Source organism: Hevea brasiliensis, chromosome 1 (assembly GCF_030052815.1).
Source record: "Hevea brasiliensis isolate MT/VB/25A 57/8 chromosome 1, ASM3005281v1, whole genome shotgun sequence".
Taxonomy (NCBI): domain Eukaryota; kingdom Viridiplantae; phylum Streptophyta; class Magnoliopsida; order Malpighiales; family Euphorbiaceae; genus Hevea; species Hevea brasiliensis.
This window is the reverse complement of record NC_079493.1, coordinates 117,059,710-117,198,654: the sequence shown is the minus strand read 5'-3', so window position 1 is coordinate 117,198,654 and position 138,945 is coordinate 117,059,710. Positions and strand designations below refer to the sequence as shown.

At 31.6% G+C, this 138,945-nt stretch overlaps 6 protein-coding genes, 2 long non-coding RNA genes, 2 other non-coding genes and 1 pseudogene across 14 annotated transcripts in view; 5 read left to right on the top strand and 6 right to left on the bottom strand.

Moving 5' to 3' along the window:
• Positions 1-8,184: 8,184 nt before the first annotated feature.
• On the bottom strand, positions 8,185-9,807 carry LOC110666005 (putative UPF0481 protein At3g02645). The gene has a single exon (XM_058154243.1). The coding sequence runs from the start codon at positions 9,805-9,807 to the stop codon at positions 8,185-8,187; it is 1,623 nt and encodes a 540-aa protein (XP_058010226.1).
• An 8,935-nt stretch (positions 9,808-18,742) lies between these two features.
• LOC131183652 (uncharacterized) lies at positions 18,743-19,186 on the bottom strand. Its single transcript, XM_058154242.1, has one exon. The coding sequence runs from the start codon at positions 19,184-19,186 to the stop codon at positions 18,743-18,745; it is 444 nt and encodes a 147-aa protein (XP_058010225.1).
• A 21,539-nt stretch (positions 19,187-40,725) lies between these two features.
• LOC110646551 (3-isopropylmalate dehydrogenase, chloroplastic-like) lies at positions 40,726-47,494 on the top strand (annotated as a pseudogene).
• Positions 46,842-47,648, bottom strand: LOC110666832 (uncharacterized). Its single transcript, XR_002497212.2, has 2 exons — positions 47,480-47,648; positions 46,842-47,357 (listed from the first exon to the last, which is right to left on the bottom strand). It is a non-coding gene; the product is annotated as an uncharacterized LOC110666832 (long non-coding RNA).
• A 1,104-nt stretch (positions 47,649-48,752) lies between these two features.
• Positions 48,753-60,369, top strand: LOC110646558 (BRAP2 RING ZnF UBP domain-containing protein 2). Its single transcript, XM_021800034.2, has 12 exons — positions 48,753-48,999; positions 49,140-49,255; positions 50,258-50,366; positions 50,514-50,634; positions 51,689-51,786; positions 53,108-53,214; positions 53,335-53,581; positions 53,675-53,728; positions 58,707-58,850; positions 59,028-59,092; positions 59,772-59,826; positions 59,924-60,369. Exons 1-12 carry the CDS (start codon positions 48,784-48,786, stop codon positions 60,083-60,085), a joined length of 1,494 nt encoding a protein of 497 aa, XP_021655726.2. The 5' UTR covers positions 48,753-48,783; the 3' UTR covers positions 60,086-60,369.
• A 1,097-nt stretch (positions 60,370-61,466) lies between these two features.
• Positions 61,467-64,148, top strand: LOC110646560 (F-box/LRR-repeat protein 14). Of its 2 annotated transcripts, XM_021800037.2 has the most exons (3): positions 61,467-61,769; positions 62,216-62,254; positions 62,496-64,148. In XM_021800037.2, the coding sequence occupies exon 3, from the start codon at positions 62,533-62,535 to the stop codon at positions 63,934-63,936; it is 1,404 nt and encodes a 467-aa protein (XP_021655729.2). In that variant the 5' UTR covers positions 61,467-61,769; positions 62,216-62,254; positions 62,496-62,532; the 3' UTR covers positions 63,937-64,148. The 2 variants fall into 2 exon arrangements, with proteins under 2 accessions (XP_021655729.2, XP_021655728.2); XM_021800036.2 differs by lacking the exon at positions 62,216-62,254 and having other exon boundaries at positions 61,468-61,769.
• Positions 64,149-66,331: 2,183 nt separating this feature from the next.
• Positions 66,332-74,132, top strand: LOC110646556 (uncharacterized). The gene is made up of 5 exons (XM_021800031.2): positions 66,332-67,470; positions 68,491-68,573; positions 69,416-69,527; positions 73,288-73,340; positions 73,862-74,132. Exons 1-5 carry the CDS (start codon positions 66,432-66,434, stop codon positions 74,003-74,005), a joined length of 1,431 nt encoding a protein of 476 aa, XP_021655723.2. The 5' UTR covers positions 66,332-66,431; the 3' UTR covers positions 74,006-74,132.
• An 18,650-nt stretch (positions 74,133-92,782) lies between these two features.
• LOC131169727 (small nucleolar RNA R71) lies at positions 92,783-92,889 on the bottom strand. Its single transcript, XR_009140626.1, has one exon. It is a non-coding gene; the product is annotated as a small nucleolar RNA R71 (small nucleolar RNA).
• A 12,163-nt stretch (positions 92,890-105,052) lies between these two features.
• LOC110646555 (uncharacterized) lies at positions 105,053-108,286 on the bottom strand. Its single transcript, XR_009149429.1, has 2 exons — positions 107,232-108,286; positions 105,053-105,371 (listed from the first exon to the last, which is right to left on the bottom strand). It is a non-coding gene; the product is annotated as an uncharacterized LOC110646555 (long non-coding RNA).
• A 9,067-nt stretch (positions 108,287-117,353) lies between these two features.
• Positions 117,354-123,772, top strand: LOC110651734 (lupeol synthase). Of its 4 annotated transcripts, none has more exons than XM_058148404.1 (19): positions 117,354-117,512; positions 117,680-117,893; positions 119,607-119,792; positions 119,881-119,970; positions 120,090-120,287; positions 120,497-120,581; positions 120,715-120,881; positions 121,007-121,195; positions 121,295-121,408; positions 121,616-121,735; positions 121,832-121,957; positions 122,036-122,134; positions 122,269-122,325; positions 122,443-122,489; positions 122,573-122,716; positions 122,802-122,979; positions 123,060-123,140; positions 123,258-123,341; positions 123,521-123,772. In XM_058148404.1, exons 2-19 carry the CDS (start codon positions 117,693-117,695, stop codon positions 123,641-123,643), a joined length of 2,289 nt encoding a protein of 762 aa, XP_058004387.1. In that variant the 5' UTR covers positions 117,354-117,512; positions 117,680-117,692; the 3' UTR covers positions 123,644-123,772. The 4 variants fall into 4 exon arrangements, with proteins under 4 accessions (XP_058004387.1, XP_058004381.1, XP_058004389.1 ...); XM_058148398.1 differs by having other exon boundaries at positions 117,356-117,512; positions 117,672-117,893; XM_058148406.1 differs by having other exon boundaries at positions 117,357-117,512; positions 117,672-117,893; positions 121,835-121,957.
• A 15,140-nt stretch (positions 123,773-138,912) lies between these two features.
• The window catches only part of LOC131169651 (small nucleolar RNA R71), a 107-nt gene continuing 74 nt past the window's right edge, over positions 138,913-138,945 (bottom strand). Inside the window, exon 1 of the small nucleolar RNA XR_009140540.1 lies at positions 138,913-138,945. This exon is cut by the window's right edge and continues 74 nt beyond it. This is a non-coding gene — a small nucleolar RNA (small nucleolar RNA R71).

Genomic DNA, 138,945 nt, shown 5'->3' with positions numbered 1-138,945 from the left:
ACCTATTTAATCAGCATATATACTCACGAGCTGATTTGTGAGCCTAACAAAATGGCTTATGCGTCTTCACTAATTAAATATTATCGAGATCAAGTTCAACTCATTTCCTATACATGCAAATGTATAAAATTTTTATTAAACTGAGTCTTGAGCAGTAACCCTTATTTAAAGAAAAGGATAGAGGGCATAGTAAAATGAAAAATAGTGAGCGAGAGAAGAGCAACCCTCCCGTGATGAATGACATAGATAATTATAAATTTTTCTTAAATTAAAGGTAACAGTTAGCTAAAAGTAAATTGTTGGATATATATGCATTCGGTAATATTAACCTTTTCTTCTCTCCATGATATTGACATTTTTGTCTGATTTTATATCAATAATTTTCAAAATTTTCTTGGGAATTCATGTTCATACTAGACTGCGATGCCTGTAGAGGTTTTGGCTTGAATTGTGAACTGTATTTCTCTCTTTTATGTAAACAGTATACAAGTACAAAGTATATATAAGCTAGTTATAGATAAGAAAGATAAGAAAGTATATAATTAAATTTTAAATCTGATATGATATCTAAACCACTTGAGAGAAGTATATGGTAATATCCAAACTAATACTCGAATACCCTCCCTCAAGCTGATGGCGGCAAAACTTGGAGCCGAAGCTTGTCACGGTGCTTGTCAAACAAAGGTTGGCCTAAAGGCTTGGTTAAGATATCTGCTACCTGATCTTCAGAAGCAAGAAATCGAACTTGGATTGTACCATTGGCTACTTGCTCTAGCACAAAGTGGTAGTTTAATTCGATATGTTTGGTGCAAGCATGGAATACCGAGTTGGCACTGAGATAAATAGCTCCAATATTGTCACACCATAGGACAACAAGCTGTGGAAGAGGATAACCAAGTTCAAGTAAAAGAGATTGAACCCACATAACTTCAGCAGTGGCATTGGCTAAAGCTTTATATTCACTTTCTGTAGAGGAGCGAGCTATTGTATGCTGCTTCTTGGACATCCAACAAATCAAGTTGCGACCGAGGGAGAGAGCATACCCATTGGTGGACTGACGATCATCTATATCACTGCCCCAGTCACTATCCGAAAAACATTGCAAGTCCAAAGGTGAGTCTTTAGCAAAGAATAGGCCACATGATTTAGTGTGCTGAAGATAACGCAACAATCTCTTAACGGCTTTCCAATGATCATCTGTTGGATTATGCATAAATTGATACAATTTATTGACTGCAAAAGAGATATCTGGTCAGGTTAAGGTCACATATTGTAATCCACCAACTATTTGCCGATAGAGAACACCATCATCAAAAGAGACTCCATTGAATTTGCTAAGTTAGGGGGTGGTGGCCATAGGAGTTTGACAGGGCTTGCAATTCAGCATTGATGCTTGAGAAAGAAGATCCACAATATATTTATGTTGATTGAGCAATAAGCCAGCAGAAGTGTGATGTACCTCTAAGCCGAGGAAATAATGTAATGCTCCAATATCTCTAATCGGAAAAGTCTCCTTGATCTTAGACATGAACCACTGTAAGTAAGTATTGTCAGTACAAGTAACCAAGATGTCATCAATGTATATAAGGATGAATAAAGAGACACCACCATTGCTATAGATAATGCCCACTTTTGAAAATAAAGGGAAAAATTACAACACACTTTGATGAGAAAATATTGACGGATTCATAATTCAAGTGTTTAGATTTTAATCAATTCTTTTAAATTTTGTTTACATAAATGAAAGGATATTAATTTAACATTAGTTTAATTTTAATTTTTTTTTATTTTAGTTCTAAAAATTTATTTTAATGCACATTTTTCTAAATAAATCTTACACTATATAATACATGTTTTGTTCTTAAAATGGATTTTTTTTATTGCAAAATTTTTTTAAATAAAAAAATCATATAATTTGTAAATTTTAAAATATAACATGTCATATAGTCATAACCCTCCATAAATCATCAAACCCTAATAATTTATTTTATTTTATTTAACTAATGTAATGTTTGAATCTCTAATAATTATTAAAGTGTTAATCGCTAATTAATTCAAATAAGGATCTATAAAATATTTCCATTTATTAGAAATTTAATATACCTTTATTCATCCCTTAACTCGCATCTATCCTATTTCAATAAAATTTTAGCACTATCTATTTTAAATTATTTAAAAAAAATTCTCCAATTTAATTCTAATATTCTTTTATCTCTCAATTTTCAACTGTGCCAACTAAATATATTTATACTCATTCTAACTTTCCATAATATTCATAAATTTTTTTATTGCTATTGATATTATTAAAATTTAATAGAAGATTCATCTCATTTTAAAATAAAACATATAATCAAAAAATAATTCAAGAACTCCATAAAAAAGAAAATTCTGATTTCCACAGATATGTGTGCTCCAATATAAACATTTTAACTCAAACATCTATTTAGACATTTGTACACCTCAAACATCCAAGAATATATTTTGAATTTATTAAACATTAATAAAACAAAAAAATATTTACATAAAAAATTATGCTAATTAATTTTAAAAATTTATAAAAATTAATATGTACCTTATTTGAGAATGCTCCACAATCAAAAGATGCTATAATCTAAGAAAAATACTAAAAATTTGGACTTGAAGTCCACTTCTACCTCTAAACAATACTATTTACTTCTCTCACTAAAATTTACCATTGTTCACCATAAACTCTCATTTTCAGCCTAAAAGTTGTTGATCCTACGTGAAAAAGAAAATTAAGACTTCACTTTTCTTCTTTCTCTTCCTCATTTTCTCTCTCTTTTTCTTTCTTCTTCCTCTCTCTCTCTCTCTCTCTCTCTCTCTCTGCTGAAAACGTTAAAAAAGTCCACCCATGTGCTGAAAATGAGTGATAGGGACGATGCCAACTGTCACAAATTTACAATTTAGTCCTTCAATTTTGAAATTTATGTTTTCTCCCCAAAACTTTAAAGAGTTTCTTTTAAGTCCAATAGTAAATTATACTTTCCTCCGATATACTTTTTTAATATCATTTTCAAATCAAAACATTTTAATAATAATAATAATAATAATAATAATAATAATAATAATAATAATAATAATAATAATAATAATATGTGTCCTTTTTATTCTTAAACGCCAAATAAAGCTAATTATGTATAATTTGTATGAAATAACAATTAAATAATTTTATTAACTTAAAAAACAATATCACCTGAAAGTAATAAAATAAATCATAAAATGACTAAAAGTCACATTTATACGTACAAATAATTATTTAATTTAATTAATTTCTTTAAGATTTATTTAAATTCTCAAAAACAAAATATATTTATATTTATGAATTCAAAATACCATGAGAATATTTATTCATTTTTCATGTCAAAATTCTTTAAATTATCGTTTAAATCACGTACCTAAAATTATAACTTTCATCAAGCATTTCAAAAATTACAAAAAAAAAGTTTGAAAAACAAGTCAAAGGTTTTGTCTTCAAAATTTTTATAATATATAAATATAAATAGGAAAAAAAATATTAATTTTTTTATAGGTTCACTAATTTATAATTTCCTTCAAAAAAAATTATCATTCAATGTATTATTTATTATTAATTTTTTACATAATATTTATTATTTCCTTGCTTAGAATTTTTATCCTCCTTTTTTGTCCATTTTTTTTATTCATAGTTTAGTTTGAATTATTTAATAGTCTCATTAAATTAATGGATCAATTTTGAGGAATTGTATATATTTTCTAGTTAAAATTTTGGTGGATTATATTTATATTCTAAATTAAAAAGAGAAAGCTAATTATATATGTAATTCAACAAATTCTAAGAGAAATTAGTCATGTGATTACTGCACTTTTTTTTTTTTAATATTTTGTTTACTGCACAAATTGTATGCCAAAGTACATATCATGCAAATTACTGCATTCAAAACTTGTGATTGACTAACAAACTGAACGTAATATACTTTATACATACAAAATCATGCACAATGAACCAAATTATTCCCAACATGGGTACCTAAGCCTCAATTGGAGGTTAGGGGAGGGTTTTATGGCAGTTGACGTGAGGACAGAAAGGGCTAACCAAAGTTGGAAATGCCATGGGTATCGAGGAGACTGCCGCTAACCATTTTTTCCTCTCATTTGATTACAGGTTTAAAGCGCAACAGCCTAGCTTCTTTGAAGCAAGGAACTTATGTAAGGTGAAAAAAGCCGGTGAGGGTGATTTCTTGGCCAGAAAATATGCTAGAATCAGCTTGGTTTAGTGGCGCAGCTGTAATTCGTCTCTGATAAACTCATTTTATATAGGCATTTTAGGGTAATTTTGCATCTATTTTACCTTTTTAGTTTAGTAATTTCATGTTTTTAGTGTTTATTTTAGTTAATTTATTAATTTTAGATTCATTATATTTGATTTTTGAAATTTTAATGTTTTTGATAGGTTTTAATAAGGTTTAAAGGCAAAAAAGTCCATGTAGAAGAAATTCAAAGTGATTTGGAAGCTTAAAGTAGTGTGAAAAATAAAGAAAATTTGCCTAAGAAAGAAAACCAGTCGAGATTTTCAAGGGTTTCAACATGCCCCGTGTTAAAGGTTGTGCGAAGATAAGAGTCGGCTACCAGGAATCCACGTGAGGCATATAGATTCAACACTGGGTCGTGCAGACAGAGATTTTGAAACAAAACTTACCAAAAGTTTCAAGGACTTCAACATGCCCCGTGTAGCTAGTTGTGCAGAATCTAAAGGCTCTTCCTTCGAATCAACACGAGGTATGTTAAAAATAACTTAAATCAACATGAGACATGTGGGATGAAACTGTTAGATTTGCTGACATGGAAAAATTTTCTCTTTTCACACCTTTTACACCTTTTGTCTTTATCCCTTTAGAGACCATTTTTTAGGACAAAACTTGAGGGGATATATAATAATCATATTCTCATTTTTACCATAAGAAGAAAAAGAGAGAAAAATCAAAAGAAGAAGGAAAGAAGAAATCACGCCATTTCTGGAGGAAAAACACCTGCAGAGTGACGTTTCCAGCTTCCATTTTCAGAGATCTAGATTCTCTTCTTCTGGGTTATTTTATTTTTAATCTTATTTTCATGTTTTCTTACTCTATTTCATATTTTCTACCTAAATACAAGCATGAGTAAGTAGATACTTAAGATTTCAGAGTTTGGTGTAATGATTTAAGTTTTATTTGTAGATTTGGATTGGTTTTAACCAGATTTTAATATATATAAGTTTTGATTCTTATGTTGTGTGCTTATTTATATACCCATTGTTGATACCCTTTGGGTTTTGTTCTTAACCTTAGATTGAAGGACCGAGAGGTAAAAATCTATGATAGATAATCAAGATAATGAACTTAATCATCTAGTGTTAGAAATAAGCTAGTAGGATTAAGAGGAACTTCAAGTTGATTAAAGAGCTTAAAGAGTTTTGGGTAATTAAACATCGCATAAGAATGGGGTTTAGTTTCTTTTAAAATACTCTTTAGTTTGCTCGAAAGAGAAATTAAAGGAAATCAGAATCAACTTCCTTCAAACTTTTATTTCCCTTAATCTTAGTTTTGCCTATCCAAATCCCAATGAAATTTACTTCATGAACCTCAACTCTGAAATCAATTTTTGCCATTAATTAATTAAATCTTTAATTACTTGTTGAAATTTAGTAAATTAGTATAGTACTCGGAAATTTAATTGCTTATTTCATTACAATTTCCTTATTTTCCCAATTTAATTTGCTGCATCTCTTATTTTACTTTTTGGCACACATTATCTATAGCCTAAATAATCGTGACTTTTATAATTTGATACTCAAACAACAAATCTCTATGGGACGATATCTTTTCTTTACTACTTGAACGATCCGTATACTTGCGGAGTACGCATCAGTCTCCCCTTAGTTTCAATCCCCCAATGCTGCTGCTCTCTGCTCTCTGTTCTCTTAGTTTCAGAAAATATGGATACGGGTTTATACTTGTGCTCCTCTCGGCTTTGGTTGATGCTTGTGCACCATGAGCAAGGTTTGAATTTAAGTGGAGCCGAGATTGATGCTTGTCATGCGATTGTTCCATACTTTGAGCAAGGCACACATGTTTGTAGCAGGCTGATGGGAGAATGTTTAATGATCCTAAAAACTCTTCGAGCTCTTTAACAATCGTTGTACATTATAATCATTATATGTATAATAAATAAATTATAATCATTAATTATATATTATAAGACTTACATGAAATACGCTATAATCATAATACAATCATACAACGGTTGTATATTAAAAGTTGGACATTAGATGTATACAAGTATATATATTAGAAATATATGTGTTATAACATGTTTGCCATTTTTTAGGGTTATTACGAAATTTAAACTGTTATATGTTAGCCTAAATTTTACTATTGATCATGGCCTCCTGATGACATTATAAGTAAATGATTTCAAGTCAAATTTAGGTTTATTTGCGGGTTGTGGCTATCAAACTGTTAATTTTCTATTAAAAAATTATTCATTTAATTTTTCAGTCAAAATTTAAATTGATTGGATTAATTCAAATAAATCAGTTTTAAATTAAATTATTATTTTGTATTGGACGAATTTAAATCAAATTAATGGACAGGATAAAAAAACCATCTATAATATTTTTTTTTTTTTAAAAAAACCTCTATAATTAATTGTCTTCTCTTGAATAACTGAATTAAAGTGCATATAACAATCAGTTCATTATCTCCTATTATATGGAGTAAGCATTTAATCAATTAGTTAAATTGTTTCTTTAATTAAAGTACTATTTTTTTATTTTGTAGTCTACATCATTGTATGATCAATTCGCATTCGGTTCGAATTCAACCGAACCGAATCGAACTGAATTAAATTATAAAAATCGAATTTTAAATTTTAGAAACCGAACCGAACCGAAATGGATGAAAAATCAAATCGAATCGAACCACTCAATTTTGGTTCGGTTTGGTTTAAACCGATTGATTTTGATTTTTGATTGATTTTTTAATTTAGACTTAATTTTCAAGTTATTTTGTCTAATTTTGACTTTGGTTTGAACCTAATAACCATTAATCAATGAAATTAAACAATTAATATATATATATAATTAAATATAATTCATAAATTTTCCATAAAAATAAATCAATTCAAAAATTGAATCTATTTGATTTAGTTCGATTTGAATATATAAATTACTATTTGGTTCTGTTCGGTTCGGTTTAACTGATTTTTTTCTCTTCAAAACCGAACAGAACCGAACTGAAATAATTGAAAATTTTATAATATAAAACCGAACCGAACTGAACTGATTGAATTTTAAAACCGAACCGATTGAACTGAATTGACTCGATTTGATTCGATTTTTTGGTTTAAATCAAATTCTGCTCAGCCCTAATCAATTCAGCCTCTCCTTAAAATAAAACGAAAATGATGTAAATAATAACATAAAATAATATCAGTCATATATATATATATATATATATATATATATAAAAGAAATCTCTTATTTTCCTCTATTTTTTTCCATTTTTCCTTTTTCTTATTATTTTTCTCCTTTGCTTCCTTTGATCTCTTTTCTACCAGAAAATATTTTCATTTGCAGTAATCCTTCCTCCTATTTTTTTCTCTTATAACTCTTAAATTTATATCCGTTTGAAATAAATTTTAAACATATCTCCTTATATCTATCATTGTCGATAGATTTTAAATGAAAAAATCTTTAAATTTATCATTGTTAGTAGACCTTAAAATTTTATGGTGTTTTTTTTCCTCTAATGGAATTTTTTTATTTTTTTTTTTGTTATTAAGATATTTTATTTTTATCGGCAAAGAGTAGTCTATAAGGTGTAATAAAATATCTAAATTTTTTGAGATTATTTGATGAGCTCAGAAAAAGATTATAGAATCAGAGCATACAATGTCCGTTTAATGGCCGATCTACATACTTTATCGATATGTCCTTTAAATTCTTTATATTATTTTCTGTATGTATTATTACTTCCATTTATGAAAAATATAATGTGTTAACTTTTTTTGACACAATCAATTAAAACTTTTAGCTTATGAAAAAAAAAAAAAACTTTTAGATCAACATTAATAATCTCAAAATCCGTAGGAAAAGACACAAAGAAGATAAACGATTTTATCCTTAAAGAATCCATCGTATACTAAGCATCAAAGACTCTTAATATGAAATATGCGAGAACAATTATAAACGGAGCAGAAAGCTTGCAGTGTCAACAAGAGCAAGAGGAAAATGGCAGCTAAAAATGTGATAATTTCCCAGGAACCAAACACATACTTCTTCATGAATTTTCCAGCCTTCACCTTCCATCTGCTGTTGTGATACTTGTTAACATCATCAATTACCTTATCTATGAATGGAACTTTTGTCAACCTAATAGATGTGTTCATTCCATTCCACATATTGGCAACTTCTTCATCGTTCTTCAAATGGTTCAAGATAATGCCTCTTTCTCTGAGCAATTGCACGTCCTCCTTGGTATTAATTATTCCGTTCATAAATTCAGTGTACCGTGTAAAAACCACTCCATCTGAGACTATTGATGCTTCATATGCTACCAAGTTTCTCAAGATAACCTCTGTATTTATGTCCAAGATAATTGTGGGGATGTAAAGAGTTGATGTTTCTGTGTTGAAAGTAATGGTAGAGAGGTTGCCTTTGGTGGGTCGGAATCGGACACCAGATTTAGAGAGCTGAGTGACAGAAGGAATCATGATCTCTTCTACTAATGGTGGCCTGTTAATGCTACAGAGGACATTTTCTTGTGTAACTTCAATTGGCTTTCTTAGGAATGCAAACCCAGTGAGGTTAGACAGGATTCTCCAAGGCAGTTTAAGTAAGACGATAAGAGGTTTTGACAGGAGAATTTTTTGGATAAAACGCACTGGCCCTCCGTGTAGTTTTAAAAGCAGTTTCCAAATCTCATTCAGGAGCTGTTTTATGATACTTGGGTCAACTGAATACTCTTCTGTGTCTTCCTTGGCCAGAGAATGATCTTCTACTTCTTCAATTATCTCAAGAGATTCTTCCATTTTGGGCACGATAATGTGGTACAAGAAATCTAGCAAATGGGCATACTCAGAAACCTTCGGCGCCAATGGAAACTCTTCATCTGTCTTGAAAGGATAGACCTCTTTATACAATCCCATCAACATAGAAACCAGCATAGAATCAGCCAATTCTGTCGATGAGAATTGAAATTCGAGAACCTTCCTTAATATAAACAATGGGATTTGATTCTCGAGCATAATTATATCTCTGAGAATTGAATTATGACCAGATTTCCTCTTTCCATAATCAAGCAAACGAGACATTCTTGAAGGAACTCTGGATAACATTCCACCTTCTTCTTTGTGGACATAGATTTGGAGGAATTCAATCAAGAAACAAGCGTCTAGGGCCATCATCCAAGCTAGTGTTTCGCCATTCAAATTCAAGTACCTGTGGTAACATGTTCGAATCTTTTGTTCCAGGTTTATCAACTGCTCAACAAGATTATGAAACTCTAGCTTCTGAAGATGTTCCCGAACCCTTTTTGCTGCAGATATTTTATACCTTTCCATCTCAAAGAGTTCAGGACGCCAGTAATGGTAAGGACCAAGGGCAAGTTGCTGTGGGGTGTAAGAACTGGGGTTGTTATGCATTAAGAGTTTGGGGACATTGAAAATACACACAGGGTGTTCATCACCATCTTCAATCTCTTCTTCCAGAGTTTGACGGATGGTGAGTACCCATTGAATCTCTTGAAAACGTGAATTCGAAATAGATGACATTGTAGGTTGAAAAGAAAACAAACTAATTTGGTAGTTTTTAGGATAAGTATATTAGCCTAAAAAGGTGTATAATTGTCTGAAATGTGTGGTGGAGGTCCTGGAGGAGAACTATTAGACTGGGAATTCTGATTTATATGGTAAAAAGGTACAACTCTACTCTATCATCAACATTTCTTTATTTATTTGGCAGCAAAACAACGATAAAAGCATTTTCCATAATCTAATTATAAGTTTTTTTTTTATATTAATTTTGAAGCATCTTGAGGTTTCCACTTGAATATGTAGATTCTTTAATCTTAATGTTAAGTCATTTTGGTAAGGTCATCTTAAACTTATTTTAAGTCATTTCGATTGTCTTGGCTAAATAAAAAGTTAATTTGATTGTATACTCTAAGCTATTATACTATATTATATAACACATTAGGAAATTCTTACTTAAATTCGATTCATTATAAATTTAAAATATATATATAAATTTTATATATTTAATAGATGAATCTCATCATACATTTTATATTTTGATACGTGCTAAAACAAGTTTAGATAAGAAAATTTTTTTATATTTTTATTTATTTTTTTATAAAGAAGGCACTCTTTGAAAAACTGCTACAAAATTTATCATTTATCATTTCACGTATGCAAATCTATATATGTGTCCCGTTTAATTCAACTTTTGGCTATTGAAATCCCAATATCTTAATCATAAGTTTTGATAAAAAAAAAATGATTGAAATCTAAAAAGCTGGTTTTTGATTTTTAAAATCAGAAGCTGCAAAAACAATATAAGCTAGGAATTCTATCTTTTGAATCTAGAAATTGACCTTTATAAAAATTATGCCATTAAATTTTAAAATAATTATAAAAATATTTGCCAATAATTTAACATAAATAATACCATAACCTAATTTTTGCTCTGAAAAATCATATATAACTATGAATATTTCCTTATAATATTTGACGAAAATAAATAATACCGAAATGATGCTTAAAAATTAAATTTAAGTGAATATTTTTTATAGGGATACAAGGCTGGATGAGCACATTAGACTTACACATTATACTGTTATTTTAGCATAATATAAACGAATCAAACAAAAAGAATTCTAGTTTCATAATGACTTCATTTGGAAAAAAAAAATATTTAAAAAAAAAAGAATTTAATATAATTACCACATAGCCGTATTATTTTTAATTTAATTTTTATTTTTTTAAAATAGAATTGTTTTAAATTAAAAAAAAATAAATTCTTTCACTATTTTTATTTAAAAACTTGTGAATTGATAAAAAAAAATAAATTGAATTAAAGTTTTATAAAATTCTTTTTTGGGGAATGAGTGAATGAAATCTAGTGACTTAAATAATACATTTATTTTAAATAATTAAGTTTAACAAACTTTATTATCCCAAAACAAAGTTTAATGAATGAATTTAAAGATTTAAATTTCGAATAATTATAATTTACAGAAATTTGTACTAAAAAATAACAAATATTTCATAAATAAATAAAAAAAAATGGCCTCACTTAGGGGATGCCACGGTCCGGTTTCGAACCGGAACCGGTTGGGTCAAAACCGGACCGAAACCGGTCAAAACCGGAACCGGTTTCAAACCGGACCGAAACCGTCCTTCTACGGTTTGGTTCAGGTTCATAATTTTTAGAAACCGTGAACCGGCGGTTCCGAACCGGATTGAACCGACAGTTTCAAACCGGACCAAACCGGCGATTTAAATACAAAAAAATTTAATAAAGACTTCACTCTACTCCTAATTCATATATATATATATATATATATATATATATATATATATATATATATATATATATATATATCATTAATTCTCTACACAATTATTCTCTACACTCTCTTTAATTCTTAATACTCTTTCGATTTCTCTCAAATTTTCTAAATAATTATTTTCTACACTGCTTTTAATTCTCAGTACTTTCACAATTCCCCTACTTTATTATTTTTATGCTCACTGAAATTTTTAATATTATCTCAATTACTCTGTTATTATTTTATATCTTCAATAAAATTTTCAATACCCTCTATTTTGATTTTTTTTCTTTTATGTTTTTTTAATTATCAATTAGCATATAATTTTTTTAAAAATGGCAAGTAATACGCAATTTAACTCAATTCAACTAAGCTTTTATCCCAAAAATTTATTGGGATCTGCTATATAGATTATCTTTCTCCACTCTAAACGATTTTGGGTTAAATCCTCGGAAATGTGTAATGCTTCTAAGTCATGTTGTACTATTCTCCTCCAAGTCAATTTAGGTCTACCTATTATTTTCTTTCTATCCTTAACCCAATATGCTCTACTTGTCTAATTGGAGCTTTCCTATGTCTATACTTCACATGACTAAACTACCTCAATCTCCTTTTTCTCAAATTATAATTGAAAATTTTGATTACTCTAAATCCTAAAGGGATACATAGGCAAAATTAAGTTCATGCATATTTTTCTAATTTTTTTTTAAATTAATTTTATCTCTAATTTTTTAATAAGTTCAAGTCTTTGCTTATTAAATTTTTCTTAAAAATAAGTTATTTTATTTTGATTGAAAGATTTTTAAGAAAAATTAAAATATTTTTTTACAAATATAACTTAAATTCTAAATCAATAAAATTTTCCTCTAATTTTTTCCTTTAAGTTGTTCTTAAACCGCTTTCAAACTGTCTTGAATTGTCATTTTTCGAACCGTCCTTTAAACCGGGGCTCGAACCGGAACCGGCGGTTCAAGAACCGTCTTTCAAACCGTCCCATGACGGTTTGGTTCAGGTTCATGATTTCATTGAACCTGAACCGGCGGTTCAGGAACCGTAACCGGCGGTTCCTGAACCGTGGCCACCCCTAGCCTCACTTATCAAAATTCCTGGGTCCGCAATGGAACCTCTTAGTTTCAATTGTTTTAAATCATTTGCCACTATATCTAGAACGAAGTTTTATCAAATGGATTTATAAGATTTCTTGCAACTTCCTTCATCTAGAATATTTAGGAATTAAAATTTTATAAGAATTTAATTTAATGAATTTCTATTAATTTTTATATTTGTAATAAAAAATTTTAATTTTTTTAATTTAAAAAATTATTTTTTAAAAAATAAATATTAAATAAAATTCAATTCAATTCTTTTTTTTATAAATAATTTATTTTATAAAAAAACTTAATAGTAATAATAAATTGGTTTTTTTTTTTTAATTATTGAAGAGAGGTTATATTTGATGAAATTTAATTAAATCTCGATGCATTTTAAATTAACAGATCAAAATTAATTGTACATGGACTCATCATATTATTAAGAATTTTTTTTATTAATTAAACTAAGCTCCTTCGACTGAAACTACATAGAGGAATTATAGTAAATAAAATGAGAAAGAGATCACATTTTTCTTGTTTTTTTATAGACAAGAAAAAAAAATATATTAATTTGAACATTAAATTTTGGAAACGTAACTGTACTCAGACTAGTTCAACAGTAACATCAATTGCCTAAGAAGATAATATAAATTAATAAATGAAGCACAAATAATAACACTTAACTCTTAACCCACGTAAAGTTATTTTATTGGGTGAGCATTAATTTGATTAAATGTGGTAAACATGCCACGATTAACCAAGGAATTAGGGTCAAACTCAATTTCTTACTTGTATATATATTTTTTTAAATATGCATTTGTTAATATTTATTTTTATTTAATAGATATATGCATTTTCTAATTCATTATATTAGATTTAATTTTGTTCACGTTGAAAAGGTCTATTTTGAAATAAAATACTCTTAATAAATTTTTTTCTAGGTACAAGAATTAAACATTTAACTTTATACGTGCTTCACTTTTTCTCCATAAAAAATTTAGTCTCTGATACCACTTAAACCTTTGAGCATAATTCAAAAGTCGCCTTGTGAGCTAAAAATATTTAGTTAGTATATAAGCCAGACTAGCATCAAGTATTCAAGCAATATAAAATATTTATCCTGATAATTTGTTAATATTGATTTAATATGTTTTTTTGTGTTTATTAAAATTTATTTAATATATTTTATTATTATAAAAAATTATAATTTTAATAATAAATTTAAAATTAATAGAGTACATTTATTATTAAAATTATAATTTTTTATACTAATGAAATATATTAAATAAATTTAATAAATGTATATTTCCACACATTAGAAAATTCGTTTCAACATTTGACTACTCGCAAGGAAAAGATCATCAATTAGGTTTGTGCTAATCACTCATCAGCTGACACACGTCCTATGTGTAAATCCATCATAATCAAATATAAAATCCACTTCATTCTTATCTTCTCCCTAAGGTGGAAATTTCTTTGCACCCACAACAACTCCATCAACTCAATTTCATTTTCCTGTTACTTTTTAAGCAAAGAGACAAAAACAAAGACCTACTTAGTTATACGAGCAGTAGAAAACCCCTCATATTTAAATAGGGTCAAATGTTTATTTTTGTAAATGAAAAAAATTTTAATTAAGAGTGTTTTATTTTATAATTGGTTTTCCTAATGTGTAAGATTAAGTCTAACTCAATGAGTTAAGAGATATTTATAATTTATTAAAAAAAGAGAATATTAGATTTTTTTTCCTCTATTACAATAAATAAATATATTATATATAAATTAATTTTTATTGTCATATTAATTTTATTTTTTAATAAATTAGAGATACACCATCTACATCAACATGCATAAAATGACTTGATTTAATAATAAAAAAAAAAGTCTTTCATTACCTTTTACTTACCTATTTATATAGACGGATGTTAAATTCAGAAAAAACTAATGAACAAATTACACGTTAATTTATTTTATTACGAACTTGTATAAATGATTGAGTCACTTTATATATTAAAATAATTAATTAAATTAATATTACAATCAAATCACTTATCACCCTTTTATTTGTATTCATTTCCAATGTGATATTTGTAACAGATGTATTTTATGAGATTAAAATAAATATATTAATATAATAGTTGAAGTTAAAAATGACCTTTAAGTTAACATAGTGCTATCCATTTTTCGTGAGTGTGTGCCTCTGCAACAATTTTATTTGCCTAAATCAAGCTGGATTTTTTTTCGTTTTGTTCTGAAAAGTCAAGTCTAAACCAAAGATTAGGTGAATAATTATAAATTTACGTTGAAACGTATCAGTTAACTAATAGTAAATTGACAGAAATATTTCATTTTTACTGTGTCATTTTTTGAAAACGTATCAGTCAATTCTTTTAAATTTTGTCTACGTAAATGAGGATTTGAATTAAAATTGCATTATGATTCTAATTAATCAAGATAATTTAGTGACGTAACATTTTCGTCTGTGTTTGTCTTTCACTTTTTTTTTTCATTTATAATAATTGATATATATAATTTATCCCCAATTACTGACATCAGCTATTTTGTTTATAATTCATGACGAAATATTTTTGTTGTCATAGAAATTAAAAGTGAAAATAGTCTGTGGATAACATATTAATTGCTATATATCATTGTCACTAATTCTATCGCTGTATTTGTTTACATCATTTGTCCCCACATTTAGCGACGGATAATTTTCATCGGTAATATACCAAGATAAGCCGGGAGCCCTTACCACACATATAATGAACTCATGCTATGCCTCTTCCCTCTCCATAGGTACTCTCTGGCTGTGCCCTTTTGTTCATTATACATGTGATAACGGGACCGTCGCACCTTAATGTCAAAACAAAGATATTTCTGATACACAGGATCCTCTTAAAGAGGCAAGTGTAGAGCATACGTATCTCTGATTATAAGAGTATGATACACATTCAAAGGTTTTCGGAGAGAAGGAGAAGAATTTAGAAAGCCATAGAAGAAAACTTCAGAGGATATTATTAAAAGGAAACTAAGTCTGATTACAACTGAAGAGAGCAACTCCTTATATAGGCGAGGAGGCTCTTGACATTACAGGCAACCGGCTAGAAACTGGCTACCGACACTCTCAAAGCAACATAAATAAAGACAAACACACATTATTACATTATTGACAAACTTTTGCTTTTATCATGGAGTGGTGGACAGATTGAGGGTGTCAAAGTCAGAGTCATCAGAGTCGATTCCAAAAAAGTCCTTTGGCCACTGTTGGTGAACAGGAGATGGTGGGTCCGCACTCTGAATGGCATCTCGTGACTCTGTGTCCATTGGATCACAGAATCTTGCCACATGGGATGGGTCCATCAATAGGCTCATCATTGAGGGAACGGATGGGACCGAGTGATGTACAACTCACATGGGGAGGCACTAGACAAAAATAACTATTGATTTCACAAAGGTACTCAGCTAGTTGTCTTCTCAAGGGTCCCATGGCATCTTTATCAATAATTGATCCTTCGTAGGTCCTCCATTCGTATTCAGATGTTCAGGTCCAGAGGAGTCCATCGGGCCTTCTAGAGAAAGGCACGTGAAAAATGAACAAGGTCCCGATGTTGAAATGAGTAGCGATGGGCTGTCTTCTATTCCATGGGTGTCTATGATGCGCTTGGTCAGTAGCGCCATCTTTGAAATGGGCTTGAACCATTCTAGAAATGCAGACAGAGAGTCCTGTTAGTATTGTTCATAACATACGTCTGAGGCCATGAGAAATTCAGTCTGTGGAATAGAGTGTAACCATGCACCGGAGGAGCCATAGTTCTTCTAGGATGAGTTCTCTGCGGGTTGGATCTTGAACAGTGAGAAAGGGTTATCGGGGATAAAGATACGATCGAGGAGGAGTAATCCCCTTAGGGTGTATCTTGCACTCAGGTAGAGGAACAGATGATCCCTTGCGAACTTAGCCATTATTGAGATAAATTTGGTTTGGTGAACATCCGAGGAAAAGCATGCAGAGTAGGAACCAGAAGCGTGCATTGGAGCTGGAGTATGTGGAGAGGATGAGGATGATGCCATGAGGATCAAGGGGAGTGAAGAGGAAGCTTGGATTAGGTGAAGGATTTTTGGCCTGGATAGGAGGTCAGGAACCAAGTTGTGCTTCCCTTTGATATGCTGGACTGTGAATTTATACTTGGCGAACCAGTCCTTAAGCCTCAGTAATTGTGGTTCAGGAAGAGACTTGTTTTTGAAGTCTAGAACCTTTGGGAAGGATGAGCTGTCCATGACCACAGTGAAGTGGTGGCCAATCAGATGAAATTCGAATCTCTTGATCCCATTTTTGACAGCCAATATCTCTTTATAGACTGAATGATAATGTTTTTGAGGTTCTGGGAACTCTCCACTAGCATGTCCGCAGATATGCTTTTCTCCTTGAATTTCTTCGATGAGGACTGCACTTGATGGGTGTCACTAGCATCAGTCTGAAGGATGCGGCATCCAATGCTGGGAATCTTTAGTGGTGGCGGGTTTAAGGCCACTTCTTTTAATTTTTTGACTGCACATGTCTGTTCTTCCCTCCATGGTGGGGGATCCCTTTTAAGCATCTTTGACAGCTGGCAAGTGTGGGCGGCCACATGCGGGATAAACTTCCTGATGTAATTGATGATACCAAGGAACTGTTGTATTTGTTTCTTATCACAAGTCCTTATCAGAAACTTGAGAATTCTTACGCAATGTGAGGTCGGTTGGTAATTTCCATCCTTGAATTTCAATCAAAGGAAGTCAATGTCAGTTTGGGCCACTGAGCTATTATATTATGATAGCATAATTCCATAGGAATCCACCAGTTGTTGGAATGTGGAGAGGAGTGTCCTATGGGCCATAACATCTTTGGAGAAGAGAAGGATATCGTCTATGTAGATAAGAGCACTGTGTAGTATGGGCTCAAATATCCTTGTCATGGCCTTTTGGAAAACTGATGGGGCCGTCTTAAGGCCAAATGGAAGGACTGTCCATTGGTATTGGGCCGTAGGAATGCGTAAGCGATCTTGGGCCTATCGAGAGGTTAATACCCAATTGCCAAAAACCAGCTTTGAGATCAAACTTTGAGAAGATATGGGCTTCGTGCGATTGAGTGAACAAGGCCTCGTGCTTTGTAACGGGAATTTGTCATCTTGAAGGAAGTGGTTGAGGGGCTTGTAGTCAATGACAAGCCGCTTCTTTCCTCTTAATCGCTCAGATCTTTTTTCAACATAAAAGGCCTGGCAGGCCCACTGAGAAGATGTGGGTTCTATGAGACCTTGCTGGAGGAGCTGTTTGCACTCTTCTTGGGCTAGAGCCAAGTCTGTAGGGTTCATCCCCGGGTGTGATGCCTTTGTCGGATTGATATCTTCATTAAGCTTGAACGGGAGATTGACAAAGAAATCTGGATTCTGCCACAGGGGGTGGCGATGATGAAAATGTGCATGGGAATCACGAGGACAAGAGCGACTCCTTGTGTTCTTGGAACTCAGCCGAGGCATCAGCCAGAGAATATAACCTTGGGACAGAAGTAAATGGCTGAAAGCTCCTCTTATACTTCAATCCTGTAGGGAGGATCTTTAAATGCTTCGCCTGTTGGTACAAGTCAAAGCCTATCAATAGATCCTTGTCGGGAAGATCAGGCAGATGACCCTAGTCCGGAGGATACAAGTGGGAAGAAGCTGGATTCCAATCGGGTGCTTAGTGATAAGGCTAGTTTTGAAAACATTTCCATCTGCGACCTTAAAGTATTCTTCATGAGGACCCGATTACGAGGTAAGATGGTTGGGTTCATCATGCTTTTGTGAGCCCCGGTATCCAGGAAGCCAATGACACTAATGGGCCGTTCATACTTACTGGGAAGAATATGGATCGGGACTAAAGGAATTGGAATAGTATCTGGGCCATAGGTGGATTGGGAGGATTGGATATGTTGGGCGGGTAAGGCGGGTAATGGGCTTGATTATGCAGGCTGGATTCTTACAAGTGAATGAGTAATCTTCTTACGATCCGATGTCTACTCCAAGGGCAAAGAGCGTGTCTTCATCGAGCTCATCCTGTTGAGAACGAGGATTCGACATCATCATGTTCCAGGGAGATGTGAGAGGCCTGCTGTATGTGTTGTAATAGCTTAACTGCCTTATTAGGGTTTCTTGGGCAGTTCTTGGCATAATGACCTCGATTGCCACAGATATAACACCTTTCAGACTTCTTTGTACCCGTTCTTTTCTTTCGAAAGTATCTGACTGACCTTCTTCCTTTCTTTTGCTTGAAAGGGGTTTGAACCAGAGGATGCTTCTTGTAATGTGCTTTCTTCTTTGTCTTGCATTCACAATTCTTTTCCTTGCATTTAATGGCAAGGTGAGACTTCTGGCATACATTCTTCAAAGCTTTACTGTTGTCAATGATATCTTTGAACAGCTTCTGTTGTTCGCACATTTTATCCAGACAAGCCAGAGTCATTTGATGGATTTCTCCTATGGTGATAGCATTCATCGCTCTTACCGTAGCGAGAATACTTCTATGGAGTTAGTTGCAATGCTTCGGCGGGAGGCAATATAGGTATGCTGAGGTTGACATCATTGTAACCATTAAGCAGATAATAACGTTGAGTCATGCGCTGATAGTGTTTCTCAATATCTGATCTTTTCAAAGAACAGCAGCGCATATCAAAGAACTCTTGTCTTAACTGTTTGCTGTATAAGGATGCATCTCCCAGAAACTCAGCAAAGAGAGCGTTGATTGCTTGTAAGGGAATCAGGTGGCAAAATTGAGCTTTTTGATATTCTCCAATGGAGGAAAACCAGTCTTGTAGTGTGCCAACTGTTCTAGAGATGAATTCTCTGAGTATAGCATGGGAGTCAGCACCTTCCCGGAGCATTTGGACATCAAGCCAAGCTTTAAATTCTGCAAGACGGTCTCTCCATCTTGATGGGGGAACATCATCCAAGGTGAACCATGGGCTGACTGGGCCTGGCACTGTTGTGGAGCGCTGGTAGCTCAAAGTCTAGAATTGGTTCATCATCGGGAATTTCAACATGGGGTCTTGAGGAGGCCTGTAGGGCTGTAGTGCCACCGTAGAATCGTGGTTGGTGAAGGACTGTTTGGGAGGTGTTGGTGAGGATCGACCATGAGCGATGTTGTGATATCCATTCGTCCGTCCTCACTATCATCGACGAGTCTTGAGAAGAATCTTCTTACAGTTACAGCTCGAGAGGGTATAGACACCATATCTTTGTGGAGGAGGATCAGGATACATTTTGTCCTTCCCTTTATCAATCTTCCTTTTTGAAGGATGGGATTCTTCTGAGGAAGATGGACTCTTTTGCTCATACCTGGCAGGTGTTGGAGTAGGTTTGAACAAAGGAGATGGGTGATAAGTTGGAGGTGGTTCATATGAATAGTTAAAAGGTCCAAAAGGGGAATAAGCAGGTTCAGGTGTAGGAAGGAAAGGGTTAGGAGTTGTTTGGGCAGTGAAAGGAAATTTGAATGGGCTGAAAGAGACTGGAGCTTCTGTGGGCTTGTGCAAGTCTGCTTCAACTTGGGCTAATTGTTTCTTCAGCCTTCTTATTTCCTGTTCCTTTTGATTGAATTCTACACCAAATCTCCGTTGTTGGATCAAAGCCTTCAAATCTCTATCAAGCTGGGTAATTCTGCTTTGGAGATCCTTATACATGTTTTGGGCAAAAGCAGTGAAGGAGTCAATCTTTTGATCAACATGCTGAGTCCTGGTGAGGACCTGGTCAATCTTGGAATCAATACGTTGTAGCGTCTTATTCTGGACAGCAGCATTCTTGGTTTGCCAGTTTAAAACTTCTTCAGCTTGAGTGATCGGGGTTGTCTGACCTTCACTATCAACCTTAGTTGAGTGAATGAAAGGTCTGGTGGAGATCTTGGTCTGCTGGTCGGTCTGTTGTGCCAATGGAGGAAAATCTGCTTCATAGGAGGCAGGTGAGAACATCATACAAGGTTGTACTAGGGGAAGTGCAGGAGGAGGAGAAGAAACTGGTTTAAGAGGCGGTAGTTTCTTTCCTTCCTTTCTGATGATCTCAAGGGCAAGCTCATAGATAGGAAGAGGCTTCTTCTGTTTGGTTTCCTCATGGATACCAATCCATGGGCTACTATCTGGATAGTCTCTGCTGAGAACTTGTTGTGGCTTGCAAGAGGCTCTTCTTGTTTGTTTGGTGAGCTTCCTCCAATTTCTATCAGACAGGGGATGGTCATATTCATTTTCCCAGTAATTGTCTTGACAATCACAATCTTCATCGCATGCTCCAGAACCTGGGAGATCCCAGGGGCAGTGACCATCTATTTTCTGAGGATAGATATAATGATTGTCTGGTGTTACTGCTCCAATGGGATAGTAGTCTTGCTCCTTTTCTAATGGCTGGACCATCATGGTCTGGAATACAGGCAAAGAGCCTGTAGAATGCCGAGGAGGTTGAAACGTGGTCTGCACCGTTCCATCAGGGTTTCTTCTGAAAGAAGACTCAGTAATCTGGATTGGCTGAGAGGTTGAATGAAGCCTTTCGTAATTGGTTAACCAATCCTTTGGAATGAGCTGTTCAAGCTCATTTCTAGGCAGTTGCCTAGGTATCTGAACAATTGTTGGGGTGGTTTCAGTATCAGCCAATACAAGCAGAGCATCATTGGAGACAGATGGCTGTGAAAGATCTCTGACATGATCTTGCAATCTGTAGATAATTTGATGGTGTAAGGTGGCCATCATCGAAGAGGTCACCTGAGCAGCGCCAGTGAGTTGAACCTGAACTTTAAGGGCAGTGCTAAGATGTGGATCTCTTAGCGAGAGATTATAGTTTGGGAAGAATGTCAACACCACGCTCCCAGCATGCAAAGTGGTGAGGCAGGTTCCTATAACCGCATGTTCATACTGCAAGAATCGTGTATCAAGGAGAGACACTCTAGCTGTAACTGGAAGACCTCGTCTCCCATGTAGACTGAGGATAAGTCGTACAGCTCCAAAGTGAAGATGAGAAAACCCTTCTTGTCTCCATCTGGGGATGAGCTGCGGAGGGATTTCTAGAGTCACATATTGTTCAGCAGATGAACTCTGGAGAGAGCATTGGTCCATTCTGGAGGCCTGAACATATTCTTTTGACAAAGATCTTCGGGATGAAATGAGAGATCTGATAGATCTGGTTAAAGATCCAGATCGTCTATAGATGTTGTATGGACTGAGAAGAGGAAGGAGGGATTCTCCAACCTGAGCATCTTCAGGTAAAGTGGATATTTCTACGAGATTATCAATTCTGGAGGATAGTGTTCGCCGAAGTGGTGAAGAAAAAGAAAGAGAAGAAGTAAGGTTAACAATCTCCGAGGGAGAAGGGGTCTGAAGATGAGTTTCAGAAACAGGGTTAGGTGTCTGACAAGCCATATTTGGTACGTGGCGTTGTGGCCAGAGATCGCTCTACCTTCTAAGAAGGAGTTAAGCAGTTACTGGTTTCCAGCTGATATACCAAGGTAAGAGAAGATGGCAGAAAAGCATATCTGAGAAATTAAGAGAAATACAAGAGTTTGAAGATTTCTCCCCTACTTACCAATGAAGTATGTATAATACAATCATAACCAGGCTCTGATACCAAGATAAGCCGGGAGCCCTTACCACACATATAATGAACTCATGCTATGCCTCTTCCCTCTCCATAGGTACTCTCTGGCTGTGCCCTTTTGTTCATTATACATGTGATAACGGGACCGTCGCACCTTAATGTCAAAACAAAGATATTTCTGATACACAGGATCCTCTTAAAGAGGCAAGTGTAGAGCATACGTATCTCTGATTATAAGAGTATGATACACATTCAAAGGTTTTCGGAGAGAAGGAGAAGAATTTAGAAAGCCTGGCAAAACCGTCATTTTGTTTTATTATTATTTTTCACCCCAATCCGTTGCCAGTCTCTAAAAAATATCTATGAATTAATTATATTAAAGCATAATATGGAATCATGCATAAATATGTACTCAATAATAATAACTTATAAATTTTTAAAAATTAATTTATACTATTTTAGTATATTGTAATCTAATATATATATTTAAAATATATTTTATTAGAAATTTTAATTTAATTATAAAATTTTATAATAAATCATGTACACATATTTTTCAAGACTATATTATTTAATAATTAAAATGCTATTTATGTGTTAAAATCTAACGACCTAGAAGCATTACATATTTTCGAGGATTTAATCTAAAATCGTTTAGAGTGGAGAAAATGGGTCTCAAACTTTGAATTCTCGTATCCGGTGATTCCGAAGTTTGATTGGAGTGATTCCAGTGGCTATGGACTCCTAAGAGAGAGCTCTTTCAAATGATACCAGTCTCGCTGGATTTGGTGGCCGTTTCTGGAGCTTGTGAGGAGAGAGAAAATTAGCTTTTTTTTTTTACTTTTCGATGAGATTTCCGACAATCCGACTGTTGGATTGATGATCCAAGACCACCTATTGACTCAGGAGGAAGAGAAGAACATTTTGGTGTAACAAGTTCTGACAGATGTCATCGGTGGCCGGTGGCTGGCCACCGTGCGCATTGGTTCTGGCAATGGCTCTGGCAAGCCTTGGGGATGATTTAACTTCTAGAGGTTTCCTCATAAATTTTTGCAATTTTTGAGACACATATAAACTTTGGATAAGATTATTTTCATTTTTTCTCAGTTTGTGGTGCTTAAATATAGTGTTTCTTAAACAGAAAAAATTAGAGAAAAATTCTAAAAAAAATATATGATGAAAGTAAAATTATTTGGAGATATGTTATGGTATTTGTTAAATTTTTAAGTGATTTGGAATATTTTTCAAAAATATATATGGGTTTTAGTTAGATTTTTAGCATCTGAGCCTATAAGATCATTTGGATTTATGATATTTAAATTTTATATGATTGGTTGAAGCTTGAGGATGGAGAGTTAAATGTGTGAATGTTGATTTGGGTTGAATTAGGAATATGTTAGCTGTTGGAAACTTATGGAATTGAGTAATATTCTTGAATAAAAATTTATAAAATATTCATGGGTGATTAGCAAAATTACAATTCCTTTTGCGATAGCTTTACAACCTTATTAAGGACCGCGAGGTAAAATTTTAAAATTTTTTTAGAGCTTGTTTGAGTAGATTTTTACAAAATATCAATTATAGGGACAAAAATGTAATTTTTCAAGTTTATGACTATTGTTTGATTTGGAGGGCCCAGGATGAGCAATATAATGTTGATGAGATGTGATTGTGAAAATTGAGAATTTAGAAGTGTTATTTGAATCTTTTTGCAAGTTGGATAGGTCTTAGATATAGGGGAAACTCTGCCGAGTTTTCGGCATAAATTAGGATTGCCTCTTTAAATTTATTTTTATTTAAATTAGCACTAATAAATTCACAATAAAATTATGTAGGTGGTCAGGGTCAACCATCTTCCTTTACCCAACTTCTACAGTCATCTCTGATGTACTGTGAGTAAAATATTAATTTTAATTATAATTTCATTATTATTATATGTTCAAGCATGCCTGTGCATTACTTATAAATATGTATCTATGTAGCTAGACCCTAGGCACGTTTTATATTGCATTCATAATCGATGAAGTGCCATGGATGTTGTTTATAATAATTTGGAGCAGTGTGCGTGCGTTGGCGTGCATGTGGTGTGTGGTATTGGATATGGATAGGACGGGGTAGACACGGCTTGAGAGACACTCGCTGGGACCCAGTCCTCTTATGGATAAGTCAGGGCAGGCACGGCTAAAAAGACACTAGCTGGTCTCCGCATTTGGTTCATTAAGCGAAAGTCTGGCTTGAGAGACACTTGCTGGCAGAGGTTGGATTAAGAGAGCTGTATAGGGGATCAGCTCCCGTATATGAATAGTTTGAATATTATTGGGTGTATGTGTGCTCCAAATTACCTTTTTGTTGTTATAATGTGACTTGTATGGATATGTATGATGGTGTTGCATTTCACTGTTAGGACGCATTAATTTTAGATAGTTATAGAAATTGTACTTAAAATTGGTATTTTACTCTTTGAGTCGAACGCTCACTCCTATTCACCCTATTTTTTTTCAGGCTATAAGAGGAGACCTTTTTCAGAATAACCTGCTCTTTTCTCGCAGGTTATCGATAATTACTTAGTTGTATTATTATTCTCTAAATTTGTAATTCAGAACTCCGCATATACTAGCAGTAGTATTGATATTGTCAAGGACTGTATGAATTTAAGTTTTTGTATTAATAAATGAAAAATTTTTATGATTTTTAAATAGTTTGTGAATGATGTAACAGAGTTGAGTTGGGCTCACCTAATTTTAATTTCTGATAATTATTGGATTAACTTGGCTCGAAATAAAATTATAATAGTTAATTTAAATTATTTTATATGCATGTTGGGCCTAAATTGTGGGCTTGGTCATAGGTTTAGGAACAGTAAGGCTTATCACGGGTCTCGGGAGCTTTATGCCGGCCCAGATCCTAATGTCGGTCCAGCCCATAGGTTGGGTCATGACAAGAGTGGTATTGATGTGGCCCAACCGCAAGTGCACGGGTCGTACAAGTAATACAGTAAAGATATCGTTCCCACGAGTAGTTGTGTTAATGATTGAATTTTTGATATAAAAAGTTGAGTAAATTGAAATATTTTTGAAATTAAAGTAATGAATTGATGGGTATTGAGAATGTGAAATCTATATGTGCAAAATTAATATTCTATTCAACAATGTATTAATTAAACTAAAATTGCATCAAATTGAAATGAGCAAGTTGAAATATGGCAAGATTAAAATGGCAAGCAATTAAATTCAATTAAAAATTGACAATGATAAAAAGGCGATTCCGGAGTTCGGGATTTCATATTCGAGCTATTTTGGGATTTTTAAATTGGTTATCCAATCTTGTGGGACTTACGGGTTTTAAGGAGATTAATTCTTAAATCCTTTGAATGCCCTTTCGAGTGAGACAAAGAGTGCCTTAATTAATCTAATCCTACTTTCGTGGAGTTAGAGTTAATTAAGACCCATTAGGTTCTTTAATTAATCTGTGAATCCTCTTAATCCTTAGCCTATTTCTAGGTCTAAGTTAATTAAGTCCAATTTCTTGATTATCTATCACAAGGCCTTCTCCTTTCGGTGCCTCAACCATGGATTAAGAACATTACTTAATGGGATCCTACACTAAGCATGTCATTAAGCACACAAGAAATGAATAAAACTCATTAAGACTACAAAATATGGATTATCCAATCAAAATCCACAAAATATCTCAAATATTACAACCCTTACTCCAGAATCAAAAGTAAACTACTCACTATCCATAATGCTTACAAGAAATTCTGAGTTTATATGAAAATCAAGCTTTAACCTAAGCTAAGAAACAAGAAATTAAACAATAGAAATGTAGGAAAAATGTAAGGAAGGAAAGAAATCTGCAAATCTTGGTTGAAAATGGTGTGGAAGGTGAAAATGACTCTTCAGCTGCTGCCTCTCCTCTTCCTTTCCTTTTCTACTCCTTGTCTTCCCTTCTAAAATGGGAAATGAGGTTATTTATAGCATTTTCTGCCATGGAGCCCTAAAATGGTGTGTTCTAGGAGGGGTTTTCTGAGGGAATCTTCTGCCAGCTCATTAATGAATTCTTTATGGGACTGCATAAGTCATGCAGTCCCTTATGCGATTCGGTGGTTTAGTTCACTTATGCGAAACTGCATGACTTGGTGCATAGGTTATGCACAATTCCGTGAGAGTGCATAAGGGAGGCGTGAATGTGCATAAGCTATGCAATCTCCTTATGCACATTTCAAGTGTATTGGAACAGTGATTTTTCTCCTTATGCGGTCTGCATAGCTTATGCGGCAAGTTATGCACAATTTGGTCAATGCATATTTCAAATTGAAAACTTGTTTTGACATCTTTGGTAGAAGTCACTCCTCAATGGCAAAACTTCTCTTGATCCTTCAAAACACCATTTTTCCTACAAAACAAAGTAAAAATTACAAATTAATCCAAAATTGACAATTATGAAAAACTAACTAAATAACTAATGAAATTAGCTAAAAATAACTAATAATAAAATAAAATGGCTATGAAATTAGACCTAAATGACTATGCAAAATGTATGCATCAGGTATCAGAGCTTAGGCTTTAGATTCATGGGACATAATGTAATTGGGAGTGTAAAAAGAAGTCTTGTTAGGAGGTCACATGCGGAGTATAGGATTCTGTTTCGTCTTCTTCTGTAATTCTTTGCTTCTAGATTCTGCGTTATTCCTCGATTAATATAAAAGTGCTTCAGTTTAGTACCTCAGTTTTGTGAAATACATAGTGATGTGAAATAGATTTAACAAACGTGTTGAGGTCTGCCATGGAAATACATACTCCAAGAAACACTATGTTTCTGTCAGTATGGATTTAAGTGTCGTGTCTATATGGTGCAAGGCACAAGGACATAAAGGTGATTTTTAGCAATATAATTGCTTCAGATGGGAGCAAGGGTACCACTGCTAGTAGTCATCAGTGGATAGCCCCGTCAAAGTAAGTGTATAGTATTAGTAAGTTCAAGAGAGATAAGAGATTCGGGAAATCTGGTATGTGGGACGTACCGTAGTAAATATGCAATGTTTTCGATGTTTGTGCTGTAAGCTGCAGATTACAGTACCGACATGAGATTATTGTGTAGAGCTGCGTGCTTCCCCGTGATGCTCATAGCGAGGATGTTTACAGACAGTCTCTGTTTTGATACAGTTATTCCAGAATAAAGTTCTATTTTTGCAAAATAGTTGAAACTCCTAGTTTGTGGTTTAAAACCTTTGAGCTAGAACATCAAAAGTTACAGTGAGCAGTAACTAAAGTCAATGACTTGATTACCCTAGCCTGGATGAGAGTTACATCAAGAATTGCTACAAGACTAGAGGTTCCAGTATAGTCATAAATTAAAGGTGACACTTATAGAGTGAGACCATCTGGTCTTTGGTATGAGACTTTGGATAGTTTTTGCGATACGATGGATGTTTTGCCTAGAGTGTAGTGAGAATAGTATCTCCTTTGCGTGGCAACAAGGTGTAGAATACAACTTTACTCCTAAAAGGAGACAAGATGCTATGAATGATGTTTGTAGCCTGTGAAACGATGCTTTAAGGGGTTTACAGTGTGATAAGAGAGCAGATAGCCTGACATGGTTGCAGCAAGGTGGTAGATGTAATACCTTTTTCGTAGTCAGTTATGATGTAAAGCCCTTGAATTGAATGACGAGTTTGGATGCCCAGTATCTTAAGTTTTAGCTAATTGAGTAAACATGGAAAAAAAATAATGATAATAATAAAATAAAATAAAATAAAATAAAATTACTACAGAATTAGTTCTCGAGGTAGTAAGGGTATTATGGAGGCTAAAGGATAAAAATAGAGATCACGCAATAAATATATGATTGCAATTTCTTGAGTTCCTTTCTAACTTCATATTATTCAAAATAATACAACTCAACTCAACTCAACTAAGCCTTTATCTCAAAAATTTGGGGTCGGCTATATGGATTCGCTTTTTCCACTCTGAACGATTTTGGGTTAAATCCTCAGAAATGTGTAATGCTTCTAAGTCATGCTGTACTACTCTCCTCCAAGTCAATTTAGGTCTACCCCTTTTTTTCTTTCTATCCTCTAGCCTAATGTGTTCTACTTGTCTAACTGGAGCCTCCGTATGTCTACGCTTCACATGAACAAACCACCTCAATCTCCCTTCTCTCAACTTATCTTCAATTGGCACCACTCCTACCTTTTCTCTAATACTTTCATTACGGACTTTATCTAGTCTAGTATGACCACTCATCCACCTTAACATTCTCATCTCTGCAACTCTTATCTTAGATGCATACGACTTTTTCAGTGCCCAACACTCACTACCATATAGTATAGCCGGTCGTATGGCTGTACGGTAAAATTTTCCTTTTAATTTATTGGGAATCTTACGATCACATAAAACTCCCGTGGCACGTCTCACTTCAACCATCAGCTTTAATCCTATGACTAACATCCTCCTCACATCCCCATCTACTTGAAGGATCGAGCCTAGATATTTAAAGTGATTACTTTGGGACAGTGCCACTCCATTCAAACTAACTCCTTCCCTATCACCGCTTGGCCTTCACTGAACTTGCAATGCATGTATTCTGTCTTCGTTCTACTTAACTTAAAACCCTTTGACTCTAGAGTACTTCTCCAAAGTTCTAGCTTCCTATTGACTCCTTCTCGTGTCTCATCTATCAGAACAATATCATCCCCAAACATCATGCACCAAGGAATACTCTCTTGTATATGTTTAGTCGTTCATCTAAAACTAATGTAAAAGGTAAGGGCTTTTGGGTGATCCTTGGTGTAATCCATTTGAGATCGGAAAATCTCTTGTGTCTCCTCCTACTGTGCGCACAATAGTAGTTGCTCCTTCATACATATCTTTCAATACTTGTATGTACCTAATAGATACCCTCTTTTGTTCTAACACATTCCATAAGACCTCTCTTGGAACACTATCATAAGCCTTCTCCAAATCAATAAAAACCATGTGTAGATCTTTCTTCCCATCTCTATATTTCTCCATCAAGCTTCTAATGAGAAAGATCGCTTCCATAGTTGAACGACCGGGCATGAAACCAAATTGATTGAGAGAGATAGAAGTATCATGACGTAGTCGATGCTCCACAACTCTCTCCCACAACTTCATAGTATGGCTCATGAGTTTAATTCCCTATAGTTTGAGCAACTCTGTATGTCTCCTTATTTTTAAAAATAGGTACTAAAATACTATTCCTCCATTCATCCGGCATTTTCTTTGAGTTTAGAATCTTATTAAATAATTTAGTTAACCATGCCACTCCCATATCTCCCAAATACTTCCACACTTCAATTGGTATTTCATCGGGTCCACAGGCTTTACCCACTTTCATTCTCTTAAGTGCTTCCTTTACTTCTAAAGATCTAATCCTTCTAGTATAATTTACATTCTTTTCTATTGTTCTATAATCTATATTCACGCTATTTCCATTTTGACTATTATTAAAGAGATCATTAAAATAATTTCTCCATCTTTCTTTAATGTCCTCATCTTTCACCAACACTTTTCCTTCTTTATCCTTAATGCACCTAACTTGATTGAGATCTTGACATTTCCTTTCTCTACTCCTTGCTAATCTATAAATATCTTTCTCCCCTTCTTTATTTCCAAGTTTCTCATATAACTTTTCAAAGGACTGTGCTATTGCTTGGCTAATCGCCTTTTTGCCTCTTTCTTTGCTATCTTGTCTGTTCATATGCCTCATTATTAACACATTTAGGTAATTTCTTATACCATTCCCTTTTTCTCTTCACTGCCTTTTGTACTTCCTCATTCCACCACCATCTCTCTTTTGAGGGTGGTCCATGTCCTTTAGACTCCCCAAGTACTTTTCTAGCTACTTCTCTAATCTTTGATGCCATCTGTATCCACATATCATTGGCCTCCATATCTAGCTTCCATACTTCAGACTCAAGAAGCTCATTTTTGAACTTCACTTGCTTTACTCCTTTGAACTCCCACCACTTTGTTCGAGCTACACTATTTCTTCTGACCTTACTTGAATTGTTCCTAAACTTGACATCCAAGACCACCAACCTATGTTGACTTGTTAAAGCCTCTCCTGGAATGACCTTGCAATCCTTGCATAGAGCTCTATTTGTCTTCCTGGTTAAGAGGAAGTCGATTTGGCTTCTAATTCAAAATAATAGTATAATCTAATTATAATAGCATTAAGAGTAATAAATTAGCGAAGACAAATCATAGAAGGCCAGTGAATAGAGAAAGTGCAAAATGAAAATTTGTATAATTGATTGCAGATGCAACATAATCTAAATGCCAGTGGAAGTACTAGCTAGAGTGGTCAAATGACCAAATCTGAGTAGCACAGATATGTGATAACCTGGTAGAGACTTTGAAAGATACAGTTAGCAAGTACAGTTGTCATGTTAGGAAGAAGAATGGAACCAGGGATAGAATAGTCAAGTTCTATTTTGGGTAAGATAAAAGAAATAAATGAAAGTACAACCTAAAGGGCGCAAAATAAAAGGAACAAAGTTAAGTTATAGGGTATGCTAAGTGTTATTCTTGGCAAGGTGAATGACAATGATGGAGAACCCAAAATGGGACTACATTAGTGAGAATAATGATGGAGGTATGGAATCTAATAATGTGATACTCATAGCATGATGTAGTTGAGGTAGTGCCAGGGGCTAGAATATAGAGCTTGGAGTTGCATGATTGGATCATACTCTATCTATTCCCTATTCCTAAAGTGAAGTGGATAGCAATGGGACAAGATTCCTTTAACTTGTTAACAGTATCAAGAAGATTAGATGAGGAATACAATAATAATGAGCAAAAGCTAGAAGGTGTGCGATGGTATTGCGAACTATTTAATTAGACAGAGAAAAGAAGTTAGTGAGTAGTAAATTGAATAAAAGTCAATCTAATGGATCAAATAGGTATGATGAGAGGAAAGAATAATAGATAATGACACATAGGCTATAGGTTAGACTTTCAAGATAGTGAGAAGGTAGTTAGAGGTTCATTATGAATGTCAGGCAAACATTTTTAGTGTGATCAACAGAATCACTTTGCAGTGAAGCAATAATGACAAAACAGCAATAGGGGTAGAATGAAAAGTAACAAGTATGGGTGGTTATAAATCAATAGAAAGTTCAAGGATCAAATTAATGACCATAGATAAGGGTGGAATTAGTGCTGGAAGAATCTATTAGTGAGAGAAATCTTTCAGGATTCAACAAAAGTCAAGGGCACAATATAAATGATGATAGATATGAATCATAGATTGAGTATAAGTAAAGTTAATAAATTATAAAATATTATTTTCAGAAAGGACAATGATATGGTAAAGGGTTCATGCAGATGATGCTTTAAAGGTATAGCACAATTGTGCTAGGAGATGATGAAATTTTGAAGAGAAAGACCATGAAACATAGGTAAACGTTATTATATGAACAATCGGGCGTAGTTGACTGAAGAGGATATTTTTCTTTCTCTTTAAGTTTAGTTCGTGCTTTTGGTTCTAGAGAGTTATATAAGCAACAAAAACTGAGTCAAGGAGACCTAGTTATTTGAGAGTTAGGTAGGCACCAATTCATACCCAATATCCTGATATGAGGATGACGGTAAGTGCATACCTAATGTTAAGTATGAAAGGACAATCAGAGAAGTGACAGGAGTAAATTGAGTTAGATACCAGGGCTTGCAATCTTTCTGAACTCTAAGTTGGAGGAAGTGCTATTGGCTAATGAGTTACAGTGAATGAAATTGTTACTAATGGGAAAAGTTGAGGCTGAAGTTTGGAAAGCTATGGACAGTATATGTGATTATATTAAGAAGAATGAACACGTGAAGTATCTTGTTCGGAATTAAGGCATGGCACATATTTTCCACAGCCGTGTTAGTTCAGATGGAACTTATAATTTATGGGGCTCCTATCCATCCAGGATGAGCAATTTCCCACTAAGGCTGGTAGGGAATGATAATGTTCTAATAGTTAAGTTGAGAAAGGGGATACAAAAAGAATTTTCTATGGTTAATTACAAGTGTTACATAATGTGAAGAATGTGCTGGTAGGAGTCAATCGTAAGGTTAGAATTCTCAAAGCAATAGAACTAGTAATCAAGATAAGACTAAGAAATAAAAAGAAAGTTAAAGTTGATGATGGGATGGACAGCCTTGAAGGAAAATGTGTAAGGGTGAGACAGGACTAAGATTAAGAAATAAGAACAGCAGGTTGAAAAGATATTAACAATAGTAGAAATAGGAAAAGAAAGTGGATAAGATCCAAAGGATAGAAAGAAAGCTCGGTAGAGCTAGTTATAATGATGAGGATAAGAAGGAATAGGTATGCTAGGAACACACTAAGAGATATTTGAAACAAGTTATTATGAGATGATAGATTAAAGGAGTAGTGGAGCCTCGATCTAAGTGTCAATGTGTCAGAAGTAGGCCACATACTAAGAAGCTTTAGGAAGAAGTCTAGATATTTCCATTCCAGAGAAGGAGTGGGAAATGATAAAGTTGCATTAACTGGGTTATCAGGGAATACAAATACATTTGTCCTATAAGAGTCACTTTCCAATATTGATAAATGGTGTAGGGTACACTTGACACTTGGATGGAGTTCTACATAACTAGTTACATAAGATGGATAGAAGTTGATCTGAGGACCTTAGTAATGACACAAAGTAAATTGGAAGCTTGTCGTATCATGAAGTTAAGACGGTGCGAACATTTTGAATATTGAAGGGATCTAGCTAAAGTTTTAAGGACCAACAAAATCAGTAATGATCTCGAGTAAGGTACGTGAAAAAGTAGTTATTTCAGATGAGCACTTCATGAGACTTGGTAAAGTAGGCAGAGTCACATATTTGCCCCAAGAATTGGTAATAGAAAGGAACCAAGACTAGTATTGCTACATACCACATCTGAGTGCAGTGGGAGCATTGTGGGTACTAGAGATATCAGGAAAAGATCAACGAGTACTCAAATATAGTGGCTTAGTTTCAGATGGAGGAGTAATGCTCGCACTTGTACTAATAAATCTTCTTTTCTTTATCCTCGGTTTATTTGAAAATGCGAGGACGAATTTTTCTTAAGGAGGAAATATTGTAATAACCTGAATTTTAAATTACAAATTTTATATTTTTTATATGGTATTAAAATATTAATTTAATAGTATCTACCTAATTTTGTAATTATTAAATTGTCTAATTTTAATTGAAATGGTTAGTTTTATACATTAATATTAAATCAATTATCATAATATAATTTGATTAAATTGTTATTAATTTTATAAATATTATAATAATTATCATTACTATATTTATTATTATTATTATTTTCTTTGTTGTCTAATTATACACAAAATTGTATTTAGAACCCAATTGAAAAGAATTTTGAACCTATTAAATTATACCCCAAAAGTATTATTTTTATATATTATTATTATCTATTATAAATATAATTTAAAAAAAAAAGAAGAAAAGAAGAAAAAAAAAAGAAATAAAAAAGGGGGATGGGACTTGGTGTGTGACAGTGGATTCCACTATCACTGCCAGTCACTTTATTAAAAAAAAATTGAATTTTTTCAAAAGAAAATCGAGAGGAGTCTCTCTCTCTCTCTCTCTCTCTCTCTCTCTCTCTCTCTCCCCCCCCCCCCGGGCATTTCCTCTCTCATCTCCTCCCCTCTTCTTCTTTTTCTTTTCTCCGGTGATCGGCCGACGATCTCCCTGGCAGCTCCACACTCACCGGCAAAATCACCAGCGGCAGCAGCAGTCCGAAATCCGGTTAGCAGTATAGAGAGAGAGAGAGAGAGAGAAAATGGGCCCCAAATTTTGAATTCTCGTATCCGGCGATCCCGACGTCATATTGGAGTGATTTCCAGCGGTTATGTACTCCTAAAAGAGAGCTCTTTTAGATGAGACCATCTTCGCCGGATTTGGTGGCCGTTTCTTACGCCGGCGATGAGAGAGAAAATAGACTTTTTTTTTACTTTCTGACGAGATTTCCAACAATTCAACCGTTGGATCGACGATCCAAGACTACCTATGAACTCAGGAGGAGGAGAGGAATATTTTGGTGTAACTAGTTTCGGCAAATGTCGTCGGCGACCGGCGGTCGACCAACGTGCGCGGTGGTTCCGGCGAACCTTGGGGATGATTTAACTTCCAGAGGCTTCCTCATAAATTTTTAGAATTTTTGAGACATAGATAAGCTTTGGGTAAGATTATTTTCATTATTTCTCAGTCTGTGATACTTAAATGCAGTGTTTCTTAAACAGAAAAAATTAGAGAAAAATTCTAAGAAAAATATATGATGAAAGTAAAATTATTTGGAGATATGTTATGGTATTTGTTAAATTTTTAAGTGATTGTAGAATATTTTTGAAAAATATATGTGGGTTTTAATTGGATTTTTAGCATCTGAGCCTATAAGATTATATGGATTTATGGTATTTAAATTTTATATGATTGGTTGAAGCTTGAGGATGGAGAGTTAAATGTGTGAATGTTGATTTGGGTTGAATTAGGAACATGTTAGCTGTTGGAAACTTATGGAATTTAGTAATATTTTTGAATAAAAATTCATAAAATATTCATGGGTGATTAGAAAATTACAATTCCTTTTGCGATAGCTTTACAATCTTATTAAGGATCGCAAGGTAAAATTTTAGAATTTTTTTAGAGCTTGTTTGAGTGGATTTTTACAAAATATCAATTATAGGGACAAAAACGTAATTTTTCAAGTTTGTAACTATTGTCTGATTTGGAGGGCCTAGGAGGGGCCATATAATGTTGATAAGATGTGATTGTGAAAATTGAGAATTTAGAAGTATTATTGAATCTTTTTACAGGTTGGGTAAGTTCTAGGTATAGGGGAAACTCTACCGAATTTTCGGCATAAATTAGGATTGCCTATTTAAATTTATTTTTATTTAAATTAGCACTAATAAATTCACAATAAAATTATATAGGTGATAAGGGTCAACCATCTTCCTTTACCCAACTTCTACAGTAGTCTCTGATGTACTGTGAGTAAAATATTAATTTTAATTATAATTTCAATATTATTATATGTTCAAGCATGCCCATGCATTACTTATAAATATGTATCTATGTAGTTAGACCCTAAACACATTTTACATTGCATTCTTAATTGATGAAGTGCCATAGATATTATTTATGGTAATTTGGAGCAGTGTACGTGCGTTGGCGTGCGTGTAGTGTGTGGTATTAGATATGGATAGGATGGGCAGACACGGCTTGAGAGACACTCACTGGGACTCGGTCCTCTTATGGATAAGTCGGGGTAAGCACAGCTCAGAGACACTCACTGGCCCCCGCATTTGGTTCATTAAGCGAAAGTTCGGCTTAAGAGACACTCGTTGGTAGAGGTTGAATTAAAATAGCTGTATAGGGGATCGGCTCTCGTATATGTACAGTTTGAATATTATTGGGTGTGTGTGCGCTCCAAATTACCTTTTTGCTGTTATGATGTGACTTGTATGGATATGTATGATGATGTTGCATTTCATTGTTAGGACACATTAGTTTTAGATAGCTATAGAAATTGCACTTAAAATTAGTAATTTACTCTCTGAGTCAAACGCTCATTCCTGTTCATCCTATTTTTTTCCAGGCTACAGGATGAGACCTTTTTCAGAATAACCTGCTCTTTTCTCGCAGGTTATCGATAATTACTTAATTGTATTATTATTCTCTAAATTTGTGATTTAGAACTCCGCATGTACTAGCATTAGTATTGATCTTATCATGAACTATATGAATTTAAATTTTTGTATTAATAAATGAAAATTTTTTATAATTTTTAAATAGTTTGTGAATGATGTAATAGGGTTGAGTTGGGCTCCCCTAATTTTAATTTTTTATAATTATTGGGTTAGGTTGGCCCGAAATAAAATTATAATAGTTAATTTAAATTATTTTATATACATATTGGGCCTAAATTGTGGGTTTGGTCCGCATGTACTAGCATTAGTATTGATCTTATCATGAACTATATGAATTTAAATTTTTGTATTAATAAATGAAAATTTTTTATAATTTTTAAATAGTTTGTGAATGATGTAATAGGGTTGAGTTGGACTCCCTTAATTTTAATTTTTTATAATTATTGGGTTAAGTTGGCCCGAAATAAAATTATAATAGTTAATTTAAATTATTTTATATACATGTTGGGCCTAAATTGTGGGTTTGGTCATGGGTTTAGGAACAGTAAGGCTTACTACAGGCCTCAGAGGCTTTATACCAGCTCAGGTAGTGCCGGTTCGGCCCATAGATTGGTTCGTTACACCAAATTTTTGAGATAAAGACTTAATTGAGTTGAGTTATGTTAAAATCTAACACTCATAATAGTTAATTACTTCATTCTTAAAAAAAAGAAATTATTAAACTCATTTCAGCCGAGAAAAGCTGATAGCATATGGTAAATTACAAAGCCAAGCAGCATTGAGACTTGATAGCATGATGAATAAATAATTATATAATTCATATTTTAATTTCTTTAAAATTTAAATTTAATTAACAATTTTATTTATTATTATTTATTTTTTCCTTCTAATTTTAGTGCATATATTTATTATTTAATATTTAAAATTATCATAGTTGAGCAAAATTTTTTCTTTAATTTTTTTATATTTACAGGACATATTATTATGATGAATATAATATATGTTAAAAATCAAAAAATTAGATATTTAAAGATAATGCTAGTAATTTTTCAATAATTTTGTGTACTCTTGTAATTGGTCTACATAAACAAATGGAAATAAATTTTAATAAATTTAAACTAATAATTTCACATGTAATAGGATATAGATCAATTATTAAGAGAATGTTATAGCACTTAAAAAAAAATATATTTATTGCATTCCCAAGAAAGTGTTAATGAAGTATTTGCAGCATTCTCTTTCTTATTTTTTATATATATACTTGAAAAATATAATAATTAAAATTAAGCTTTTATATATAATGATTAAAAGCATATATTAATTTTTTTACTAATTGAACTTTAAAAAATGTTAATTAGTATGATAATTACATTTGTATATTTATTTATAAATTATATAGAAGAACCACCTCACCTTGTATTAAAAAAAAAATACTATTCTAACAAAATTATTTAATAGTGCTAAAAAAATCATTATAGGTACTCTAAAAATACAAGAATGTCGATTAACTAAAAATTAAAATACTTATATGCTTAAAAAAAAATATTATTTGAAGTCAATCTAGGCTATAAAATCAAGTTTCTAAATTAAAAAGATTATTAAGATTTTTTAATTATCTATTTCTTGTTTTATTATTATTATTATTATTATTATTTGAAGGTTTTTCGATCTACTCGTAACTATTTATATTTCGAAATGCTAATTTCCTTTAGAAATAATTGCTAAAAATTTTTTGTTACTTTTCAAATGTTCATAATTTTATTCATTTATAAGAATTGTCGATTAAATTTTAAATTTTTTAATTTTTATCAATTTTATCACACCATTAATAAAACCATTATCTCATTAAAGAAGTTGTTACGTCAGATACCATAGAGACACTATGTTATGTGTCATGTCATTTTGCGATAGGGTATAATCGGTAACGGTTAGAAAGTATAAGCTTTAATTGATAATTTTTTTTTGTATGGGCATAATTGTAAAAATTTTATAAATAAAGGGTTTTTTTTTTGTTAATTTTTCCAATCCAATTTAATTTTTACAAAATTTTATATTACTTTTAAAATTGAGAGTTAGTTAACAATTTTAATTGTGTTGAAAATGCTTCAACACCACAATACAATAAAAGAAATGAGGATGAAAAATGAGATAACTAAAATGACATTAAAGGAAGTAATATAAAAAAATTTATAACATTTAAATATTGATATAAGAGTGGTTTTGAACATAATTAATAGCAAAAAAAAATTCATATAACCAATTTTAATTTGTTTTTGATATTTAATTATTATTATTATACATGATTTAATTAATTATACATAATTTTTATAGTAAATATTATGAAAAATTTGTTTTTTAGTCTTTAAATTATATTAGGGATGACAACATATAAAATAATCGTGAAAATTATCTATATAAAATTTATTTATAATTAATAATTTTTATTTTTAAATTTATTAATTTTTAGAAAAAATTGTTAAGGAAAACTTATATTTTTATTTTTTTTACAATTATACCATATATTAATTAAATTATTAATTAATCTATATATTTTCAATTATTACTAATTATACCCTATTATAAGTGTGATGTAATAGTTGACGTGATGTCTATATTAATAAAATAATGATTTTATTAACATCATGGTAAAATTGATAAAGATTAAAAAATTTAGGATTTAATTATAATTTTTATAATAGAGATAAAATAGTAAAAATTTGATGAAACAGTTTTTTTCTTTCACAATTATCCCTTTATTTTATTTAATGTTCCAAATAAATGATTTATAAGCATATATTGTTAGGGGTTATGTCAATTTCTATAGTTTGTGTGAACGCGATCTTGAGAAAATTAAGTAAATAGTAAATTTTGCGTCATTAAAGTTGCATTTATAAAATAAATATATATTATTAATTTAATATTATAATTAAATAAAAAAATAATTTATAAAAATATTTTTATATAAAAATTATTTTTACAAAATAAATAGAGATTAAGACCCTATTAAATATTAATTATTTTAATAACTATTAACTATGATTTAAAGTTTAATAAAAATAATTATTAAATTAGTTATTAAATATAAAATAGTGATATTATTTCATCGACTTTAGTTAAAATGCTCTCTCAATCTCTAAATATAAGAATATTTATATTAACTTTTAAGTCCGTAAACTTTAAAAATATGTTGACCTGTTTATTCATGATAATTTTTAGGTTTATAAATTAAGTTTATAAATTAAAAAAAAAATTAAGTTGGATCCAATTTTTTATTTTAGTATATATAAATCATATACTTATAAATTAATTTAAAAAAATATTTTACAATATTATTTTTATTTAATTTTTAAAATCTTATTATAAATCTCATTTAATATTATTTTTAATAATTTTAATAATAAATTTATTTATAAATTATTTTTTATTAAACACATTAATTTTTTATTTATCATTTATAAATATTTTAATTAAATACATAATTAATTAAATTTTTAAATATAAATATTTAAAAATTCAAATTAATTTATAAATTAATTTTTATAAATCATCAACTAATATAAATAAAAATAATAATAATATTTTAATTAAATTAAAATACAAACGCTATATTTCAAATTGTTGCTGAATACAGCCCAAAATTACGAGGAGACAAAATGGCTGACGCCCTTAAAACTAGCTTTCAGCCTCAGGGATAAAGTTAAATTTATATTTATAATTAAATTTTATTTTTAATTAAATCTTTTTATCATTTTAAATTTATTTCATAATCTAACATAGTGGAATTTTTAAAATAAAAAAACACATTAATAAAAATAAAAAAAATCATAAAAATTAACAAAGTAATTTTCTCCAAATGTTAATACTTTATTTAGTTTGAGAGAAATGAAGAGAATAGGAAAGAAAAGATATTTTATTTTTTTTATTTTTTTATTTAAATATTAATGTTATTTTTTTTAAAATTAATAGAATTTCTCCTTTTTTTTACAATTAATTAATGTTATTTTTTTCTAAATTAATATAAAATAGAGAAAAAAAATTTATAATAATATATTAAAATATTCTCCTATAGTATAATAAATATAAAAAATAATATAATAATTATTTTTTTTTCTATTTTTAAGAAAAAAATTACACCTTTTTTTCAATTTCAATAATCTATTAAAACAATAATAAAAAGTAAATTAATTTTTTTTTTACTTCATTTCTCTAGTTTAATTTATTTTCAATTCACTTACGCAATTAAGATCCAAACAAAGGGAAAAAATGTCCATTCAATAATAGTTTTCTTCTTTGGTATTTTTTTTTCCAACGTATTGAAGTGGGAATTGTGTGTAATTTTTTTTTTCCAACGTATTGAAGTGGGAACTGTGAAGTCTGCTGCATCTTCTGCAGCTCTCACTCACTCCATCATACGTAGCACGGAAATGGAAATGCGGGCACGAGAAAACGTGGAAATAAAAATATGGATACGGGAAAACGTAGAAATGAATATTAAGAAATGACATTTTAAAAAATATAAAAAATAGAAATATAAAAAATTATATAAATATAAAAAATATAAAAATATATTTATAAATAAATAATATATATATGTGTATTTATAGATTTAAAAATTTTAATTATAATAAATTTAAATATTAAAAAAAAGAAAAATAATGAAATTAATTAATTAAATTATTTATATATTTATAATTATAAATAATTAAAATAATAAATATTTAGAATAATAAAATTAATATTAAAATGTTGAAAATAAAGGTTGAAAGTTTTAATATAGTGAAAATTGAAAAAAAAAAAAATAATGATTAAAAAAAATTTTCAAATAGGAGATTCGGGCAAGGAGCAGAGCCTTGAAAAGGAGCAGCGCCATCGGGGAAGGGAGGCTGCTTGGCAGAGCATCGGATGGGGAAGGAAGCAGAGACCAGACCTCCCATCGCCGGCACGCTGCCCCACCAGGTACTCCTCCTCCTCTTCTTCTTCTTCTTCTTCTTTTTTCTTTGCCTTCTCCTTTCTTCCTGGAGGTGCAACTTTTTTTTTTTTTTTTTTTAAAGAAACGCGTGTCCGGCGAAGGAAACGCGTTTCCGATTTCAAGGAATTAAGGAAACGGCCTGGAGACGTTTCCTCGCCGTGTCCTAACGTTTCCGGCGAGGAAACGTTTCCAGAACGGGGAAACGCTCCCGCCTCCCGTTTCCGTGCATCCTAGTCTCCATCTCTCTTCTCCTCTGCTCTCTCACCTGCCCACATGGCGTCTGTTGTGCCACTTCATGTTAAGCCAATTAGACTTGCTTTTCTTTCTAAACTCCCTTCCAAACACTCCCACAAACCACCCAGAATTAGATGCACCGCCTCCGCCGCCATACTCTCCAAACGCTACTCCATCACTCTCCTTCCTGGCGATGGCATTAGCCCCGAAGTTATCTCCGTCGCCAAGAACGTCCTCAACCTTGCTGGCTCTCTCGAAGGTTTGCTTAACACTAATATTCTATCTGTTACTGAGATGACTAAGCACAGCAAGTGTAAAGTAAAAAGAGGGATTTGAAATTCTTACTATGTGTGTTTGCATTTTGTTTCTGCGCATTTCAGGCATTGAGTTTAGTTTCCAAGAGATGCCTATGGGTGGATCTGCTTTGGATTTGGTAGGAGTTCCATTGCCAGAGGAAACCCTTTCTGCCGCCAAGCAATCTGATGCAGTTCTTCTTGGAGCCATCGGAGGGTACTCATCAATTTTTTTTTTTATTTATTCAACCTTCATTTTGCTCAGAGTTTCGTTTAAAAAAAAAACGAAAATTATTTTATTTATTTATTTATTTTTTGAAAACAATTTATTTATTTATGTTTTTGTTCTCAGTTTTGTTGATTGTTAATTTAAGGTATAAATGGGATAATAATGAAAAACATTTGAAGCCGGAGACTGGGTTGCTTCAGCTCAGAGAAGGGCTCAAGGTCTTTGCAAATTTGAGGCCAGCTACTGTTTTAACCCAGGTAACATATTTGATTTTAGAGCAATGCTCATTTATTTATGGTATATTTGGCAATATAAAAAGAATAAGGGAAAAGACGGGAAATTGTAGAGCGAAAACAAGCAGAAAATTGAAGTTAGGGAACTTGTATTTGGAATTTAATCTAATTTCTTTTCATTTCCTTTATTTGTCTCTTCACTCCTTCACTATAAAGATAATGTTTCTGTTCTTTTGCTTCTCATTTAAACTCTCTTCCTATGTAATAAAAAATAAAACTTCTGTGGTGCATAGATTTTGCTGTACGAGAAAAGAAGCATACTCATGCAAAAAAGAATCCTGGAAATGGGGTAATTAAATCTTCCGCTGAAAAGATATTTACACTAAGAAAAAAAAAGCAATCAGAAATTCCTGGAAGAAATTTACAGGAGTATTTTTCTGAAAGGAACATGGTTATGTATTTTTATCTGTTGAATTCAAACTTCTTGTTGTCTTTTTATGGCTAGAGAGTTTCATATTAACGTAAACAATTCTGTGATGATCCAAAATTGGAGGTTGAATTCTTCATTATGGGATTGGTAATTTAGTAGTCAAATTATGTTGTAATTGGCATTTGTCTATGAAAGGGATAAGTCTTGAAATCAAGCTTTTTTACTCCTCACTCCAGAAATAAGTACAAAAAAATATATTGAAGATGTTTGTGCAATTGTCTTACCTACAATTATTTGGATTAATGTGTAAGCCAATAGGTCTTGAGATCTTGAATGCAAATAATGTGTTTTATCAAACTGATTTCTTGGCTTGATAAAGAAGCCTCTATAGAAAAAAATCAACTGGACATTTCATTATTTTAAAATATTAAAACTTTTTAATCAAGAAAAAAGGGATAAATGCTTCTATACTGATACCATCTGCATACTGCATGCCCTCTTTTATCTTATACCCATACCCTGCTTTTTAGTAGTATCATTTTCCTGTCTCTGTTAACGTCATTATGTCATGTTCACTCTTTCAGTTAGTGGATGCTTCAACTTTGAAAAAGGAGGTTGCTGAAGGCATTGATGTCATGGTTGTAAGGGAGCTTACTGGACGTTAGTTTGCTTTTAATTTAAATAGAATCTCTTTTTCTTTTAGTGTATGTGTGTGTGTGTGTGTTATATTTTAGGATTTTGTTTCAGTTCTTATGTTTGCAATAACAAAAATAGAGCATCATTTTTTCCCTTTTTTTTTTCCCTGGAAATAGGTATTTATTTTGGAAAACCAAGGTGATTTGGCACCAATGAATCTGGTGAGGAGTTTGGCTTCAATACTGAGGTGTATGCTGCATATGAGGTAGACTTCTGAAGTTCTTTGGGTTGGAAATTTCAATCCTAAATGCCTGGTTGGTCAAGCACAACTAGCTCATTTGAAAATAATACTCTCTTATGTTTTTAACTTCGCCTAAGTAGTTTGCGCTTAGTCGGTCCCAAGCCCGGATAAAGAAGGAGGATTGCGGTTGGTGACAATCAGCGTAAAAATTTCGTCCCAAAGTAATCACTTTAAATATCTAGTGTCAGTCCTTCAAGTAGATGGGGGATGTGAGGAGGATGTCAGTCATATGATTAAAGTCGGATGGTTGAAGTGGAGACGTGTCACGGGAGTTTTATGTGATCGTAAGATTCTCAATAAGTTGAAACGAAAATTTTACCGTACAGCCATACGACCGGCTATGTTATATGGTAGTGGGTGTTGGGCACTGAAAGAGTCGTATGCGTCTAAGATAAGAGTTGCAGAGATGAGAATGTTAAGGTGGATGAGTGGCCATATTAGACTAGATAAATTCCGTAATGAGAGTATTAGAGAAAAGGTAGGAGTGGTGCCAATTGAAGATAAGTTGAGAGAAGGGAGATTGAGGTGGTTTGGTCATGTGAAGCGTAGACATATGGAGGCTCCAGTTAGACAAGCAGAGCACATTAGGTTAGAGGATAGAAAGAAAAAAAGGGGTAGATCTAAATTGACTTGGAGGAGAGTAGTACAACATGACCTAGAAGCATTACATATTTATGAGGATTTAACCCAAAATCGTTTAGAGTGGAGAAAGCTAATCCATATAGCTGACCCCAAATTTTTGGGATAAAGGCTTAGTTGAGTTGAGTACTCTCTTATGTTTTTGCATTTTCCTTTCTACTGTTGCTAAAGAGGTAACAATGAAGAAGCTATAGCATGGAATTAAAATTTTGAGTAGAAAGGAAAATGCATCTTCATTGTTACCTCTTTAGCAACATTTTAATTAAGATAAACTGAACTTGATATTTTTTTAAAAATTGTAATTAAAAAAGTGGACGCTGTTATATAAGCATGTGCATTGTTCAAAATTTAATAATTTATTTGTTGATAAATTTATTTTTCAGTAAGCATATTTGAGTACACACTTGTTAATGTTTGGATTCTTCAACTCTTCATTTGACACTTGTCAGTGGAATTAAAAGATGTGTTGAATCGGTGTAGACATCTCAAATATCTAGTTAAGAAGATTAGTTGTGTCAAGAAATAGTAAGACAATGGCACTTTCATCTTACTTGGGTGTTCTTGCATATTATAATGATATCCTGTTCTTTTCATGCTTTGATTGACAAAAATTTATGGGGTTCTACTTTCCTCTTAAGGAAATGAATATTTGAAGTACACTTTTCAGTTTTCAGTGGGGATGTGTTTGTGTATTAATTAATTGTTTGAGCCCTTACACGAATATGCACATGTATGTATGTATGTTTTCATAAATGGTTGCAAAATCTGTTGGCAAGATGCATTTCTTGGATACGTCCAGCTATGTTTTATTAGTAAGGCAGTAAAACTCTAGTCACTCTGTTAAGGAGTAGTGAATTTTGAATATCATATTTGTCCTTTTTTATACATTGGAAATTCATAAATAGCTGATATATTATGAATTTTTGCGTGAAATGTGTTTTTATTGTTTATTCTAACTTGTTTTATTAATTATTCCATAAATGATTGGTTAATGTGGAAAGAAACTTGGACCAGGTTGATCGCATTGCTCGTGTTGCATTTGAGACTGCTAGGAAGCGACATGGAAAACTCTGCTCTGTTGGCAAAGCGAATGTCTTGGAGGCATGTTGAATAAAAGGAACCTCTTTTTGTTTTTCTATTTTTTTAATTCATTTGCTTATAATTTGTTATTATCGCTGATAATGGGATTTGACATGAGGCACAATGCTAACCTTAGTATTTTGCATAATAACTAAATATTTATTTTACTGGGTCTTAATCAGTGAATTTTATAGTGAAATCAGCTTTTTTATTTGGGTATATGGACCTGGAGTTACCTTACAAAATCCATTAGTGTGGTTTTATCGTGTAAATTTCTAGGCATCAATGTTTTGGAGGAAAAGAGTAATGGCCATTGCAGCAGAATATCCTGATGTCGAGCTCTCACACTTGTATGTTGACAATGCTGCAATGCAGCTTGTTTGCAGTCCCAAACAGGTCAGAAAAATTTACTTATGCTTCATTTGTTTGATGCTTTAGGAAATTTAGAGGAATGAGAAAGGGAAATTGTATAGGTGATAATATTAGGAATCTTGACAATGTTATTGCAGTTTGATACAATTGTGACAAATAACATATTTGGTGATATTCTATCTGATGAGGCATCGATGATTACCGGAAGTATAGGGATGCTGCCATCGGCTAGTCTTGGCGCATCGGTATGGTTTTTGCTGAGTGATGTTTTAGAAAGATTTCTTGTAGTGTCTTCAATTTTTTTTTCCCTTATATTGTCTGACAATATTAAAGCTTCATTTCATTGACAATGTGTTTTCATTGACACAGGGACCTGGACTTTTTGAACCAATTCATGGTTCTGCTCCTGACATTGCTGGACAGGTTGAATTGACTTTTTCTTTAAGTATACTCTATTCTTTTATATAGTTCCAAAGAGAGAGAGAGAGAGAGAGAGAGAGAGAGAGAGATGAGAGACAACAGCCAAACATGGTTTATAATGTGAAATCTTACTTTAATGTATAGGATAAGGCAAACCCATTGGCAACGGTGCTTAGTGCTGCAATGCTTTTGAAATATGGTCTAGGGGAAGAAAAAGCTGCAAAGAGAATTGAGAATGCAGTTTTGGATACCCTGAATAATGGGTTTCGTACGGGTGACATATACTCTGCTGGAATTGTATGTGCCTTCTCAACTCCACAATCTATTTTCTTTATACGTTTGGAGATTTTTTTTTTTTTTTTTTACTTCAAATTTCTTGCTAATATGTTGGAATTGTTTTGGAGAGCAAGAACTGAAAAGTTTGAGATATTGTTTAGATGTTATTTTTTAGTTAATTTTCTTCATCTCTTTCCTGGCCCCTTGTTAATGAATTGGAGCAGATGAAAGCAGCTTGTGTCAACTTCTTTTTGAAAGATAAGTGAGGAAATTATCTTGAAACTTCAAGTTTCACATCAGCTAATTTTCCTTGCAATTTCATCACTTTTTCCCATTTTATTGAAACAATGTTTATTTGACATGTCAACATGAATTATTTTTCACCGCTCTTATCTTTTCTCATTCCTATTCCTTTGGGCATCATTTTATGTCCCTGGTCTCCAAGACTCCAACCTGCCAGTATTCATCAAATCAATGAACATAGATGTTTGTGCGTGCTCATTTGTTTCTAAAGTGTTGTGATCTCTGAACTGGGTGAGAATCATCAAGTTGAAGCTCTAACAAGTTAACCTGAATGCCTGGTATGGTGAGAATTTTTTGCGTGGGCAATGAGAAATGCATGTTTATATGGGCAAAAGGACATCTTTTATATTTTGGGCTGTTGCAATTTTGCTATGATTTATGGGGATTGGAGAGGGGCACAATTATCAAGTTTGAGAACAAATATGTGGTATTAGGGTGGTTGAGCAAAAGATCTCAACATGGTTTCACAGCTACATGCAATTTCATAATTAAAAATTCACCGAGTTGTTGGTTCAGCTGTAGAGTCGCTAATAGCCATATATAAAAGCTAATGAGAAAAATAGCAACTATAGTATGACAAAAATAGCCATGTATAGATGTTTATCAATTGAAGTTTCCTGCAAAATATTAACTGGGGGACAAGAAAATATTCGTGCAAATATTATTTAGGGATTCCCTCCCTGTGAATGTTGTGTTATTTGTCCTTCTGGCTGAGTTTTAATGGACTTCCTTTTGCAGAAATTGGTGGGATGCAAAGAAATGGGTGAGGAAGTGCTGAAATCAGTAGACTCCCATGTTCTAACTGCTGTTTAACACGGGACCATATTACCACAAAATTCAGGAGCTGAATACGTTTTCACTGTTGATCGTCTGTCTTAAGCATCTGGTGATGTGCAATGGAAAAAGATGTTCTGTTTTCTGCCCACAATTTTTAGTTGCCAGCTTTTGAATAGGTATTGTATATTTTTGGGCGTCATTACTGTGGCCAGAAAGATGCTGCAAGAGGAGAACAAAGTTAAAAGTCATTGCATTGCACTGATAGAGATTTTTATCAACACTCTGGTTTAAGGATACCTGTTGTATCAAGAACGACTGCTAACTTGTGGAAAATAAATTACCTGTTTTCAGATCGATATGATGCCCCCAGTTAGACAAATCCATCCATTATCTGTAGCAAATTTAGCATCTGAGTACTGACCTTATGTCCTAATCTTATGTTATCCTTTGGGACAAATCACCATGTGTGGCTCTCTGCTCTCTATTAAAGATGAATGGTTTTCATTTAATCCAACTGTTTTGCATTAAAATAATGTGTGAAAATCTTACAAAAAAAAAATAAATAAATAATGTGCGAAAATTGATGGATGATCACAGTTATTATTAGATTTTCAAGAAATAATCACCTGAAGCGGTTCGGTTTTATTTATTTTTCCTCCTTGTGAATGTAATTAATATCTTTGAAAGGTAACGTGGTTTCTATATATTTTTTTACTGTCTTGTTCTATTATATTAGTTTTTTAATGTGTTGAAAATTTTAAATGGAAAAGAGTGTTATGAGTAAACTTAGTACATTATAAATTTAAGGATTAATTACTAAAATAATCTTAAAATTTGATAATTTTTAATTAAATTTTGAAATTTACATAGCTGTTAAATAAATTTTAATGTTTCATTGATATCTTGAATTAATACGGTTAAAAAATTATTAGCATACTTAATGAGAGTTTCACGTCAACTATCATACTTAGTAGTTCACTGATAATTGAGTTAATTTTTGAAACATTAATTAAATGGAATGTTAAATTGATAATTATATAAATTTTAGAGTTTAATTATAAAAATTAATAAATTTTATTTTTTTTAATAAATTTTAATTTGAAATTTTTTATGTAACTTTTACAATAATAATATGATAATTAATGTGAAATTTTCATTAATTATACTAATAATTTTTTAAAGGTCTCGTTAACTATATTAATAAATTTTTGAAGACTTATTCAATTTAAAATATTAATTAAACGTAAAAATTTAATTAATAGTTATGTAAGTTTTAGTTTTAATTATAAAAATTATTATATTTTAAAATTATTTTAATAATTAATTTTAAATTTAAAATATAAATATATAAAATTTATATATTTAATAAATAATTTTTATGTAATTAATATTTTTAAAATTTTTTATAATAATAATAATAATTAGTATTGGTATTTCAACGATAGTAGTTGACCGTCGTTTAACTTGTAATGAAAAGAATTGATTCTTGCGCACGAAATCTTTATTTTTTTTAAAATAAAAGTTATGCTGGCGTGGCACATCACTATTGGTTGGCGTATGTCTTCCGGCTATTTTTTCACTATATAATCCTTCTCTGCTCTCAAACCGCTTGAGTAATCATTCATTTTAACGGAATCTCCCTGACATGTCTACGAGCTCAAGCGCCGCAATCGCCGTAACCTCAGCGGACGATCATTTCCGGCCGTCGGAAGCTATGACCACTGTAGACTACAGCGATTCCTCCACGTCTTCGTCGTCTCCAATGACTCAGTCCTTTCCTTTCTCATCTGGAAACCCTAGGATCGAAGAGACACGCGGCGTCATGCACCTTTTCTCCAATGACGGCGTTTGCGGTCTTCCCGTATGCTCAATTAATCTCCCTCTCTCTTTCCCGGGCCAGTTATGGCTTTCTCCTTTTATTAGTAACTTCTTAAAGCATTTTTGAAGCTAAGATCACAAGACTGAGGTAAACATTCATTGTTTCTCTTTAATTTTGATTAGGTTGGAAGGAAACCTTCTGTTTCTGTTCTTGGGGTGCCAAATCACATGACTTATGCAGATTTCTGCCAGTTTTGCGCTTCTTTTCTTCACCACATATTGGAGATGCGAATAGTCAGGTAAAAATATTGTGATCAGTACTACAATTTTAGTCCGAGCCTAGTCTAGCGGCATCAGATTTAGGTATTGCTATTATAGTTTTGGTTGAGAAATGAAGAGAAGGGCCACTTTCAAGTTGGGGAATTATGCAGTAGCCTGACATTAAAGGGATATTAAGTAAAGTAAGACTAAAGCATGAAATTGGGAATGTAAATGCAAGTCAGTTGAAGGTGAATAGATCCTAGATAGATAATGGTCTCGTTTGGGAATTTTTGTAAGGAAGGTCAAATTGATAGATGTTATAATTAGATAAGACTGCACAAAGTGGATAGGTGATTTTGGAGTATTATCTAAGTACAAAGTAATGCTGGAAGCTTGGGAGGAAGAAGAATTGATGGGAATGAGAAAGCAAAGGATGAGGGAGCGAAGGTAAAAAGTGGCTTTCATCCTAGGATGGGAATTTTTATATGCTTATGTAACGGTGGGATCAGTAACAAAGATGTGTACTAGATACCACATATTCCTGTTATAGCCTGATTTCAAGGCTTTCATTTTCAGCATCAAACATTGAGATTCTATGTTCAGTAACTGTAGTAATTAATAATAGAACCCAAGTGTGTGACTTGCTCAGATTTATGATTACCCTAAGGTGCGGCTCATATTATAGATCCTGCATTCGTTGGTCTTTTAGGATATGTAATCTAGTTGGTCTGCCAATATGTGCAATTAAACTAAACTTTGAATGGTGTTTTCTAATGAGTGATGTGTATCTAGATTCTTGTTGTTGTTGTAGATAGATTTTTAAGGTTGAAGTTAAAAGAATGTGTAATAATGATATTTTGTCATCTAAACAAAGAATAACTAATCTTGCTTTTGTCCAGTTGTTTATTTCACAAGCAACCACTTATGTGTTTCTTCTCTCTGGCTACTCCTCTCCTTTGCCCCTCATTTTCACTTTTATTGTGTGTGCTTGTGCATGCGTGTGAGATAGTACTGATTTTGTTACTTTATTTATATGATAGGAATGATGGGATGGAGGATCAATATAGCATCCTGATACAATTTGACAGTCAGGACTCCACAGATAGATTCTATCAACACTTTAATGGTAGACAATTTAATTCTTTGGAGGTATGGACCATTCTTATTTAGTTTAATATTCTTAATGATAAGTAGGAAATATAGAATTGATTTCCAAAAGTTCTAGGAAATATCATAACTCGATAATGATTTCTGAATTACCATTATACATACCTATTGATTTTCATATTTATACAGGAAGCTGTTTGTCATGTGCTTTTTATAGTCGATGTACAGTTCACTGGTTATAGTGGTTCACTTGACGCTCAGCCTTCCGTGACAAGCACAAATGAGCAGCCTTCATGTCCAGTTTGTCTTGGTATGTTCATTTCTCCCTTCAGAAGTTGTTGATTATCTCCCTCTTCCCAGCCCCTTTTATCTTTTTTACGAGTAAGATTCCTGTAACTTTTTGTTGTGAAAATCATTTCTTCAAATTAAAATTGAATAGATCATTGGAAGAAGTCAGACGCTTAGAAATCCTAGAGTTACTATCTTTCATTATTTAAGAACATGTTGAATAAGAGTGTGTGAATGCTAGAAAAGCGACGCTAATAGGAGGGGAATCCTTTTTTGAAACACAAGAGTCTTAACATCTGTTCTTTTGGTGAAAATATTAATATCTAACTTGCTAGAAGTGAGACGCTCAATACATGGCTCTTGAGTTCAAAATTTTGGCAGTTATAAAGTTAAGAAGGTAAGAAACAAGAAAATTTGAGGACAAAACACTAATAGATCTATGTTAGAGAGTTTGTCTTCTTATTGACTTGGAACTATATTGTAGATGCCATGTTTCCTGAAATAATGCAGTAAGGCATAGTTTCACCCAATTTGTGTTGGGAGAGTTGAGCAGTTGCTACATTTTCCATAGTTAATAAATTTGGAATTTCCTGGGGGTAATTCATATGTCCCGGATGCTTTTATGTTATAGAAGTTGCTTTTATTTGGTTCAATCCTGCTGGTGCAACCTTGATCTATAAGTTGCCCCCTGGGGCTCTGTACCTCCCCTGCTAGAAGTTGTAATTGTAGTAGATTTTATATCAGCTTGCTTTCCTTTCTGTTTCTTATTTTTATTCCTTATGCAACTTCATTTCTACTTTATTTGATATATTTATTCCGTTTTCTTTGCTTTTCTTCACCATTGGGAAACTTCATTCCATTAATGGTACAGTATGCCCACTGTTATGATTGCATGAGTAGTAGTTGGGTCCACTGGTTGCTAGTACTGTAGCTAAAATCACGGTGTTGGTTGTACAATAAAAAGCTTTTACCGAAGTTATTATCAACCATGCTGTTTGAGAGGAGCACATATACTAATTATTCCAATGGCATCCTGTATTTTGTATGATTTTCTTATATTTTGCTTCATGTTACAGAGAAATTAGACCAAGACATGGGTGGAATTCTCACAACTATCTGTAATCATTCTTTTCACTGCTCGTGCATTTCAAAATGGGAAGATTCTTCTTGTCCAGTAAGTGATTATGATTTTTTTGTACTTTCTTGATGTTTGTTGTTATTGTGTCATTGCTCATGGCATAGGCCTTATTTAAAAGTATAATAATATAACAATGATTTAATTGCTTGTAAAGTGTAATTAGACCCTTTCATTCCTCTGACAGTCTGATTTAAGATGCCACTTGTTCTCTGGCAAAACATTGTGAGCGTTGCAGAATAACAGAAACTTAGTTATTTTTACTGCCTAAAACTTTAAGATATTAGAATATCCAGTATGCATTGATCAGCTAATATCTGAAAGCACTCCTGGCTAGATTTGTGATGAAATAAGACTACCATATTACTGCACATCTTTATTGCTGGAGTAAATGTTGATTTAGTGGTGGTTCATTGATTGTTTAGGTTGTAGATGGTCATAATATCAGATTTGAAGAGGATAGAATTTACAAATCAGCCATATTTAATGCTGTTGATGATTTGTTTAGGTCAATACTTCTTTTTTAAGTATCAGTGGATCAGTTTGTGGTGTTTTTGTTGAAGATGTCAACTGGGGATTATTTTAGATTTGAAGCGTTTAGTTATAAGGTTCAATCTGATGATTGTTCTATTATGACTTTTGGAGCTAATTATTTGTTCCTTTGACCAGTAAAGCATGAAGTGTAAAACTTCAGTTGCAAAAGCTCAAGAAAGAGAGTTAATCAATTATGTGGCAACTTCTGAGCTATTAAAACATAATTTGGCAAATCGTGGCTTTGCACTTTGACAAATTTTAAATGTTGTGATACATAGCTCAGTCATTGCTAGAACAAAACTTAAACTAGTAGTTCAGGAGTTGTGCTTCCCAAATATTTTGTTGACAAAATGCAATATCTGTTGAAACTCATACAAATGTTAAATACACATTTAATGTCCCAATTGCCTGGGATCACTGCCTGGTTTGCAGCTATTTTAAACTATCCTTTCTTTCAAGTCTTAACTCTGCACTTTTTATCTTCAAAGCCCCTTGTTTTTTTACCTTCTGTATGTGTTACTGCTGTGTGTTTTTTAATGTTAATTTTATTTCTAAGCAAGCATTATCATCATGGCTAAGCATATACACTCTCCTATTTAAGGGGGAAAAGAAAAAAGAGAACTACAAATTAGAAGTTCTGTGTACTAAGAAATGAACTCTATATTTGGTGGAATGCCCAAGCACTAAGTGAGACTGTTATGGCTGTTATTGCTAGGAATTATTTCTTTTTGCTATTGGTTATAAATTTTAAGGTCTGCTCCAAACAAAATTGCAAGGACAAGATACTTGGTAGTAAGCTCATTAGTTTTTGAACATTTCTTTTCAGGTTTGCCGATATTGCCAGCAACAACCTGAAAAATCAATATGTTTTGTATGTCAAACTTCTGAGAATCTATGGCTTTGTGTTATCTGTGGTTTTGTTGGCTGTGGGAGGTAATGATTTCAATTTATTTTGTGATTTGCTCATTCTCTTTTTCACTATTCAAATTCTTTTGTAAGAAAATCCTTTTAATATTGTGTGCCTCATAACTTTGCTATTCCTTATTGCTGCAGGTACAAAGCAGGACATGCCACCAGACATTGGAAAGAAACACAACATTGCTATTCTCTTGAACTGGAAACACAGCGTGTTTGGGATTATGCTGGTGACAACTATGTTCACCGATTGATTCAATCAAAAACTGATGGAAAATTAGTTGAGTTGAATTCCCATTGCGTGCATGCTAATGATGGTTGTGGAAGTTGTGACTGTGTAAAATCTGGAATTAGTGATGCTCTTTTAAACAGCAAAGTTGAAGCGGTAATGTCTTCTATCTTTCATAGTAAAAGTTATTGTAATTTTTTTTTTTTTCTATCCTTTGCATTGCAATCACTCTTTTCAAATTATTTGCAGATTGTTAATGAATACAATGAGCTCCTAGCCACCCAACTTGAGAACCAAAAACTAGTAAGTGTTGTCTTCCATTTTCCTGTGGCGGATCCAGAATTTTTTTTTTGGGGGGTCAATATATAAAAGAATATAATAAAATATTATAAAATTGTTCTTATAATTATATAATTATAATTAGAGCACATTAGGTTAGAGGATAGAAAGAAAAAAAGGGGTACACCTAAATTGACTTGGAGGAGAGTAGTACAACATGACCTAGAAGCATTACACATTTCTGAGGATTTAACCCAAAATCGTTTAGAGTGGAGAAAGCGAATCCATATAGCCGACTCCAAATTTTTTGGATAAAGGCTTAGTTGAGTTGAGTTGTTCTTATAATTATACTCGACGAGGTCTAATACCTTGAAAACTATCAAGAATTATATTATTATTAATATTATCAAATACATCTCTCTATATAAGTAACTAAACAATCATTCATCAATTGATCACACATACGATTGCACAATTTTGTCTTGATAAAGTTCATTGCTGAAAAAGCTCATTCCATAGTTGCAGTAGTGACAGGTAGAATAAGTGCAAGTTTCAAAAGTAAATACATCTGTGGACACACAATATGCTTTTTTGTTTCAACTAATTTTTGTAGAAAGATCACTAAGCCCTTTCAATTCATGAAACCTATTATCTTGACACATATCAAAAATAAAGTTTCCAAGTTGGTTTTCAAGTGTCAAGAGCTCAACATTTGAAAACTTAATAGATAAAATTGAGCTAATCTAACCAACCTTTTTATGTTAAAAGAAGAGAAAGAACTATCCAGATTCAAGCAAGCCACACAAACAAGCAATTCTGTGTTAACCTCATTGAAACGGTCATTAAACTTCTAAAGTTGCATATCAATAATTTTGTAAAATGACTCAACGCGGTAGTGGTGTAAATTTGCAATCTTTGCAACTTTACGTCTTGACCTTCTTTGAGGAACATTTAAGTCTAAAATATTAGGGATTGAGATGTCATGCTTCTCACAAAAAGAAGAAACCACTCTAAATGAGATTACCACTTTTCTTTTCTCATCAACTGCAAGTGTTGCTTCTCCAATTTAACAAGTGTCATAGCATTGGCAATATCTTGTTCTTTTCTTTGCAAAGCTACATTCATCTCATTTGTGATCCCTAATATCCTTTGCATCAAACTTAAGGTAAAAGAGAATTGAAAAGATTATAATGAATCAAGAAGAACTTGTGCATGAATTCTTTGATCAGAATGAAGGCTATTAGTTGCAATAGTTTCAAGCACATCAATTATGGAAGAAAACATAATAGTCAAATTCAAAAGTGACCTGTAGAAGAAAACATAATTTAAGCACATCAATTGTTATAATTTTAATAGTCAAATTCAAAAGTGACTAGTAGAAGAAAACATAATTTAAGCACATCATTTGTTATAATTTCAAGCATGTCAATGATAGGATAATACATAATAGCCAAATTCAAAAAATGATCTATAATGAGATCCCCAATGAGTATTGCCTGGTCTTTTGGGTCCAATTTCTTGATTTAAGCCACGTCCAGTTTGAAGTTCACCATCATTCAATGCTTTTTTTAACCTTTTTAGCGTGCTTCTCCTCGAGAATATCTCTTCGCTTGCAAGAAGCTCCAACCACATTTAACACATTATCAACTAAGTTAAAAAACCAAGTAACGTCATCATTATTTTTTGCAAATGCAACAGTGTTAGCTAAAGTTGATGAGCAAAACAATGAATGAAATATGCTGATTCAGTTTCCCTCATAATTAAGGTTTTTAGGCCATTGATCTCCCCTTGCATGTTGCTAGCTCCATCATAACCTTGCCGACGTATCCTAGATGAGCTCAATGAATGTTTAGCAAGCAAAGAATCAATTGCTTCCTTTAGTGACAAAGCAGATGTATCAACCACATGAACAAGACCAATAAATCACTCAATCACAACTCCCCTTCTATCAACATAACGCAAAACGAGAGCCATTTGCTCTTTATGTGATATATCACGAGACTCATCAACTAATATCTCTAAAAATTCATCACCAAGATCATTAATAATGGCCCTAGTTGTTTCTTTGGCACAAGCATGAACAATGTCCTTCTGAATGGAAGGTGCAGTCATTTGTTGATTTCCTGGAGCATTTTCTAACACAACCTTTTCTACACATTTATTTCGATTAGCATACCATTGTAAAAGTTCAAGAAAATTCCCTCTATTGTTTGAGCATTCATGCTCGTCATGGCCACAAAATGCCAATCCTTGCCGTAGTAAAAAACTCAAACAATCAATTGATGCAATAACTCTACTTTGGTACTCAATTTTAGCTTGCTCTTGTTGTTTATGAAGCGCGGCCACTCTAAACTGTTTTTGCTTCATCAAATTTTCGCATTTTATGACAGCTTGGTGGTGAGCACTTTTACAATCACCAACATGGAAATTTAAATTTTTTTTTTTGTTCCATGCCTTAAATCCTCCATTGACAAAAGAATCACCTCTGGCATGTTTTCGAACAAATAAATAACAACATAAGCAAAAAATAATATCTTCTTTTATGCTATATTCTTAACCAATTACCAAATTTATCAAATCAAGAAGGATTAAATTTACGAAGAACTCCACCAATGTTTATTTGGGGAAAATTATGATTACGAGGTTGGCAAGGACCCTTTTGTAAATATGCTTTCTAATGTAGAACAGCTAAGAACAAAGAACAAAGCAAGGACCAATCCTTGAAAAAAAGAACTAATTCTTAATAATTTTATTTAATTTCAATAATAATTATAATCTAAAGCTATAGAATAATAGAAAATTAGCTCTATTTATAGAGGTTACAACCCAAATCAAATTCGAAATAAAAATCCTAATTTAACTCTAATTAGAAATACTAAATAAGATAAATTAGAAAATAATAGGCTTAATAATAATAAAATTTCTAAACAATAAGAACTCTTCAAATTTTCTAATCCTATAATAATTAAAATTCATAAATAAAATTCTAAGCTTCCTATTCTGCATTACTCTCCTTACTTCATATTGATCATTCGGATGAAAACTTAAAATTGGTTTTCTTATTGCTGGATTGGCTTAAAGAGAATTAGGTTCAATTCCTTGTTCTTGAATATCATTCTTTTTTTGTGATGTAGAACTAGGAGTTTGCCTTTTAAAATATCTCTTCATTGTTTACTATTAAAAAAAATTTTGAAAAATTAAATTTAATAATCTAGACAAATAAATAATACTACCATTAACATTAAAAAAAAGAAACATGCAACAATCGTAATTTTACTTTACTATAACTATAATGGCAATAATTTAAAATTTAAATAGCAATGGAATAATGATTTAAAATTTTCAATTGCAAGTACCTATTTTTCCAAATCAAACAAAGAGTTTCAATATACCAAAAAAAAAAAAAGGAAAAAAAAAATATACACATAAAAATTAAATTAAAATTTTTTTTTTTATAACAACAAAATAGTAGAAATTAATTACTATGCTTGATTGAATTAGTCATGGTTAATCTAATGATAACAACAATAAAGTACAAATAAAATGACTAAACCAAAGTCACCAACTAAGAAGGAACAATTTGGATATGTTTAAAGTAGCCCAACAAATGCAAATGAAATAGAGTAGCCTATAAAAATTTAATAGTAGGATCTCTCTATATACGTAGCCCTCAATTGAGAAGAAAAGAAAGAAAAGATCCATGTATGCAATTGAGTTCAGTTCTATGGCCAATCAAGAAGTTCCCTGAAGCTTGATATGATAAAAGAGTAGGCATTTCATTTCATTTTCCTTTTGCAAATGGATGGTGGTAAGCAATTCCCTAGTTCCATTAGTCGTATATATTCTAATTTCAGGTGAATTATTCACCTATCAGGTGAACAAAATCTAACCAAATATATCATTGTAATATTCTTGAATGCTAACTTTAAAGGAAAATTGAAAAAAAAAAAAACCGTAATTACTGTAGCTAAAACTCAAGACAAAAGCTATCTAATCATATACCATGTCAATAAAATCTATTGTTTAATTGAAAATTTAACAAATTAAAACCAACATATAAGAAAATATATGAAATAACATATTAAAAGAAACTAAATTACAAAAGCTCCAAAAAAAACTAACACAGCCAAGCAATTAAATAATTGCAAATAAAAAAGAAAATTACATATTATTTTTTTTAAAGAAAAAGGAATATAATAAATTAAACAGCCATTAATGGGAAGGAAAGAAAATGTATTAAAGTTGTTACCTTTAGAGTAGAATTCATGAATTGATGAGTATTGCCAATTTGAGGAAAGCCGGAACGGGTTAAAGTTCTTTAGCAAGGGAAATTGCTAATTAAAATTGTTAATTCTAATTTAAGGATAGGGTTAAAGAATAGTCTTTAGCAGCTGGTTAAACTAGTTTAAGTGAAGATTCAAAATGACTTTTCATTAACTCATTATTTTTTTATTTGTTACTTAATTGGCTATATTATGAAGTGGTTAGTTGGAATCGATTCACTTCTCTCATTAAATTGATGAGAAATTATATATATATATATATATATATATATATATATATATATATATATATATATAATTTTAATTGTATTAAAAAATATTTAAATTATTAAGAGTTCATTTAAATAAATATAGATATTAAGGGTCAATTAATTTCTCATTATAAAATTATATTATTCTTTAAAAAGAGGGGTCAATGTTTAAATTTAAGAGGGGTCAATTTATAAATACATATATATTTAGGAGAAATTAAAAAAAAAAAAAGAACAGGGGTCATTTGACCCCCCTTTCATCTGAAGGCATCTGCCACTGCCATTTTCCATGTTTGGTTGAGTTGTGGAGCCTGGTCTTGAGCTTTAGCTTGATTTTCATTATGAATTGTCATAATATGTCCTATGGTTGTGCTAAATGTCAATAATAAAGAAATAAGAGATGGACACTGTCCCAATATGCATAGTATTTTCAGTATCCCTAAATGAATGCATATGCTCTTTTGATAGTATTTTGAGACTTTGCTTCAAGAAGTCAAAGATGAAACAGAAAGGGAAATTGCGGAAGCAGTTAAGAAGGCCATTGCACAAAAGTTGCAGAAGTTGCCGGCTAAGCTGGATAGGTGTCTCAAAGAGAAGAAATTTCTTGATGAAGTAAGTATCATTCCCTGGTGTGCAGCAGTGGCTTAATGAAAATTTTGTGTGCAAGGTTTTATATTAAGATAAATTGAAATGCATGTTTCCTTATGATTATTGTGATATTTTCTTTTTAAGATATTAGGATTGACCATTTGTTTGTTAATTATCATATTTTCTTGTTTTTGCTTGTAGGTCAATGAGAATCTTTTGAAAAATCAGGAGATATGGAAAGCAAAGATATTGGAGATTGAGGAGAGGTATGTATGGGTTGTGACAAAAAGGCTTTAACCTGTGTTTGGATGTTGCATTGAGTTCATGCCATTGTGCTTTAAAAAGAATGCACGAAAAAGTTCTATAATAGTTTATAGGAGTCATTGCTATGGCACTGATGATTTCTGGGGGATGTTTTTGAATTCTCACCATAATTTGTACAATTGCATTTCCCACATTTCTGTAGTGGTTTCTATTTTTGGTACATATGGAACTTTTAATGGAGAGGGTCCACCAGGATTGAATTTCTATGCACTTGACTGTTAGACTATTAACCTACTGGCATAGTGGTTCCATTTGATATGATCTATTTTTGGTTTGAATGCCACAGTGTGTGGGTAATGGACATTAATTATGGCCTTGTTATAAACCAACTTCAGTCCTCCCGTATTTTCCTCTTTGTAACTGTTGTGTGTTAGCATGCCATCCCAATTTACAAGTCCAATTAGTCACATGTAAAGTCAAAATTTTGGAAACATTTGTTGTAGAAAACTGGGAAGCTGGACCATCTGTGAACACATTCTTGATGTCTTATTAACATTTATTCTCCAGAAATTTAGAGTACTGCTAAATATATGTAAACTGACGTGCTTAATAACATTTTTACACTGCTTTATTTCTTTTGTACTTTGCACTGGGTATTACCTTGGGTTCAAATGTTTCCAGGGAGAAAAAAGCTCTGAAAATGAAAGATGATAAAATTCATGACCTGGAAGAACAGGTTTGTCCAGTATTATGTTGGGCCAGCTTGTATCTTATTGTTAAGCAGATGGATCTGTAATTTGTAGTAAAATGGTTTCTTTTCGATGTGGTTGCAGCTTAGAGACTTAATGGTGTACCTAGAAGCTGGAAGAACAATGGAGCAGGTGTCAACATCAAATGAAATCAAGGATGGAACCGTCTTGCCAATATCTGTGGAGTCTTCTTCAGGGACCAATTCCAAGAGTGCAAGAAAAGCTAATAACCGTAGAAAAAGCTGAATTTAAAAGTCACTTGGTTTAAGAATGTGCTTATTAATTCATTCATTTCAAGTCTTCTTTATTTTTTGGTTCCATAGAAGACTAGGCCCTTTTTTGTGCAGTTGTGAAGTCAGTAGTCTGCTAAATTTAGTGTAGCAAAATCACATTGATCAGGAGTTTTGGTTGTCTGTACATTGAAAGTCCCCAGAACTTAGGGATTTCTAGAGAATAGTAGCTGTACATAATATGATGGTTTCTAAATGGATTTTTAAAAAAGAAAAAGATAGATATATCATACCAAATAACGTGTTGATTGCTGATGAACTTGTGGTTGTTAAGGCTAGTAGATGGTAAAAAAAGTGTAATTTTGGAGTACTAATCAAACCTGTAGGTCTGCTGGTGTATGTGTTTAACGTTTGTCCTTTTGAATTTGATAATGAGGACATACTGTTATAGGTGTATAGCATTCTTGTGATTCCACATAATGTTGAAAAGCCATAAATTAGAGTCTTGGTTGGTTTGCTTTGCTTAGGGATTGAAAAATTATTCTTTGAAGCCATGATATGAGAACACACTCTAGAAATGTAGAGCGAAGAGTCCAAGATTTCAAGCATTCCTAAGGAAAATTCTATTTTTTACGGAATCTAGATTGTGGGTCGTGTCCTCCTAAGCCTGAGTTTTGGAAGTTTTAGAGTTAGATTTTCATCGAGCTTAACTGAATACCGAGTCTGAGTTCGAGTTTCATTTAGTTTAATTAGTTAAATTGTTAAAAATATTATAATTTTTATTAATTATTAGTTAAAATTTATTTAATGATAGATTTATTAAATTATATAATTAAATAAATAATCATAATAATAATACTATTATTTAAATTATATTGATAAATTATATAATTTAATTATATTTTTAATTTCATAATATATTATATTTATTATTTTTAATCATAATTAATTACATATAATAAAAAAATATATTAATATATATTTTCTCGGTTTATTTTTAAGTGATATTTAAAACAAATTCTCATTTTATTTATCTTTTTAAAAAATTAAAAAAATATTAATTATTTTTTTTAAATATATTTTTCTATATTATCCTATGAATTTATTTTTTTATTATTTTTATTTTAATTAAATAATAAAATAATTTAATCAATTATTAATTTTTTTTTATAAAAATAAACTTGTATAGTCATTTATTTAATCCTTATATAAAAAACCTAAAACGCATTTAAAACACCATGGAGGAACTGAATAAATTAACTAAAAACAAACTCATGTATATACAAATTAAAAATTATAATTAATATAATAACTTTTATTTAATTTTTTAAATATACTATTAACCCATTAATAAATTAATATTCATAAAAAAAATAACTTATTATTTGAAATAAATGATAAGGGAAAGTGGGGACGGATAGTATTATTTTTATATTTTAATTGTAACAAAATTTAAGAAATCCTTTCTGCGAGAACACGCAATTCAAGGCAGATGGATATTTTTGTAACAGTGCAATATTGCTTCTCTTCATCCCATGGGAACCGGCAAGAGCATCCGTACGATGAGATATTAGGACCCAGCGAAACACACCCAGCACAGCATTTTAAGATTACATCTTCGTCAAATATCCAAAAGCCTCAGTAAATCCAAAACTACAGACAATTTGCATCATCCAATTCTCCTGGTTCTCTCTTTTCAGGTAAAGTTTCATTCTTGTAATTAGCATTTAGCATTACACAGATATATGCTTGATTCTGATAACGGTGAATGGATTTCAAGATGATTTGCGTAGATATTTCTGCAATCCTTCTGTCTTCTGTAATTTTTGTCCCATGAGATCGATTTTTATATGGGTCTTTGCGTGTTTGTTTGTCGTAGGTATTCAAAATTGAAATGATTAGATAAATTATCTCAAGAGTTGACATGATCTGGATATGTTTGAATTGTCTTTCTTCCATCAATACGTGTTGTTTTTGAGATTAATTGCTAAATGGGTTCTCTTAATTTCATTTTCCTTCATTTTGTTTCTATAATTGTTAAAATAATTTTCTGTGACTGCTTAATCTAGCCTTAGGTTATCTTTATTTTTGTTTCAATTTTTTATTGGTAAATACAAGTTTCTGTATGTGTTTGACTGTTTTATAGGGTGTTACACATTGTGGAAACGTTCATGAGAAGATACTGGTGATATCCCTTTTCGAATTATTTGATCTTGTTTTCATTTAAGAGAGGACCAAGTTTAAGCTTTTATTTGTTCTCTTTTAATTGTTGCATCTATCTATTTATTTTGGTGAAATAATTGTGTCAGTATGGATATATATGAGTAATTATTTGTATATTTGAACAATTATTTCCTTCTTGGTTATTAGATTGAGAGTTTTATCTTGGTTCTTGCATTGATTTTTTTTTTTCCAATATTTTGTAGATTTCTTTTATCAAGCTGAGGAAGAAATCTGCTTTCGATGGATAACTTACCAGACCAATTGGTTTGGGAGATCTTGAGCAGAGTCAAGAAAACTGTTGATAGAAACTCTGCTTCATTGGCATGTAAGCGTCTTTATGAATTGGATAGTGAACAGAGACATTCTCTTAGGTTCGGTTGTGGATTGGATCCTGCTAATCAAGCTCTGACTTCGCTCTGCAATAGATTTCCTAACTTGGTAAAAGTAGAAATAACTTATGCTGGTTGGATGTCCAAGCTAGGAAAGCAATTAGATGACCAAGGGCTTGTGATTCTTGCTAACAACTGCCCATCCTTGATTGATCTCACTTTAAGCTATTGCACATTCATTACTGATGTGGGACTTCGCTATTTGGCTTCTTGCTCCAAGCTTTCAGCCTTGAAGTTGAATTTCACACCAAGAATAACTGGTTGTGGCATCTTATCTCTTGTTGTGGGTTGCAAAAAACTCACCATTCTCCACCTTAACCGGTGTCTCAATGTTACCAGTGTTGAATGGCTGGAATATCTTGCCAAGCTTGAAACACTTGAAGACCTTTCAATTAAGAATTGTAGAGTGATTGGGGAGGGTGATTTGATTAAGCTGGGATCTAGCTGGCAAAAACTAAAAAAATTGCAGTTTGAAGTGGATGCCAATTACAGATATATGAAGGTTTATGATCGGTTAGCTGTAGATCGATGGCAAAAGCAATTGGTCCCATGTGAGTCTATGTTGGAACTTAGCCTTGTTAATTGCATCATCAGCCCAGGGAGAGGGCTTGCTTGTGTGTTGGGAAAGTGCAAAAATTTGGAAAAGATCCATTTGGACATGTGTGTTGGGGTGAGGGACTGTGACATGATAGGCTTAGCCCAAAAATCAAGAAATCTTCGTTCAATTTCTCTTCGAGTTCCTTCTGATTTCTCCTTGCCACTTCTGCTGAATAACCCTTTGAGGTTAACAGATGAAAGTCTTAAAGCTTTGGCTCAAAACTGTCCGGTGCTTGAATCTGTCCGGATTTCTTTTTCAGATGGGGAGTTTCCTTCCATTTCGTCGTTTACTTTAAGTGGAATCCTTGCTTTGATTCAGATGTGCCCTATTCGGGAACTTGCTCTTGACCATGTGTATTCCTTCAATGACGCTGGGATGGAAGCTCTTTGCTCAGCTCCGTATCTGGAAACCTTGGAGCTAGCCAGATGCCAAGAAATCAGTGATGAGGGGCTGCAGATTGTGGGCCAGTTTCCTTGCTTGTGCATATTACGGTTAAGAAAGTGTTTGGGAGTTACAGATGATGGGTTAAAGCCTCTTGTTAACTCACACAAGTTGGAATTCTTGACTGTGGAAGATTGTCCTCAAATTTCTGAAAGGGGTGTTCAAGGTGCTGCAAGATCTGTATCATTCCGGCAAGACTTGTCATGGATGTATTGAACTTGGTATTGGAATTGAAAGAGCTTATTTGTTTGTGTCTTCTTCCATGCATTTTTCTGTGATTAGTTCTAGATGGTATACACTGCATCTGTTGCTCCTCTAATCATTCTTGCTTCAGTGGATGGATTATTTCTTTATAATTGTTAAGTACGCTTCTGTAATTGACCACCCATTTGTTTTATTGAAATAAGTTGTGGATTTATTTATCTTTACATAGCATGTGGAAGCGTGATTTATATTCATGTTTTGATTTATTATAATTGGAGATTAAAAGCCGTTATTAACTGTATTATTCATGGTGGGGTTTTTTGACTTTGACAGAGCATATTTGCAGAGCAGTTAATTTCAAGTACTCAACAGTGCCAAATTCTTCCACGATCTTTCTCTTCCCTGAAAATATGTTTTTGTCATTTCTCTTGTTTCATCTTTACATCCGCAAAGCTATGTTGAATTTCAAAACTCAAAATCGAAAACAAATGCACTAATTACATATTTACATTTCAAATTTTAGCCAAGCACTCAAAACAAAGTTGAGAAAAAGAGAATCTATATCTGATAGCTTCATTCTCCCACTGCAACCCATTCCACCTGTCTGCATTTCCACGGACAGAAATTTTCTCTTGCCTGGAACTACTGGAATCAAGTGGGATAGTTTTTAACCATGGCCTCCAAACTTGTTGCCAAACTCAATGTCAAACAGGTACATATATGCTAAATGCTGCAGGGGAATGTGTCGCTCTCCTGGCTTGTGCTCTACCTGTGGCGACCTTCACGGCTCCTAGAATATAACTTATGATGATAAAATCATGGATAAACGTGTAATTCAATTTTAATTATCATTTTATATTTATATAATTAAAGATAAATATGACTGATTAATGGTGATTTAATTGGTTTATTTTACTCGATAATCTCTTTTAAAAATGTAGATTACTTCCCAAAAAAGTGTTTAAATTAATAATTTTCTTTTGTACTTTGACCATAAAATAATAAAATATTATTAGATATTACATGTGCAAAAAGCTCAAAATTTTTATCTTTAAATAAAAATTAAATCATACAATTCGGTCTGATTATATGTAAAAATTAAAATCAAATAAAGCTATAAATTTTAATTTTAATTATATTGGATTAATTTGGTTCAGTGGATACAATAAATTTTTGTTTAGCTCTATTGTTTTTAAAATGTGACATTCATACCCAGATTAGACTGATCGGTCCAATTGGATTAATTGGAAATTAAAACTTGGTTCGGTTTAATTCACCCATAAATTCTGTTTCTTTATATATTCACCCTAAACCGGTTGAGTAACCGATGATTTGACAAACCCAATTAGATTTAAACCGATAAGTTGAATTACTCGAAAAAAAAAAAAAGATACATAAGTCTATAATTGAAAAAAAAAAATTTAAATATAACTGTTATGAAAAAAATTTAAAATCTTTCTATTTTACTAATTCCTAATCTGAGTAATTAATAATTTATATAATTAAAATATTAACATAAATTATTTTTTATTTTAATTTTCTTATTGTTCTATAAGATCTTAATATATTAAAATTAATTTTTTATTAACACGAATAACTTTATTATTATAAAATTTTTTTAAAATATTTTTATTATAAATTTTTATCATTTAAAATTTGATTAAAAAAATTTAAATTATTTTCAAAAAATTGTTTACACATTAAAATTTAATTATTATTTATAAAATATATCATTATCATCATCGTCAAACTATCAAATCCATTTTGTTCGGTTTATATGGTTGAGCTGACTCTCGCTCAATTTGATCTTTTGAGTGAGTGTAGACACTTTTTATTGACACGTTAGACTTTTCATATTAAGCGCTGACTATTTAACTCGATTTTAAGCGAATATTATATCACTCAAAATTTCTATAATCAAATCAAATTCTATTTAGTACTTATACCTAATTAAATAAGACATAATAAAGAATAATTGAGAGTTTGATTCATCTAAAAATAAAGAAAAATTAAATAAAATAAAAGAATTATCAATGATGCTTCATCAACAACTAAGAAAGATTATTCTCCATTTGGCAGAGAGAATTATATTTTATCATGTAATTTATGTAGGCATATTCTAATAAAAAATTTTAGATTATATTAAATTAAAATTTAAACTTTTTGCGAAGTCAAGAAATTACAATGAAATAATTTCAAAATTGGTTTAATTTATAAAAAAAAAAAAAGAAAAAACTTCAAAATCGAGGTACATCGATGAAATTAAGCCGATATTTTTTTTTTTAAGCCGATAACCTACTTGTTCCCCAGACCCAAAACTTCATTTTCAAATTCCGGTTCAATTTTCAAAAAAAAAAAAAAAAAACCAGGTCCGTACCCACAGGCCACAAAGTCCTCGCTTAAGCCTAAACCCCATCGACCAACTGTGCCTGTGCCAGTGCCACCCTTCTTCTTCACTCTCATACCCTAGTCCAGTAAACATCATTTTTTCACCTTCTTAACCTTTAATGGCTCTCTCTATCGCCAGACCCAAACGCAGATCCCTTACTAACCCTTCTCTCATCCACTTCTTTTCTACTTCTTCGTCGTCGTCGTCGTCGTCGTCCACAACCCCACCCAGCGACCAATTTACCGATCAAGATGCCAACGATTCTCATTCGCAACCACCACCACCACAGCAACAACAAGCCTCGTTTTCTTCTTTCTTCCCTGATGTCAAAGCCAGCCTCAAGCAACAGATGCAAAACCCACAATCCCAAAACCGACTAAATAGACCCAACTTGCCTCCTCTTAGAGAACCGTCGAACGTCAATCCTTCTATCTCGGGACCGGCAAGAAAAATTGCTTCTATTGAAGAAATAAGAAAGAATCTCGCGGAGTTCCGTCGTAGATCCTCTGTTCCGCCCCCAACTGAATCCAAAACTTCAGGATCTCCTTACTCTGAACAACAGCAGCAGCAGCAGCAGCAAATCTCGTTCCAAGAACTATACAATCGAAGTATGATTAGAAAGTCAGAGGATGGTTTGGGCAGTATTGAAGCCAATAATAACTATAACCCCGTTTCTGGGAAGCTGTCATTTCAAGCAATTAGAGAGAGTTTACGACAGATGAGGTCCAAAGCATCCACAAACGCTGGTAAAAGGAGTGAAGACGCAATGTCGTTTTCGGCTTTAAAGGACAGATTGAAACTAAAACCCATGAATGAAAATGAATCGATGAACTCCACTGTGATTGGTGGGACCGAGGGACTGCCACTGCCGGCTTTTGGAAAGGAGGATGCCAGTGTTAAACAGGGAGCGAGTACAGAATTTGTGAAAATGTATAACTATGGAGAGTTGGGGCAGAAGTTGAGGACTCTGCGGCCAGAGGTGAAGGAGGGTGAAAAGAATTGGTTTTCGTTGGAGGAGTTGAATGAGAGGTTGAGGAAGTTGAGGGAAATGGAGGAGAGGGAGACTGAATCCAGGATTGGTGGTATATCTTTTAAGGATTTGAGACAGTGCTTGGTGCGACTTAAGCAGTCGGACGAGGAGAAGGCCAAGAATTCAAGTGAGTATTCCAAAAAAGAGAACTTTGTAAATTTGAAACACAAAGATTGTATTAATTATTTTTGGTGGGAACTTTGTAATTGTTTGTTTCTTTGTTTACTTATTGATATTTCCCTGTTGATTGTCCAGTTGTGAAAGATTTTATGTTGTTTGGGTATTTTGTGATATAAGAATAGAAGGAATGATAATTAGGAGCTTCTGACTTAATAAAAGTAAGCACTTACTTAAAATTTGTCCATAATGTTGAATTAGTTTAGAGCTTTTATTTATTATTTATTTTGAACGGTTTGGCGATGAGAAGAACTGAGAAATTTAGGGATAATGGGGCATGGATTATCTTATAGATTGGGAGTGGTGGAAAAGAAAGAGAGCCGAGGTCCTTCAAAGTCCTAACATCATTAGGCTAGAAGTAAAAGATGGTCTTGAGTGATTTATGTTTAAACTCCTATTGTTGAATGCTTTATGATGTGGGAAAACGAATCTTAGAATTCAACTCTTTTGCCAACTGGAAAAATGGCATCTTTGATCTTTCTAATTTTGTGACAGAATGGTAAAGACTGGAGGATTGTATATACATGCACCCATGTTAAATTCTTGTAACTTGTTATTTGTTAAAGTGGTCCTCAATTTGATAAAAATATTTAAATGTGTCCAAATGATAAAGCATAACCTTCTTTGATTGGTTGATAACTCTAGGGTTTGACTGCCTGAAATTTAATTATTTTCATAAAAGAATTTTTTTTTAGAAAAAGTGAATTAGGTATTAAGTAAGAGATGTTTGATGAATTAATGAGATGAATGCTATATAGTTTGGATATTGGTGAAATTTAAATTTCTTCATATTGTATTTGTATGTTAATCTATACCAACTTATTGAATTACCCAGAAGTTACTCATGAAGTATTCATTTTCTAGTGGGGAATACTACTTCATGCTGATCTTTGTGGGACATGGTTTTGAATACTTTAAGAGATGGTAGATATGATTTCCCAAAAATTAATGATTGGATTTATTGTTTCAGTCGAAAGACTAAATCTCTTGGGTCAGTGGGGTACCACTCCAGATTTGATGAAGCATCCTCCGAAGGAGCACTTAGTTGAAAAGGCAAGTATAAGTTTCTTTCTTTGTTATCATCTTTGCTTTTGTCAGGCAGCAGGGAAGTTCATGAGATCACCTATTCCTGCAAGATTGAGTTATTTATTTATTTATTTTTTATTTAGCCTCCCCAAAATTTAAACATCCACTGAGTCAGCATTAATAGTTATTCCATGCTTCAGGATACTGGGTCAATGGCATTAAAATAAGTAGTTACCTTAGTGGATCCAGTTTGTCATAAAATGCAATTGAATAAGGCTTTTAATAGAATGTTGACATAGGTCATCATATAGGTGTTATTTCTGAACCATGCTTCTTAGCATCTCTTTCTTTCATTTAATTTTTTTATATTTCATAATTAATTTAGGAGGGAGGGAGAGAAGTATCTATTTATTTATTTTAGGATAAAAAGACTTTATATGACAGGATGGGTCCTTGTTAGGTTCATGTTATCTTATGAAAATCTTTCCAAGTGTATATTTTTCATCTAAAACCCAGAATACGATCTTCAAATCATCTTCCTTTTTTTTGTGTTTCTTATCTTATCTGAATTAACTCCCCCTTATCATCGGAAAAGCATTTTAAAGAGAGAAGCTATTATTTAACTTTTTTTATATGATTGCCACTGGATATACTTCTGCCTGTTGCTTTTATATTTTATGTTTTTCTTAGGTTTGTTTTGCATCTGATATTTTAATATTGTGTATCTTCTGATGCCAAGAATTGGAGGGAATTTATTAATCATTAGTAATTGCATGGTTATACTCCCACTTGAAGAGTTGAAGTCCCTTTTTGTCAATTAAAAAATATTTATTTACTTGTTCTAATATCTTAATTTATGGCTTATGCAGTATTTCCATCCAGATAATATGTCTTCTGCAGAGAAATTGAAAACTGAGCTTGCCAAGGTTAGAGAAGAATTTAAAATGTCGGAGTCAGATTGCGGATCCGCACGTGTTCAAGGTAAATGACTTCCATTTTGGTTTCATTATGATTTGTGCTGTGTGAAGAGGAGTGATATTCTTGGTTATTTGTTTTAAAATATATCTGAATGATCTATATTTTTCATATGCACATTGTTGGCTATTTAGAGAAAATGTCATGAGGACATTGTTTCTGGTATTATCTTGAATACTGTTTTTGATTTTGTGTATGACTAAAGTTAGTCAACTCAAATAGATTTTTTTTCTAGGAAAACATGATGGCTGTGGCCCACTTTAGGGTTGGCTAGTTGTTCGGGGAAATTCTTCCTTTAATGTTTGTGATTTAAGTTTCATGCCTTTTCATGTCTTAGAAAGAAGCAGCTTGAACCTAGTAAAGTTTCACTCATTTTTTGGTGTCAACTGCAACTAACTTTGCTTAATCTTTGCCACACTCGACAATGTGCTTCTCCTCACATTGCATTGACGTTTGTTTCTTTCATTTTTCTCTAACCAATTTAAGGAGAAAAGGTTGGACAGAAGGAAGACCAAAAAGAAGTAGAGTAGCATGTCAAGAGAACAAAGGATATATCCACTAATGTTGAATGGTTTTAATTTTATAAAGAAGGAACAGAGATACGAGTCCTGAGAGTTGTGGAGTGCAAAGTATATAGAGAGCGGAACAGCGACAACTGTGATAGGAAAATTTGGGGAGGGTATATTGCTCTTTGGTAGTAGGAGATACCTTTATCGAGAGATTAAATTCCAATTCAAAATTTCAAAATTAGCTAAAATTTCAGCAGTAAATGGTATTTTTCCAATCTTTCTGGTGCAAGATTGAATTACTAGTTTGTGGGGAGAAGCACCTTCTCCTTGAACTCTTAATTGATTTAAACATTTGGGGAAGATAACATAAAGTTGATGTTATGGAATGGCCCCAAGTTTTTGATCTTGTAACGTATCAATACATTCAGACCTAGGCAATAAATGAGAGAAACTTCCCCACTAGATAACTGAAATAAAATAACTAATGTCCGCTAGGATAATACAAATACAAAGGAAAACACAACCAACGAAAAACATAAACTGAGGGAACTTAAACTGCTACTTCACATTGTGAATAACTGATTGCTGCTGCTTCTTTTGATTAGAACCTTTGGTAAACTTTATGTGTAAATGGATCCACTTGAGCCGGTGACAGTTAAATTTCATATAAGATAATATTGAATTATGTTTAAAATAATTTCCTAAAGTTTTGTGAACAAACAGAAAGGGACTATTGTTGTGGTCCAGATGGATTGAGACACTGCGGGTCTATTTACTTATGAAAAATTGGAGTAGACTTTTGGGAAAAGTTTTTTAAGAAAACTAAAAAATAGACTTTCATGTTCAAATGTGGCAGTTTTTTAAATGGAGAACTAGAAAACTATTTTTCCAGTTTACCAAAATTTAACTAAGGTTTAGAAAACAGTTTTGAGTTTTTTTTCTCTATTTTCCTTTATAACAAAAGTCCTATTTTCCAAATGTAAATAATGACTTTTCTATGATAAAAATTATACTATAATTTTTCATAATTAAAATTAAATAATTATTTAAAAATATTTAATTATAATGATAAAAAATTAATTATATTATTATCAAATAAATGAATAATCCATGCTAAAGTAATTTTAATAATAAAATGAATTTTAAATATATTTTATAATGATTTATTTCTTTTAATTATGAAAGATATGAACAATTTTTTGAATTGGAAAACCGTTTGCTATAATTGAGAGATGAACACGTTTTTCATGTTTTTCCTTATTTTTCATGGAAAATAAAAACTAGAGTTTTCTTAGAAAATGAAAAATGAAAAACAGAAAACTGTTTTGTTTAAGTAAACAGGCCCTGTATGTGTATGAAGGCTTCATTCAAAGTCGTTTTCTTAAATTGAATTTACATGGATTTTAGGAAGTGATAGGAGAAAGCAATGGAGCCTTTTCTATGGTGTCATAGATAATAAAGGCGCAAGGGACACAAGGCGCCAAGGGTCCTGGAGACTCCCTGCAAGGTGCAAGGTGTGTGTGCCTAAGCAAAGCAAGATGCAAAAATAAAAAAAAATGTGAATAATCTATTAAAATTCAAAAACATAAGATAAAATAAATATAATTATTTAAATTTATCTACTTTCATAGTTATAGAATTTTACTGTTTGAGATAAAATTTTATTACAAATTATGTGCATTTAACAATGACTTATTTTTAATATCTTTAAACAATATGGGAGTGAGAAAGTTTTAAACAGACAAACCATACATTTATTTCATGTTAATTTCTTCTTTTATAAATTCTCGAAATCATAATTAGCAGAACAATGTTTTGCAATTTCATTTACTACTTAATTTAAAGGCAGCAACAAGAATTTTTTTGTTAAAAAAAAAATCTTTAGAAGTCTTAATTACATAAAGTAAGAACAGGTTATGTTTAATTTTTAACATTTAAAAAAAACCAATAAAAATAAACAGTAAGCTAGAGGACTGGCCGCACAGAACTTCTAGTGTCGGCAACCAAAAAAGAAGGGCAGCATGAGGAGTGGCATAGAATTTCAGTGTTGGCAACAAACAAAGAAAAGGGCAGCATGCCTGCATGAATTTAGAACAAAAAGGAAAACCTGGATGGAGGAGAGAGAAGAGAAGGAAGATTGAGGAAGGAAATTAAAAAAAAAAAATGAAGATTGATATGTCGAGGAGCAGAGGCCCAGGTCAGATATTCCTTCTTCTTCTTCTTCTTCTTCTTCTTTCTCTCTCTCTCTCTCTCCCTCTCTCTCTCTCGTGTGTGGAGTATTTGCTTTGTCTGGGTCTGCAATGGGGACACACTCTTCTCCTCCTCTTTGCTTCGTCCTTTTTTTTTTTTTGGGTCTCTGCTTTGTATGGCTCTAAACAGATAATTGGGTCTTTTTTTTTTGTTGACTGTGATGGGGACACTTCTTTTTGTCTTTGCTTTGTCTGGCATCACTGAGGTGTGCCTGGGTGTGCCTCGGCTTGCCTGGTGCAGATTTTAAATATTACCCAGCTGGAGTGTTTCTGGGTGCAGACCTTGGGGCCTCCTTTGCCCGGTGCCTCAGGTGCGCCTTTAATAACTATAATGGTGTTAAAACAGAACAGTGCCCTTGGTGCTGAAGTATAGATCTTGAACTAATTTTGCACTTGCATGTGGGTATGAAAGTTCTTATTGGTGATGACTGACTCCCTGTTTGGCCATTAGCTTGGAAAGAGATTATCATTTGATCCTTCAGAGTATTAGCAATTTGTGGTTTTAAAAGGAGTATATAGTTATAATATTGGACTGTTTGTCAAATTGCATTAGCAACTGGGAAATTTTGCTATATATTTGCTAGTTCAGGTTGACTGGTGAACTAGTATGCAAAATAGGTTCTGACTAGTCACGTCTCCCTTGCTCCTTTGGTGTTGTTCTCTCTCGTATAATTTTTGTGTGGTATCTTATAGTGGTTGCACACTGGTATTGCTCCTAAAACTCACATAATTGAACTTTGAGATTTTTCTTTTGAGAAGTAAAATCCTAATATTCAGTTGTGCAATTTATCTCTATTTTGACCTTTTTTTTAAAATAAATCATATTTCATCTTTAGCTTTGTTTCTGTTCATTTCATTGTTGGTAAGCTATATTAATTCTTACTCATGATTGGTAAGATACGAAACTTTCATCCATGGAAACATGGTTTCAACTTGTGGCATTTTTTTTGTCCTTTCATTAATTGCTACGCATGGATCACTGATGTCTGTTTACTAATTGCTTCGCAGTGGCACTGCTGACAACTAAGATCAAGCACCTATCTTCAGTTCTTCACAAAAAGGTGAAAATGGAGCTAAATGAGCTCTCATTTCTTACATAATTATTTCAGTTTTACATTTAGTGTAAATGTCAATCTTTTCCTTGAGTACCTATTTTCTTCTCATTCAGTAGGGTAAGGGTTGAGGTTAAAGTTTGTGGTTATCATTCCACTGAAAAGGGAAAAATTGTTGATATTAGCTGTTATATTGACATTCCAAATATTGGATATGATGATGTTTATATTAAAAATGGAGAGGATGTTACTATGATGGGCTTCATGCACTTGGTGAAGTAGTGGCACTAACTGCTATGCTTGGACTCAAAAGTTCCTGGTGATTTAAATGTTGTGAGAAAAATGGTTCTCTTACTTGCAGTATGGTCCTGAAATTTGCTAAAAACTATTGGACTAGTTGTTTCTCAATGGCCTTTTGATAGTGGTTACTAATTGGAATTTGGGTTGTCATGGTAATGCTGTTGGGTCGTGTCATTGTGGTTGAAATATAAGGTGTTGCTATTTTAACTTTCTGAGTCGCTTTGCTGCAGGATAAACACTCTCGAAAGGGTCTTCTAGCAATGGTACAAAGGAGAAAGAAGTTGTTGAAGTATCTACGAAGAACCGACTGGGATTCTTACTACATTGTTCTCTCTAAACTTGGCCTCCGAGACAATCCAGATTACAAGAATTAGAATAGACTGGGCAGTATGATACAACCTCATTGTTGTTTTTGTTTTCGAATCAAGGTAGTTAAATGTACTCAATTTTTTTTTTTAATAATTCTTGCATAATTGGATAATGCTCTGATTATTTTCCTTCCTTTTCCGAGCTGGTTCGTTGAATTGTTCAATATTTTGAGGCTAATACCCAAGAAAGAGGAAATTGTCACAAGTGTTCTCATATCTTCAATAAAATAAAATAAAATAAAGATCTTGTCTCAAGTATATTTCTGTGTTTATTGTATCGTATCAACTTATTGAAAATGTTTTGTTCAAAAAAAAAAACTTGTAAAATTGCGATCAAAGAATGCCCAGAGTTAAGCCCTCAACACCGAACATCAGCCAATTTTCCTCCTGCAATCTCTACACAAGTGATCATGAAGCAATCCTCTGCCACAGGCATGGCCAATTCGCTTGTTAACCCGCCGCTCCCATGGCAAACTACATGAAACTCAAGTTTCTAGTCTTGATGACCCTAAAACATGCTGAACCTCCACCAAGACAGAGACATGAGAGATCTCCATAGCAAAACAAGCATCTCCCCTGAAAAATACATATATTACAACGCAACCAAAGCATCCAAGCATTAACTAATAAGAACACCACGAGTGTCATCCTGCAAGTTCTTGTTAAACTAGGCCAATAACGGCTCTGGAAACAACAGCAATAGAGCTCCAAAGATGTGGTAAAACATAACGCCTCCATGCGTCTATAAAACTGGCTATTCCATTTAAATTAATAATGGAATGAGGTCTCTAAAACAGTCTCTTAAAACATGTAACGTAGTTTTGCTCTTATTCATGAGGACTTGCAACTCTCTGAAACTAGTAATTATATATTACAACATTGATTGTATACAGGATATTTCATATGGAATTGCAAACTAAGAGAGTAAATATGAATGCACAAGTGCGTTCTACAAATTTGTAACAACCAAGTAATTTTTATCTTTTTAAAATTTAATAACTGAATTTGTATATATATAATGTATTTACCACCTATTAACTTGTGTTCCATGTAATATACCTACATGGAATCATAACTTTATAATATGATAATTTTTCCACCGAAAACTTCATATGCCTTATAACAATTACTTCCATCATTCACCGCTAGCTAGAGAAAAGTAGGGATGACAATTGTTTCTGAACTCGGCTTTGAATCAATAATATTTTATTATTTTTTAATAAAAAATATCTATTTTTATATATTTATGTATTCAAATATTCTAATTTTAGAAAAAATATAAATATATTATTAAAATTACGTTTAAAAATTATAATATATTTTTAATGAATACATTTATATTATATAAAAATAAATTAAAATAAAAAAAAATAAAAAGAAAAGTCTACGCTGGAAAACACACCGCTGCCCTTCCCTCCTTGATGGTGAAGTCACTATCTCAACTCCAAACTCCTATGAAGTGGGGATGGAAGAGCGATCCCCACCCCCGACCTACTCCGTTATCTTTCATAGAAAAAAGAATAGACCCAATGTGATCTAGCCCACTCCTAGATGAGCCTCCATATGGGATGAGAATCCATAGAATAAATACGTTAAATATAAAGTGAAAGATATATATTGAGAGACTTTATGTAAATTTATTTTTTCTATTTTTAAGTTAAATTAATTTATCATAATAAAATATTATCAATTTATATATTTTATATTTATTATTATTAATTTAAATTTTATTAAAAATTAATTGTAATGTTCATTATGAAAATACTTTTTAAATTTTAATTTAAATTAAACAATTGTAATTCATGTACTAATTAAATTAAAATTAAAATTAAAATTTTATTTTATCTAAATCAAATATAAACAACAATAATAAAATTACAATTTAAATGTGGTGACAGAATAATTGAAAAGTTAAAAAGCATTCTATCAATGGTAAAATTATACATATATATATATATATATATATATATATATTAAACATTGACTTATAAACTTGGTATTGCATTTTTATGGAGTAAAATGAAAGTTTAAGAATTTTTATTAGAATTTTTGAAGTTAAAAGGAAAAGGTGAAATTCTTTAAAAAAAAAAAAAAAACTCTTAAAATCAATTAATAAAAGAAAAAAAAATCTATTGAATAAAAAAATACTAAACCTTTTCATTAATTAACCATTATATCTAAATGTTCTAACCACTTGCGTTCTTCAACAAGGCTTATAAATTTGGACTTTTAAATTGTCGTGAAGTTCCTTTTACTAATGTTGTCATGAAATTGTATGCTAAATATGGTCATGTTCATGAAGCTCGCTCCATTTTTGATATGATGCATGAGAAATCGATCATTTCTTGGACAGACAACAATTATCAATGGTCATGTGGGGTATTGGAAATGTCACTGAAGCATTCAGTTTGTTTAATCAAATGAAAATAAGGGGTAGACTAGACTTTATAGTTTTCATGAGCCTTATTTCAGGTTGTGCGCAAGAGGGGAATTTGTTGATTGCTTCATCAATTCAATAATTAAATTTTATAAATAATTTTACATATTTACTCAAATTTATTTATATAAATAATTTTATAAAATTATTAAATTTTTTAAAATATAAAATATTACTAAAAAATACTTTTAGATAAATTATTAATTAAAATCTACAAACTTAAATGAATTTAATTATTTTTAAAGCAATAATATTTAATTTAAAATGAATTTAAATATTAAAAATGTTAATCAACTTTAAGTTTGGGTCAGATAATATTCGCACCTCATTATTATAGTTAAAGAAGGATTTGATAATGAAGATCCGATTGACAACTTGCTTATAAGAATGTATGCAAACTATGGAGACCTTGTCTCAGCTCTTGATATATATGGCACGTGAAAAGTGTCTAATTTTTTAAATATTATACTAATATTTTTAAATTATTTAAAATTTCGCATAAAGTATCATTTTGTCACAAATTTAATTTTAAAATTCTACTTGAAAAGCGTTAAATTACATAGTAATTTTTTTTTTAATTTCCATATATATATATATATATAACTTTTATATTTTAAAAAAAATCAGTTTTTATATAGGTAAACTGTTTGAAGAATATTTAATTGTGATAAAAAGAAACTTAATTTTTATGATATGTAAAATGATATATTCACTTACCAATCAAGTTACTTACTATAATATAATATTTTTTAATATTGCATTGACATTTATCAAGCTAATATTAATTTCATGGCCATTTTCAATATTTTTAATTCCAAAGCATTGTCATTCAATTCCAAGGAGCAATTTATTTCCACTTTCAGAACATACAATTTCCATTTACAAAGCCCTATTCCACTTTACACCATCAATTTACTTTTCAATGACAAGTAGAAAAAGGTAATGAATGCTGCTGTTAGTCCCAATTATTAAATAGGCCTAAAATTAATTTCATTAAGTTTTTTATTTTTTAGGTTATGCCTATCTTGTTAGTTAAATTAAAATCTTTAGAATTGGGCAATTGATTAGAAGTGAGAAGTTAAATAGATAAAGCAGAGAGTGACGGAGCAAAATCAGGAACATGGAGCAATTGCAATGAATGTGCAGCAGAAGAGAAAGTGGAGAATCAGGTCAGGAAAGGATTTCTTGTAGGGATTTTGTTTTTTTTTTTTTTTTTAATTTATTATTATACAATATAAATTTATTTATTAAAAAATAAATTATAAATTAAGTATATAAGTTTCATACATTTTTTTAAACAAAAGCTTAATAATATATAATATACATTTTTTTAAACATAATCGTAATAATATATAATATATAATGTTACTTAAGTATCCATTATATAATATTTTTAATAAAATATTTTGTTTAAATTATAATGCTTAAGTACTTAAACACACATAAATAAATTAATTTTTTAATAAAATAATACTATAATATTATCGAGGTGAGTTTTGGGGTTCAGGTTGGGAGACTTCTCTATATCACCCACAATACGAGAGTCGAGACAGGTTGAGAATAATTTGATCAGATGCGGAACGAATTGAATTGAGTCATGTTCTGTAACAATTGTTATCCGTAACCAGTAAATACAACTCTATTTTATTGGATTATTTATTTAAACAGTGTAATTTTAAAAACTATTTACTATTACAATGTAAAATTTAAATTATTTATCAAAATAATATGGTATAATAAAAATTATCAATTAGAATAGCGATTTCATAACTATCATATCAAGTATCAAGTTAAGTTTATATACACTAAAAATACTATTTTAACTGTTACATCAATTGACTAACTCAGTTTATGTACACCAAAAATACCATTTGTGTTAGCTGTTTCAAAAGCAATACTACTACAATACAGATCGTAGGAATGTTGAGAATTTATTCTCGCTACTCAAACATTCCCAATATAAATACTGCCCATGACTCACTTGTTGACTTTAAAAGCCAGTTGTAAATACATAAAAAGTGGGGCATACAAATTTTTAATCATTGGTATATAAAATTGTAAATACAAAATTCTAATTGCAATGTATGTGTTATGTTTATTAAATTGTTGTATATAGATTTACATTATGTGAAATTTTTCCATTAATTTAAAATGGAGTAAGAATTACCTACTAAGATAAAATTGTCATATATTATAAAATAAAATTTATAATATTATAAATAAGTTTAAAGCGCAATAAAAATAAAAAAAATAATTACACTCATAATAAAAATGTAAATAAAAAGGGTGTTGCAATACTCTTAATTTTTACTTTCAAAATTAAAAAAAAAAATTGATATAATATATCACTAAAATTATCACAAAAAATGAAATATATATCAACTGTAATTTACTTTTAACTAATTATTCAACATACTAATTTAATTTTTAACTAATTATCATATTTTGTATACATAGCATTAAATTTATCACTTAATTTAACATATACTATAACTTTTCGAATTTTTAAATAATTATTTTATATGTAAATTTTGATGTTTTAGTGTATTAAATATTGTCATATTTTAATTTGAATTTTCTGAGTCTTAAAAATTGGGTTTTTATTTTTCAAGGTAATTAAGTTTAATAATTTTTAAAATTTAATTTAAAGACCACATGGCAAGTTTGAAAATATTTTTGGAGTCCATAAATTTTTTTAAGTTTTCTACAATTTTTCCAAAATTTGCAGGCTAAACACACTGGTTGTTCAATATTACAATGCTTTCCACTATTTACAAATATCTCGAACGTGTTCCAAGTGTCAGAATTGGCATAGATAAATTCGAACTCTAAATTTCTCTTTTTTATCTAATATTGAGTTTAGAATAAAAATTCATAAAATATTTGTGGGTAATTACAAAATTATAATTCTAATTGCAATAGTAGAATGGCATTATTAAGGACTGTAGGGAATAATTATAGAATTTTTAGAGTTAATTTGTATAGTTTTTGTAAAATATTTGTTTTAAGCTAAATAGCTGAACTATATAGTTATATGAGAATTAACTGGTTTGGCAGGCCCAGGAGGGGCATTGTGTCATTGATGTGTCATGAGTTTAAGGCATTTTGGATTGAGGAGTGTTTGTTGAATTGCTTTACAGATTGGATAGGTCCTAAGTACAGGAAAAACTCTGTCAAATTTCTGATATAAACTTAGGGTGTCTTAGACTCTTTAGTTCCTTGATTAGAGTTAATATTGATAAAGTTCTTGAATATGATTGTTTAGGTGATCCGAGTCAACCTTCCTTATCTTCTCAGCCGCCCCAGTGACAATTGGATAATTTATGAGTTGATATTGATTTTATTTGTAATTTCAATATTATTAATTTATATTCAAGACATGCTCATGCATTCACTTATATGTATGTATATAATTAGTTAAATGCTAGGCATGCTCCTTTACTGCATATGTTATTGAATTTGTTTTTGAATGTCACCTTAAGATAACTTGGAGCGGTGTGTCTGTTGGCATGAGTTTGGTGTAGATATAGACATAGGTAGGATGGGTAGTCATGGCTGGAGCTTGACTCGCTGGGACCTGATCCTTATATATTGGATAAGTCGGGGTAAGCACTGTTTTGAGTTGATCTTGTTGGCCTTCACATTTGGATTATTAAGCGAAAGATCGGCTTGAGTTGACCTCACTAGCAAGTATTAGATCAAGAGATTTGTATAGGAGATCAACTCCCATATATATATTGATGTGCCACATGAGTGCGTATGTGCTCTAAATTATCTTTTGTGCAAAAATTGGTTGAATTGTTTTGAACTATGTGAACCTGTTACATTTCATACATAGAAATGCATTAGTTTTAGATAATTATAGAAATTATATTTAAAATTAATATCTTAGAAATTATATTTAAAATCAATATCTCACTCTCTAAGTCGAATACTCATCCATGTTAAGCTATTTTTTCTCAGGTGACAGGTAGTTTTATTTGAGATTAACTTGCTTTCTTTCCTCACAGGTTTAAGCAGAAAATATTTTAACTGACATTTATTGTCTTTTATTTAAATTTAAAATTCTGCATGAACCAATAGTTATATTTTTTTTTTACTTGGGTTGTAATAACGTAATTCTAGGTTGTAAAATTAATTATGTGAGATTGCTTGGATATGTAAAATATTATTGTTAATGATGGAGGGAGCTAAGCTCCCAAATGTGGATATTTGTGATTTGAGTATTGTGAGAGTGAGCTGAGCTCTCCATATTATTGATTTTATTTGTTTATAGGTTGGGTGAGTTAATGCTCTCCGTTGGATAGTTTAATTTATGGTCAGACTCTGTCCATTTATTTTCTTAAAATTAGGCTACCTTATTGGGCTTTATAATCAAGTTAGAGATAATTAGGCTTATATGGGTTTCAGGAGCCTTATGTGACCCAAGTCTTAGTGTCAGTCCTGCCCAAAAATAGGGTCATGACACATACATTAATAAAATTATTAAAAATAAAATATTAAATAATATATCACAACAATAATCACAATAATAATTTACATTAAAGTTTAAAATTTTACCGTAGTTGTAATAAAGCTTAATGTGAAAAATCAAAGGTAGTGAAACTCCAAAATCTTGTATATAATATAAAAAATGATGAATTAAGGAAAAAAAATATTGGAGCAGAAGAGAAGGGAAAACCTATATTCAAGAGAAGCAAGACTCTAAATTTAATAGAGAGAGTTGCTCTTTTTAAAACTAGTTAAGACTTTTTAAATTATTTGTAACCATGCGTATTGCAGGAAGGAATAAATTTCATATCAAATTTTCATTTCTAACTATTTTGGGTAGCTTTGATGCTATTTCTGAAATTTAAACTACCAGTTCAAGTGGTGGTTTCTATGTCCATCCCATTTCATTACTTTCCAATGAAATGACATGACTTTTTGCTACTGAAACCATCAATTCAAGTAGCGATTTCTATAACGTGACGTTTTACTTCTGACGGTAAACATACCGCTTCCTTTCCCTCCTCGACAAGGAAGTCACTATCTCGACCCTAAACTCCTATGAAGGGGGAACGGAGTAGCGATTTCCACCACCAATATGCCCCGTTGCCATTCCTAGAGAAAAGAATAAACCCTTTGTGGTGCAGCCAACTTCTAGATGGGCATCAAAATGGGATGAGAATCTACAAAATAAATACGTTAAATAGAAAGTGAAAAATATATATTGAGAGACTTTATGTAAATTTATTTTTTTAATTTTTAAGTTAAATTAATTTATCATAATAAAATATTATCAATTTATATATTTTATATTTATAATTATTAATTTAAATTTTATTAAAAAAATTATTTGTAATGTTCATTATGAAAATACTTTTTAAAATTTAATTTGAATTAAACAATTGTAATCCATGTATTAATTAAATTAAAATTTTATTTTATCTAAATAAAATTTAAACAATAATAATAAAATTACAATAGAGACAGAATAATTGAAAGTTAAAAAGCATTCTATCAATGGCAAATTATATTTTTTTAAACACTGACTTAAAAACTTGGTATTGCATTTTTATAGAGTAAAATTAAAGTTTAATAATTTTTATTAAAATTTCTAAAGTTAAAAGAAAGAGGTGAAATTCCCTTAAAAAAACTTTCAAAATTGAGGGATGACGGGTGTAATTAATTATATTTTATTATAAACTAATATTTGAATAAAATAAATATCATTTCGTATGCGAATAAATTTTATTTTTGATAGTTAAAAAAATAATAATTTTTGAGACATGAATAAATTTTATTAATAAAATTCAATTGTAAATAATTTTAGTAAAATATAAGTAAAAGAAAATTATTTTTTTAATCTTTGGATGCGTGAGACTCTATCAAGTGAAACGCATGATATCAATCAATTAATAATAATAATAAAAAAAAGCCTATTGAATAAAAAATACCAAACCTTTCCATTAATCAACATGCTTATGAGAATGTATGCAAACTATAGAGACCTTGTCTCAGCTCAGAGAGTACTTGATATGGCACATGAAAAGTGTCTAACTTTTTAAATATTATACTAATATTTTTAAATTATTTTAAATTTCATATAAAGTATCATTTTATCGGAAACTTAATTTTAAAATTCTACTTGAAAAGCGTTAAATTATATAGTATTTTTTAAAATTTTGCATATATATAAATCATTTTTTTTATATAGGTAAACCGTTTGAAGAATATTTAATTGTAATTAAGAAAACTTAATTTTTATGATATGTAAAATGATATATTCACTTACCAATCAAGTTACTATAATATAATATTTTTTAATATTGCATTGACATTTATCAAGCTAATATTAATTTCATGGCCATTTTCAATATTTTCAATTCCAAAGCACTGTCATTCAATTCCAAGGGGCAATTTATTTCCACCTTCAGAACATACAATTTCCATTTACGAAGCCCTATTCCACTTTACATCATCAATTTACTTTTCAATGACAAGTAGAAAAGGTAATGAATGCTGCTGTTAGTCCCAATTATTAAATAGGCCTAAAATTAATTTCATTAAGTTTTTATTTTTTAGGTTATGCCCATCGTGTTAGTTAAATTAAAATCTTTAAAATTGGGCAATTGATTAGAAGTGAGAAGTTAAATAGATAAAGCAGAGAGTGACGGAGCAAAATCAGGAACATGGAGCAATTGCAATGAATGTGCAGCAGAAGAGAAAGTGGAGAATCAGGTCAGGAAAGGATTTCTTGTAGGGATTTTGTTTTTCTTTTTAATTTTTTTAATTTATTGTTATACAATATAAATTTATTTATTAAAAAATAAATTATAAATTAAGTATATAAGTTTCATATATTTTTTTTAAACATAATCTTAATAATATATAATATATAATGGTACTTAAGTATCCATTATATAATATTTTTAATAAAATATTTTGTTTAAATTATAATATTTAAGTACTTAAACACACATAAATAAATTAATTTTTTAATAAAATAATACTATAATATTATCGAGGTGAGTTTTGGGATTCAGGTGGGGAGACTTCTCTTTACCACTCACAATATTAGAGTCGAGACAGGTTGAGAAAAATTGATCAGATGCGGAACGAATGCGGAACGAATTGAGTTATGTTCTGTGACAATTGTTATCCCTAACCAGTAAATACAACTCTATTTTATTGGATTATTTATTTAAATAATATAATTTTAAAAACTATTTACTGTTACAATGTAAAATGTGAACTATTTATCAAAATAATATGGTATAATAAAAATTATCAATTGGAATAGCGGTTTCATGACTATCATATCAAGTATTAAGTTCAGTTTATATACACTAAAAACACCATTTTAGTTAGAGATTTTAGGAGTAACGTTTATGACCTGTTACATCAATTGACCAATTCAGTTTGTATACACCAAAAATACCATTTGTGTTAGCGATTTCAAAAGCAATACTACTACAATACAGATTGTAGGGATGTTAAGAATTTATTCTCTCTACTCAAGCATTCCCAATACAAATACTGCCCATGACTCACTTATTGGCTTTAAAAGCCATTGTAAATACATAAAAAGTGGGGCATACAAATTTTTAATCATTGGTACATAAAATTATAAATACAAAATTCTAATTGAAATGTATGTGCTATATTTATTAAATTGTTGTATATAGATTTACATTATGTGAAATTTTCCTATTAATTTAAAATAGAGTAAGAATTACCTACTAAGATAAAATTGTCATATATTATAAAATAAATTTTATAATATTATAAATAAGTTTAAAGCACAATAAAAATAAAAAAATAATTACACTCATAATAAAAATGTAAATAAAAAGGGTGTTGCAATACTCTTAATTTTTAGTTTTAAAATTTAAAAAAAAATTGATATAATATATCACTAAAATTATCACAAAAAATGAAATATATATCATCTGTAATTTACTTTTAACTAATTATTCAACATACTAATTTAATTTTTAACTAATTATCATATCCTGTATACATAGCATTAAATTTATCACTTAATTCAATATATACTATAACTTTTCAAATTTTTAAATAATTATTTTATATGTAAATTTTGATATTTTAATGTATTAAATATTGTCATATTTTAATTTGAATTTTCTGAGTATTAAAAATTGGGTTTTTATTTTTCAAGGTAATTAAGTTTAATAATTTTTAAAAATTAATTTAAAGACCACATGGCAAGTTTGAAAATATTTTTGGAGTCCATAAATTTTTTTGAGTTTTTTACAATTTTTCCAAAATTTTCGGGCTAAACACACTGGTTGTTCAATATTACAATGCTTTCCACTATTTTCAAATGTCTCGAACGTGTTTCAAGTGTCAAAATTGGCATAGATAAATTCGAACTCTAAATTTCTCTTTTTTACCTAATATTGAGCTTAGAATAAAAATTCATAAAATATTCGTGGGTAGCTATAAAATTATAATTCTAATTATAATAGTAGAATGGCATTGTTAAGGACTGTAGGGAATGATTATAGAATTTTTAGAGTTAATTTGGATAGTTTTTGTAAAATATTAGTTTTAAGCTAAATAGCTGAACTGTATAGTTATATGAGAATTGACTGGTTTGGCAGGCCCAGGAGGGGCATTGTGTCATTGATGTGTCATGAGTTTGAGGCCTTTTGGATTGAAGAGTGTTTGTTGAGTTACTTTGCAGATTTGGTAGGTCCTAAGTACAGGGAAAACTCTGTCAAATTTCTTATATAAATTCAGGGTATCTTAGACTCTTTAGTTCCTTGATTAGAGTTAATATTGATAAAGTTCTTGAATATGATTGTTTAGGTGATCCGAGTCAACCTTCCTATCCTAAGTACAGGGAAAACTCTGTCAAATTTCTTATATAAATTCAGGGTATCTTAGACTCTTTAGTTCCTTGATTAGAGTTAATATTGATAAAGTTCTTGAATATGATTGTTTAGGTGATCCGAGTCAACCTTCCTTATCTTCTCAGCCGCCCCAGTGACAATTGGATAATCGATGAGTTGATATTGATTTTATTTGTAATTTCAATATTATTAATTTATATTCAAGACATGCTCATGCATTCACTTATATATATGTATATAATTAGTTAAATGCTAGGCACGCTCCTTTACTGCATATGTTATTGAATTTATTTTTGAATGTCACCTTAAGATAACTTGGAGCGGTGTGTGTGTGTTGGCATGAGTTTGGTGTGGATATAGACATAGGTAGGATGGGTAGTCGTGGCTGGAGCTTGACTCGCTGGGACCTAATCCTTATATATTGGATAAGTCAGGGTGAGCACGGCTTTGAGTTGATCTTGCTGGCCCTTGCATTTGGATTATTAAGCGAAAGACCGGCTTGAGTTGACCTCCCTAGCAAGTTTTAGATCAAGAGATCTGTATAGGAGATCAACTCCCATATATATATTGATGTGCCACATGGGTGCGTATGTGCTCCAAATTATCTTTTGTGCAAAAATTGGTTGAATTGTTTTGAACTATGTGAACGTGTTACATTTCATACATAGAAATACATTAGTTTTAGGTAGTTATAGAAATTATATTTAAAATTAATATCTTAGAAATTATATTTAAAATCAATATCTTACTCTCTAAGTCAAACACTCATCCATGTTAAACTATTTTTTCTCAGGTGACAGGTAGTTTTATTTGAGATTAACCTGCTTTCTTTCCTCACAGGTTTGAGCAGAAAAATATTTTAATTGACATTTATTGTCTTTTATTTAAATTTAAAATTCCGCATGAACCAATAGTTATATATATTTTTTTACTTGGGTTGTAATAACGTAATTCTAAGTTGTAAAATTAATTATATGAGATTGCTTGGATATGTAAAATATTATTGTTAATGATGGAGGGAGCTAAGCTCCCAAATGTGAATATTTGTGATTTGAGTATTGTGAGAGTGAACTGAGCTCTCCATATTATTGATTTTATTTGTTTATAGATCGAGTGAGTTAATGCTCCCCATTGGATAGTTTAATTTATGATCAGACTCTGTCCATTTATTTTCTTAAAATTAGGCTACTTTATTGGGCTTTATAGTCAAGTTAGAGATAATTAGGCTTACTATAGGTTTCAGGAGCCTTATGTGACCCAAGTCTTAGTGTCAGTCCTGCCCAAAAATCGGGTCATGACACATACATTAATAAAATTATTAAAAATAAAATATTAAATAATATATCACAACAATAATCACAATAATAATTTACATTAAAGTTTAAAATTTTACCGTAGTTGTAATAAAGCTTAATGTGAAAAATCAAAGGTAGTGAAACTCCAAAATCTTGTATATAATATAAAAAAGGTTGAATTAAGGAAAAAAAATATTGGAGAAGAAGAGAAGAGAAAACCTGCATTCAAGAGAAGCAAGACTCTAAATTTAATAGAGAGAGTTGCTCTTTATAAAACTAGCTAAGACTCTTTAAATTATTTGCAGCCATGCGTATTACAAGGAAGGAATAAATTTCACATCAAATTTTCATTTCTAACTATTTTGGGTAGCTTTGATGCTATTTCTGAAACTGCCAGTTCAAGTGGTGGTTTTTATGTCCATCCCATTTCAGTACTTTCCAGTGAAATGACGTGACTTTTGCCTACTGAAACCACCAATTCAAGTAGCGATTTCTATAACGTGACATTTTACTTCTCAAACTGCCAATTCAAGTGGCAGTCTTTATGTCTCATGACTGCACGCTTTCAATGACATTATATGACATAAGGGCAGTATTTTGCTTCTGCAACTACTATTTCAATTGGCGGTTTCTTCTTAACTTTCTATACCTTGAAAACATATTTTCAATTGGTGTTTTTCAAGTAAATATTAACATTGTAAATAGTTTGGATTTCACACTATAATAGTAAATTGTTTTCAAAAACACATTATTTAAATAATTAATCCATTCTAGCGAACCTAATAATTTCCCATAAAATGTTTTTAATCGGGTGCAGGGAAAAGGACTCCTAGGTGGGGCCAAAGTACACGTTATTTATACATTCTTTGATATTTTTAGGGGTTAAGATTATGGTTAGATTGTTTGTTACATTTACCGGTGGCACTAAAGGAGTTTAGGTAGGTTATGAAAAAATAGTTCCAGACCATGACTCATTAAAAGGATCCCTTACAAACCTATCAAAACAGCCTAACTATAAAAGCCCAAGAACCCAAACAAGAAACCCTAGGTTAAATTGGGTATCAACTCGACCCAGAGTGCCAAATCTTCAACAGTAATCTTCAACAATAACTGCCTTCCACCTTCTATACCTAGTAGGGACAACAACTCGATGACAAAAATGCAGGCAAAAAGTGCCCATCCTTGGCCATACTTAGAAATTTCCATGCAAAACCATTGAGATACAATCAAGCAAGAGACCCAATCAAAAGTAAGAGCTAATAGCCATGGAAAGGAACCTTTGAAGGTCAGTCTAGGCCAAACAAGAAAGGGGGATGGTAGAGCTTCGTAGCTTCTCAATCTCGTATAGCTAATAGATCTGACACCAAAAGTCTAAGCCAACACAAAGATCCAGAGGTGCCACTACCAACATCAAGGGAACCTTCCTACTAAGCCATGAAAAGAAGCCCAAAAATAGAACTTCCACAGCCAACCCATTTTAAAGATCACCAAGGACAACACCCTCTCATTCTATACTTGATCTGTAAAAAAAAACAGCCCAAAAGTATCTACACCAGACTTGACTCAAGGGACGGTGGAAACCCAACAATCAAATCGAAATCTGGAAGTTGCCTCCCTACCCAGAAGGGCAGGGGAAGCCTCACGACTTTGGTAAAAGAAGAAAACTAAAAGGGAAAAACTCTCCTAACTTGAGAGAGAATTCACTCTCTAGAAATTCTAAAGAGAGACTGTCCGTTAATGCTTGCCCTGTGAGCCTTGTAATGCAAAAACTTGTAATTCAAAAAAAAAAAGGTAGGTTGTGCAGTCACTGCTTAACAAAATAGTGTGATGTGCTGTGTAGATGCAAGTATACAGGCCATATTAAGTAATAAAATGATAAGTCAATTATCGTTCCCATGAAGATTTGTATTTAAGTACCACATTATGAATAAAGAGATTATTTGAGCTAATGATAATGGAAGTAAAGTATAAATGTAAATAGACTTGATGAAATTGATAAATCTAAATAAAATAAGTAAATGGCAAAGTAAATAAATTCTTAAACTAGGTACAATTAAATTAAATTAATTACGAAAAATTAAAATAAAAGACTAATGAATGATAAAAATTATTCTAAAGTTGAGGTTTATGCATAATTTAATTGAGATTTGTCTTGATCTATCCAATTTTAAGAGAAAATAGAGTCTAAAGGTGATTGATTCTAAGGTCCTTTGATATCTTTGAGTATTTCAAGAAAACCAAACCTACTTTCGTATGGCATTTGATTTACTTAAAACCCATTAAGTTTCGTAACCAATCAATGAATCCTCTTAAATATCTAGTTTATTTCTAAATTTAAGTGATTTTAAGTTCTATTTCTTGATTATCTATCAATGATTTTCACCTTTTGGTCATTCAATCAAAGATTAAAATAATACCCAATAGGTGGCAACATTAGGCAAGTAAAATAGGCACACAAGGAAAAGAACCAAATTTATATTTACATAAAATTTGGAATAAATCAATCCAAATCCATATTTAATCTAAAACATAGTTCCCAACTCTGAAATCTAAAGATTTTACTCACTGATGGTAATATTTACAAGAGAAAATGACGAAGAAGAAGAGAAAAATATGAAAATAAGCTAAAAATAGAAAAACCCAGTTGGAAGAATCCAAGATCTTTGGATTCTGCAGCTCCAGACGTCTCCAGCAGCCACTTGCCTAGAAAATCAATGGCGTCCTCCCTTCTTTCCTTTTTTTTGTTGTGTTTTTCTCTCTCTTTCTTCTTAGGGAAAAAACTAGGAAATGATGCTTTCATATGGTCCCAAAAGTTGTCCTAAAGTAGGTTTAAAAATGGATAAAGACAAATGAATAGACAGGAGATGAGGTGTAAAAATTTTCAAGTCAGCATGTGTTTTCACATTTCTAGAGTGTCTACTGATAGAGTTACTTAACCTTAGGTAACATTTCAAGCAAGGTTCTAGGCGTTGCATTGCCTAGCGACATAAGGTTAAGCAAATTCTTCAACAAATCCTAGTAGGTTTTTATTTTTCAGTGAATTTCTGTTGCCCTTGACTTTCAGCTTAACCCAACCTACATTTTAAGCACCACGACATGCCATAAGCAACATCTTCAGCAACTTTTTATGCAATTCTCACACTACAAGAAAAAATCAGATTTGTGACGGAAAAGTCCGTCATAAATCTATCACAAATTTAATATTGTGATAGAAAAATTGATGTCACAATTTTGCTTGTCACAATTTTTTAGTGACGGATAAGAAAAACTCATCACAAATTTGTGATGAAATTGTGATGGATCATCTGTCAAAATTTGTGACGGAATTCATTTATCAGTATCCGTCACAAAATGTTAACCAGTTAAAACACAAATCCGTCACAAAATTAGGACGTATTAGTGATAGCACATCCATCACAAATTGTTGTGACTATTTCTTTTTTTGTGACAGAAAAGTTTTCATCACAAAATTGTGAGGGATTAATCTGTCACAAATTTGTGATGGATTAATCCGTCACAAATTTGTGATAGATTATAATTAATCACAAAATTAATTTTTTTTATTTTTTTATATTCTAATTTTTTTAATAATAAACAAATAATAGTGAATTAAGAATTATTATATTTATATAATTAGTAATAAGCATCAATAAATATAATAATAAAATTTACAATAATTAGTAAATAAAAATACCATATATTATATAAAAGTATAAAGTTAACCATACAAGTAAAAGTTCAATTAGCAAATATATATAAACAATATCAAGCTATAGATTCAATATGCTCTGATTATAGGGATCAATAGAATCACTTGAAGAGGAGGATGATAATGTCATCTGTCTCATCATATGATGCATGCATTTTGTATAGTCATTTAGGTCTAATTTTATAGCCATTTTATTCTATTATTAGTTATCTTTAGCTAATTTCATTAGTAAATTAGTTAGTTTTTCATAATTGTCGATTTTGGATTAATTTGTAATTTTTACTTTGTTTTGTAGGAAAAATGGTGTTTTTGAAGGACTGAAGAGAATTTTGCCATTGAGGAGTGTCTTCTACAGCCAAAGATGTCAAAAACAAGTTTTCAAGTTGAAATATGCATTGATCAAATTGTGCATAACTTGCCGCATAAGCTATGCAGATCTGCATAAGGAGAAAAATCACTGTTCGAACCAGTAGAAATGTGCATAAGGAGTGCATAGCTTATGCACATTCTCACCTCCCTTATGCACATTCACGAAATTGTGCATAACCTATGCACCAAGTTATGCGACTCGCATAAGTGACCCAGAACCAGTAATCGCATAAGGGTGCATAACTTATGCGATCCACTTATCTGATCCCATGAAGAGTTCATTAATGAGTCAGTGAGATTCCCTCAAATAATTCCTCCTAGAACATACCATTTTAGGGCTCCATGTCAGAAAAATGCTATATATAGTCCCATTTTCCCATTTTAGAAAAAAGAGGGGAGCAAAGAAGAAAAGGAGAGGGGCTGAGCAGAATTTGAAGAGCCATCTTCACCTTCCACACCATTTTCAACTAAGATTTGCAGATTTCTTTCTTTTTTTACACTTTTCTATATTTCTAGTGTTTAATTCCTTACTTCTTAGCTTAGATTAAAGCTTTATTTCCATTTAAACTCATCATATCTTGTAAGCATTATGGATAGTGAGTAGTTTACTTTTGATTCTGGAGTAAGGGTTGTAATATTTGAGATATTTTGTGGATTTTGATTGGGTAATCCATATTTTGTGGTCTTAATGAGTTTTTATTCATTTCTTGTATGCTAAATGACATGCTTAGTGTAGGATCCCATTAAGTGATGTTCTTAATCCATGGTTGAAGCACCGAAAGGAGAAGGCCTTGTGATAGATAATCAAGAAATTGGACTTAATTAACTTAGACCTAGAAATAGGCTAAGGATTAAGAGGATTCACAGATTAATTAAAGAACTTAATGGGTCTTAATTAATTCTAAGTCCACGAAAGTAGGATTAGATTGATTAAGGCACTCTTTGTCTCACCCGAAAGGGAATTCAAAGGATTTAAGAATTAATCTCCTTAAAACCATTTAGTTCCACAAGATTGGATAACCAATTTAAAATCCCGAAATAGCTCGAATATGAAATCCCGAACTCCGGAATCGCCTTTTTACCATTGTTAATTTCTAATCGAATTTAATTGCTTACCATTTTAGTATTGCCATATTTGAACTTGCTTACTTCAATTTGATGCAATTTTAGTTTAATTAATACATTGTTGAATAGAATATTAATTTTGCACATTTAGACTTCATACTCCATTACCCATTAATTCATTATTTTAATTTCATAAATACTTCAATTTAGTCAACTTTTATATCATAAATTCAATCATTAACACAACTCCTCGTGGGATCGATATTTTTCTATACTACTTGTACGACCCGTGCACTTGCGGTTGGGACGCATCAAGTTTTTGGCGCCGTTGCCGGGGAGTTGTTTGTTTAAGATTGAATTCTTGATTATTTTAGTTGTTTTTAGTTTTATTTTTGTTATCTTTTCATTTTGTGTTTGATTGTTCTTTTTCAGGTACTTTTAATCTTTTATGAGAAGAGCTAGAAGCTCAAGTGATACATCCTTATTGTTCAATCCTGAAATAGAGAAATTTTGTAAGGCCAACAAGAAAGAAACCAGAAGAAGGAAGGAAGCTTTGAGAGAGACTGAATTAGAACCAGACATGGCTGATGAAAGAATTAGAATTGGTGTTGGTAATGCTGGAAATGGTCAAAACAATGAAAATGAAGCCCAAGGGGAAGGCGTTGTTAATGCAAACGTGCCTAGGGGAAGTATGATGGATCATGCTTTTCCTCGTTTTGATGACTTGAGAGAGAGCATAGCAAGACCAAGAATTGATGCAAATAGTTACAAGATGGATTTTGGAGTTCTTCAAATGATTCAAAATTCTCAATTTGGAGGACATCCTTCTGAAAATCCACACACACACCTGAAGAAGTTTGCTATGATCTGTGACATGCAAAAACAACCTGGAGTGTCTGATGATGCAGCAAGATTGAAGCTATTCCCGTTCTCTTTGAAAGATAGAGCATTGGATTGGCTTGATTCTTTACCTCACAACTCCATTACAAACTGGAGCAACTCACTGATGCATTTCTTGCACAATATTTTTCACCTGGAAAAACTCAAGAGCTGAGAAATCAAATGACAGCTTTCAAACCAAGAGAAGATGAAACTCTTTATGAGTCATGGATGAGACGGAAGGAATTAGAGAGATTATGCCCACATCATGCCATTCCAAAATGGATGATAAATCAGAATTTTTACACAAATGTCACTCCTGCAATCAGAGGAATTATTGATGCTCAAACAGGAGGAGAATTTATTATTAAGCATGAAGATGAAGCTTATGAGCTATTGGAGAAAATTGCAAAGAACACTCATCTTTGGAGTAGTCCAAGAGGACCAGCTCCAACTCAGAAAAGGCAAGCTGCTGGAATGTATGATCTTGATCCATTCAACATGATTAATGCAAAGTTTGATGCACTTACAAATGTCCTTGCTAAGAAGATGGAAGATTTGAGTATGTTGGTTAGTTCATCATCATCAGCTGGAAGTTCACAACAAGTGGCTTATGCAGAGGAAACTACCAGCTGTGGAGTAGACTATGGAGAACAAGCAGCATATGTTGGTAATTATGGAAACAAGCAAATGGGGAATCCTTACTCTCAAACTTACAATCCAAATTGGAGGAATCATCCCAACTTTTCATGGGAAAATCAGCAAAATCAAGTTCAAAATCAGAATTTTCAACCACAACAGCAGAGTCAAGTTCCATATCAGCAAAATAGGCAACCACTGCCCAATTTTCAGCAGAAAAATATGAACCTTCCACCAAAACAGCAAGAACGAAATTCCACCACTGAAGCTTTATTGCAACAGATACTTGCTAACCAAAATAAGCATGATGAGGAGATGAGAGAGGTGAAAGCAAGGCTGGAACAGATGCAAACACACAACAGAATGCTGGAAAACCAGATTGCACAACAAGCATTCTTCTCAAGTGCTAAGTCTTTTGGAAAGCTTCCAAGTCAACCAGAAAATCCAAGAGAGCAGTGTCAAGCTATTACTTTAAGAAGTGGAAAAGTTATAAATGATGAGAAGAGTGAAAACAGTGAGAAGAGAGAAAATGAGAAAGGGACTGATGAGAGTGAAAAACAAGAGAGTGCAGAAAAATGTAAGGTGAAATTTGAAGAAAAAGAAGAGAAATATATACCTCCTGAACCCTACAAGCCACAACTTCCCTTCCCACAAAGATTTCACAAAGCCAAGCTTGATAAGCAATTTGGGAAGTTCTTAGAGGTTTTGAAGAAACTTTATATAAATGTGCCTTTTGTTGATGCACTTTCATAAATGCCCTCTTATGCAAAATTTTTGAAAGAAATTCTCTCAAACAAGAGGAAACTTGAAGATGATGAAACTGTAGCTTTGACAGAAGAATGTAGTGCTATCCTCCAAAGGAAACTTCCTCCAAAGCTTAAGGATCCAGGGAGTTTTTCAATTCCATGCCACATTGGAGAGTCTTGTTCTACAAAAGCTCTATGTGATTTAGGGGCTAGTGTTAGCCTTATGCCCCTCTCCATCTATGAGAAGCTCAACATGGGAGATCTAAAGCCAACCCACATTTCTCTTCAGTTAGCTGACAGAACAATCAAGTATCCTGAAGGGATTTTGGAGAATGTGCCCCTGAAGGTTGGAAAGTTCTATATACCTGTTGACTTTGTCATCTTGGACATGGAGGAAGATTCTAATATTCCAATTATCTTGGGGAGACCCTTTCTAGCTACAGCAGGAGCATTAATTGATGTTAAGGGAGAAAAGCTTACTCTTAGAGTTGGTGAAGAGCAATTGGTTTTCAATATTAATAACACTATGAAAAAGCATCATTCTGAAGCTGATATTTGCTTGAGAGTTGATATCATTGATGAGCTGGTTAAAGAACACTTCAGAAAGAAATATCCAGAAGATCCACTCGAAAATTGTTTGGTTCATGGAGGAGGCATAGATTATGACAACCGTCATGAAGCTGCATATGCTCAACACTTAGAGGGAAGTCCACCATTCATTTCTGCTCCAATTTTTCAACTCACACAAAAGGAAAAAGCTGAATCTAAGCAATCATCATTCAAGGAAGAAGATGCACCTAAGGTAGAACTTAAGCAACTTCCTTCTCAGCTCAGGTATGAATTTCTTGGCACTAATAACACTTATCCAGTAATTGTAAATGCAAATTTGAGTACCTTAGAGGCTGATAAGTTGTTAAGAGTGTTGAGACAATTTAGGAAAGTTTTGGCATACACCATAGATGACATTAAGGGAATAAGCCCACACTTTTGTATGCATAGAATCAGTTTGGAAGAAAATTGTAAACCATCTATTGAACATCAGAGGAGGTTGAACCCAAATATGAAAGAAGTTGTTAAAAAGGAAATTTTGAAGTTGCTTGATGCAGGGATCATATATCCCATCTCAGACAGTACTTGGGTGAGCCCAGTACATGTTGTTCCAAAAAAGGGCGGAATGACAGTGATCAGAAATGAAAATAATGAATTAATTCCCACTAGAACGGTGACTAGTTGGCGAATGTGCATAGATTACAGAAAATTAAATGTTGCCACTAGAAAAGATCATTTTCCACTTCCCTTCATTGATCAGATGTTGGAAAGACTAGCTAGGCATTCCTACTTTTGCTATTTAGATGGATATTCAGGTTTTTTTCAAATCCCTATCCATCCAAATGATCAAGAGAAAACCACTTTTACTTGTCCATATGGAACCTTTGCTTATAGAAGGATGCCATTTGGGTTGTGTAATGCACCAGCCACTTTTCAAAGGTGCATGATGGCAATCTTCTCAGATTTCATTGAAGACATAATGGAAGTTTTTATGGATGACTTTTCTGTTTATGGATCTTCATTTGATATATGCTTGGCTAACCTTTCTAAAATTTTGCAGCGATGTGCAGATACTGACCTTGTGTTAAACTGGGAAAAGTGTCATTTCATGGTTCAGGAAGGGATAGTGCTTGGACATTTGGTGTCTAATAGAGGAATAGAGGTTGATAAAGCCAAAGTTGAAGTGATAGAGAAGATGGCTCCTCCTACCAATGTCAAGGGAATTCGAAGTTTCCTAGGACACGCCGGGTTCTACAGACGCTTTATTAAGGATTTTTCTAAAATAGCTAAACCTTTGTCTAATTTGTTAAGTAATGATACACCATTTGTATTTGACCAAGAGTGTTTGGATGCTTTTTGCAGGTTGAAGCAAGCTCTTATTACTGCACCAATCATGTAACCACCTGATTGGAGCCTACCTTTTGAAATTATGTGTGATGCTAGCAACTATGCAATTGGGGCTGTTCTTGGTCAACGAAAGGACAAAAAGGCTTATGCTATTTATTATGCTAGTAGAACACTGGATGAGGCTCAAACAAATTATGCAACAACTGAAAAGGAATTTTTGGCAATTGTCTTTGCATTGGAAAAGTTCAGACCTTACATTGTTGACTCAAGAGTGGTTATATTTTCAGATCATGCAGCCATCAGGTATTTGCTCCGTAAAAAGGAGGCTAAGCCTAGGCTCATTAGGTGGATTCTGATGCTACAAGAATTTGATTTGGAGATTAGAGACAAGAAGGGAGCTGAAAATGTAGTTGCTGACAATCTTAGTAGGTTGAAATTGGATGGTGAAGAATTAGATGAAATACCTATTGATGAGTTTTTCTTGGATGAACAACTTTTCTCTCTTGTTGCTAAACTACCTTGGTATGCAGACTTTGTGAATTATCTATCTTGTGGAGTTTTACCTCTAGGTATGACATGGCAACAAAAGAAAAAGTTCTTGCTTGAGGTGAAGTTTTATAGATGGGATGATCCTTTACTCTTTAGGAGATGTTGTGATGGTCTAATTAGAAGATGTATTCCTGAAGAGGAGGTACAGAGTATTTTGCATCATTGCCATGCTTCTGATTATGGAGGTCATTTTGGCATCTCTAAGACAGCTAGTAAAATTTTGCAAGCTGGTTTCTTTTGGCCAAATCTTTTTAAGGATGTGAGGAAATTTGTGTTGGATTGTGATAAATGTCAAAGGAGTGGAAATTTGTCAAAAAGAGATCAAATGCCCCTAAATAATATTCTTGAAGTGGAATTATTTGATGTTTGGGGAATAGATTTTATGGGGCCATTCCCTCTTTCATATGGTAATAGATACATCTTAGTTGGGGTTGACTATGTGTCAAAGTGGGTGGAAGCTATTGCAACTCCAACTAATGATGCTAGAGTGGTAGTGAAATTTTTGAAGAAATTTGTCTTGAGCAGATTTGGAGCTCCTAGGGCTATAATTAGTGATGGGGGTTCCCATTTTTGCAATAAGCAATTTGAGAGCTTAATGAGGAAGTATGGTGTAGTGCACAAGATAGCTACCCCATACCATCCTCAAACTTCAGGACAAGTTGAAATTTCTAACAGAGAGCTCAAGCATATTTTGGAGAAAACAGTGAACAATTCTCGGAAAGATTGGTCTATCAAACTAGATGATGCTTTATGGGCATATAGGACTGCCTACAAAACCCCTATAGGAACTACTCCCTTTAGGTTGGTGTATGGTAAGTCTTGTCATTTACCTGTGGAGCTAGAACATAGAGCATATTGGGCCATTCAAACCTTGAATTTTGATCTTAAGCAAGCTAGTGAGAAAAGGTTGTTACAACTTAATGAGCTTGAGGAATTGAGGATGGATGCTTATGAAAGTGCCCGTATTTATAAAGAAAGAACTAAGGTTTGGCATGATAAGCATCTGAGGAAAAAGGAATTCAAAGAAGGTGATTCAGTTTTGTTGTTCAACTCAAGATTGAAATTGTTCCCTGGAAAACTTAAGTCAAGGTGGACTGGTCCATATAGAGTTTCTAAGGTTTTCCCTTATGGAGCAATTGAAATTTGGAGTGAAAAATCTGGGAATTTTAAGGTCAATGTGCATAGATTGAAGCATTACATAACTGGAGACCCAATAAAGGGAGCAAACTGTTACAAGCTCTCTAATCCCTCACCTCTTTTCAGTGAAATTCATGAAGAGTCCAGCTAAGGACTATAAAATAGCCCTCTTGGGAGGCATCCCAAATCCTTTTATTTTGCTTTTGTTGATTTACTTTCATTTTCATTAATTTTGTTTTTATCTTAAATCTCCCAAAATTAAATTTTTGACATTGTTAAATCTTGTCCCTTGTAGATGTAATTCAATGAAGAAAGGCTGGTAAACTGATGGGGAAGTGATTCTTAACTTGAAAATTTTGTCCTTCAAATTTTCCCAAAAACTGATTGCTTTTTTGCTGCATAACCTGTGCAGGATCTGCAATCTGGCTTATGCAGAGGAAAAGTACATTCTGCAGCAAAAAGAGTGTCTGCAGCTAATGACTTGTGCTTTTGGTGAGGTTGGGTGTGTAACTTTTTAATATGTGTGCTTATAATGTTAATATGGTGGTAAGTGAGTTATTTTTGCAGTTTTGAGCTTCTTTGGGTTGTAGAATTCAAGATAGAAATGCTGCATTTTCTTGGCAAAACTTGGAGAGTTCATTTCTCATTTGTGGTTAGATGCGACTTCATGCAGATCTTATGGAGTTTTATGTGCTAAATGTTGATTTGCAGAATTTGACTCAAAATGGCATAGTTCTCAAAGGTCTTTTATGTAGGATTCATTTTTACATGCTTGTGTGATGCCTTTTTGATATACTTTGTCTATATTGATGTGTTTTTGGTGAAAATTCTCATGGTTTATGCTTCATGGAATTATATTTCCTTATTCTAGGGTATTTTTCACACTTGCAATCCATGTTCTATTGCATTCTTGATCTTGTTAAATTGTGCATAAGCAATTGCATAGCTTATGCAATCCTGCATAACCACAATTCTTGCCATTTTTCACCTATTGCAAGTGCATAAGGAAAGTGCATAGCTTATGCAACTCTGCATAGCCTAATTTTGTCAAATTTCACATCTCCAGAAACTTGCATAAGCAGAGTGCATGACCTATGCACATTTGCATAACCTCAAATTCTTCATTTTCTCTCTCTGCCAAAGCTTGCATAAGGAAGATGCATAAGTTATGCACTTCTGCATAACCAAAACTCTGAATTTCCAAACTTTGCCGAGGGGTGCATAAGCAGAGTGCATAACCTATGCATACGCATGACCGAAAACCGAAAAATCAAACTTGCCGAGGGTGCATAAGCGAGTGCATAACCTATGCATACGCATGACCGTAATCGAGAAAATTCCAACAATTGCCGAGACCTGCATAAGGAACATGCATAAGTTATGCACTTCTGCATAACCAAAGATTCTGAATTTCAAAACCCACCGCAGAGTGCATAAGCAGAGTGTATAGCTTATGCACATCTGCATGACCACCAACCAAAATTCCAAAAATTGCCGAGCGATTGCATAAGCGAGTGCATAACCTATGCACTTGCATGACCCAATTTTTACGAAACACCACTTCGCGAGAGATGCATAAGGAGTGCATAACTTATGCACTCCCGCATGACTTCGCTCCTCAACATTTCAAGGGTCACCGAAACATGCATAAGGACAGTGCATGACCTATGCACTTGTGCATAAGCCATTTCTCTGAAGTTTAAATCATTCTGAAACATGTACAAAAGAGTGCACAGGTTATGCATAAATCATTTTCCCCTTATGCAGTCTCTTACAAACCCGATTCAAATTCATTTTCGGCAAACAAAACTTCCCACCTCCACTTCCCGACTCTTCACCCCACGACCGCCCTTCAACCTCCATTTCTTTCGACATCCTCGCCGTCTCTCTCCCATCTTCTCCACTAGCACTCTCCTCACGAAAACCCTAAATTCCCCCCTACATTTTCATTTCCCCCTATCCCTTTTCCATCGGCAATGGATTCCCCTCCACATTCCCGCCCCGCCTCTCCTCTCGAAGTCTCTCCATTGTCATCGATACACCCCACTTCCAATCCTCCACCACAAACGACACCCCCACCACCTCCCCCAACCACATACAAACGCAAAATCCGGTCCAAATCTGTGCGACCCATGTCCTCTGCTCCTCCTCTGTCCAAATGCAAAGACCCACCCACCCCATTGTCGGAACCGCCTCCCAAAAAGCCAAAAGCTCCAGCCTCTACACCCTCTTCCAGCAAAAAGGCAATTTCGGCATCCTCATTTGTATCAAAGCTACCCTGGCCTCTCCCTGATACGATTCAAAAAGCAGCTTTTAAGCGCCTTAAGGATAGGAAGGTACAACCCACTAGGTATATATCTGCTGATGCTTTACAATCTCTTGGCTTATTTGACAATGTCGTTACATTTCTTGATGGTATGGGTTGGACAGAATTTGTGCATAAGCAAGAGGTAGTTTATCCAATTCTAGTTTTGGAGTTTATTTCTTCATTCTCTGCTACCCTCAATTTGCATGATGTAGACCATAAGCCAATTATGAAATTTAGATGCTTGGGGCAATATAGAGAACTGTCATTAGACCAATTTCATAGCATTTTTGGTTTTGCAATTGATGGGTTATTTAGAGTACCACATACTGGAGTAGAGGTAGCCAACAAGGGCATTTGGAATCCTGCCCAATTTTGGAGAATCATAACAAACCAACCTCAAACTTTCTCTGCTGGAAGATCCAAAACATCCCAAATCCTTGACCCTGCACTTAGGTTTATTCATAGGCTGATGGCTAGCACCATATTGGGCAGAGGGACTAGTTCTGGTACTGTGAGAAAATCTGAACTATTTATGTTATGGTGTGCATTTCACAAAGTTAAGGTATCTCCTGGTTACTTCTTTTGTGAACATGTGCTGCATATTGCCACCAAATCCATAGGTGACATTGTTTTGGGTGGGCTCATCACTGTCATAGCCAAGCATTTTGGTTTTAATCCTGCAGAGCACTCAATACCAGCACTCGAGGACACTTCATATTTTGATACTGCACACTTAACCAAAATAGGGTTCAATCTGTCATGTTTTGATACTGTCCACCTGCAGTGGCCAGGCCTATTGCACAACTGAAACCCAACCTTTCACACGGTCCCACAGCACCCTACTACACCTACCCCACCCCCTCAGCCTACACAGGACATTCCAGCTACCTCTGCTCAGCCCATACCTCCTACAGATGAACCTTCCTCATCCACAGCACCTCCTGCATTCAACACTAAAGCCTTATTCACCTATCTTGAAAGGCTTAGTGATGATATATTCTTTGTGGATAGGAAGCTTGACACTGGTCTTGATACACTCAAGGATCGTCATGATCAACTATTTGACCTTGTCATGGAAACCAGGGACAAACAGAAAGAACTGAAGGAGATGGTGAAGCAACTCATGATATTTTTGGGCATGCCACCCCCACCTCCATCACCTCCTCCAGCACCATCTTTTCGATGGCGTGACCCTAAAGCCCTTAGCCACATCCTTGGACAAGGGCAAGACAATAGAACTAGATTAGTGTTTGTTTTACTTTTGTTCCAACTTGTAGGACTTTTCCTTTGTACATATGTTCAAACATTTATCGTTTGTTTTGGATTATGTTTGTTAGTTCTGAATTAGTTTGTTTTACATTCTGTTTTTCTTGAAGTTTTATTGGATAGCTATTACATTAGTATTGCACTTAATGCCCTTTTGTACATATTTGACCATATTCTGTATATATTTCAATACTTCTACTGCTGGTTGTACGTTTCCCTTGCCAATTCCCATGCAGCAGCTTTTGTATACACTGCACAGGCTATGCATTTCCTCATGCAATTGTTTTGCCCAGCCTGTGAAACTATTTCTGATACATAATCACGCAGGTTGTATTCCCCTTATGCAAGCATCTGCATAGCCTATGCAACATATATTGCCTCTTATGCAAGACCGCATGGCTTATGCACCTTACCTATGCACATACTGGGATGACCCTTAACTCTGCATGACCTATGCAGTTTCTTATGCATCCCTTTATCTTGAATTCTCATCTGCTACATACCAGGTAACTCTTTCTTTTTGCTCTTAATCTTTACAATTCCTGGTAATTACTATTTGCTTTGACTCTTGATAATACATTGCATGAGACATTGAGGACAATGTCCAATTTTGAGTTTGGGGGTGCACATTTTGATTTTAGCTTTATTTTTCACATTTTGAGTATAGGAGCATCTCATTCCATTCCATTTACATATATTGTAAATATTTTACATATACATCCATACACACACACATTACACATTTACATACACATTATACATTACATTGCACACAAACATACAAATAGACTTCCTCCATTTAGTTCATGCATTACTCATTTTAGGAATCATGCACCATGCATTAAAATCTTTTGCCAAATCCCTTGAGTATTGAAAATGTGCCTATGAGAGTGATTTGACTCACCTTTTAGTTGGGTTTGTGGATTGAAAGTTCCTAAGAGGTGCAAAGTTTTGAAGTGTCTATCCCTTGCCTATATCTTCTTAGCCAAAAAGCTACCCAACTAGTCCTTTAGAGATTGGAGTGTTTAGAGGGAGTTATTGGATATAAGGTAGTCAAATGATGTCTCACCAATCCTAGAACAAATTTTCTAAACCTTTCAAGGCGAAATACCAGCTTATACTTGAAAAGAGAAATGATTAGGCATTCTTTGATTTAAACCCTCTCATTTTAAACCTTTGGCCTTTTTCCTAATTAAAATTGACCTTTGAAAACCCCTTTGAGCCTTTTTATCCCTAATTTTTCTTGAATCCCTTATTGCTACCTAGCCAATGAACCAAACACTACAACCCTTTTCATGAGAATAATTATTTACAATATTAGGTACATAAAAAAAAGAGGAAAAGAAAAGAAAAAAATACAATAAAAGGGAGAAGAAATGCTTGTCATCTTGTAAAAAGTGCTAGTATATGTGCTTTTCACTATTGCCATTCAAAATGAAAGAAATCCACCCAAAGTATTAAAAGAAATGAGTTTGGGGGTGGCAAATTCTAGGGACAAGCATCAAAAGAAAATGCAAAATACAAGTCTAAAGTATCAAAATGTCCCTCCATTTTTATGTGTTTTGTAAACTATGTAGCACTTGACAATTCTCATTGTGTATTTCTCTCCTCCATATATAAAAAAAAGAGAAAAAGAAAAAAAATATAATAAAATAAGAAGTGTACCTTATGTTGTCAAAATTGAAAATATTCTCATGCTTTGAATCCTTTTTACCCATTTTTCTTCTTAGCCTCATTTTTGAACCCCATGGCCCCATTACATCCATAAAAAGACCTTTGATCTCTTGATAGTACTTGCTACATTAGTGGAGATAGGAGTAGGGAATTTGCCTATGGGATTGGAAAACTATTCATTCATTCATTCAATTCCATCATTCCATATAGAGACACTTTGACTATTGATTGTTCTAGAATTCCTTTTAAGCATGACTCTCTCTTTTGATTGGTTGGTTTGGGGATTTTGAATGATAATTGACTTGATGGCTAAGCGGTGAAAGCTTGGATAAGCATTAAATTCTTTGCATTTTGAAGGATGGGTATATGGATTGCTGGTATGGCTGAAGGTGTGTTAAGTTACTTCAATTGGTAATTTTCATAACTCTTTGGATAAGGCACCCCTAAAAACTTTGCACCACATTTTAAAGTTTGCTTGAGGACAAGCAAAAGCTTGAGTTTGGGGGTATTTGATGCATACATTTTGTATAGTCATTTAGGTCTAATTTTATAGCCATTTTATTCTATTATTAGTTATCTTTAGCTAATTTCATTAGTAAATTAGTTAGTTTTTCATAATTGTCGATTTTGGATTAATTTGTAATTTTTACTTTGTTTTGTAGGAAAAATGGTGTTTTTGAAGGACTGAAGAGAATTTTGCCATTGAGGAGTGTCTTCTACAGCCAAAGATGTCAAAAACAAGTTTTCAAGTTAAAATATGCATTGATCAAATTGTGCATAACTTACCGCATAAGCTATGCAGATCTGCATAAGGAGAAAAATCACTGTTCCAGAACCAGCCGAAATGTGCATAAGGAGACTGCATAGCTTATGCACATTCTCACCTCCCTTATGCACATTCACGAAATTGTGCATAACCTATGCACCAAGTTATGCAGCTCCGCATAAGTGACCCAGAACCAGCCGAAAGCGCATAAGGATCGCATAACTTATGCAGTCCACTTATGCAGTCCCATGAAGAGTTCATTAATGAGCTGGCAGGAGATTCCCTCAAATAATTCCTCCTAGAACATACCATTTTAGGGCTCCATGTCAGAAAAATGCTATATATAGTCCCATTTTCCCATTTTAGAAAAAAGAGGGGAGCAAAGAAGAAAAGGAGAGGGGCTGAGCAGAATTTGAAGAGCCATCTTCACCTTCCACACCATTTTCAACTAAGATTTGCAGATTTCTTTCTTTCTTTACACTTTTCTACATTTCTAGTGTTTAATTCCTTACTTCTTAGCTTAGATTAAAGCTTTATTTCCATTTAAACTCATCATATCTTGTAAGCATTATGGATAGTGAGTAGTTTACTTTTGATTCTGGAGTAAGGGTTGTAATATTTGAGATATTTTGTGGATTTTGATTGGGTAATCCATATTTTGTGGTCTTAATGAGTTTTTATTCATTTCTTGTATGCTAAATGACATGCTTAGTGTAGGATCCCATTAAGTGATGTTCTTAATCCATGGTTGAAGCACCGAAAGGAGAAGGCCTTGTGATAGATAATCAAGAAATTGGACTTAATTAACTTAGACCTAGAAATAGGCTAAGGATTAAGAGGATTCACAGATTAATTAAAGAACTTAATGGGTCTTAATTAATTCTAAGTCCACGAAAGTAGGATTAGATTGATTAAGGCACTCTTTGTCTCACCCGAAAGGGAATTCAAAGGATTTAAGAATTAATCTCCTTAAAACCATTTAGTTCCACAAGATTGGATAACCAATTTAAAATCCCGAAATAGCTCGAATATGAAATCCCGAACTCCGGAATCGCCTTTTTATCATTGTTAATTTCTAATCGAATTTAATTGCTTACCATTTTAGTATTGCCATATTTGAACTTGCTTACTTCAATTTGATGCAATTTTAGTTTAATTAATACATTGTTGAATAGAATATTAATTTTGCACATTTAGACTTCATACTCCATTACCCATTAATTCATTATTTTAATTTCATAAATACTTCAATTTAGTCAACTTTTATATCGAAAATTCAATCATTAACACAACTCCTCGTGGGATCGATATTTTTCTATACTACTTGTACGACCCGTGCACTTGCGGTTGGGACGCATCATCATACACCTCATCTCCTCCTGCATACAGCGAAACTGCTATTTACTATGTTGCCTGAGGTGCGATACCTCCTCCTCAACGCATTGCTAAAGATGAAATTTAATAACAGTGAAAATGAAATGAAATTTTATAATAATAACAATATAACATATTCATAATAATCCAATATAAAGAATAACATTGAAGCAAGTACGGCAAAGAAAATAAACTACATATCCAATATAAAAAATGTAACAGCCTACTTAATATGTTTCTCCCAAAAGAAGGAACCAACGACAATAGAAGTTTCACCTCTCCTATTCTATATGTACAACTTGTACAGGTGCTATTTTGGATAATGGTAGACTATGGTCGCTAACTCTTGCAATTCCTAGAGTCTCCAGGAAATCTACATTTAAGGCTTTCAAGGACTCATCCCTACAGCGAAAACAAGAATAATCGAGTTAATTTGAATCAAAATCCCTATTTATTATCATTGCCAATTCATTGCATTCCTGCAAATTTGATAAACTCCATTAATTCCTGGAGCTTCTCTTTTCGCTTATGGTAAAATAATGGCGAATTCCTATTCCGTGCTTGCCTATGCCTCAAGTCAAGTAAATAAGTAATCAGCTTATTAAAAAAAAAAATAATCCAAACAGAACATAAGTTCGGTGGCATCAACTGAATAAGTAATTTAATAATTAAAACTCTTAAATTCAATATATATGTAGAAATTTATATAATATAATATAATAGTTAAAAAAATCTCACCTCAAATTATCGTTTCCATGAACACTAACTAAGTCACCATAAAATCACTCTTGAAGTAGGCTCTAGAATGTAGGAAAGAAAAATTTTTTGATAATTAAAAAATCTTAAATTCAGTTTATATATATATATATAGTGATGTCACTTCTATTTTTTTTAAAAATCAACTAATTGAAAAAGAAAAAAAAATTGAGTAATATGTCAAAAAATTTTAAGATGCATCATGTAAGAATTGAAAAAGTTTTTTATTTTATCAATAAAATAAAGACACCAAAAATAGAGAACTGTTACATGATAAGATGATCATTATACTTAGGACATTGAATTTCATTTTATTAAAAATAAAATTATTTTAATGAAAATAATAATTAAATAATTTAGAAGTAATTGAAATTAAAATAAAAAAAAATTAAAATGATATATATGTGTGTGTGTGTGGGTGTGTGTGTGTGTGGAGGGGGGGGGGGGGTGTGTGGTTTATTTGGAAAAGGAAGGAGGATGGGTTGAAATCAGAGAAAAATGTAAGGAGAGGAATATACTATGATTAGAAAAATAAAAAAGGAGAAAAGAAAAAAAGAAAAGAAAGGTTACTATTCCCATGAACAGTGTGTGAGGGTACTATTTTAGTATATATATAATGTGTTTCTAATTCTTAACAAAATTAACCATTAATCAACCTAATTCTAAACTGTCAGTTTTCAATGTAAACTAGACACAACTGAATCTAGTTTGAGGCTTTCAGTGCATGCAAGGGAGAAGTAATTAATGAGTTTTTCAAATTCTCCAAGGACCAAGAATATTTAATGTCATCTGAGAATTCTTTTGACTATATTGAAGGATTTGTAATTATAAATAGAACTAGTTTCCACGACAAGCATAAGCAAGATAGATAATTAGTATACCATTTGATATTGCTGTCGCTCATGTTGAAAATTTGAAGTATGCAAATGTTGCAAAAAGGACTTATGGCATTAATCTCACAGTAGGTGATTTTAAGCGTGTCATACAGAGAGCTATCTGTATCTAATTTCTGTCATTTCATTGGGCAAAGAGGAAACGACTATTTGTTTATATTACAAACAAGAAAAAAAAATTAAATAAGAAAACAGTAATACCAATCCTAAAAAGTTCTTTTAATGCTAGAAACAGGACAGAGTAATATAGACAATGCACCCACCTTGATCAGAAGTACAGAACAGAGTGAAAGAATAAAATCACTAAGATGATAATGGATGATAAGTTGTTCTTGCCTTTACATTGTGCTGATATATGACATGATACCAAAGAGGATGCTAATATTAGCCACTGCAAAATCTTACTATTTTCTAACCATCTGCTTATATTACTACCTATCTCACTGATTTTCCTTCTCAAGTTCTATATTTCCTAGCAGCTATTGACCGAAGGGAACATTCTTCACATGCTAACCACCAAATATACAGAACAAGATGGATGAAGGTCATCTATCATGTCTCAAACTAGATATCCAAAAGAAAAAAAAAATGTCAATTTTCAAATGCAACAAACCTTAATGGCTTGATCTCCTCAAATTCATCCTTGGTTTAGCCATGAGTAGAACCTGAGAAAGCCAGCATTTTCATCTCATATGTAACATACAAGGCCACAATAGGTTCCCTTTCCTGAAGAATGCAGACCAATTTGTACCCCAAACTTTCAATCTACGAAGAAAATTTCAGTTGCAATTAAATTTTCCTATAATCGCTTGTGTAAATTCGTTTGACTAACTATGCACACCCAATCCAGAACTCGTTAGGTTCTCAGACTTCAAAATATCAGTTCTAATCGCAACATTTAGCTGTTGCATTAAACTCGAAAATTAGATTACTTCATTAGTTCACCTTTTCTTCCACTAGACAAATTAGACGGTTCAAAAAGATTGCAGCCATAGAAGCACCAAATAACTAGATATTGAAAAGAGAAAGGAAAACAAAAGGACATGGAGGACTATAAACTACCCAATTAGGGAACTAGAAACCATTGTAGTTGAAATGCAGATACTATTCTAATATTTGGATATATTCACATCTAATCTCAATGCGAATGTGTATGAACGCTATCTACATAAGCCATAAAACAATACCAATGGATAGCATTTTTGCACCTAAGAAATTCAGTAGCCAAGGGCATAGAATCGTCATATTTTATGGACCCATAAGCGACAATCAATTAAAGATGTGTTTCCTTACGAGAGAAAGTCTTCTTACAACAACCGCACTACAAACTTGACCCAACAAATGTAGCTACCCCTTCAAGATGCGTCTGATATTCTTTGAGAATCTTTACCAAACTGTCATTGCTACAGAACTTGTAGAGATTATTGTCGATGCTAGAGAAGTTGATTACACCGATTTCAACATTGCAAAGAACGGAGAGTTCGCGAGCCTTCTTCGCCAATCTATTTTGCCTCCTGAAGAAAGCCACCAAACGGCTGCTTTTGTCTTCAATTCACTTCATCTTCACCTTTTTCTCTCCTATTCTCGATCAAAATTCTGACCTAATTTGCTTGAGTAAAAGCAGAGTGAAGACGAAGATGAAGAATAAAAAAAAAAAAATAAAGGGTTTTTACTAGAAGTTACTAATTGTAAGCAGGAAACTCTTTAAAACAAGGGAAAAAAAAAAGCGCTAGAGGGAAAAATAAATTCTTAAACAAAAAGATTATGAAATTTTAATTTTTAAAGCTAAGCTTTTGTAATAGATTAACTTATTTGTTACAAATTTTTAACGAAAAATATAATTTATCATAGAATATATTATGTCCTTACAATTCGTCACAAATTTGTGACTGACAAGTTAATTCGTTACAAATTTGTGACGAACGATTTAATTCACCATAAATTTGTGATGGAATAATAAATTTCGTCACAAATTTTGTGACGAAATTATGTTTTTCGTCAAATATTTGTGATGGATAATTATTTTCCATCACAAATTTATAACAAAAATATATTTTATCACAAATTTTTCAACGGCAATATTTTTCCATCATAAATTATTAACAAATAAATTCTTCTTTCACAAATTTGTGACTACTTAGAGAACGGTAATATTTTTCTATTGCAAATTATTAACGGATAAATTCTTCTGTCACAAATTTATGACTACTTAGAGATAGAATATTATATTCGTCAATAATTAAAATATTAAAAAAATAACTAAAAAATTAACTAAAAAAATTGTGACGGATATTCCATCACAAATCCATCTAATGATGTAATCTGTCAAAAATCTGTCTCTAATTTGTGATGGAATCATTCTGTCACAAAAAATCTATCACAAAATTCTGTTTTTCTTGTAGTGTCGGCAAATTTTGTTTTCGAAATTTTGAAGATGCTTGAATTCAGTTGCGCTTGACTTGTGACTTGCCCCATGTCATAGGCTAAGTAATGTAACATGCCATAAGTAATATCTTCAGCAACTTCTCATGCACATCTCGGCAAGCTTGGATTTCAAAACTTAATTTCTTTAAATTTTTTCCATTCTTCAAGCTTTCATATTTCTCCAAATCATCTCCTAATACATCATTGATCTTTAATTTACCACAAAAACCTATTAAAAAGTAAAATTACAAATATCAAATATCAAGTAACTAAAATTAACAAATTAACTAAAACAAAGCTAAAAACATAAAAAGTACTTAATTATAAGGACAAAATGGATGCAAAACTACCCTAAAATGTCTACATAAAATAAGCGTAACATAGTGTGGTAATAAAAGTCCACTTAGAGTGGAGAGTACCTTCCATGTTAGTAGGTTACCAAATATTTTTATGATATCTCAAACAAATAAAATTTTTTGTAGTTCAAATAATAATTTTAAAAAAATTATAAAAAATTACTTTGTGATTTTGTGATTTTTCAAGTTTATATGATCCTAAGATAACTTTCTTAAGCTTACACACCTTAAAAAAAAAAAAAAAAGAATTGTTTAAACACTGCTATTAGAGTAAATTATAATTTAGCTTTTGACGTTTAGTAAACTTACCTATTAGTCTTTGTTGATATTTTAATTGTTGCACTCATTTCATATAAGTATTTTAGTGTAGTTTTGTATTTATTTTGCCCTTATAATTAAGTACCTTTTATATTTTTTAGCTTTGTTTTTGCTTAATTATTAATTTTAGTTACTTTATATTTAATTTTTATAATTTTGATGTTTTTAATAGGTTTTTGTGATAAATTGAAGGTCAATGATGTATTAAGAGATGATTTGAAAAAATTTGAAGCCTTGAAGAATGGAAAAGAGTTGCAGAAATCAAGCTTTGGAAATTAAATTTACCGAAATTTGCTTGAGATGTTGCTTATGGTATGTCACACTGCTTAGCCTATGACATAGGGCAAGTCGCAAGTCAAGCGTAGCTTAATTCCAATATCTTCCGAGTTTTCAATATCAAACCTACCGAGATTTGCATGAGAAGTTGCTTGAGATCCTGCTTAGGGTATGTCAAGCTGGAAGTCAAGTATAAGCGAAAAACTCATTGCTACACAAAACTTGCTGAGATTTACTTAAGATATTGCGCGCTTACCCTATGCAAACAGGCTATGCAGAACCTGGAATTTGATTAAAATGTTACTTAGGGTAAGCAACTTTATTAACAGACAATACAGAGCGTGAAATGAAGGAGCAGAAGCATGAAAATTGTTAGATTAGAATATTGAATTCAAAAATTTCTTCTAGGGTTTCATGCATCATGCCATATCCATTATGTACCTAATTGATTTAAATGTTCAATTGCATATTAAAACTCTTTTAATATGTATTAGGATCTACATTTTCCATTTAAGATTTTTGAATTAACAAATTAATTCATTAGAACCCTAGATTAATACAAGAATATGTGCATTAATATTTTGATGCACTATAGATGTGATTGGTACTTTTGGGAAGCACCTAGGACCCCAAATGTTATCCACACCAAGATCATCAATGGGCAGCCCCTAAAGCAACTTCTCAAGCCTTGCCAACCAATTAGAAATTAAGGATTTACCTTTAGAGATGTTGTAGATGTGTATAGAACACTAGAAATAATTTCTAGTGATTTTAATTCAAAGAAACTTGGATTATTCTCTCTGAATTGATGAGAAAAGAAAAAGAAAAGAGGAAGAGAGTATAGAGGTGGCGACACCTATGAGAAAAAAATCAGAATGTTATGTTTTATTTTTCATTCTTTCCCTTTTATAATTAGGTCATCACTTGAAACCCTTACCACATATCATCATCTAATTGCATCTTAATTTTAATTGACCTAATCACACTGAGCCAAGTGTCAAAGCTAGACTTAATCTTGACTTTGATCATCTTGCATGATAGGAAGACAAATGACAAACCATGATGCCATGTGTCACCATCTCATGGTGCCACGTGAAATGACCAAATTACCCTTGTGTTGTAATTTTGAGTTCTCAACTCAAAATAATTATTTCTCCTCTTCTAATCAATTTATTATCAAATATAAATTAATTAATTAATCTCTATTAATTAATTTCTCATAATTAAATTCATATTTAAACACTTTAAATATAAATTTAACTTATATTATACATCCAATAACCTAGATTTGATTTCAAGCTATGCTAGGGACTTTGCAATCTAATTGTAAATTAAACCTATTTAATTAATCAATTAAAATATTTAACTAATTAATTAAATCACATTTTACTTGGTGATTACTTGTGTATGTGTGTGACTCACTAGGCTCATCACTAATTGACAATGAGATATAATATTAACTCTTAATATCATCAGAACTTTTTCTTATCATAAATGATTTCTTTAAATCATTTTAGGCACCTCATAGACCATGGTTAACACCTAGTATAGCATGCCATGACCACCCAATCAGTAATAAGGAATGCCTTAAATGAACCTATAATCATATGTTACCATGCACTAGAATCTATCTATTATAAAATCCCAATTCGAGCTGGAGTCATGGTTTATGTCTGATGCATACATTTTGCATAATCATTTAGGTTTAATTTCATAGCCGTTTTATTTGATTATTAGTCATTTTTAGCTAATTTCATTAGTTAATTAGTTAGTTTTTCATAATTGTCAATTTTGGATTAATTTGTAATTTTTACTTTATTTTGTAGGAAAAATGGTGTTTTGGAAGGACTAAAAAGAAATTTTGCCATTGAGGAGTGATCTCTACAGCCAAAGATGTCAAAAACAAGTTTCAAAGTTGAAATATGCATTGGCCAAATTGTGCATAACTTGCCGCATAAGCCATGCAGATCTGCATAAGGAGAAAAATCACTGTTCCAATACCTGCCGAATTGTGCATAAGGAGAGTGCATGGCTTATGCGGATTCACGCCCCCTTATGCAATCTCACGGAATTGTGCATAACCTATGCACCTGGTCATGCAGTTTCGCATAAGTGAGCCAGAAACCAGCCGAAAACTGCATAAGGGACTGCATGACTTATGCAGTCCACTTATGCAGTCCCACAAAGATTTCATTAATGAGCTGGCAGAAGATTTCCTCAGAAAATCCCTCCTAAAACACACCATTTTAGGGCTCCATGTCAGAAAATGCTATAAATAGCCCCATTTCCCATTTTAGAAAGGGGGGAAGAAAGAGAAGGAAGAGGAGAAGAAGGAGCAGCAGCAACTGAAGAGACACAATCACCTCCCACACCATTTTCAACCAGATTTGAGGATTCCTTTCTTTTCTTATATTTTTCCTACATTTCTAGTGTTGAGCTTTTTGTTTCTTAGCTTAGATTAAAGTTTTATTTCCATATTAAATCAGAATATCTTTTAAACATTATGGATAGTGAGTAGTTTTACTTTGATTTTGGAGTAAGGGATGTAATATTTAGTTATTTTTGTGGATTTGAACTGGGTTAGTCCCAATTTAATGAATTTATGAGGTTTAATCCATTTCTTGTGTGCTTATTCACATGCTTAATGAAGGGCCCCATTAAGTTATGTTCTTAATCCTTGGTTGAAGCACCGAAAGGAAAAAAACCAAGTGATAGTTAATCAAGAAATTTGACTTAATTAACTTAGATCTAGAAATAGACTAAGGGTTAAGAGGGTTTTAATAGATTGATTAAAGAACCTAATGGGTCTTGGTTAATTTTAACTCCACGAAAGTAGGATTAAGTTAATTAAGGCACTCTTTGTCTCACTTAAAAGAGTTTTCAAAGGATTTTAGAATTAATCTCCTTTAAACCCATAAATTTCATGGATTGGGCTAGCTAGGAAAAATCCCAAAATGACTTAAATATGAACCCTTAACTCCAGAATCGTCTTTCATCAATTATTGCTTAGAATTTTACTTTTGAGTGTTTAGTTTAATCTCATTTTATTAATTTTCATTATTATCAATTTCTTTATTTTGCGAATTATTAAATTAGTCATTGTTTAAATTTAGTTTTGCATTTTCATACCTTATACTTCAAATTCCTAAATTTCTTTTATTAATTTGATTAAAATACAATTTTAACATATTTTATTTTATATCAAAAATTCAATTATTAACACAACTCCTCGTGGAAACGATATCTTTTTCTATACTACTTGAACGACCCGTGCACTTGCGGTTGGGACACATCAATGTCAAACCCCATTTGCTATGAATATTATGTTCTCTTTTAAATTCCATTCTTGATTAAAAAGATTTTCTCATTATAAACTCTTTTCTGATTAAATCTGTCTGTCTTGGCCAGGAACTTGAAAAATTAAGAACAATTAAATGAACATAGAATTTTATCCCTATTTACTTAGGGTAACAGATTCCATCTTGATCAACAACTATCTCCATATATAACTGGTAGGAGCCAACACATGCCCATATACCCATACACAGTACAAGTATGAAAGGAGCATCAAACTTAAACCATCTATATACAAGATAACTGTGTTATCTCAGGTCTAAAGATTATATGCACTGATATGATTTATGACAATGCATTGACAAGAGTAAACTCTACATGCTTGTCATAAGTGTCACTGGTTCGGCCTACTTATCATGCATAAGTGCCTATCATGTTTGTTATATAGCATGAGACTCATCATTCCATCTTATTTACATCTCATACAAATAACTTAGGAACAAACATGATTACAATCTTTCTAGATAAGTCATGTCCTTATTGTGAAGTATCCTCGATTGTGAACCAATTTATGATACTTTGTGCTAGAAATATTGTTACTCATATTCTTAACAACTTAATAATAGAATTTCTAACAAAATATCAATGGACCTTTTCTATTACACATAAATATATTATGTAAACGGAAAAGTGAAATTGCTTTTTTATTAATAAAATATGTACAAGATACATACTAAATGATATGCTCTAGGGCATACTACTAACATGAAAAACTAAGCTGACTTAGAAATTTATTGCCCATTCATTTGTCTTTATCCATTTTTTGACCTACTTTAGGGCACCTTTTGATACCTATAAAAGCATATTTTTCAAGTTTTTGCCCTAGGAAGAAGAAGAAGAAGAAAGGAAAAAGAGGAACAATGGAATAAAAAAAAAAAAAAAAAAAAAACAAGAAGAAGAAGGAAAAGGAAGCATGCCATTTCTACTGGAGAGTTGCTGCGAAGTGACGTACAGCTATAGTTTTTCTGAGTTTTGGGCTCTTTTTCACCCGGATTTTTCTATTTTTAGTCTATTTTTATATTTTCTTTGTTAGTTTTATCATTTTCTCTTATAAATTTTACCATGATAGAATAGTTTTTCTAAGATTTCAGAGTTGTGTTGTAATATTTTTAATTTATTTATGGATTTGGATTGGGTTTTATCTAGATTTATATAAATATGAGGTTTGATTTTTATCTTTGTGTGCTTTATGACTTACCTAATGTTGAATCTCATTGGGTCTAGTTTTAATCTTTGATTGAATGACCGAAATGTGAAAATCATTGATAGATAATTAAGGATTTAAAGTTAAAACACCTAGATTTAGAAATAAACTAGTGGTTTAAGAGGATTCATGATTGATTATAAAACTTAATAGATTTTAAGTGAATCAAATAGTGTATGAAAAATAGGTTTGGTTTTCTTAACATACTATTTAGTTTGCTCGAAAAATATATCAAAAAATTTCAGAATCAATCACCTTCAAACTTTATTTTTTCTCAAAATTGGATAAAACAAGATAAATCTCGATAGATTTAATTCATAAACCCCACTTTTATAATTATTTTTACTATCAATTAGTCTTTGTTCTTGCTTGCTCATTATTAATATAGTTAATTTTTGCTTAAATTAAGACTTTATTTATATTACCTATTTTCTTTATTTTCTATTTAAATTACTGCATTTAGTTAACTTAATTCTCCTATAAATTGTCATTATTCTAAATAATTAAAATAAATATAGTCTAATTCTTAAACATAATTTCTCATGGGAATGATACTTTATTTATCACTTTATTACTTGATAAGTTCTACTTAAATGTATATAGACACTAAAGTATTTAGATTATTTTTTATTAATTATAAAATAATATAATATGATAATAAAATTTTCAATTAAATTTTTTTAGTTTAAATGTATAATAAACCTAAAATATTAATAAAATAAAATGATAATATTATAAAATATAAATTATTTTTTATAATAAAATTTATATTAAAAATTTATAATATTATTTTGATATTTTTATTATAAGTAATAATAAATTAAATAAATAATTAAATAGCGAAAGTAATCTATAGATTTAAATGTGAATGATAAATGGACGGGCATATGTGGGTTTAGTAGATTTAAAGGATTAAATTTTATATATATATATATATATATATATATATATATATATATATATATATATTTATTTATTTATTTATTTTTTTTTATGGCATCCAGACAAGTTCTACTCTTTACCAAAAGAGTTAAAAGTTTTTTTTTCTTTTCCATCACAGACTTAACTGAGGACCTACACGATAGATGCGCCAGATCACGGAACTTGAATGCAAATGCAACGCCAGGATAAAAATAATTACATCTGTCATAGTTCTTCTTTTCAAGAAGACGCTATTAATGCCTGCTACTGAAATGTCAATTTTGCAGATTTTCTTTGTTTAATGTCAACACTTGAGAAATTACAGAAAATAAATCTAAATCACTTGTTGGTGGTCCATAGACGCATATGTCTGACAGAAGCACTAAATAATAAAATAACAATGAATAAATTGTCTAAAATTTAATTATTATTTTTATATAATAATTATATTTATTTAATTTTATATAATTATTTAATAATTTATAATAAAAAATTTCTACAATCATATTTTATAAATATTTAAATTATATTTAGTTCAAATTTAAAAATACTGTTTATATACTATTTAATATAGGATAAACTATAATTTAGGGTCCATTTAGTTCATATATTAGAATTGAAATTAATATTAAAATTAGAAACGAGCGAAATTAAAAATAAAATAATAAATTTTCAATTATATTTAGTTTATTATAATCAGAGTTAAATTCTTTTTTAATGTTATTTAATATATATATATAAATTAAAGAATCAAAATTAAATTTACCCTCTATGTTTTATTTTGATAAAACTCATAACTTAGATCCTGCCATTAGAATTTCAATTAAGCTATCGTTAATTCTATAAAAAATGACTAAAATACTTTTAACTTTATTTTTAATTTAAAAATAATTTAACTCTTAAGATTTTATTTTATTGATAATTTAGTTTTAGTTCTCAATATTTTAATAAACTTATAACTTAGTCTCAATTTTAAAATTATAGTTAAATCCCTATTAAATTTAATAAAAATATTAAAATGTTTTAATTTTGTTTTTAATCTGAATACAATTTTGTAAGGTTGGTGGCTCACGTAGACTTTTTCATAGTTATATTGCTTTGTATATAATTTATAAAAACCAATGGATTGGGATTATTATTTGATAAAAGTGTAATATAAAATTTTTTTATTAATTATAATAAATATATAAATTTAAATTTTGACCCTTCATATGTAATTTTGTATCTATGTTTAAAAGGGGATTAACATCATAAATAAAAGAATTGTAGAAAGTTATTTAACTTTGTCCCATGTATGGAAAAAGGGAATAAACTCTAAAAGAAAGAGACTTTTGTTTATTGTTAAAAGCTATTGTCATTGAATACGCTCTTTGTGATGTATTATGAAATTAAAGTAGTAAATATATTAAATATAATTAATTAGAATAACCATATATTGACTTTGAATAATGAGTAATATAATGTCTCTTAAGTGTAATTAGATTAATGAATAAAATAATATTTTAAGCTAATTATTATAATTATTATTTAATGATAATAGAAGATAATAACATATCTATGAATATAATTTAAAGAGAATGAATCACATAAATATTATTATTTTATTTAATTTTATTAAAAAGTAAATTACACTTATTAATAAAGTCATCCAACAAATAAAAAAAAATTTAAATTTAAAATGATTTAGCAAAAGCTTACAAACAATCTACTATAAAAAAGATAATTACTAATTATTTTTTCCAAACACACCGACTCATAAATCATTCAACCACTGCTCGCCACAAATAAACTACACAAATAATTTGTCATAAATTTACCTCCCAACTATTTCTTCGGGCACTACACCTTGAACTCAATCAATACTAATAATAGTGGATATCTAAACATTATAAATGCCTATCTAAAGCTTGAAAAACATATGCTGAAGTTGCAATCCTTGTTTATTCTAGTGATTTTAGGCTCCAGACAAAGAAAGGAGAAACTTTTGAGTTGTAAATATTCTTGTGTTCTATTGTGCTTTCGGATAAGGAGTATAATTAAGGTTGCCAACTTGAAAGTAACTCTTATCTTGTAATTTTCATTGTTTCATCTCTAACTCTCTCTCCTCCATAGATTTAAATCTATTAAACCTTTTACTTTTTCCCTTACTAACCAACTTGATGTTTTTCCATTATTAATTATCCGCCATAATCGAAACTAGTGATATAGAAGAAAGCAACCAATGTGGAGGCTAAAGATAGCAGCAGGAGGCAATGATCCTTACGTGTACAGCACAAACAATTTTCTTGGAAGGCAAATATGGGAGTTCGATCCTGATGGCGGCTTCCCTGAAGAGCGAGCTGAGGTTGAGGCTGCTCGTGAAAATTTCTGGAAAAATCGATTCCAGGTCAGGTGTAGCTCTGACCTCCTTTGGCAATTCCAGGTACATACATATGATAAACATCCCAACTCCTCTCTCTCTCTCTGTCTTTACAAACCTTGCTCAATTACCTCTTTATAGTCTCTCTCTCTCTCTTTACAAACCTTGCTCAATTACCTCTTTATATATATATATATATATATATATATATATATATATATATATATATATATATATATATATATATATATATATATATATATATATTTGGATACTTATAAATTGTTAAACTTGCTCAATTACTTAATTATAGCATGTATCAGTTAACACACATTTTAACCTGTTTTTAGGCTAGTGTTACCGGTAATAAATTTGCTTTTCTTGTACAAAAGAACTATTATTTTAAGTCCTTTTGTGCTTAATTTTTTTTTTTCAAATAAATGATATTCATATTTGGTTTTATATATATTGAAATTTAATAAAAAAAAAGCTAAATGTTCAATTTCATCCAATATTTACTAAGAATGTTTAATTTAGTTACTTTTAACTTTTTTTTATCTAAATTAATTTAAGCTAAAAAATTAAAATTTTTCTTATTTTTTTTTATTTAGAGTAAAATTTCTCAATTTATCTAAAAAGATTAAAAAATTCAATTTCCCTTTAAATCCTTTAAGGCCTTGTATGGCTTGGAATAACTTGGTTAAGAAACTCTAAGCTACAAGGTAAGTGTAAAAATTTGTCTTATTTGGTTGATATATTATTTCAAATCCCAGGTAAGTCAGTGAAGCAGTCTCTTGTACTTCACAGTACTTAGAAGAATGTTTATTTTATAAGTTTTTAAGAATAAGTTGACTTTTTTAATTATAATAAATTTTAAATTTATAAATTAAATTTATAAGTTAAAAAAAAAGTTAAGGACTTAATTTTTAATTTTAGTATTTATAAGCCTTATATTTATAAGTTAGTTAAATTAAATATTTTACAATATTATTTTTATTTAATTTTTAAAATTTTATCATAAATCTCATTTAATATCCCTTTTAATCATTTTAATAATAAATATATTTATAAGTCATTTTTTATTAAATACATTAATTATTCATCAATCACTTATCAACATTTAACCAAACATATAATTATTTAAAATTTTAAATACATATAAGTTTAAATTAATTTATAACTGATTTCAAATAGAAAATATTTAACTTATAAACTCTAAAAAATAAGTTAACTTATTTATTTATAACTATTTTTATGTTTATAAGTTGTGCTTGTAAGCTAAAAAAAAAATAAAAAAAAAATTAGAGTAACTTACCTTTTCATTTTAATATTTATAAATTAATTTAATCAAATATTTCACTATACTATCCTTATTTAAATTTTAAAATTTTATTATAAATTTAATTTAATATTTTTTTTAATTATTTTAATAATAAATATTCTTATAAATTATTTTTAACTAAATACATACATATTATCTATTAATTACTTATAATTACTCAAATACATAATTACTTAAAATATCAAATACTTATAATTTTAAATTAATTTAAGCTTATAAGTTTCTTGAAAATTCACTTTCGTAAACAGAAAAATTGAACCAAACAAGACCACATACCTTAAAAAACTTCCCTTACCCTCAAACACTGTTACAAAAATTTAAAAACCATAAAATCTTAGTCTGCCATAAAAGAAACAAACTGTTTGAACTTTAGTTTCCCCTGAAGGTATTGGATCGTTGTTCTAGTTACTGAAAGCACTTGGCTTGGAACACAGTTTCTGAGAGAGAAAAAGTTCAAACAAACAATTCCTCAAGTAAAGATTCAGGACGGTGAGGAAATTACATCTGAAACTGCCACTGCCGCATTAAGGAGGAGCGTCCACTTGTTCTCAGCCTTGCAGGCTAGCGATGGCCACTGGTGCGCAGAAAATGCAGGCCCAATGTTCTATTTTCCTCCCCTGGTGATTCTCTCTCTATTTTCTGCTTTTATACGAAGCTCTGCTCCACATGTTCGTGCAATTTCTCAACATCCCCCTCTTCCAAATGCAGGTTTTCTCTCTGTATATTACAGGCCATCTTAATACTGTGTTCTCTGCAGAACATCGCAAGGAGATCCTACGTTACATATACTGTCATCAGGTGTGATGCTGCTGTTTAACAATTAATTGTGTAGAAGAACTCATATTTTTTATAATTAAGAGTTACCCTTTTCTTCATTTCTTGTTCTGAATTCTGATTGTGGTAAATGGTAATGGTAGAATGAAGATGGTGGGTGGGGATTACACATTGAAGGTCACAGTACCATGTTCTGTACAGTTCTTAACTATATATGCATGCGCATACTTGGCCAAGGACGTGATGGTGGAAGGGATAATGCTTGTGAAAGAGGGAGAAAATGGATTCTTGATCATGGTGGTGCGACTGCCATAAGCTCATGGGGAAAGACATGGCTATCAGTACGCTTATATTTGTAACATATTTACATCAATTTCCAATCTCCAAGGAATAATTTCTTTGGAGAATTTTTGGGTCTATTATAATTTCATCACTAAATTATAATTTTGCTTTACTGACCATTGTTATAATTTTCTTGAAATTGGTCTGCTAGATTCTTTTCAGATTGCTTTTATTTGTTAACTCTGGTTCTAATTGATTGAAATTTCAGATACTTGGTGTTTATGAGTGGGATGGAAGCAACCCTATGCCCCCAGAGTTTTGGGTCTTTCCTACTATTTTTCCCATGCATCCAGGTTTGCAATTTATTTTTCCCATCCATCTTTCCAATTGTTTGGGCCATCCCTCTTCTGAATTTAGCTGCATACTTTGAATTCCTGGGTGCTTGTGCCTCTCACATTCTGATCATCATTTATTGCATGAGTGCAGCAAAAATGTTTTGCTACTGTCGACTCACTTACATGCCTATGTCGTACTTGTATGGGAAGAGGTTTGTTGGTCCAATCACACCTCTTATTTTACAAATAAGAGAAGAAATATATAATGAACCTTATCACGAAATCAAGTGGAAGAGTGTGCGCCATTTATGTGCAAAGGTGAATTGACATTCATTTTGATCTTCACACATAGTGGTCTGTAAAATTTTGAAGCATTTTTCTATCCTGTGAAACTTTATTTTGTGTTCAGATAAGCAGTGTGATCAATGAAAATGTTATTGCAGGAAGATAATCACTACCCCCACACTTTGATACAAATATTGATGTGGGATGCTCTTCACACATTTGGTGAGCCCCTCTTCACTCGTTGGCCCTTCAACAAATTGAGAGAAAAGGCTCTCAAAATAACGATGGATCACATTCATTATGAAGATGAAAACAGTCGATACATTACCATTGGATGTGTGGAAAAGGTAAAAAAAGGAGCAAAAAAAAAAATGCGGATGTAGTGATAATTTTTTCCTATTGTTTCTTATCATCTAGAGATTTTTGTGCTGACTCAACTGGAACAGCCACTATGTATGCTTGCTTGTTGGGTTGAAGATCCCAATGGGGATGCTTTTAGGAAGCATCTCGCTAGGGTAGCTGATTATGTATGGGTTGGAGAAGATGGAATAAAGATGCAGGTTGGTACACACTTCTCTGCATAATAGCGCTAGAGATTCTGAAATTCCTGTTTGATTACTAATTGAAAATGGACGATTCTTTTCTTAGTTTTGTTTGTATATCTACGTATTTAAACTCCCTTTGTGCCTAATAGTTGTCTTCAAAGCACTTGATTATTATGTAACAAATAGCATGCAAAAAGGATAAAGTGATGAATTTATCTGCAGAGTTTTGGCAGTCAAGTATGGGACACAAGTCTTGTCCTCCAAGGTTTGATTGCTAGCAACCTTTCTGATGAAATAGGGCCTACACTTAAGGAAGGACACAACTTTATAAAGAATTCTCAGGTTTCCAAGTTTATGTCCTTAACTGTTCTTCCTTTGTAGTATCAAGACATAAATTATAACTTCAGTCTCTCTTTTCTGTTCCGACTTAAAATTTAGAAGGTCACCGAGAATCCTTCTGGTGACTTCAAAAGTATGTTTCGTCATATATCCAAAGGATCATGGACTTTCTCCGATAAAGATCATGGATGGCAAGTTTCCGATTGCACTGCAGAAAGTATGAAGGTAGTTAATTCTGTTTAAAGTTTAAATTATATTTCAAACAAGTTCAGAAAGTGTTAAGTTCTCCTATATGTTTCATAGTGTTGTCTGCTTTTCTCTATGATGCCCTCGCAAGTTGTTGGTGAGAAAATGGAACCTGAGAAGCTGGACGATTCTGTCAATGTCTTACTTTCTCTTCAGGTATGGATTAGTCGCAATACTACAGTGCTTGTTTATATCTTATTAACCTCAGAAAGTAGTTTTGTTTGCTTCTTCCTCATGCATGGTTCTTAGAAAGAAATTAACAATCAGCTAAATTTTATATAATATTGTAGAGTAAAAATGGTGGTTTATCAGCCTGGGAACCAGCAGGAGCAAGATTATGGTTGGAGGTAACTAATTCATGATGGTGAACTAATCTTAAAGAAGTGAATTGAAAATCTTTACACTATCATTCCTCCAAAAGTTTTCAATGATTGTAATTAATTACATTTCCCCTTTTTAATTAGTGGCTCAATCCTGTGGAGTTTCTTGAAGACCTTGTAATTGAGCATGAGTGAGATTTCTATAGCATGCAAAGTTTTTCTTTAGCATGTCTAGATTATGTGAGTTCCTAGATGACATAAAATAGTTATCCAGGTATGTGGAGTGTACTTCATCATCAATCCAGGCCTTGGTTCTATTCAAGAAGTTATATCCTGAGCACAGGAAGAAAGAGATCGAAACGTTCCTTGTAAATGCTGTGCAATTCCTTGAACACATACAAAAGCCAGATGGTTCATGGTATGGTTAATTTACTAGTGATTGCTGGTTGTAAACCCAAAATATCTGCAGCAATCAGTTATTTATATAGCAAGGATTATCGAAGGTATGGAAATTGGGGAATATGCTTCCTTTATGGCACGTGGTTTGGGCTTGGAGGGTTAGCTGCTGCTGGCAAGACTTACAACAATTGTGGTGCTATTCGTAAAGGTGTTGATTTTCTTCTTAAATCACAAAGGGATGATGGTGGATGGGGAGAAAGTTACCTTTCCTGCCCAAAGAAGGTAGCCCCTTTGGATTGTACTTAAACTTAGGTGCTTCCTTTGATTATTTCTTCACCAACCACGCGTATACTTTGTTACAGGTATATACTCCTCTTGAGGGTAACCGATCAAATTTGGTACAGACTGCCCTGGCTATGATGGGTTTGATTCATGGCGGACAGGTATCAGTTTATACTTGTAACTCAAACATCTAATATCCAATCTCTTCCTGGATTGTTTTTATCCCACAATTCAAACTCAGAGCGTAAATTCTATATTTTTATGTACATATATAATAGGCCCAAAGAGACCCTACACCTCTACATCGCGCTGCAAAGTTGTTGATCAATTCACAGACACAACTTGGTGATTATCCACAACAGGTATATATCTCATTTATTTGAACATATATACATGTGTAGTATACAATCAAACATTTATTAAATAAGCAAAGGTAAAGATTGGACAAAGAGAAGAACCACAACATATGTTAGTAAATTACAATATGCTTTTACTTCATATTCAAACACTTACTACTGATATGCTTATGAATTTATGGCAGGAAATAATGGGAGTGTTCATGAGGAATTGTATGTTACACTACTCAGCATATAGGAATATTTTTCCCATGTGGGCTCTGGCAGAATATCTCCGGCATGTTCCTTTGCCTCCGAAAAATATCTAAATCATGTCTAAAGTGTTGGGAAATGTAAGATTTTTATACCTAAGCTTATTAAATTATATATGTGTAGGGTATGGAAATGACTATGGAGATGAAGTGGAAGGTTATGCAAATGAAGTGAATGTTTATGGATACGAATGGATGAATTCTCTCTTTCCCTTCCATCTATCTATCTATTTTGATTTTATTAACAAGTGCTATCGGAATTGCTAACATGAATAACCTGCCAGTTAGTTTAGGCAACCTTTATTTCCACAGCCACAGTTATCTCATATACCCCAAATGCAATCGTCTGTATTCAAAAATTGTAGATAAAATATTTTAGTATAATTAGTTTTGATTGACTCATAATGTTAAAAATAATTTAAATATAATAATGATATTTTGATAAGAGATGAACCTGGCGTAGGGCCAGAGGTGCACTGGCCCCTAGAATTTTAAAAATTTTGAGGGTACATATGTAATTTTACAAATCTCTAAAACCCTTGGTGCATCTGCGGTAAATTCAAATTTCTCTCCACCAAAATTTCAATAGACAGCTAAATTTTCTTCCATTTTCTTCTCCTTTTCACAAGTTTGTCAAAGCTAAAACTATCAAATCCAAAAATAAGTCTTCTGTCAATTCTCAGTAACAATTTTTACTCAGAATTTTAGCAGAAGTAAATTTACTTAAGCCCCTCAATTTTTTTCTCGACCTCCAAATAACTCCAAAACTTTTCATTTAAGGCCATTTAACTCAAATATCTAACCGAAATCAGGCAAGTTACATACAAGTCTAATAATAGAGGGTGAAATTTCCTCAAGAAGAAACAAATATAATAATATTTGCACTTTGTCCCGTTTAACTTTGTGACTAATATAATAAGAGGAAATATTCTTATATTTATTCCAATGACAGTGGACTGATTTCCTGAAGGAGAAAGAAATATAATAATAGGACATTAGAATGGAGAGAAAAGAAGAAAATGGAAAAGAAAAAAGAGGTTAGAGGAGGTGATTACTGATGTCTTTTAGCATCGTGTATTTATCAGGTTTAATTTCCTTACTAAAATAGGGAAAGAAAAAAGAATGTGATAAGAAGTGTTAATTCTGTTCAGTTGTCTCCCCTTTCCTCGCCTTCTTTATGTCTCTTCTGATATCTCTCATTGATTCTCTTCTTTTTGCTCATGTTTATAACTAAAATGGCTAGGCTGAAATTCACTATTTACTCAAATTGGATATTAATTCAATTTAATATATACTTACAAAAGTAATTAAATTATTTTATATATAAAAATAATTAATTAATTTAATATTATAATCCAACCACTTATATTTACCTTTTCATTTCCGCTTCCTCTTCCTCTCGATGTGGACTTGGATTTCCAGCGTGCGAATGTATCCCACTTGTTTAAAAACTTACTTACAAATAAGCCATAGGCATTTTTCTTCTGATCATAATGTTTTAAGGTTGTTAACTCAGCAGTGGTGCCGAGATATAGTAGCTTGAGTCCTGGAAAAATTTAAGTTGTCAATATGTAATTGATTTAAGTTGTTATTATAATTTGATCTTATTATTTTTTTAATAGTATAAATTTTTGCTAAATTTTTTTCTCTGTTTTACGTATAATTACATACTTTTTTTTTTTTGAAAAAGTGTAACTTAATATATATATATATATATATATATATATATATATATATAACAAAAAAGTAAATATACAGACTCCATAAATTTTTTAATATCATTTTTTATTATTATAATAAATAAATTTTAAACTTATTAATATTATTATTATTATTATTATTACAAATTATAATTTGTAAATTTTTATTCAATAGATCAATATATAGTAGCCCCTCAAAGAAAATTTTCAAGCTCTACTATTGATTTGTTTCATTTTCGTCTTTTAACTTCAATTTGTATCACAAAAATATTTAAACTTTAGTTTGATATCACCCAAAATTCATCCAACTAAATTTCATTGAGTGCTGCAGCTAGAAATTGATTTAAACATGTCTTGATTGATTAAACATAATAAAAAATAATTCAAAATTTAATATGTTCTAAGCTAAGGAAAAATTAGATGAAATAAAAAAATTATTAGTAACATTTCAATTACAATTGGAGAGATTGTTTTCTCCATTGATAAAGAGAGAATTTTTTTAACTGTACCTAATCCATCTAAATATGTTCAAATTAGTTTTTTACTGTAATATTTATAATAAAATTTGGCTATAAAGATCTTAGATAATATTAAATTTAAATTTAAATATTTATGTGATATAAAAAACAGCCTCAAAGCTAAGTAAAATAGGTGAAGAGACATGGTGTTACCATTGAAAAAAAAAAGGGAAGGTTTTAATTATGAATAACAATAAACAGAGAGCAGCCTCATCATCACAAGAAACTATTTTGTACGAGTAAGTCTTACTTATACTTACGTGTATATATTTAATTAATTTATAAATGTTATATTATATAAAAGAATTCCTAGGTTCTTTAATATTTTTAGGGTTTTAGAGTATGGTCAGATTATTTATTACATTTACAGGCGACACCAAAGGAGTCTAGAGTGAGACTAAGAGGAAAAATTCTGAGGTAGGCTGTGCACTGCTTAAGAAAATAGTGAGGCAAGAAAGGATCCACCCAGTGTGGAGAGTGCCTTCCATATTAGCAGACTACCAAATAATTTTATGATATGTCAAACTATCTTAATAAATGAAATAGATTTTTTTAGTTTAAATAATAATTTAAAAAATATATATTTTTAAGTACATATATGATCTTAAATTAACTTTTTGAAAAAAAAATTCTTAAGCTTAAGTGATTTAAAAAAAATTACTTAATATTATTAGAGTAAATTACAGTTTAATTTTTGACATTTAATAAAAACTTACCTATTAATTTTCATTGATATTTTAATAAAATAATTAAATAAAAAGATTAACTTATAGATTTATTTAAATATAAAAAGTTAACTAGATAAATTTATGTAAATTTATTAAATTTAACAGATTAAATTATATCCATTATTTGCTATGAGAGTTAGAACTGATGGTACTTTTTTTTTATCAGAGGGTCTATCTGATAGATACGCCAAATCACGGAATTTGAATGCAAATACAGCACCACAATAAAAATAATTACATCTATTTTCTTCCTTCATTAATGCTTGCCACTGAAATGTCAATTTTGCAGATTTTTTTTTATTTATTTATTTAATATCAACACTTGAGAAATTACTGAAAATAAATCTAATTACTTGTTGGTAGTCCATAAACGCATATAGAAATGACAATGAATAAAATTCTAAAATTTAATTATTATTTTTATATAATAATTATATTTATTTAATTTTATATAATTAATTAATCATTTATAATAAAAATATTTCTACAATTATACTTTTATAAATATTCAAATTATATTTATTTCAAATTAAAAAATACTGTTTATTACTATTTAATATAAAAAAAATATAATTTAATAACTAAAATTTGATAAAACTTATAATTTAGTTTTCACCATTGTTAATTCTAATAATAAAAATAATTAAGATTTCATTAATTTTATTTTTAATATAAAAATAATTTAACCTCTAAAATTTTATTTTATTAGTAATTTAATTTTTAAAATCAAGTTAAATCTATATATTAATTTTTATAATTTTGAAATTAAATAATTTAATTTTTGATATTTTATAAACTTATTAGTATAATAATTTATTTTTTTATTATTTTTTATATATAATAATATAATATATAAAAATGAATATATATATATATATATATATATATATATATATATATATATATATATATATATATATATATATATATATATATATATATATGCATGAGTCTATGTCCATTATGTGCATGAGTCTATGTCCTTGTCAGCCTTTCAGCAAATGCCACGGACCTGTACTATGCTCTCTTTCATTGAAAAGATAGCTTCACGTGGTATTAGATTATTAGGTGAATCTATGATGCGGCAGTTACACAAAATTGGATGGTTAACAATAATTAAATTAAATATTTATATTTAAATTTATATATTATATATTTTTTAATTAATTTTAAAAAATTTTAATATAAATATTTAATTTAATAAAAATAAAGGACCAGACACTTGAATTTATTCTAAATTTTATTTTCTTGCAAAGTTGTAGACATATTTCTACCCACTTAATTAATAATTATGTTAATTTAACATCACCTGAGCATAATAGGTTTAGAGGCTGTTGGAGAGAAATTCGCCTGCCCATTGCATTAGTTTGAAATAAATTATTCGTAAAAACAAAATTAAATTTGTATATAATTAGTTTTTATTTTTATTTCTTTAAAAGAATTTTTTTAATTTATAAAAAATTAAATCATGCAAATTAATTAATTTTTTTAAAAAAAAAATTAATTTATAAACATAAAAATTGAAAAAAATCAATTGAATTGGTTAAAAAGAAATAGATTTGTGAAATCTTTCCTAATAATACGTAGCAATCTAATTAAATTGAATAAAAATTCTCAACTTCCTAGTTTGATATTCCTTCATTTATTCTTATTTATCGTTTCATATTTTTATATTACATAATTTTAATAAAATATTTATTAATTTAATAAAATTATTATTTATATTACATTATTGAAAGAGAGTAAACCATGATAAAATGAGTTTTAAAAAATTATAAAAATAATTATAAAATATTAATTGCGCTCTGTCGTCCAGGATAAGGATAGCATTGAATAAAAGCCATTGAATATGTTAGGTCAGCAGCTATTCGCAATGCAAACACCATCAATCCATCAAATATAAATGCTTTGAATCAGAGTTGCCATCCGCAGACTGGCAGTGTCAACACAGCAATGGTAATGGGCAGAATTCCTTTATTTGAATTTAAATGTTAGTAATTTTAATATTTAAATTTATTTAAATTCAATTAAAATTTTAAATTTATTATAAATTTCATTATTATTATTCGAATATTATCTAAATCCTTTTAATTTTATATATTAATTAATAATATATATAATATAATTTATTAATAATTTATTTTTTAAATTTTAATAATTTATATTTTAAAATTTAATAATTTTATAAAATATTTAAATTTTATTTATTTAAAATAAATATTATTATAAAATATGTGATTTATATATTTAATTAATTATTTATATAAATAAGTTTAATTACCATTTCTTGCAGATCACTCCAAAACCACTAGCTTCGGCGAGGGCCTGCACTAGCCAACCATGAGACCCTCCAAACCATGTGGCACTCATCCAAGGGCTTACTTGTTTGCAGATAACGTGAATTATATAAATAATTTCGTTTTGTTATTTTCTTTATTTATTTGTGGGTTTTAATGCTTTTTGGTGAATTAGTTGATGGTGTAGTTGAGGTGACATTTAGAATGACGTGCATGCATGATTATTAATTTAATGTCAAAGTTTCGTGGGAAATTAAAATTAATGTAAAGCTTTTAATATAAAATAAAAAAAAATAAAAATAAAAAAATAATCTATATTCAAGATGAATTAAAAATTAAAGATTTAAGATTTAAAATTTAAGCAAAAAAATTTAAGGATTGAAAATATTTAAATTTAAATATGAAAATTTAATGATTGAAGATATTTAAAAATTTGAGTTATATATTATTGTTAAATTTTAAGTTAACATAAAAATTTATTATGATTCAATATTTTAATAATATTTGAAAAAAAAAATTTCTAATTTCTAAGTGCGAGAAAATTTCTTAATCAATGAATAAAGAATGATTTGTTATATAAAATTTTACTCTTATTTTAGTAGTAATGAGACTAGAATTAAGGGGATCGGGACGGAAACAATAACATGGTGAGGGCCTAGCCTCCCCCCCTCTCTTTTTTTTAATATTTAAATCTTATCATTTTGATTTTTTCTAATAGCATAATTTCATGGGAATCCACCAACTGTTGAAATATAGAGAGAAGCATTATATGGGCTGTAACATCTTTGGAAAAGAAAAGGATATCGTTTATGTAAATAAGAGCACTGTGAAGTATGGGCTCGAATATCCTTATCATGGCTTTTTGAAAAACTGATGGGGCCGTCTTACTTGAGCTGAAAAGGATATCTTGCCCAGTCAGGGCACCAAATACCTCTTAAGGTCGATCCCCCAGTACTGACCCACCACGCTACGCTAGCACACAGACTTACAACGCAAGCATTCGAACCCGAGACCTCAAGGGCAAACCCAGGCCGTTACGAGGCTCTGATACTACTTGAGTTGAAAAGGATATCCTGCCCAGTCAGCGCACCAAATACCTCTTAAGGTCGTTCCCCAGTACTGACCTGAGCCCCCTAGCACCACCTTTTGTTATAAAAAAAATAGATATAAGGATTTAATGACTTTTTACATTATTTAAATTATTAAAAATCTTAATTTTAATGACTAATTTTATTAATTTATTTCTAAAATTTTTTCTCTAAATTAGAAAATAATAATTTTATCAAACTTAATATTTAAAATTAAATGTACTATCAATTACAAAAAATAGATTAAATATTGAAGTAAAAAAAATGTCACGATCTAAATTATAGGTCGGATCGACGCTAAAACTTGAATTAGTATAAGGTCTCCAAAACTCGTAATAAGTCTAATTATTCTTAACCCAGCTATAAGGTCCATTACTGTAGTCCAATTTCAAGAAAATAAACAGAGAGAGTCCGACTATAAATTGAACTATGTAATGGAGAATTTTCAACTCACCCAACCTATGAACATAAAATAACACAATATATCTCAATTTGGGGAGTTCAGCTCACCCTAAATATCCTCAATATAGTCAATCAAACAAATGGGAACTCGGTTCCCTCATCCAAGGGGGTAACTCTAAACATCCGCACATAATCATAATAAATTATAATAACATCAAAAGATCTAAATTATACAATCCTCAACAAGAGCAGAATATTAATAGTATATGCGGAGTTCTAGATTTTAAATCAATAGAATGAAATATACATATTTACTGTTAATAGACCTGTAAAAAAGAAAACAAGTTAATTACAAAATGGTCCTCTTTTAACCTAAAAAAATATGGTGAACAAGAGTGAGCGTTCGACTCATAGAATAAGATATTGATTTTATATACAATTTCTACAACTATCTAAGTCTATGATAAATGTATAATTTATTAATTTTACTCCCATTACATTTAGTGTTTCTAGTGTGTTTTTATGCATAATTCAGTTGATTAAAGTATATTTATCATTTAGGCATATTTTAAGATAGTTGTTGGAATAATTGTGTTAAATGGAGAAATTTTCAGTATTTGACATTTGCTGTATTTTTCAGGTATTTTTAAAGTTGTGGGTCTTTAAATTGATTGCTGTTTAATCTATTGAAAAGCTAAGATAGGGCACTACAAATAATAAAAAGGGACCAAAGCCTAAATCAGTTTCCAAGATTGACAAAATGAGCTATGGATTTATTACAAAAGCCCACAATTGATTATCACGACCAGTTTCAGTATTTATTTTGTATCTGGAGTTCTAAAGGTCCAAATGAAGCAAGCCCAAGCCCAATTGAATCTTAAGAGCCACCTCTACAACATCTATGAAGGGCTGGAAGCAAGATAATGCCATTTTAATTGTAAAAAACGGCAATGAAGTCGTCATTATGAGCTGGACTGTCTGTTTAAACCAGTCCCGGTTTTTGGGCCATAACTTGGCCTATAGACCTCGGATTTAGGCAAATGAGCACCCGTTGAAAAGCTAAGAAAGAGGGCTACAACTTTCTTAAAGAGGGCAGAGATAGATTCGGAAAGAAAGTCGCTGAAAATCGGCCTTGATTTCAGAGATGTGAATACAGGCTGAAAATCTGTCTTTTGAATTTCAAAACTTTTCCTAGTTTGGTTCTTATATTTGGGATTAGGTTTTTTATTATAAATATGTCTTTGGGAAGCAGCTAAAACACGTTCAATTCAGACCTTCGTTCTCCATTCTCTTTTTAAAATTCTTCTTTATTTCTCTTTATTTTTCTATAAGCCATGAACATGAGTGGCTAAGTTTTTATTTCAGTTCAAGGGATTTAAGTTCTTTTACATGATTTGTGAGACCAGGTTCTTAATTTAATTTATGTCTTTTTGAATATTTATTGTTTTTTAATTTCATTTTCTTTGATCTATTGAATGATTTGCTAAAAAGGCCTATTAGTTAATTGTTTGATGTGATCAATTGCTAGTTCATCTTCATAATCCGTAATTGTTGTGTAAGATTAAACATGAGTAGTAATTAGGTTTTATTGATTATGATCCCAGTTTTCGATAATAACCTAAGGAAATAATAGGGTGAATTAAATGATTTATACTTCATAAATTATTGTTCAGCTTAACTACTTCTTATTCTTAAAACAGTTATTAATTTGATGAGGATTGCTTAATACCAATTCAGTTAATAATTAGAGTCAACAAGAGTGCTGAGCTCGAATTGATGAGTATAGGAATCAAATCAATGCATTGGAATAAAAAATTACCTTGGACTGAAGTTTGTTTAATTTGAGAGTTTCATATTTAATTTTAGTTCTTAATTTCTGATTTTTGATTTCTTCTTTGGACTGCAAATTACCCCCCCCCCCCCCAATGAAGGAACGGAAGCGTAAAAAACACAAGTTTATACCATTGAATTCAAAAAATTTTCACATGCATCATGCAAGATTTATTTTTATCTATTTGATTTCAATGATAAACAACATATTAAAACTCTTTTAATATGTTTTTGGATCTGTATTTGCCATTTAAGATTTTAAAATTAATCAGATTAATTTTAGAACCCTAGATTAAATCAAGAACGATTACACTAACCTCTTTATGCACTGCAGCGTGTCTGCGCCTTTGAGATTCGTCTTCAGGACACCAGATGTTGTCCCTCTAGCTTGTCCACACCAAGAACACCTATGGCAGCCCTTGAACAGCTTCTAAAGCCTTTTCTATTAATTAGAAATTCAAGTTACGCTGCTTTTAAGAGATTAGAGATGTAAACAGGACACTAGAAATAATTCCTAGTGTTCTTAATTCAAGAGATTGATGGCTAATCTCTTTGAATTGATAAGAGATGAAGAAGAAGAGATAAAAACCCTCAAAGTGGCGTGACAAAGGAGTGTGGCTGCTGGTTGTGTTTTATTTTCTCATAACAACACTTAAATAGCTAGGTTAACACATTAAACCCTTGCCACATGTCACCTTTTGATTAGCTCTAGGTTTAAGTGACCCAATCACATTGTGCCAAGTGTCAAACCTATATTTAATCTTGATTTTAATCATCTTGCATGATTAAAAAACATTTGGCAAGCTTATGTGTAATCCCATGTGTCACCATCTCATGGTGCCACGTGTCACACTGCAAAATGACCAAAATGCCCCTGTGTCTTAATTTTGAGTTCTTAACCCAAAATAATTATTTTCTTCTTCTAATTAATTTATATCAAATATAAATTAATTAATTAATCTCTATTAATTAATTTCTCATTAATTAAATTCATATTTAAACACTTTAAATATAAATTTAACTTATATTATACATCCAATAATCTAGATTTGGTTTCAAGTCATGCTAGGGACTTTGCAATTTAATTGCAAACTAAACTTAATTAATTAATTAATTAAACTCTTTAATTAATTAATTAAATCATATTTAAATAGGTGATAACTTGTGTATGTGTGTGACTTACTAGGCTCATCACTAATTGGCAATGAGACATGATATCAACTCTTAATATCATCAGAACTCTTTCTTACCATAAATGATTTCTCTAAATCATTTTATGAACCTCATAGACCATGGTTAACACCTAGCATAGCATGTCATGGCCACCCAATTAGTAATAAGGTTTACCTTAAATGAACCTATAATCATATGTTACCATGCACTAGAATCTCTCTGTTACAAAATCCCAACTCAAGCTCGAGACATGGATAATGTCAAACTCCATTTGCTATGAATATTATGTTCTCTTTTAATTCCAGTTCTTGATTAAAAAGATTTTCCCATCAGAAACTCTTTTCTGAATAAATCTATCTGTCCTGGCCAGGAACTTGAAACATCAAGAACAATTAAATGAACATAGGATTTTATCTCTATTTACTTAGAGGAACAGATTCCATCTTGATCAACACCTACCTCCATATATAACTAGTAGGAGCCAACACATGCCCATATACCCATACACAGTACAAGTATGAAAGCAGTATCAAACTCAAACTACCTATATACACGATAACTGTGCTATCTCAGGTCTAAAGATTATATGCACTGATATGATTTATGACAAAACATTGACAAGAGTAAACTCCATGTGCTTGTCATAAGTGTCACTGGTTCGGCCTACTTATCATTTATAAGTGCCTATCATATTTGTTATATGGCATGAGACTCACCATTCCATCTTATTTATATCTCATATAAATAACTTGGGAACAAACATGAATACAATCTTTCTGGATAAGTCATGTCCTTATTATGAAGTATCCTCGATTGTAAACCTATTTATGATACTTTGTGCTAGAAATATTGTCACTCATATTCTTAACAACTTAAGAATAATATTTCTAACAAAATATCAATGGAACTTTTCTATTACACATAAATATATTATGTAAACGGAAAAGTGGAAATGCCTTTTATTAATAAAAATATATACAAGATACATACTAAATGATATGCTCTAGGGCATACTACTAACAATCTCCCACTAGCACTAGAGCCATTCATTACAATACCTTAGACCTATCTTCTCAAGATGTCGGTCTAACTGAACTTGTGACAAAAGCTTAGTGAATGGATCAGCTGAATTTTTCAGCTGATGTTATTTTTCTGCATGGCTATATCGCCTTGCCCAATTATATCTCTGATAATGTGGTAGTGCCTTTCTATGTGTTTGGATTTTGGGTGAGACCTTAGTTCCTTAGCTCAGATGATCGCTCCATTATTGTCACAGGTAGTGGAACCGCTGACTCAATGGAAGGAACTACTGTAAGTTCATCACGAACTTCTTTATCCAAATAGCTTCCTTTGCGATCTCGATGCAAGAATATACTCGACCAGAGTGGAATCTGCAGTCATGCTCGCTTGGAACTCTTCCAACCGATCGCACCTCCATTACAAATGAACACATATCCAGAGGTAGACTTTCTATCATCGATATCTGATTGGAAATCAGAATCAGTATAACCATCCAATTGCAAGTCTCCACCTCCATAAATCAAGAATAAATCCTTAGTTCTTCTCAAGTACTTAAGGATATTCTTGACAGCTATCCAATGTTCCAAACCTGGATTGGATTGATACCTGCTAGTCAAACTAACAGCATATGCGATATCCGGCCTAGTACACAACATTGCATACATTAAACTTCCAATAGCCGAAGCGTATGGAATCCTGGCCATCTTATCTCTTTCTTCAGGTGTCTTTGGAGACATCTCTTTAGAAAGATGGATACCATGTCTCACTGGTAACAATCCTCTCTTGGAATCAAGCATGTTAAACCTCTTTAACACCTTTTCCAAGTATAGACTTTGGGATAAACCAATTATTCTTTTCGCTCTATCTCTATAGATGCGAATCCCAAGAATATAGGTTGCCTCCCCTAAGTCTTTCATGGAGAATGTATTTGACAACCATACCTTTATAGTTGTTAACATACCTGTGTCATTACCCATCAACAATATGTCATCTACATATAAGACAAGGAAAGTGATAGCACTGTCACTAACCTTCTTATATACACATGGCTCATCCTCATTTTTGATAAAACCAAAGGATTTAATGGCTTCATCAAAACGAATGTTCCAACTCCTCGAAGCTTATTTTCAACCCATAAATGGATCGCTTTAGCTTGCATACCTTGGAACCATCTTGGGATTCAAAACCCCTAGGTTGTTCCATGAAAATGTTTTCTTCAATGTATCCATTGAGAAAAGCTGTTTTGACATCCATCTGCCAAATCTCATAATCATAGTACGCAGCTATTGCTAATAAAATCCTAATTGATTTAAGCATGGCAACAGGCGAGAAAGTCTCCTCATAGTCGATTCCTTGCCTTTGGCGAAACTCTTTCGCTACTAGCCTTGCCTTATAGGTCTCTACCTTTCCATCAGAACCAATTTTCTTCTTGAAAACCCATTTGTTCCCTATAGGTATAATACCTTCAGGTGGGTCAACAAGATCCCAAACTTGATTCTTATACATGGAATCAATCTCGGATTTCATAGCATCAATCCATTTTGAAGAGTCTATATCTGATATAGCTTCTTCATAGGTAAGTGGATCATCTCCATGATCTACTTCTTCATGAGTAGACAACTCTTGTTCTTCTTCATGAAGAAAACCATATCTCACTGGTGGGTGAGATACCCTGGTTGTTCTACGAGGAACAGCTGTAGATGTTTCATCAACGGGTATTGGTTGACTAGATGGATCTATATCCATCTGATCTGTTGGTTGGTCAGAATTCTCCAATTCTAACTCTATTTGCCTTCTTTTGCCTCCTTCTTGAACAAACTGTTGTTCAAGAAATGTGGCATCTCTACTTATCACACCCTTTTGTGAAGTAGGCAAATAAAAATAATATCCAAAACTATCTTTTGGATATCCAACAAATCGACCCTTTTCTGATCTGGTCTCCAATTTATCAGTGTTCAGCTTTTTGATATAAGTTGGACAACCCCAAATCTTAACATGCTTAAGACTTGGTTTTCTTCCATGCCATATCTCATAAGGTGTGGAAGAAACTGATTTTGATGGAATCCTATTCAGAATATACAAAGCTGATTCTAATGCAAATCCCCAAAAGGAGATTGGCATATCAGTATAGCTCATCATACTACGTACCATATCCAATAGGGTACGATTTCTCCTTTCAGATACACCATTCAGTTGTGGTGTTCCTGGAGGAGTCTGATGCATACATTTTGCATAATCATTTAGGTTTAAATTCATAGCCATTTTATTTGATTATTAGTCACTTTTAGCTAATTTCATTAGTTATTTAGTTAGTTTTTCATAATTGTCAATTTTAGATTAATTTGTAAATTTTACTTTGTTTTGTAGGAAAAATGGTGTTTTTGGAAGGACTGAAGAGAAATTTTACCATTGATGAGTGATTTCTACAGCCAAAGATGTCAAAAATAAGTTTTCAAGCTGAAATATGCATTGACCAAATTGTGCATAACTTGTCGCATAAGCTATGCGGATCTGCATAAGGAGAAAAATCACTGTTCCAATACCTGCCGAAATGTGCATAAGGAGACTGCATAGCTTATGCACATTCACGCCTCCCTTATGCACTTTCACGGAATTGTGCATAACTTATGCACCAAGTCATGCAGTTTCGCATAAGTGAACCAGAAACCAGCCGAAAACTGCATAAGGGACTGCATGACTTATGCAGTCCACTTATGCACTCCCACAAAGAGTTCATTAATGAGCTGGCAGAAGATTCCCTTAGAAAGTCTCTCCTCAAACACACTATTTTAGGGCTCCATGTCAGAAAAATACTATAAATAACCTCATTTCCTATTTTAGAGGGGAAGGAAGAAAGAAAGGAAGGAAAGGAGGAGCGGGGAGCAAGGGCGGTGAAGAGTCACATTTAGTTTTCCACACCATTTCCAACCAGATTTGGGATTTCTTTCTCTTCTTACCTTTTCCTACATTTCTAGTGTTGAGTTTTTTATTTCTTAGCTTAGATTAGAGCTTTATTTCCATTTAAATTCAGAATATCTTGTAGACATTATGGGTAGTGAGTAGTTTCACTTCGATTCTGGAGTAAGGGATGTAATATTTAGTTATTTTTGTGGATTTGAACTGGGTTAGTCCCAATTTAATGAATTTATGAGGTTTAATCTATTTCTTGTGTGCTTATTCACATGCTTAATGAAGGGCCCCATTAAGTTATGTTCTTAATTCTTAGTTGAAGCACCGAAAGGAGAAAACCAAGTGATAGTTAATCAAGAAATTGGACTTAATTAACTTAGATCTAGAAATAGACTAAGGGTTAAGAGGGTTTTAATAGATTGATTAAAGAACCTAATGGGTCTTGGTTAATTTTAACTCCATGAAAGTAGGATTAAGTTAATTAAGGCACTCTTTGTCTCACTCGAAAGAGTTTTCAAAGGATTTTAGAATTAATCTCCTTTAAACCCATAAATTTCATGGATTGGGCTAGCTAGGGAAAATCCCAAAATGACTTAAATATGAACCCTTAACTCCAGAATCGTCTTTCATCAATTATTGCTTGGAATTTTACTTTTGAGTGTTTAGTTTAATCTCATTTTATTAATTTTCATTATTATCAATTTCTTTATTTTGCGAATTATTAAATTAGTCATTGTTTGAATTTAGTTTTGCATTTTCATACCTTATGCTTCAATTTCCTAAATTTCTTTTATTAATTTGATTAAAATACAATTTTAACATATTTTATTTTACATCAAAAAATTCAATCATTAACACAACTCCTCGTGGGAACGATATCTTTTTCTATACTACTTGAACGACCCGTGCACTTGCGGTTGGGACACATCAAGTTTTTGGCGCCGTTGCCGGGGAGTTGTTTGTTTAAGATTGAATTCTTGATTATTTTAGTTGTTTTTAGTTTTATTTTGTTATATTTTCATTTTGTGTTTGTTTGTTCTTTTTCAGGTACTCTTAATCTTTTATGAGAAGAGCTAGAAGCACAAGTGACACATCCTTATTGTTCAATCCTGAAATTGAGAAATTTTGTAAGGCCAACAAGAAAGAAACCAGAAAAAGAAAAGAAGCCTTGAGAGAAACTGAGTTAGAAGAAGTCATGGCTGATGAAAGAATGAGAATTGGTGTTAATGCTGGAAATGATCAAAACAATGAAAGTGCAGCCCAAGGTGAAGAAGTTGTTAATGCTAATGTGCCTAGGGGAAGTATGATGGATCATGCTTTTCCTCGTTTTGATGACTTGAGAGAGAGCATAGCAAGACCAAGAATTGATGCAAATAGTTACAAGATGGATTTTGGAGTTCTTCAAATGATTCAGAATTCTCAATTTGGAGAACATCCTTCTGAAAATCCACACACACATCTGAAGAAGTTTGCTATGATTTGTGACATGCAAAAACAACCTGGAGTGTCTGATGATGCAGCAAGATTGAAGTTATTCCCATTCTCTTTGAAAGATAGAGCATTGGATTGGCTTGATTCTTTACCTCACAACTCCATCACAAATTGGGAGCAACTCACCGATGCATTCCTTGCACAATATTTTCCACCTGGAAAAACTCAAGAATTGAGGAATCAAATGACAGCTTTCAGACCA

Bases quoted from the DNA above. Each gene is read 5' to 3' on its own strand.
- LOC110651734 (XM_058148404.1), top strand. From the start codon at position 117,693: ATGTGGAGGCTAAAGATAGCAGCAGGAGGCAATGATCCTTACGTGTAC. The intron at 117,894-119,606 runs GTACATACATAT...CTTGGAACACAG, and splicing joins ACCTCCTTTGGCAATTCCAG to TTTCTGAGAGAGAAAAAGTT. The intron at 123,342-123,520 runs GTATATATCTCA...AATTTATGGCAG, and splicing joins TTGGTGATTATCCACAACAG to GAAATAATGGGAGTGTTCAT.
- LOC110646558 (XM_021800034.2), top strand. From the start codon at position 48,784: ATGTCTACGAGCTCAAGCGCCGCAATCGCCGTAACCTCAGCGGACGAT. The intron at 53,582-53,674 runs GTAATGTCTTCT...AATTATTTGCAG, and splicing joins TAAACAGCAAAGTTGAAGCG to ATTGTTAATGAATACAATGA. The intron at 59,827-59,923 runs GTTTGTCCAGTA...ATGTGGTTGCAG, and splicing joins TTCATGACCTGGAAGAACAG to CTTAGAGACTTAATGGTGTA.
- LOC110646560 (XM_021800037.2), top strand. From the start codon at position 62,533: ATGGATAACTTACCAGACCAATTGGTTTGGGAGATCTTGAGCAGAGTC.
- LOC131183652 (XM_058154242.1), bottom strand. From the start codon at position 19,186: ATGAATGCTATCACCATAGGAGAAATCCATCAAATGACTCTGGCTTGT.
- LOC110666005 (XM_058154243.1), bottom strand. From the start codon at position 9,807: ATGTCATCTATTTCGAATTCACGTTTTCAAGAGATTCAATGGGTACTC.
- LOC110646556 (XM_021800031.2), top strand. From the start codon at position 66,432: ATGGCTCTCTCTATCGCCAGACCCAAACGCAGATCCCTTACTAACCCT. The intron at 68,574-69,415 runs GCAAGTATAAGT...TGGCTTATGCAG, and splicing joins AGGAGCACTTAGTTGAAAAG to TATTTCCATCCAGATAATAT. The intron at 73,341-73,861 runs GTGAAAATGGAG...GCTTTGCTGCAG, and splicing joins CTTCAGTTCTTCACAAAAAG to GATAAACACTCTCGAAAGGG.